The sequence below is a fragment of the Phodopus roborovskii genome, unplaced genomic scaffold, assembly GCF_943737965.1.
Source record: "Phodopus roborovskii unplaced genomic scaffold, PHOROB, whole genome shotgun sequence".
In the NCBI taxonomy this organism is placed as follows: Eukaryota; Metazoa; Chordata; class Mammalia; order Rodentia; family Cricetidae; genus Phodopus; species Phodopus roborovskii.
The window spans coordinates 4123237-4246141 of NW_026125537.1; the positions used below are offsets into that span (position 1 = coordinate 4123237).

The following is a 122905-nucleotide window of genomic DNA, read 5'->3' on the forward strand; positions in this document are numbered from 1 at the left end:
CTCAGTAGTAGAACATTTGACTGCAAGGCAGTAAGCATCTGCACTTTTTTGAATGTGAACCATTTTTTATGCTGACAAACTTGTGTTCTTCTTTTCTGGTCATTTTGAAATGTGTAATGAATTGTTTAAGCCAGTACTTACCATAGAGTGCCAGATAAAATCAGAAATAAATTTCTAGTACCCAACTGTATTGTAGTGCTCCTATCAAACTTCTTTCTGGTCCCCGATCCCTTCCTTTCCCAGATACTAGTGATCCTCTTACAATTTATTCTCTTGTGAGCTGACATTTCATTTCCCCAGTGAGCAAGAACATGGGCATTTTCTCTTTTTGTGCCTGACTTATTTCACTTAACATAATGACTTCTATCCCCATCCACATTGCTGCAAATGAGAGAATTCTACTCTTTTGCTAGCTAACTAATAATCTGCTTTTTGTGTATGACCACATTTTCTTTATCCACTCCATTCATTATTAAGCATCTAAGGTGATTCCATCTTAGAGCTATTGATGAAACATATTTTAAAAATAAACATGAATACAAGTGTCTGTGGTGTCATGATTTCCTCTGCTCCAGATACATACCCAGTAGTAGAATTGGGGGATCGAATGTCATCTTTGCTCTGAGTTTCATGAAGATTCTCAGTCCTGTTTTCTACAACATGTATCATAAAAGTGAGACTCCCACCAATTGTGTGAGAGTCCTCCTGATTCCTCTGCATTGCTACCAGCTATTTCTGTGTCTTTTGGGTGATAATCACTCTAATTGGGTGAGATGGTATGTGATTGTTGTCCCCAAACTCACGATCCTCCTCCTGCTTCTGCTTCCCAAGTATTGAGTCAAGTATTGAGTTCTAAATCCTAGCCAGCCAGCACTAACTGATATTCAAATGTTCGAGCAGACATGAATTCCCAAAACAAGCCCTTGTTGGCTGTTCTGTTGTTTTCTGCTGATAACCAAGTGCATCTGGTTTACTCAGAGTTTAGGTAGGGCTTTTGCCTTTATATCTGTTAGCAAGATGGCCTGTTATTTTTCTTTTCTGTGATGTTCTTGTTCCCTGTTCATATTAAGATCATTATTTTCCTCCCAGATGAGTTAGAAAGCATTCTCTCTGTATGTGTTCTCTGTTAGCACTTGTATTCTGCTTACTGTTTCCCCAGAGTCACTCTCATTATCTCCTAGATGTTCCCCCAAGATAAGATCCTCCACTTCTCAGTCCTAGTGTGGCACTGAGATGATCATTTCAGCACCAAGTGGCTCCTCATTCAACTGTCTTATAATTTTCTGTTGCCTGCTGAGCATATCTCATGTCTGAGGGCATCTTGTTTATTTCCCACTGGCTCTATTCTGCTCCCCACTGTGTCTCTGTGCCTGAAAAGGGGGGGAGGGTCCAGAGAAAGGCACAGGCCCAGCAGAGATTGGTACATGGATGACTAGGCCACCCTCCTGGACAGAAATGAGACAATGCTTCAGGAAATGACATTTGATCCTTTTCTTTACCTGGCCAAGTCTCATCTTTTGATAGGGTCACATGTCCCAGTCACCTGTTTCCATTTTACCATTATATCCCATACTGCTTCTTACTCCTATTGATTTTAGATCTGAGTGAATGACTCCCTAATTACTCTGTTTTGCTAGCATCCTTGGTAATGTACAGGTTTAAGGAAGCAGAGACTGGACTGTGCTACCTGCTCTCTACCCCTCTCCTGGACCAGTGTCTGGCATTTGCTACATATACAATAAGCCAACTCAATGGAGTCAAATCAGAGACAGGCATCCAGCCAGTTCTATAAGCTGCATATTTCCATCTTTCAGAAAATAAAGCTGAGGTCTGTGCAGATCACAGAGCTGACTGGTAGCAGCTCTGGCATATATATGATCATGAAAATTTGCTCTTGTCTACTGTGTCTTACGGCTGAGCCTGGGCTGTGGAAGTCACTGCATTTGATTCTGATAAGGTGCTGCTATCTGCCACAGCATTTTATATTGGACTCACTTGTGGAGTGGGTCTTTATAGAATGTAAGAGATTGGAACCCCTTCTGGGTGTAGCACACAAATCATTGCAATGTTTGGGATTGCTTTCAGTAACACCAGCCAAGAGATGAGCTGGCCCATGTCATTTGTGGTACAGGGTGGAACATGGACCATCAAACTCTCTTGCTCTTGGCTCTGGATGATTTTCATGTGGCGGACAACTGTTTACATTTAGACTTCTCCCTTTGTACACCTGGGAGCCAGTTTCTGAGGGGTGATTAATCTCAACAGGTCCCCAGCAGGCACATCTAGCTCTGTCAGTATGTCCCTAGAACAAAAATACTAGGGAACCAAATGAAGAGGGCCAGTCACTATATGACCCAGTCAGCTAATCAGGAGGTAATGAATCACCTGGCTAACCCAGGCTTGATCCTAAAGAGGTCTGCTCCGGAAGGTAGCCTTAACCAAAATAGTTTTTCACTGAAGTCTCTTTGAAGTTAGTAGAATCAACAAGACCAATAGCTTTGTTTCTTTCCATTTGGAAGACTCAGAGAAGTAAGTCATCTTTCTAAGCCTCATTTTTCCATCAGTAAAGAGTACAGGGAAGGGAGGGTAACAAGATGGCTTCGGTGGTAGAGTGCTTGTCTTGCAAGAATAAGGACCTGACGTCTATCCACAGAACCCACTTTAAAAACGACAGGAATGGTGCTACATGCGTGTCATTTTAGCGTTGATAGGTAGAAGTGGGAGGGTCCTGGGCTCCCTGCCTGGACAGTCTGGCCTACTTGGTAAGTTCCAACCAAGTGAGAGAGCATGTAATTTCATAAAGGTATACATACACGTATGAAATAGCATCACCATCAGGGGTTTATTTATGACTTCCACATACACCTACAGATACATGCTCTCATTCATACACACATACCACCCCCCCCCCCACACACACACACAGGAAGCAGGAAGGAGTGGTACTGACTCCTTCATGCTCTAGGGTTACTCTACAGAAATCACAGTAGTTTAAAGACCCTGGTGTGGAGTAGCAGTGTTAGCTTTCCTAGGGTTGACTTACTCTTCTGGGCACAGTACCCCACATGTCTTTTGGAGAGGACTGCCCTTTGATACTCAGTCTGATGTTTCAGGTTGACCCCCATTCATGAATTCAGGGATAGAACTGTGATCCAAGCCTGGCCAGTCAGGATATTCTGTCAATATGTCAGCGTTGACAGTGATTGGCTTAGAGACAGATATTCAGATGAATATATTTGGAGTGAATCCTGGAGGCGAGGCATCACAGGGGGCCCCATGTGAAGCCAGCAGAGGTGACAGAACCCCTGGGGATATGCAGCACCAGATGATATGACATGGTTTAAGTTCCTGCATCAAGCCACTGTTGAGCAATATTACTGAAATATTCTACTAGTTAAACCAACAGACGCTGCTCCCTTCCAACAAATCTTAAAGGAAACTCCTTCTATGGCATCCCCAGTTTGCAGATGAGGGAAACTGAAGTCCAGAGATGAATAATTGTATTAAGTACTTTATGATATGAAATGCAGCATGAAGTTAGTCATGGCCAGGCTTCCTTCTCCTCTCCCCTTCCCACCTCTCCTCTGCCCTTCCATCTTCTTTTTTTCCTAACTTCCTTCCCTTCTCTCCTTCCTTCCCCCCTTCTCTCCCCACTCTCACCTCCTCTCTCCCCTTTTCTCCTCTGTGTTTTAGTCTGGCTTCTGGACTTCTTCTCCACCCCCACCCTGCTTGTTCCTCTCCAGATAAAACCACTTTCAGCTCTGGGGCCTCTTGTCTGGGGATGTCTTCACTGGCTTTGCCTCATAGCCCCATGTAGATCCTCTTGGAACCCAGAGACACATGGCGGCTTCTTGGGTTCATTCCAGGTGCTCCTCTCACTGAGAGCCAGGCTTGGAGCCTACGCCCCACCCCCATCCCACTGTCTGGCCAGAGAAAAGCACTCCAAAAAGATTCCTGACCCAGCCCTTCACAATATGGAAGGACTGAAAATAACCTCTATGTCCAGTAACTGCACATCAATTAAAGTAGATAAATGATATATACATGAGGTGGATCATCAAGTTATTAAGAATAATGATACTCAATATTCTAGAAAGATGTGACAAGTGGGGAAAGGGAGGACACAGAGCTCCATGACTACAGCTTTGTAGAATGTGCTTCTAGCAAGGGTCTGGAGAGTAATATATATATATATGTGTGTGTGTGTGTGTGTGTGTGTGTGTGTGTGTGTGTGAGATAGAGAGAGAGAGAGAGAGAGAAAGAGAAAGAGAAAGAGAGAGAAGAGAAGAGAGACGTGTATTTCTAGATTGTAAGATTTATGAGTAATATTTTTGGCTTTGCTTTTTCTCTAATTTCCAAATTTCTGTCATAAAACATGATTTATTTTAAAAATGTGAATAATTTAAAGATATAAGCAGTATGCTTTTGTTTGTGTCTGCATCTTGTATGTTACATTCAGTGTGGACTTACTTGTCATCAGGCTGTCATCCTGTGAAGAGTCGTGAGTGATCTTCCCATCATAGGGAGCACTTGGGCATCCTCCCTTTCTTTTAAAAACCAAAGCCTGGCATTTTCATCTTGTCTAGAGGAAGATCTGCTTACTGCCCACACTCCATCTATCCACCAACTGAGCCCAGGCACTATAAACACTGTCATTTCCCACATGGACGAAGGTATGGCTTTGAAGAGCAGAGCCTTTAATCAGACTAAACATCTCACTTTGCCCTAGTCATTAAACTGACTTCAGAGACAAAGGCCCAAGGCCGTGCATCTGTTTGCTTTGTGTAAAGACAGTCAGCTGACTCTTAACACTGGGAGTACCCAGTGTTTACATTAGGAGTAAGGAACCAAAAGCCTGCCATCTAATCCTTTCCTTAGCCAGGAGGTACTTCCAACATTTTAAAAGTCCCTTTTAAAGAGTAATAGAACTTTATAAGCATATTGGTCCTTTCATCTCCCAGAAAGTATCCTCAGGGCATGATTCAGACCTGTACATTAGATCATATTAAGCCTAATTTGGTTCTTCAGCACAGTGAAGAGCCTGGGGGTCTTTAGGAAGTTTAAGAGTCAGCCATTAAAGGACCTGGCTTTTCAGACAAACACATCTTTCCCATCTGATGATGAACTTGTTGAATGTAATGCCTCAGGGATCTTGCCTATAGACTAGGGGCTTCACCTTAAAGTGGGGGGAGGGCTAGTTCCAGCAACAAAGGGGATGAGTACTACTTGGTGGTGTCTCCTGGTAGCTACATCTCCTGTCCCTTCTTAAGTTCCTAGGCAGAAGCCATGCTGTTTCAATGACTGCTGGCTGTCTTACTCAGGCATGGTGTTCACAATGTTTTTCAGCCATGTGTAAGCTCTCAGATGGCAAAAGGAATTTAAATCTTCAAAGTTCATTTGATGCCATGTACCTGATCAACATGCAGGCCAGTGTGGTATAGTTGAAAAGGGTCATGGGTTTGAATCCTAGATCTTAGTTCCTGGGTTTGAATCACCCATGTTCCTCTATTGTATATTTTGAACACTTGGTCTCCAGTTTATGGTAAGGCTATTTTGGGAGGTTCTGAGACTTTGGGATGTGGGGTATAGCTAGAGAGAGTAGCTCCCTCCCCTCGGGTCAGGGTTCTAAGTTTCCATCTGACTCCTGTTTTTTGTTTTTTTGTTTTTTTTTTTTTGTTTGTTTGTTTTGTTTTGGGTTTTTTTTTGGGTTTTTTTGTTTGTTTGTTTGTTTTTTGTTTTTTTTTTTTTTTCTCCCCATCTTTCTTCCCATCTCCCTCCCATTCTTTTCCCTCTATCTTTTGCTTTCTCTGTTCCCTGGTCTGCATGATGTGAATATTTTCTGTGACATGCCCCTGCCACTTCAGTCCAAACTGAAACAGATTGAAAGCCCTCAAAAATGTGAGTCACAATAATTCTTCCCTCTCTTAAGATTTGCTATGAGGCACTGTGAACACCACAGGGCAACTGGTCTCTCTGAGGACATTTCCTAATCTTTGAAGAGAGGGAGACTGCAATGTGTGCCAGGTGTCCCTTCCAGAGTGGGGACAAATGAAGTCTAGAATAATCATCACTCTGTGGGTTATGAAAACCTGAGTATCTTGATTATAACATCAACCTCCACCTCTCTGTTGGCTCCTTAACCAGGTCTGAAGTGTGAGGCTGGAAGTGTAGTAGTGTGAGTCAGGTACTGAAATCTGAGCCCGAAAGCTATCTTATACTTGTGGCTTACACTTGTAATCCCAGTCCTTGGGATGCTGAGGCAGGGGGATTGCTACCAGTTTAGGGTCAGTTTAGACTACACAATGAGTACCAGGGCAAGTAAGGCTACATAGAAAGGATATGTGACTATGTCTAAAAAACCCTGGGGAACAAATTCTGTGTGTCATATACATGAAAGTACCTCCTGTTTGGAGCCACATATCACTTTCATAATCATCAAGCTACCAGAACTGTGCCTGGTTTTATAACTTAAAGTTTTGTGTGGATCAAATCTGCAAAAAAGTTGGGACAGAGAAATGTTTGTGAAGAGTCTATTGCTTTTGGGAACTTTTGGAGGGGTCTTGGACACCAACCACCCTCATCTTCCTTTTTCCTGATTGTATCTGCATCTATTTGCATGACAAACGGACAATTGATTACGCTTATGCCATCATCATCAGTAACATGGCTGAACTGAGCCTGTGTCTAGTGTACATATTTCCAGAAGCTGGCAGAGGGCTGGCTGCCACTCTGTTTTCCATTGAGGTCGTCTTCCATGTCTTGGCCTTGACATCCAGCTAGCTGGGGGTCTCATCATAGGCAGTGTGCCAGCAGACAAAATAGCCTGGTAGTCAGGAGTGAGGCCAGCTTTGGGGTTGCCTTCCCTTTCCTCTATTCTTTTCTTGTGTTCTGTGATTATAGCTCTAGCTAGTTTGACCCAAATGCAGGTGTTTCTGTTGGCCCTCAATGTTCTCTTTCACACAGGCAAGAGATTATTTGACTATAGCAAGTAAGAGTGGCTTCTGTCAAAGGATTTTGTTTGTTACAGGAAACTACAAAGAGCGGGGAACTGTGGCTTTCAAGAACCATGGACTCTGTGATGGCAGATAGGAATTGAAGACAGGGTGAACCCATACATTTAAAGATAAAGGGATATACAGAGGAGTGATAAACACATGTACAATTGCATATGCATGTGTACACATACATGTATGTTATGTATATGTACATGTATGTGTGTAGTGTGATCTGTACCTTTATGCTTATACCTATACTTAGATGTCTGCATTTAGTTCTTAGCTCTGACCCCCGAGAAGGCCTGGAGAAAGCAATATCCAAAGGCACAACTAGCACTTGGTTTTTGGTTTCTATATCACATCATTTATAAAGAATGGAGCTTCTTAGAGAAAGGACCAATCACAATGGATCCAAGAAAGCCAAGATGTAAATGAGACATCTTTCACCAAAAGTAAGAAAGCACTCAAAGCATAAGAGGGAAGTTCAGCTGACCACCAGAGGTCATTTGATCTGGCCAACTTAAAGGCAATTTGAATATCAAAATAAATGGTAACTTACAACCCCTTCTACTGAATAAGAAACTTATATTTCATACTATAAAAATAAAAGGACAATTGGGAAAGTTAAAAAATTAGTCACTTTATATAGTTCCTGTATATTCAATTACAAAATATGTATGAAAAATGGGAAAAAGTTATTTTGTAGTGGGTAAAGCATACCTTAACAAAGTTATCAAAATGAACATCATCAATAATAGAATGAAATGACTTACCACCCCCATGGAATAAGAACATGGTGTCCTCCCTCTGATGCGCCAGATAGGTATGCATGACCTGTGCTCAATGCTCACTTGCCCAAGTTGCAGATGTCCAGCAATACAATAAGCCAATGATTTTCAAGAGTCATTGGAGTGACTATGAAAGTGAAAACATGGGCAATGTTTCAGCTTAACAACCATGACAACCATGATCTGGAATCTGCACTCTTCATGGCATGTTTGGGAAGATGCTACCAAGCCATGGACACAGCACCTCATTCGTCAATGGGTTCAGGGGGGAAAGTTCTGTATACCCAATTAGCAACTCTCAGGTTACTGTAGTTATTGAAAACTTGGGAACAAAAAGCAGCTAGAATGAAACAAGACCAATTTTAAACAAAGAAATCCTCATTTCAGGTCTAGAATGAAGCTGAATATGAACTTCATAAAGTGTAACATGCCAGTGTTGTCCTTTGTCCTCATCTGTAGGCTGCTATGGTGTGTGTGTGTGTGTGTGTGTGTGTGAGAGAGAGAGAGAGGGGGGGGGGATTTCTCTCCAGCCTAGGATGGCCTGGAACTAGCTGTGTAGCCCAGGCTGACATTAGACTCATGGCAATTTTCCTGCCTCAGCATTCCATGTACTGAAATTACAGACAGCAGCTGCCATTTCTAGGAGGAGTTGTCTCTGCAGGATTACCCACTTGCCAGACTTCTATGATGTTTGACCTCATTGTATACAGAATGGAACTAATTTTTTCTACAAAGTATCATAAATCCCAAAAAAGAAATTTCCATGGGAAGTCAGAACAGGAATTGCATTCCATGGAAAAAAAACTAAGGCAACATATTATTACCATCCAGACAATTATCTAATGAAGACAAAAAATAAGAGATTTATGGTTTTCTAAACCAATCATAACTCACTCCAAGAATGTAGACACAGAAAGCCCTGTAGACACAGATTCCAATTATGTAGACACATAAAGGATTTCCTATGTGAAGAAAATAACTATTGTCTTGGGGACAACTGTATAAATGGGAATTATGGGATGGGTCTTGATAACTGTGAATTGAAAAATTATCACAAAGCAAAGATTTTGACAATATTTGCTAGTTGTCTTCCCCTAACCAGGATGCTTCAGTGCAATCAAAGATTTCTGGTCTTTAGGGTTAGGAAATTCAGCCAGTGTGTGTATTTAGATCTTGGGCTCTGGATTCTGTGATATCATGGGTGAGAAACAATTCAACTGTTCAAGTTGACAGGAACTGGAAAGGACTGAGAATACAGCTCAGTTGGTCCAATACTTGCCTAGCAAGCAGGAGGCCCTGAGTCTGATCCCAGCCCCTGTGAAACTGGACATGGTGGTATATGCCTATAATCCTGGCAATTTGGAGGTAAGGGCAAGAGAATCGGGGGTTCAAGGTCATTCTCTGCCACATTGTGAGTTAGAAATTAGTTAGGGCTACATGAGACCCTGTCTGGAAAGGAAGAACATAACAAAATAAACCCTCAAGTTTATAAAGGCCTGTAATAGTTTCCTTATTTTTCTTTCAAACTTGAGACCTGCTGAACACATAATCTCTGGGCAGTGTGGTCTGCTTAACCATGGAGATCCAATTTGTCCAGATACTTCACTTGCAGATGCTGGGTCAGACTGGGAAATGGCTTACCCTAACAAATGCTACCACTTAAGAGAAGGCTTTCAGATCCCCCATTTCTAAATCACAGTGCCTATCACTACAACTTGCATTTGGCTTTGCATAAACCTATCAGTTGGATTTCCTTAGGCTACAATCAACAGAAAGCTCTCAAATTGGATTAAAAAATAAAGGGAATTTATTGGCTCAGGTAATGGAAAAGTCCAAAGTATAGCTTCAAGCAAGGCTTAATCCAGGTGCCAAAGAATGTCATTACATAGAATCTCACTTCCTTTATGTTTTTATTAGCCCCAGTGGCCCTTCTAGCCATTCTAGGGAGTCCCTGCGTAGCTGCAAACACTCCTGACCTTTTGTCCTTACAGTGCTAAATGCAAAGGACCAGGCCTTGTCTCTTAGCATTAGCCTGGCACATCTCAGAAACTATTCTCTTAGTTGTCAGATGTGGTCACATATCCAGCACAAGCTGGCCATTAGTGATACTGTGAATAGGAGAAATTGATGGCCTGAGTCAACCAGGACTTGCTCTTCCTGTTACTCTCATACGGCTGAAGTGATTAACACCACCAGACCAAGATACCTTTGAACAATAGTCACTTATTCTACAGTTTCTAGAAGCTGTTTAAGTTCAAGGTTTTAGCAGACCAGATGTGAGGTTTTTTATCTCTGTGATATAGACAGGATATGTCTTTCTCGTCTTTCCTCAAATGGTGGCAAGGCTCCCTGGTCCCATCCCATCCCCTCTGTAACACCCCACTGCTTACACCATTGCACTGGGGATTTGGTTTCAACTTGAGGGTTTGGGGGTGGGTAGGGGCACAAATGCTAGGATCATAGACACAGCTGCAGCTTAGAGTGCCCCTCCCCCCAAAAAAACCTTACACAGATGGCAAGGAAAAGGAAATGGTTTCTGTCTCTTAGTGAGAAACTAGAGTGTTGCTTTATTAGAGGAATGATTGGATGCTGAGTAAAAAGATAAACACAGGTGTATATGACTCCTCAATTCTTCATTGCATCGAGTCAGCTTTTACTCAGAAGGGCACAGATCATGTCCGGCTACCTCTGGTTAGGCCTCTAGCATCTAGAGTGTATGCAGAAGGTCTTTCATGAAAAAGTTAGAAAACTTAGAAAAGAGGACCTAGTACAATAAGAAATTAATATAACTAAATGTGTTTATAATCTCAGCATCTAAAAATAATCACGCCTCCTTTTTTTTTCTTCCTACGCAGATGCACATAGTTATTCATAATTGGAAAATACAATGTTTATTTGGATTTAATTTAGCTTTTATTTTTCTATTTAATATACCATTACATTTCCCAAGTAATGAAAATCACTTGAAAACACAATTTTAAAAACCCAGAGTAATATTAGTTATAAGGAATCAGAATAAGTTATTCGAAGAGTCCTTGCTTGAAAGACTTTTAATTTGCTGCTAATTTTTCACTACCATGCATAATGTTGTAGGGACACATGCCTCCTAAGTCTTACATGTGTCTTTTTAAATGCCATAGGTGACAGGTACCTCTTTGTGTGAGCATGCATGACCTTCTATTCCATCTTACACTCACAGTTTTGCCACTTAGTATTTTTTTATTTTTAGTTAAATGCATAGAAGGAACAGTCAGAAGAAAAAGAATTTAACCTAAAAGGAACATTTGAAGAGACAGTTTAGTCCGTCATGAGTTTAGTGCCCAGCAACCATGTGAAAAAGTCAAACATGGCAGGAGGTATGGAGACAAATAGATCCTTGGGGTTCACTAGACAGCCAGTCTCATCTAATCTGTGAGTTCTAGGCCAGTGACAGACTCTGCCTATAAAAACAGGTAGATGGTTCCTGAGAAATTCTTTCTGATATCATCCTCTGGCCTCTATAAACATGCCCAGACATCAAGTATGTATGTATGCACCAGGAAACTACCTGAAAGAGAAACACAGACTTTTTCTTTAGACAGATTTGTGTGTGAGCCATCTAGAGTGTGTGAGACATACCTCTAAAGAGATTCATATCAGTTTTGAAGTATAGAGGATGTCACGGCCTTCTCTACAAGAGCTTTCAAACAATTATCATGTTATAATTCAGTGTTTTTTGGAGATTGATTTATTTTGCTTGGAGAAGTGCAAATTTGACATGAGATGAATCCCTGCCCCCTCCAGTTGGACATGGTTGGGGGATGGGGCAAGAAGAATAATCATTGAGTCCAAAAACATGCTCTTAAGAAGAAAACTACTGTGGCATCCAGAAAGTGTGGAAATTTACACTTCTACTAGCAGAGAATGGGAAGACACTGAATGTGTTCTTTTAATAGAAGCCCTTAATGTTTTAGGAAAACAAATGTCCACACAAATCTCTTCCCAGACATTTTGGTACAGAGAGTGGATTTTATTGACAGATGGCAAATTCTAAAGTAGGGCATCATATGTTTCTTGTGGGTCTCGCCTATCCTGGCTTGGCCGAGATCAAGAAGGAATGTGTAGAATCTTCTATGGTCTCTGTTGTGGAGCTGAGTCTGGACTCCACCATCTCACACAGTTGGGTCCAACTAGGTTTTATTTCCTTGGGACATTTTGGAGGATTTTTTCTGAGAGAAACCACATCAAAGCTACATTGGGGAAGAGTTTTCCAAGAATGTGGTGTGGCTATGTTCTACCATCTGTTCCCACAGCCAGGACAGGGATGGAGCCCACCTGTACCCCCAGATCTCAGAGGCACCTGATCAGGCACATAGTGGTTCTGAAGAGCATGGCATGTCTTTGAAATGAAGGCAACCACAGGGACAGCAAGACAGTCAGTCCATCTTGACTTCTAACACTCAACATTTAGGAAGCCCCTATACTTCCTACCTGGAGCATGAAGCCCACACACCCTCCTGTCCAAACAGTATTTTCCTTTACCAGATCGTTCAAGTCACCGAAGCTTTTCCTAAAGCAAATCTCAGGGAGGAAGGAATGCATGGCCATTCTAATCTGAAAGCTTCCCATTCAGGTGTCCTGCACAAAGACAGGATCCTGGGTGTTTTGGTCTTGAGATGCTGCTAAACCTGGCTTTCTGTGAAGTTCTTCCTATAAAATATGGTCAGTGCAGGCCTCTGAAATGTTTTCCTTGGGAGAGGGAAAAAGAAAGGCTTGTGCAAGATAGGCAGCCCAGAACACATAATGATTGCCACATGTCAGAGCATTTCAAGCCTTTAAAATGGACTTGGGCAGTTCTCTGCTAAGTTTTCCCATAAAACAACTGCTTTTATGGGTTTCTGAGGTCTCAGCAATGGAAAACACGGGTTCCTGATCTTCCAGTGTGCTGGCTAGTTTAGCCATGCTTTTTGTTTGAGAAACCTAGGGCCTCTCTCTTAGGGGAACCAGTCAGAACCCAATGCTGGGTCCCCTGATGTTCATGAATTGAGGCAAAACCTTCTGTCATGATGTTCCCAAGTTTTCTTAGCCTCTGGGAAAGTAGCAGAAAGGGTTCTCTCAGGGTATCTTTGATTCCTTGGAACAGAAGTTGACAAAAATCAGTCAGGCAATGTTAAAACGAAACAATTAACAAAACTGAAGATGCAATTAGAGCTTTTAAGGAGAATGATATGAAGTGCAAAGATTAATAGTGGCACTGAGGAACACTGGTAAGCAGAGAGAGAGAGAGAGAGAGAGAGAGAGAGAGAGAGAGAGAGAGAGAGAGAGACTTCTGACAGCTACTGTAGTATAAGGCAAGCTGAATTTAGCTATTATTTAATTTGTCACAATCAAAACACTCAATTCGTGTTGTATATTTTATAAGAGGCAAAAGTTTTAATCCCTGTATTTTGTTAAATTAGTAAATAAAATAAGCTTGTTTTCATAATCACCTGCTTTGTTTTCCAAGTTAAAGCCCCAAATAACTGAGGTTTTGCAGATTCTTTTGAAAATGCAGCCTCCTTCTGATGGATTTATGTGAAGCAGCATTTTTCCAGCACCAATTATCTGTGGGTAATGAAGACCTGCTGTGCTCACAGTAAGGGATGCTCTCTGCTTTGCTAATCAAGATGGTGACCCCTCTGTCACTAGTGCCCTGTACCTGGTGACATCTTAGAGAAGGTGGATCTTCCCATGTTCTTTTTCTTTCCCTTCAAAAGGGTATTTATTTTATGTGTATGTTGTAGACTCTTTGTGTGTGTGTGTGTGTGTGTGTGTGTGTGTGTGTGTGTGTGTGTGTGTGTGTGTATTATCAGTGCAGATAAGAGGAGGGCATCAGATCCTCTGGAATTGGAGTTACTGGAAGTTGTGAACAACCGTGTTGGTGCTGAGAACTGAACCCAGGTCTTGTGCAAGGGCACTAAGTGCTCTCAAGTGCTGAGTCATCTCTCCAGCCCGTGTTTCTCCTAGACCCTTTTGGCTCATGAAGGGTTATCTGGGAAAGGAAGAAAGTTGTGGCTAGAACCCCACTGCTTCAGCTAAGTGGATGAATCAGCCTTTGTCCCACTAGCAATGGAAGTCACCCTCAGGGAGAATCATTTCTGCTGAGCATGAGCTTCCAGGGACTGCATTTAAAATGTCCCAGTCCCAGCAATTGTCAGATGTTTGGACAACATTGTGAGGACTTCCCAGATGGAAGATGTATTCTGCTTAGGAATTATAAACATGAAATGAGCACTTGAAATTCCTTCCCAGACTGACTTTGAGAATGTCTGTCTATGCACACCTCTTTAGAAACTTCCAGAGACAGAGCCAAAAGATTAGGACTTGGTGTACAAAAGGCATGGGACCACGTCCAGGTTTCCCCACTGCCTAATTGTGTGATGTTAGACAGTAGACTCACCCTCTCACTGAGCTATGTTGTGAATCTGGGCATAACAATCTGATACCCTTTTCAAGGCCCTTGTGAGAACAAAAGTGGGCAGTGCATAGAAAGTACTTAGCCTTTGGCCCAGGGACAGGAAGTCTGTGAAGGTCCGTAGATAGCAGGAGTGCAGTGCTATCTAGAAAGATGGGACAGTTTGCTGTTCTGAAGTTAGGGTCATATTCTCAATCATATATATGCACCATCCATCCCATACACAGATATGAATGTCTGCTATAAGGGTTTGTGGCCAGAGTTGCTTCTTGGGTCATCATGCTGTACCAAACAATAAACTTCAACTTTATTCCAGATTAGTTTTTATTGCATAGATTTTTTTAAAAGCCTTAGAAAAGATCTAATGACAAAATATTAATAATTATTCTATTAGTAACATTTAATGGATGTTCTTTTTTAATTCTCTCTCTCTGTGTGTGTGTGTGTGTGTGTGTGTCCAAGTGTATAAGTGGACAATGTATTCCACAGTACATGGTGGTGGTCAGAAGACAACCTTGGGTATCACTTCTAGCCTTCCACTTTGCCTGAGAAAAGGGGCCTTGTTGTTTGCCCTTGGCTGGCCCAAAATCCTCCAGGGATTCTACTGTCTCTACCTCCATTGTCAACATGGGAGCCCTGGCGTTACAAACCAAATCCTACAAAGTTTTACAGGGATTCTAAGGACTTGAACTCAGACTCTCATACTTGCATAGTAGGCACTTCACCCACTGAGCCATCTTCCCAGCCTGAAACGCTTCTTTTATATGAGGCTTTGTTGTGGGACTTTTTTAGATAATTCCTTTAATCCCCCACAACAACCTGTGGCAAGAACTATTGCCATCTTCTGTTTTAGACTAAAATATGGAAGAGCAGGAAGTTAAATGGCAGAGCTAACACATGACCTAAGAAGGCTCCAGAACCAACATTGAAGCCATTTTCCAGTGCCCTGCAGAAGGAAAGGGCTTTGTTGTGCTTATATCCAGAAGGGTCCACATGGAGAAGAGGTATGAATAAGGCTGCTCAAGGGGTTTGTAAGAATGAAGTAATAGACATGAGCAAGGCTTCTGTGCTCCATGTACCAGGATGACACTAATTCAAAGTCATGGATGGACCCAGGCAGAAGTGAATGGTTTCCTGGGCTGGAGGCAATCCAAAGGCAGACACATGAAAGTTCATTTTTGCTGTTGTTTGTCAGTTGGCTACATAGAAAGGATTGCACAGAGGCAGATCTGGGAAATAGAAGGTGAGTTACAGATACAAGGCCTGAAGGTCTTAGAAACCTTCATAGAGAAATATGAAAGTAATTTTTTAAAGCAGATGGTTTCCAGGGACTTTAGGGAGAAAGCAAAAGAGTTTATTCTTTTTTGTTTTACTTTATTTCAGTGTGTGTGCGTCTACAGTGCTTGTGAGTTGTATATGTATACTTTTGTCTGTAGAAACATGGCTCATAGGCTAAAGCAGAATACCAGCTGTCCTTCTCTATCTCTGTTTCATTCCCTTGAGACAAGGTCTGTCACTGAGCTGTTAGTAGCCAGAAGGTCCAAATACTACTGCTGTGTCTGCTCTCCACAGTACTTGGATTAGAAGTGTGTGGGGCCACACACACAGAATTTTATGTGGATGCTGGGGATTTTAACTTGGGTCTTCATGCTTGAGTTGTGTCCTGGCCCCTATTACTTTTTAGATTTTTTTTTTCATTAAAGGTTTTTTCATATGATATATATGGTGTCACCATTTTTGAAACATATTGGCGCTAGTTTCTTAAAATTTTAGCTAAGGTGTTACTGTATAACTTGGCAATTCCAGGTCCAGGTATCTACCTGAAAAGTGAAAATGTGTCTCTGGATGAGTGTTCTTGCATCATCATTTTAATAGCTGAAAGGTGGCAATGCCTCAAGTGTCTGTGAACTGATGTCTGTGAAGGCATGCAATGACCATTTTTATTTAGTCATAATAAGGAAAGAAGGATTGATAGAGCCTCCACCACCACTGTGAAACTTGGAGACACTGTGCTAAGTAAAAGAGGCCAAGCATATGACAGCATGTATTATAGGGCCCCATTGGTCTGAGATGTGGATAATTGGCAAATCTTTCTAGACATTAAGTAGATTAGTAGCTGCCTAGAGCCAGAGAAGGGGAAAAGAGGAGATGGGAGTGATTGCTGATGGGTCTGGATTTCTTTTGAGGGTGGTGAAAATATTCTAAAACTAGATTTTAGTGATGATTGCCCAACTCCAAGAATAGCAAAAACTATCATATTATGTTAAACAACTGAATTGTATGATGTGTGACTTACATCACACATAGAAAATCAGCCAGATGGAGGCCAGTGAGATGGCTCAGTGGATAATGGTATTTTTTTTTTTGGTAAGTCTGAGGACCTGAGTTCAGTTCCTAGAAACCTACAGGGTGGAAGGAGAGAACCAACTCCTGAAAGTTGTTTTTTATACGTGGTATACACACACACACACACACATACACACACAATTATGGAGTTCCTCCCTGTGGTTTCCCCAAGTGAGTTTTTATAGCAAAATCATAAGCTCCAATAAGTAACTGGTGACCAGCTAGCAAATGAGTTCAATTAATTTTAAACTTTCAATTTCAAATATTTAGAAACTCTGTGTTTTAGTTCCCATTATGTTTGGAAGTAGCATTCTAAAGGACTGATTGAGTCACAATTGCATAATAGTCCCAAGTGTTAGGTTACCAGTGACTGGAAAAGACTCACTCGAATCATTTCTAACCCCATCATCTTGTGAGTTTACAAATAGAGATCAGCCTTTAATTCTGGGGGCTTGGGAACTTTTCTTCCAAAAGCCTGGTCTTTTGAAAAATTATGGCACCTACACCTATCACCATATTTGAGCATAAATTTTCTTCTCTCTGAAACCAAAACAGCACCACACTGCAATTCATTAGGCATATTCTGAGGTGTTTGTCAGGCCTCATGCCACACTCTTTCACCAAAATGGGTTTCATATGCATCCATGGGCCAGGGGCCTGCTTCACTTTAGATGCCAAGTGAGTGGTTGGAAACTTTTATTGAGCTTTTGAAAGAGTAGCTTAGGGTTCTGTAGAACTTCTCTCTGCTGGCACTCAGTGTGTGGGTGGCAAGGATGGAAAGCTATGGGCTAGCACTTGAGTAGCCCTGGGGGAGCAAGAAGAGCCAAAGCAGTGTGCCGCTGGGATCCCAGAGCACCGACGGTCGGACACAGGGACATTTGTGAGAGAAGAATGGAGTAGTCTAAGATGTGTAAGAACAGATGTCCCCATTATGCAGAATCTACATGGTAACACTGAATAGTGGGTAATGTTCACGGGTGCTTCCTGTATGCCTGTTGTCATGGTGATCTTTGACCCCCTAAGATCTCACTTCCTCCCTATCGTCCTGTAAGGAGGTCTTCTATTAACCCTACTCACGAAGGGGAAGACTGTGAGGCTTTCACTCTGAAAGTGTGCACTCTGTGCAGACTCGTGTGGAGTGTGTGGCCCCTCGGTGCAGGCAAGATCTTGGGAAGCTGTAGAAACGTTGGCAGGTGTGGCCCAGCTGGAGTAAGTATGGCACAGGAAACATGCTTTTAAGGGTACACTTGATCTCCAGTCCATTTCCTGTCCAACCTCCTTCTCAATGTGCTTCCGCCACCATAATATTCTGATTTCACTGCTGACCCAGAATGAGTAGGACCAGGACCACAGACAAGCATCTGAAGACATGAGCCAAAAGAGCTCCTTTACCTGAAGTTCCTTTTGACATGCCTCGGAGTCACTGATATCCCCAAAGTGACCAATATATTAATATTTCAGATGGGTTTAAGAAATTGCCCCCAAACCACCCACTAGAACGTTCTTACTACTCTACCACAGAGAATGTCTGTACCCTTTATCTGCCACGAAGGATAGGGTGCTGGACAGTGCTGCAGGCTATCCCTTCAGGGAAGTCTTGCTGAGGATGAGGAAGGGCTGGGGGCAGAGGGGAAGCAGGGATGGGACTGGGTGCTTGGCAGAAAGGGCTTTTGAAACTTCCTCTGGGGTCCAGTCAGTGTGGAAGGTCCTTTCTCCCTTCAGAGCCTTCCTCTACAGAATGGCAGCAAACCATGTACTATCCTGTGTGGCTGGAGAAGTGAAGATAGCAGGAAAGGAAGGGCAGAGTTATTCTTGGGAAGCCAGAGGAGGTACGTGAGCAGGTGGGCTTTGAAGAGTGCCTGTATGCACACAGAGCCATGCACGCACGTGTGCGCACACACACACACACACACACACTCACACACATGCACACTCACACACACTCACACACACACACTCTCACACACACACACACACACACACACACACACTGCCATTACAGCAGCCATTGTAGCAGTCAGCATGTGTTGGTGACATTTTGGGTGCATGATAAGCATGTACAAATAATGTTTCCTGTTATTCTTCCCCTCCACGGTACCGGAGATTGAATGCAGGGTTTCATGGATGCTAGACAAGCCCTTAACCACTGAGCTGTATTCCTAGCTCTGACCCCAGGCTAGGCTTTAACTCTCTCCATAGTCTAGGTTTGCCTTGAACCTGCCAACCTCTTGCCTCAGCCTCTTGAGTAGTTGGGATTACAGTTTTGTGCCACCAGCCTTGTTTTTCCTCTCATTTTTCCAGGCCTGGGCAGTTTGTGCTTCCTCTATTTGAATGCGGAACTGTCCTTGCAAACTCAGACTCACCTCATCATGAACTATTAAGAGAGACTCCATTTCTAATATAACTTTGTCGACATAGGGAAGGTGTTCTGGGTGTTTCTGTGTTGGTGTGGATTGAAAAGGTGCTAAAATGGGAGACAGGATTGGAGAAATAGTTGAGGGACATCAAGGAGCCTCTTATACTGCAGTGAAGCCATGGGCTGTAGGTGATGGTGAAGTCAGGGGTTGGAGGTGTTGGTGAGGGCAGGATTGGAGGTGTTGGTGAGGGCAGGGTTGGAGGTGATGGTGAGGGATTGGAGGTGTTGGAGAGGGCAGGATTGGAGGTGATGTGAGGTCAGAGGTTGGAGGTGATGGTGAGGTCAGGGGTTGGAGGTGATGGTGAGGGATTGGAGGTGTTGGTGAGGGCAGGGGCTGGAGGTGATGGTGAGGGCAGGATTGGAGGTGATGGTGAGGGCAGGGTTGGAGGTGATGGTGAGGGATTGGAGGTGATGGTGAGGGATTGGAGGTGATGGTGAGGTCAGGGGTTGGAGGTGTTGGTGAGGGCAGGGTTGGAGGTGTTGGTGAGGGCAGGGTTGGAGGTGATGGTGAGGGATTGGAGGTGTTGGTGAGGGCAGGGGCTGGAGGTGATGGTGAGGGCAGGATTGGAGGTGATGGTGAGGGCAGGATTGGAGGTGATGGTGAGGGCAGGATTGGAGGTGATGGTGAGGGCAGGATTGGAGGTGTTGGTGAGGGCAGGATTGGAGGTGTTGGTGAGGGCAGGGTTGGAGGTGTTGGTGAGGGCAGAGGTTGGAGGTGTTGGTGAGGGCAGGGTTGGAGGTGTTGGTGAGGGCAGGGTTGGAGGTGTTGGTGAGGGCAGGGTTGGAGGTGATGGTGAGGGCAGGATTGGAGGTGATGGTGAGGTCAGAGGTTGGAGGTGATGGTGAGGGCAGGGTTGGAGGTGTTGGTGAGGGCAGGATTGGAGGTGATGGTGAGGGCAGGGTTGGAGGTGTTGGTGAGGGCAGGGTTGGAGGTGTTGGTGAGGGCAGGGTTGGAGGTGATGGTGAGGGCAGGATTGGAGGTGTTGGTGAGGGCAGGATTGGAGGTGATGGTGAGGGCAGGATTGGAGGTGTTGGTGAGGGCAGGATTGGAGGTGTTGGTGAGGGCAGGATTGGAGGTGATGGTGAGGTCAGAGGTTGGAGGTGATGGTGAGGGCACGGGTTGGAGGTGATGGTGAGGGCAGGATTGGAGGTGTTGGTGAGGGCAGAGGTTGGAGGTGTTGGTGAGGGCAGGGTTGGAGGTGATGGTGAGGTCAGGGGTTGGAGGTGATGGTGAGGGCAGGATTGGAGGTGATGGTGAGGGCAGGGGTTGGAGGTGATGGTGAGGGCAGGATTGGAGGTGATGGTGAGGGCAGGGGTTGGAGGTGATGGTGAGGTCAGAGGTTGGAGGTGATGGTGAGGGCAGGATTGGAGGTGATGGTGAGGGCAGGGTTGGAGGTGATGGTGAGGGCACGGGTTGGAGGTGATGGTGAGGGCAGGGTTGGAGGTGTTGGTGAGGGCAGGATTGGAGGTGATGGTGAGGGCAGGGTTGGAGGTGATGGTGAGGTCAGAGGTTGGAGGTGATGGTGAGGGCAGGGTTGGAGGTGATGGTGAGGGCAGAGGTTGGAGGTGATGGTGAGGGCAGGGGTTGGAGGTGATGGTGAGGGCAGGATTGGAGGTGATGGTGAGGGCAGGGTTGGAGGTGATGGTGAGGGCAGGGGTTGGAGGTGATGGTGAGGGCAGGATTGGAGGTGATGGTGAGGGCAGGGGTTGGAGGTGATGGTGAGGGCAGGATTGGAGGTGATGGTGAGGGCAGGGGTTGGAGGTGATGGTGAGGGCAGGATTGGAGGTGATGGTGAGGGCAGGGTTGGAGGTGATGGTGAGGGCAGGGTTGGAGGTGTTGGTGAGGGCAGGGTTGGAGGTGATGGTGAGGGCAGGATTGGAGGTGATGGTGAGGTCAGAGGTTGGAGGTGATGGTGAGGGCAGGGTTGGAGGTGATGGTGAGGGCAGGATTGGAGGTGATGGTGAGGGCAGGATTGGAGGTGATGGTGAGGGCAGGGGTTGGAGGTGATGGTGAGGGCAGGATTGGAGGTGTTGGTGAGGGCAGGAGTGGAGGTGATGTGAGGTCAGAGGTTGGAGGTGATGGTGAGGTCAGGGGTTGGAGGTGATGGTGAGGGCAGGATTGGAGGTGATGGTGCACATGCACAGCCTGTGTCCTTTTTTTGAGCTAGTGGGGGAGGAGGCGGTGAGTCATACAGAATAGGAGAGGCTGCAAGCTGCTCTCTGCTACTGACTAGCCCTGGTCTGTGCTCCAAGGACCTTGGTTCTACCTGGACCCCCACTTCCCTCATCAAACTGGTAAAACAGCTAAGTTCACTGGGGCCCTTTGAGAGCCAACTATGCTGGCACGGTGCCCAGATCATGAGTAGCATGCAACAAATGGGAACTAGGAAAGGGAACTAATTTGAAGACAAGTTTAAGAGACTGCAGAGTCATGAAGTACATGACTTGCTGAACAAACAGGGACACAGAGACTGTGGCTGCCAATCTTCTCGTGACTCATCCCTAGCAGTGCTGTTTATGACAGTCATTCCCTCGTGGCCAGTGAACAAGTGCTGGGACCTGAGAGTGAATAAGACAAACTGAACCCCAGCTTTGATAAAACTGGTTTCCTTGATTAAGACAAAACAGACCGTGGTTAGGGCATAGTGGAAACGAAGCAGGAGCAGGTAACAGGAAGCAACTTAGCTGTGTGGCCCAGTCACTTACAGCAGGGGCTCTCAACCTTCCTAATGCTGTGACCCTTTAACACAGTTCCTCAACCATAAAACTATTTCCTTGCTACTCCATAACTGTAAATTTGCTACTGTTATGAGTTGTAATGTAAAAATCTGACATGCAGGATATCTCCTATGTGACCCCCCCCCGGGGTCGTGACCCTCGGGTTAAGAATCACTGACTTGGAAGCTGACACCCACACAGCACACAGGTGCCAAGTGGATGAGACCTGGGAAAGATAATCCCAGTCAGAGGAGCAGCCAGTGTCACTGAGACCCCGGGGCAGGAGTAAGGCTGGTGTGGAAGGGTGTAATGGCTTGTATAGGAGGGGAAGGGGGATGCAGGAGGCAGGGAAGACCTGTGGGTTTTGGGACTCCATGGAAAGAATTCAGTTTTTATTTCCTTAAGGAGAAAAGCAATGCTTGCTTTAAAGTTTTTAATAGTGGAATTTTATTGTGAAAATGTTTGAGTGTACCAAGGAAGTGAGATAAGTTTCAGTAGAATCGCCATACATCTCTCACCTAGATTCACTAACTTCTTTTGTCTTTTGTCTAGACATCTCCCCACATACCCATGCATAGTTGTAGAAGTTACACTTTCAGGGTGAGCTGGTGTCACACCTGTGTGTGCCTCCAGAGCAAGGTCAGCTGGTGACACTGGGTGATCTGTCTTGTATGATGAAAGTGGATTCGGGGACACAGGTGGTGGTGAGGAGCAACAAAGAATCTGGAATGTGTTCTTGCATTGTTTGGTGAAGTGTTTCCATGGCCTGTACAGAGGCTAGCATGGGGGTAGAATGTTTTTCTTCTATAGTAGGAAAACAAAACAAAACAAAAACCTCTGAATGTATTTTGTGGAGATAGTCAGATTACTTTTCTGGGAGTTTGCTATAGAAGCACAAGAGAGATCTCAGAGGTAATAGAAAAGCTCTTGGATTTGGCTAGTACTTGGCAATGTTCTTTACTGAGCTAAGAACAGATGGAGAAACAAGATCACAGAGGAAGATACACAGATATGTCTGGGTCATGCTACCATTGAGATGCCCTGACTACATCCAACGGGGTAGGCATAAACCATCTGGACCAGTGTATGCATAGCCCAGGAAATCTACTGGGGGTGGGCATACTTGAAGACAGCATGGAGGTAATTCAGAGTGTGGCTTAGAACAGGAAATCCTAGATAGAACTGGAAAGGTTTGAGTACTAATCACTGGGGTATACTGGTCCTATGTGGTGGGCACATGGAGAAAGAACATTGAGTAAGCTGCAGATTAAGAGGAAAAGTTGGTAAGAAAGATAGACAGGAGATGCAGAGTCAGGACAGGCAAATGAAGGAAAGAGATTAAGAGCTCGTAGCCAAGAAGATCAGTAAGAAAGGGGTAGGGAAACAGATGATAAACTTGGATCTGGAGGCTCTGGACACTGTTGTAGATTATTTTAAGGTATGTTACTTTTGTTTACATTCTGGAACATTTGTTTAACGATGAAAAAGTGTGTTTGATTAAATAAAATTCACCTGTGGCCAGGAGGCTGGGTCAGCAACTAGCTGACAGGAAGTTGCAGGGAGGAACCAGGTGGAGAAGGTTTATTAAGGCGGGCGAGGAGAAGCAAGGGGACTTCTTGGGAGGTGAGCTGCCTGCTATTCAGCCTCTCTGGGAAGCAAGATTCTACCTCAACCTTTGAATCTTGAGTTCTTTATTGGGACAGAGATTTAGGTAAGTTTACCTAGTAGCCTTGAAAGAGTTGGTGCCTAAGGGAACAGAATTCCTTTAGGTTTTGGCTCTTGCAGCTGGGCAGCATTATGGCCAAGCTTCTGCTGATAACGACAGAGTGGCTGTTGCTGAATAGGATAGCCATAGCTTAAAAGGCAGCAACAATTAGAAAAGAAAAACAGGATACCTCATGAAGAGTCCTCAGCACATGGTTAGAGGAATCCATTATGTTGGGAAAGACTATCACCAGACAATAGAGACAGGGAGTCCAGAAAATTAACCTGAGAACGGAAGTGGGGAATGATGGGAGCAGATGTGCTTCAAGGAGGAGGGTCCTGTGCTTATGTGTGTGTATGTGTGTTGGTGTATGTGTGATATGAATGTGCACACATTTACGGTGTGTAGGTATACATGTATGTGTGATGTGTGTGTGTGCACATGCATGTTGTGTGTGTGATGTGTGTGTCTGTGTGTATGTGTGTGTGTTTATGTGTATGTGAGGTGTGTGTGTGATGTATGTGTGCTTGTGTGTGATGTGTGTGTGTTTATGTGTGACTGTGTGCATGCATGTGTAATGTGTGTGTTTGTGTGTATGTGAGGTGTGTGTTTGTGTGTGTGAGATGAGAGTGTGTGTGTGTGTGTGTGTGTGTGTGTGTGTGTGGTGCCCAAAGATATTGTGTGCATATGGAGGGCAGAGGTCACCATTCCATGTATGTCTTTCTCTATGATTCACCTCATTTTTGGAGATAGTTTCGCCTGAACTTGGTGTTCACTGTTTTGACTAGACTATCTAGGCAGTATGATGCCAAGATCCACTTGTCCCCCTGCCTGTTCCCAAGCTGGGGTTACCAGTATGTGTTACCTTGCCTGGCTTTTATATACACCCTGAAGATCCAAAAATCAGGATCTTGCATAGCATACTCACTGAGACATACCTACACTGTGAAATCTCACACTATGAGCTGGGGACTTACAATATGAGCTGGCTGTGAACAGGAATGATCTTCGAGAGATGTGGAAACTACTGCTGCAAGAGAGGTAGGTAAGTGCACAGAAGCCGAGGCACAAGGAAATAGGAAAGAGTAGAAAACGGGCACCTGTAGGATTGTCTCTGTTAGGACAGTGATGCTTCCTGATGGCAAAGAAGTGACATCGAGGATGTAGATGAGACAGGCTTGTAGATTTTGCAGGCAATGGCAGCATCCCTATTTGTCACTTCTGTTCTTCATCTGGGAAAAGTAGGTGGTATTGGTGTTTGGACATGGAGAAAGCAAAACTTGTGGGAGTATAGTTAGTGAAATTCCCATGCTATGGGCAATACCTATTTAAATCACATGGTCATGAATTCAATGTGCGGTTGTTACACTGGTGATGTTCCTCCAACTATGCTTAGCTGCTTGGGGAGATGAAAAGCAGCATTTTTTAACCAGAAATACCATGTGTATTGGGAGGGCAGGACTGAGGTGGGAAGGGAATTTGTGTGTGATTTTAATATTCTAAGGATGAATGGTATATGGGGTGCTACTATGTGATCCCTGCAGGCAGCTGGTTGTGAGCAAGACTGGAGTAAGCACATGTAGGTAGGAAACATTTCTTTATACAGTTGGCACTTTGCTGGGCCTCCATATAGGAGGCTAATACCAGCTTATCTCTTCCAGATCATTCCTTGGCATGGGAATGAACACTGGAATTCTCTAGCAATCCAAACCACAGTGCCTAAGCTATATCCAGAAGGCTCCCTCCCTTCTATAGCTAGGGCAGATGGAAAGGACCAGTGTATCCTGAGCCAGCAGGAAAGGATGGACCTCACAACTGTGTACCTTTATTAGAACTACAATGTAGCAGAAGAAGTCAAACTGGAAGGCAGACCTCTCTAGTCTTGCTCTTGCCAATGAAAGAATTTATGAGCTAGACATCAAGGGCCAGCAAAAAAAAAAAAAGAATTATTTCGAAGATGAAGGTTTTGAGAAAGGGAATGCCCACAAGCCACTTTGCCAGGAAAGTACTTGGGACACCCATATTTATGGGTTTTGAGATGTTGATGAGAGGGATAGTCTTTGGTGGGATCATTTGAATGGATCGAATTTTTAAAAGTGAAAACAGAAAAAAAAATATTCACTCAATGTAGTCACAATGGTAAGAGGGACAAAGAGACCCACCTCTCCCTTTTGTGATAGTGCGCATTTATGACTGTGCTTCCACCACGTGACAGTTACTGATTTGGTACACATGTAGTAGGTCTAATTTTCTTTTACTTTGGAGTGCCACCAGCCCCAGGGTATACACCTGATACCTGTGTGGTGAGTTAGGGAGCTGTGCATGTCAAAGAGCTTTGTATTTGGTGATGGATTTAAAGATGGGGGAGGGTAGAGAAAGAGAGAGGGAGAGACAGAGAGACAAAGAGATGGAGAGGGAGACAGAAAAATGAGATCATTGATGAGAGTCAAGTTCTGTATGTTTGAACAAGATGGATAAGCAGTTTGCTTGGCTATATGTAAAATAGGGAGGAGTTACTACTGTGTGTGTGTTTGTGTGTGTAGGGGGTTGCCAGTGTCCCTGATCCCTGACTTTCTGCCCTGACAATATTTTTTCATTGGTGTTTTCTTGGGTGTTAGCAGCAGGACTCCCTCCCTCCAGCTAGCTCTGAACTCAATAATAATTCCATGTCCTACTCAAGAGTCCAGTGAGGAAGTTCCCAAGGGAGGAAGGTGCTCTTGGGAAGTAGGAGTCCTCTGAGCAGGAAAGTTAGTGGCAGGACAGTGTTAGCATCAGGAGACCTGGGACTCCTTTGGGCTTTTGAAGAGTACAGTGCTGGTTTGGCTGCTAATTATGTCCAGGGCAAGTAGGATTGTTTATGTGCTTCTTATATAACAGGGGAATGATTCTGGCTCAGCAGGGGAAAGGGATGTAGGGCAAGGACTTCATGATATAGAATTGTTCAGATGGAGGACCTTGATTCAAGCTGTCTAGGCTGAGCCTTGAGACCTCAAATGGTTTGCTTATCCTATGTGAGTCTCATCCTCCTAGATGTTGGAATGCTTGTACTGTTTATAGCAAAGGTGGTGATTATTGTCTGAGGTTTAGCTTTCAATTTTTCATGCTTATTTTCTCTGTGGTGCTGTATCCCTGTTGAATCTATGAGGTGTCCCTGAGCCTTTTATGTTGGAGGCTTGACCTCCAGTTGGTAGATTCAATCACTGAGAGGTAGTTACAACATGAGTATTCTGCCTTATCAATGGGCCATTCACTGATATACTGGTAGTTCAGTGTTCTTATTGGATGTGTTAGGCGGTAGACCCTAATTGGAGGGACAGTATAGCTTGACTCTGACCCATCTCTCTGATTCCTGATGCCTTCAGATGACCAGTGTTCCTTCATCACACCCTGCCACCATGGTGTTCTATACTGCCTCAAGCCCAAATCTATAGGACCAAGAGGTGATGGGCTGACATTTCTGAAACCATGAGCCAAGGTAATTCTCCCCTCCATTAGTTTATTTTTCTCAGGTAATGATCACAGCAATAGTGACTGGTCATTAAATGATGAGTACCTTGATTTAAACTTAACTCTGATATAAGCACAGTTGCCAGACTGTGATAGGGATATACTGACAGAAAACTCATCTTGTTGAACAGAGTCAGGGAAGTCTGAGAGAGAAACGAGCATGCTCAGATGAAGAATGACTTTTAATGGCAAAGGGTGCTGTGGACTAAAAAGTGTTTCTTCCTCCTTCAGTACTCCTAGGTGTCCTATGGGCCTCTAAACTTTATGGCTGTATTTGTTAATAATTTGTGCCTATTCTCTTCTTAATGCTTTTGGTGCTTTTGGCCTAAAACTCAAGCCTATATTTTTTTAAAAATGTTTATGTATGTATGGTGTATATGTTGGGGATGGGAACCCATGTATACATGTTCAAAGACTAGAAAAGAATATCCAGTGTCTTTTATTTGGCTTTCTTCCTTATCCCATTGAGACAGAACCTCTTACTGAACCCAGAGCTCTAGGCTAGTTAGAAATCAAGTCACAGCATTCCTTTCTAGAACTAGCATTACTGGCATGTGTGATATAGCATCTTATGTGACTGCTGAGGATCGACTGGTCCTCAGGCTTATATAGCAAGCACTCTTACCTATCGAGCCATCTCTTTGGTTCCTAATTTTTAATATTATGTACCAGCCTTCCTCTCTGTCCCTTCTCTCTTCCTTGGCATCTGTTTGTCACTCTCCAAACCTGCTGGGGACATCAGGAATGTGTGTTTTCCATCACAGATGCACAGAGTTGGGTGCCATGAGGTGACTTTAGTCGGGTCCCCAAAGCTCTAAAGTATAGATGGTCTGAGGTGCTGCTCTCTAGGCTTTGGGCTCTCTAGATGTCCTGTCTTCTAATATTGCCTAACCCTTCAGTCCCAAGCTTCATGCTTGCCAGCATCGTGAGTTCCCTATGAGAAATTTTGACCATAGACTTTGGTAGTCAGTACCTGTAAATGTTTTTGTGTAGTCTTGAGAAAATACCTTCCTATGTGGGAAGCAGAGTCCCTCAATTTCTAAGAATTCTGTTTTATCCAACCCACTCACATATACACACTAATCTGACCCACTCATCTATCACTGAAGGAATCTAGAAATATGGCATAGTTGACATTATATGTCAAACTCAGATAAATGATTAAGAAAATAAAACATATATTTTAAAGAACTTGACTGTTCACCAGGAGTAAAAGAGGGTAAATCTAGGTAGTACCCTGTGTAATGCACTAACTCAGAACGTCATAGTCAAGTTTGTCTTCCTTGCCGCCTTGGCTTACCTCTCATCTGCTATGTCCCTTCCACCTCCTTCCCACCAAATCATGACCACACACTGGGACAGCTTCCATTCTGGAAATCAAGACAGAGTCTTTGAAATGTGTAGCAGTAGAAGGTTGTTCCAATGTTCTTGTAACCACTGAAATTGTGGTATCTCTGTTTCTGCTGAGCCACCACTTTTACAAGATTTTCCAAGGACCCCCAAGGAATTAAGAATCCTTCTTAAAAGCTACTTGTTCTCCAATCTTACTACAGTAGAGACAGAAAGGAGTTGTGGAATTTAGTGTATTGTAGGATGATAGAGTAGCTTTATTCTTTACAAAATAAACTTTAACAATTGACAGGATGTAGGCTGGAGAGAAGAGGCAATTGATAGAGTACCTGTCCTGCAAGCATGAGGACCTGAGTTTGGATCCTCAGCATCTTGTAAAAACTGGGTGGAGCAGTATGCATCTGTAACCTCAGCATTTGGTGGGAGGAGACAAGCAGATCTTTGAACTCAGTGGCCAGCCAGCCAAAGCCAGTAAATGAGCTCCAACTTCAGTTAGAAAGCCCATCTCAAAACATAAGATGGATTTGCTGGTGAAAGTCTTCTCAGGGGAAACTCCTTGCTGCCTGAGCCTGGTGATCTGAGTTCTAACTCTAAGACTGACGGTGACATAAGAGACCAAATCGTGAATGTTGCCTCTGACCTGTACATAACCACCATGGCATAAGAGTGCCCATGTACACACACACACACACACACATGCATACACGCACTATAAAAGAAAAGAAAAATAAGGTAGAGAGTTATCCAGGAAAACACCTAAGAGTGACTTCTGGCTGCCATAGGGTTGTGCCCACAAATGCAGGCATGTGCTCCCCACACACACCTGACAACATATTAAAGAGTTAAAAATTTTATATAAGTAGTTGGATGTGTCTTTTAGGGTTTGAGGATGAAAATGAGGTATTAACATAATAGCAAAGTAATTGCAACAGTCCCTCTAATTGGAGTTCACTGTACCATGCATCCTGTGCAACTAGGACCATTACCTGATGAAGAATGAGTGTGCCCTTTAAAGCAGTGTAGCACTGGGAGATGTTTGCTGTGAACGCCATCATAAAGACAGGAAGGCTGAAGCTGAGAATTATCTGGTGCTTTGACAAATTATAGAGATGTGACTCAAATCCAAGTATCTAACTTTGAATATGGAATATTCATCATATTCCTTTAACTTTGATGTCAGAATTTCATGTTAAATGTGACATAACATAGCACAGCAATATTAAACTAAAACTAACACTAATGAGAATGAACATTATTCTAGAAGCATGGTTGAGTGATTTGTTATTACTTTTATGAGTTGGAAAAATGTTCTATTTTAGTGTAGATTGCCTAGTAATAAATTGATATAAGTAATTGTAATATTTCCCCATCTAATACAATTGTACCTAACCATTCCAGAAGGAGCTATTTATCTTATCATTGCTGTTTCTAGAATTATAGAAATTAAATGGGGTTATTAGCAGCATATTACAGTGAGGTACTGTAATATATGTGGTAGAACAGAAACAATGTAGCTGTCAGCATAGCTCACCAGACACACACTATGGCGCCCTATGCACAGTATCTGCTTGTGACACACCCATTTTCTGCACTCTTATCTACTACAATAAAGACTAATGATGGGATTGATAGTATTGAATGTTGACATCATACCACATTATCATGCTATATAAATCTATACATTATAAATATTGAGACTTAAAGTCTGTGTGGTTAATTAGCATATTATTTTATTACTAAGTTCAACACTTTGGTGCAATTAGTGCATCAATGAATGATTAATACTTGATGGAAAAGATCTCATGCCAGGGCAGTAGAGCAAAGGAGTTCCTCGCTGCATCAAAGAAGGGAAAGATCCTGGCTTACTGCCATGCATAGTGATTTTCAAGGGTTAGTGATGTAATGATGGATTAACTGTGTTACAGCTCATGGTTCTGCTTTTGAGAAATTATGCCGGCGACGCTGAGGACATGCCCAGTATAGACTGGTATGATCTGGATTCACACTTCTGTTGTCACTGCTTAGATCACAGGTGGCCTTTGAATAGTAGAGGCATTGTTCTCTTGGATATAGGGCTCTGGCACACAGGAAAATTACACAGAGTATGGTAATCCTCCTGTTTCTGAGGCCCAAGAGCAGTGTTGATGCTCCACACGGTGAAGTAGCAGCAGGAGCACAGATCTCTCTGTGAAAACGTGGCATGCAAGCCTGATGCCAGTCAGTGCCTACAGTTCAGAGGGCACAGAGTATTTGTTGAGTGGAACAACAGTGCACTTGCCTGAGCCTTGACAACACAGGGTATGACCTGGCGGCAAATGTAAATGGAACATAAGCTCTTGGAGCTACTCCTGGCTCTGACTTCTGGCTTTGGCCACCACAGCCTGCCTGCCTTGGGCAGGTAGTAGAATATTCTCAGCCTTACATCCATCATCTGCAGTATGCATCTTCAGAGTTGGCTTGTATGCTCAGTTCCCCACCTTCTACAGCTGTGGCAATACTGTCCCACTCTGGGCACGGGGACGCCTCTTCCTGCCCTTCCAGACAAAATCCCTACTGAATTTTCCATTCTTTGGGAGAGACAAACTGGGGAGAGTGCTCCCCAAATAACTGCTGTGGAAAATAGTCAAGCAGGGGAGGTAAAAATGCCTTTATAAAATGGAGGGCAGGGGAGACACCTACAAAGGTTAGACTGAAAGTGGGAGTGATGTGCACGGGGATCTGGGGCTGAAATGGTGCCTTGGACAGAGAATGGCAACTGCGAAGGCCCTGACTGAGGTTATACATGCCCTGCATATTTGAGGAGCAGGGCAGACATTCTGCTTTAGTGCAAGGAAAGGGAAATAGGATGAGGTCAAAGGAGAGATGGAGAGTAAGGGGGGGGGTCTTTGTGGGTCATCATTAAGTAAATTCCTTTATCATATTGCATTTTCCCAAGTGCATTTAAAAACACCAGCACACCTAATTTGTGTCCCATTGCCCTGCACTTTAATCTAATGCTCCTTATCCAGTGATCTACAATGTGCTATGACGATGCTGGCGATTGCCTGACTTCAACTTCCAGCTATGTGAACCCTCAACACAGTTTCCCTCTGGTGCCTCCATTTCTCTATCTGTAAAATGGCAACAGTGACTTAATCTACTTGGGTCTGAAGTGAGAGCCCCAGGAGTCTTAACTATTTTCAAAACATCAGTATGGCAGAATCGGGCTTCAGGAAATATCACTCACTAGGTTTGGCACATTTGGTAACAGTTTTATTTTTACTATCTGCAGTGTTGTAGGACCAGGAGATAAGGTTACTATATCAGCAAAATCCCATAATTCAGCAGGAAAACTGAGAACTTCCAGACTACAGGCTGCATGTTGAGTGTATGTGTGTGTGTAGGGGGGAGGGGTATTTACTGGGATGTGTCTGGGGTGGGGTATTTAAGTGGAGTTCAAAGAGAGATGAAATAGGCATGTGAAGATGAACCCAGAATAAATAGAGGGTATAATGTGCCTTAGCAAGGACCACACCGAGCATCAAGGTCCAGAGGGTTGCAGAGCAGTGGGATTCAGTAGGCATGGGACAGAGTGGTACATGGAGGTTTTAGGAAGGCAGGCAGAGTCCAGAGCATAGACTTTGCAGTGCTATGTATGGGTCAGTAGTTCTCCAATATGACTTCAAGTGAATCCTCTAGAGTTACAAATGCCTGGGTTCTCTCCCTCAGTAGTCAAGACTCTTGAGTGATAACAAGTGATTCTAAGACAAAGACTGTTTCAGTAACTGTGGAGGAGTACAAGAATCTCTGTATGTCACTGTAGTAACATTGGACAAGTCATGCAACTGGACATCTGCTTAGAAATGTTGCTTTTGCTGACCACATTGAGAATGGAATGTGGACTGGGTTGATCTTCAAGCACAGAAGGATGTAGTATGAGGCAGACCCTGTGACAAGGGCCTGAACACCACTCACAGCCACACCCAGGGCTTGAGTTAAAGGACAGTCCCATCTGGTGTGCAAAGGACAGAGGTTTTGAAACCCACAGAATCATATCTAGGCAGGCACAGGATAGTCAGTGGTAAGAATACACTTGGTAAAAAGGGATTGAGAGTTGTCCTTGAGACATGGTGTGTTGGAGAAAGTTATTTACTGGCAAATGTGATAAAAATGATGCCCACTTGGTTGGCAATGCCTTTGGAGCAGACAGCATGAGGGGCCTCCTGGGCCACTTACAGGACTGTGATGACCCACACTGCCACAAAGCATAGTGTGACTGGACTCTGTTACCTTTATGTCAGAGCGAAGGACAATTCATTCTGCTATTTAGAGCTGTACTGGGTGTAATTACCATCAGTACTAAATTACACTCCGGGACACAGTTGGCTTCTTTTTGCCAGTTCCTCAGAGTTATAATGAAGTAACATGGGTCTTAGGGCACTAGTTTTGTTACATCACCATAGCCTAGTATTAAGTATAATGTGTTTTTTGTTTGCTTGAGTGACAAGTGCATTTATTCATTCATTAGTGAACAGTATGGATGGACGCCATTCCATCTCCCTACGGTGGCTACATTTTTGCAAGTGAAAGTATTGTTATAACAAGAGCTGGAGGCATAGTCACTTTAAGGAGCATACTGATGTGGTGTTGTTATGTCCATCAGCCATGGAGCTATTTTAGAAAGAGGTGAGCGTACATTGGGATTTTTCCATTGTTGTTGTTTTGAAAGTTTAGGTGGCCTCTAGATGGCTTTGAAGTAGCCATCCCATAGAGCAGGGCATGTTTACCTAGGCAAGGAAATTAATCCACCTTATTGGTGACCATGATCCAGTGGCTCTGTTTTTCGGTTTGTGGGCCAGCATTTCAGTAATGGATAGTCTCATGTCCTGTAATATCTGAGAACTGGTATCACCTCTTATTTATGAACAACACTAGAAGCCAAATAGTGAAGAAATGAGATTCAGAGTCTTTCATGGTCATTCTTTATTTCCTCCAAGCCTTTTCAGAAGAATTTCCTGGGATTTATGACTTCTTTATTTCTACCCTTAAATAGTTCAGCACTTGACTGTGTTCTCCTCTAAAAGTATGATCTCTATTGAAGTCGGATTCAACAAACCCAGAGTTCTATGTAATGAAATCTCCCCAATGTAGAGGATAGTTTGATTTACTTCTGTAAATATTTTTAGGATTTGAGTGGAACATCTAAACAATTGTTAACGATTTGTCTAGAGTCTGCTTTGGGGGCACATCCTCTGCCAACAGCATCCTTACTGGTTCCTGGAATAGGTGACATTTAGACTGTTTCTCTCAGCTCATAAAATGATAAATTCCACAAAGGTGATTATGATTTTAATATACTTTATTTAAAAAGTACAGAGTTTTAAATTGGTTTCCATGGTTTTCAAGCAGAAGGGATACTGCCTACCCAGTATAGCCCCGTTTCTGATGAAGGGTGATCATGTGGTAAACTCACATTTGCATGACTGGCAAAGTAAAAAGATAACTTTTTTGTCAATGTATCTGTAAGAGTTTCTATCACGCACAGTTTAAAATCATGAGATGCTGATGGCTGGCCTATGCTTATGTCTTCTATGTCGCACCATATTTGGGTTCACAGTTTATCCATAATTTATAGCATGCCAAAAGAACATCTCAGTAGTCAGTGTCACCTCGAGAAGAGACTCAAAACCAGGGGGAGCAGCAGCAGGACCACCTGGGCATGGAGACTTGATGCACCCCCACACTCCCTTGCATTCTCCTGTGGGGAAAGTAGGGGCTGGTTAAAGCAGAAACAGGTTCTAGGACATTAAGCTCAGCAGTTTCCATACTGATGAGGATTCTAGAATCTTTTGACTCAGCGATGGAAGGAATCAGGTGTGTCTAAATCCCACCAAGTTAGAGGTCCAAATACGTAACTGCAGCTGTCAATGCACACACTATCTAAATTACTCTCTGAAATTATTTTACTTTTTAAAAGATTTGTTTCTAATTTGTGTGTGTTGGGGGCATGACTGTGAGTGCTGTGCCTGTAGTGTCCAGAAGAGGGCGCATCAAATCATCTAGAATCACAAACCACTTGAAGTAGGTGCTGGGAACCAAACCCAGGTTCCTCACTGAACCACATCTCCCAGGCTCGCTTTGAAAATTATATAGACCAGTGAGTGGTTCTCACTCTTCCTAACGCTGTGGTGACCCCCAGCCATAAAGTTATTTACATTGCTACTTCATAACTGTAATTTTGCAGCTGTCATGAATCATGTAAATACTTTTGGAGACAGAGGTTTGGCAAGGGGGTCACGACCCACAGGTTGAGAACCAGTGGAGTAGAAAAGGGCTGTTTCTATAGGTGTCTGCTGTGATCTCACTAAAAAGCACGACAGTTTCTAGGGACACAGACACTATCAGTTCAGAGTATCATCTTTCTGTTCACTTGGGGGAGAAAGCCCCTGTTTCAGAAAACTCATTTTACGTGTTCCTTTCTCTTAAATGCATCTAGAAACGTTGTCCATTATTCTCCTACTCTAATTGGCCATTTTCTTATTAAGGCTATTCTTTACCAAAAACTGCTAGAAGTAAGTCTCTACCTTCCAGTGCAATTTGCCCCGGCCTCTGGCTATGGGAAATGTACCCAAAGAGGAAGACTGCAAAGCCTGAGACTGTTGTCCTCTGAATTAGACCTAGGTGTCTCTTCACTTTGTATTACTTTGATAATCTTGAGCTATTACTAATTATAAACATCATTTAAACTTTTTTAGCATTGCTACTGACTTTGCTATATCTTTCCTAGGTAGGCCAAGCTATTTGAATAGTTAAATGGGTCTGCTTTTGTTCCACAGTTTCTAATCTTAAGACAACAAAGCATCTCATTAATTCTTAGAATATCCATAAGACAACTATTCTGCCATGCAAGACTAATATATTCTTTTTTAAATTGACTGTTTCCTTGTAAAATTATTTTCTAGGTTATACTGATCCCAATTCCAGTATTCTAGAAAAAAACAAAACTATAGAATTTCATGCTTATGTTACATCCAGTTAAAAAAGGAAAATTTTCTTGTTAGCATTAGTAGCTTTTACTTTAATTACTTAGTATGCTCAGTTCTTGACAGCTGTTCATCTTGAGATCAAGTCTTACTCTTTACCTAAGTCTGGCCTTGAACTTGCTCCCTTCCTGCCTCAGCCACCTAGGTGCTGGGTTATAGGAGAGGCTACCACACCCAGATCATTTGGCTAGGATCATTGAAATATTAAAAAGGTTTTTTCCAGCATAGATATAATAGATATAACATGTTGCTTTTGATTTCCCTTTTGACTATAGATGGAAATATTCTTAATAAACTCTTATTATAGTTAAAATGCTGACAGTACCTACTGTAGGTAAGTGCTGACTTTTAACATCTTAAGAACTGGAGAGCTTATAGTACATCAAAATTGTACATGAAGAAGGCTGAGGTGACACTGTCAACATCAAGTGTCCAACTCTATAATTATGATCTAGGCACACTTTCGACTTCGGGTAGGAGTAGAAGTGGAGTTCAGTTATGAACTTATTTTTCTTGTTTTAAAATGTTGTCACCTTCATTACTACAGAATGAATAAAAACTCACCTTTGTCAGAGTGGACTTAATTCTACACTCATTACCAAGGGGTTTGGATGCAGGTATGTCCAACTGCTACTCACACCTCCCAGGAGAGCAATGAATGCAGGCCAGCAGGTCTGTGTAGGACAATATCAAAAGGCTGGACAACCCTGGTTGTCACTTAGCATTCACCTCCATCTTGGCAACTATTTGATACTAAGTTGCACTTTTCTTTAAAGTGAATTTCTTCTAAACAAGAAGTTATCTGAAATAATCAGTGGAAATAATGCTACCTTCCACTTAAAATAAAACATGATGGGCAGAGCCACCTTGTGCATGACAAAATTATAACACATAGAAAATCAGAAAAGGATTTTAAAATATATATGGACACCGAAGGAAGATTTCACTAAGCAGAGGTGGGCTGAATGCCCAGATCTATTAGCTGTCATGTATTCCTGTTTTAGTTTTCTGAAATCAGTTATTTTGTCTGGAGACAAGTTTTCAGCTGTGGGTTTTGGTCACCATGAGGGACTCATTGTGAACCTGGTGGGAAGAGAACATAGAAACACTTTTCTGACTTGCCTCAGGATGGAAGCCATGGCAGGATTCCGGACGCCTCCTGATCTTCTGAGCCTTTAAACGCTCACACTTAAGAGATTCATTATGTTGACTGTAGTTAAGGCATGTTTCTGAGGATTGCATCACACACTCTGAATATCAGGGGTCAGAACTTGGCCCTAAAGTAGCTTAAGCACTTTTCTCCAAACACAGGTAAAGGATGCCATCTTTCCCTCTTGTTTCTCTCCTGTTGTTTTCCCCTTTACCAGTTGCAGCTGCAGCAGCTGGACCCACACCAAAAAGGATATACCTGATTTCAATGGGTGCCATGGTGATAGGAGCCACAGACTCACAGAGGCAGCTGCTGTCCACCACCACCATGAACAGATTGCTACTCGGGATTTGCTGGATGACAAAAGACCTGTGGGAACAGGAGGTAACAAGACAGTAAGGGGTCATTTACCATCTGTCTTCATTTCTGTTGCTTTGATAAAAATCCCCTGACCATAGAACTTAGGAAGAAATCTCTCTAGTTTCCAGTTTCCAGTTATAGTTCACTATTGGGGGAAGTGAAAGCTCAGGAGCTTGGCACAGCTGGTCACATGGCATCCATAATTAGGAACATGACACAGTGAATCCAGGCATGCTCACGATCAACACATTTTCTCCATACTTAAATAGTTTCAAGTTCCCTCAACTAGGGAATAATGTCTCCTGCAGTGGGCAGGTCATTCCACATCAATTAACATAATCAAAAATAATTGGCCAACTTGGTATAGACAACCATGAATTAAGATTCTCTTCCCAGATGATCCTAGATTGTGTTCACTCAACAATTAAGATGAACCATCACACCATCTCACTAATGAAAAGATATATAGGTACACTTCTGACCCTGAGGAACAACCATGATATTTTATGGAGCCAAGTTCAGAGATACCTTTCCAGAAAGTTGCCTCCCTCAATTGAGGTGCTTTAATTAAAAATACTAAGCTGGAGTGAGAAAGCAATAGCTGTATTCTCTTGAAGTTAGCTCCATTCATCTGGAGAGACTGAGGTTTCCAATAGAGAAATTAGAACTGGCTGAGTCATGTCAATTTTCAAAATGTACCTTCTTCATATCTGATTTCATTCTCTAGGATTAGGTTTCAGGATGACCCTCACAATGAAACTCCTGTTTCCCTGCCAAGTGCTTGTAGTTTGGTAAGAAAAAGTATACAAGGCCCAAAGCATCATCTCCTACTGGATTTCCTGTGTTATCTATCTGCCCAGGAGACAGGAGCTAGACACAGAGAAGGTTCTAGAATCCATGTTGATTTCAGATCTAAGACTGTATAGGGGCTCCACCCTTTGAGATCTACCAATACAACCGGTTCAATTGTAATGAGTTGGACTTGGTCTCTGTTATTGAATATTGTGCTGACAAATTGATCGCAGGTGGCTAGAGCATAGGAGCATGTAAAGATTTGGGATGCTGTACAGTGAGAGCCAAAATTATCTTAGTCCCTTAAATAACCATTCTCTTTAGCTTCATATTAATCTTAACATTCATGGGAGCATTAGAGACACTCTTTGGGAATAACCTCCACCAACACCAAAGCTAAGATCACATCAGAAAACTTGCTTTCTTAGACAGCCTGCCTCCCTAATGCCCCCATTAAGGTATTTGGAAAATACATTTATGTATTATTTTGTTTAACTAAGTGACATCAAAAGTTGTTATAACTTCCTCCATGGTAGAATACATCATTCAGTGTGACTTGAATATGTGTTATGTTAAAGCAGGCACATTATTTTATATCAACAGTTTTGTTGCCTAAATGGACCCCCAGAGAGTATTTACTTTTGCCAGATGAGTCATTTGGAATGTTGCCATGCATCAGCATGAACTGTCTATGTCTCTAACTCCAGCACATGGAGACTCTTCAAGGAGATATTGGTGTCTTTTCTGAGGTCAGCATCTTGCCTTTGAGTGACAAGTCCTTTCCTTTATTCTGAGTTCATTGTTATGTCTGGGTGTCCTCTTGTAAAACATTGTTTAAACTTCAGTTTATTATTAGTTGGCTATTTTTCTTAAATATGGCTCTTCCATTGTCTGTAGTTTAGTTTGTCTTTCTCCCAATCAATAAAATGTCCAAGTTTTAGTATGGAATTATTATGAATACCTAATTCTAAAGATGTCAGAATAAGGAGCACTTTTTCCTTCTGGCTTAAAAGGGTACAGCTAAAAAACTAACTGAATTTGTGGATATGCAAGGGATGCTCCTCAGTATGGTATCAAGTTTCCCAAATAACTTTATGACTTGGTCAGAAAGAATGCTATTGGATCATCCAGGAAGATACACTTAAGGCATCTTGAGCTACTTAAGGCATCTTGAGCTCTGAATGTTCCATAGACATGTAGGATAAAGCCAAGCCACAGTGGAGGAACTAGCAGTCCCCAGCATCTACCATCTCCTAATGGAGCCTGGGCAAGGTCCTTCTTGTACTATGTAACTGTAGTCCACAATGACCAATGCCTTAGATGCCAGCATGGCCTGAGCTCATTCCTTCTCGTTTGATGACCTGGGAAGTTGTTTATAGGTAGCACAGACCCAATCATCTCTCATGTTTTTCTCCTGAATCTCAAAGATATGTCTCAGGACTATGACAGTTAGTACTACAATACCTGGCATCTTTCTTTGAGAGGCCATAGAATAGACCCTTCCAGATCCCACACCACTGAAAGGTGGCAACTAGTGGTACAAGCCCTTGTCCAGCATAAAGTAAAAACAAATTACACTTATGAACTGCTGTAGGCTAGACTAGACCATGGAAATAGACAATGCTGGCATCAACTGAGACTGAAGGAATCACCCAGTATGCTCTTCTTCTCTCCTATAATCATACCCAAGCTTCTAAAACCGATAACAGCTACTTGATAAAATTGGTATGAAAACCTATGTTATAAAAGATGTTCAGACATCAACACAAATATATAACCATGATTATTTAGCAAAGGACCTCAATTTGAAGAAAACTTTGAAAATTGTTTATAGGATGTAAAATTATGCTTCTAAATAAACAAGAAAATGCAGATAAATACAAAAAAGAGCTGGGCAGTGGTGGTGCATTTAATCCCAGCACTCAGGGAGGCAGACACAGGCAGATCTCTGAGTTCAAGGTCAGCTTGGTCTGTAGAGTGAGTTCCAGTACAGCCAGTACAGAAATTTGCTGAATACATGGATAATCATGAAGATGAACCAACAATAAGTCTAAAAATTTGAATAAAAAATTATCCATCCTAACAGAGAGAAACACCATGAAAGAAAAGGAAAAAAGAATGTAAAAGCCGAATGTGGAAGGAGAGTGCAGTGAAATATTGTGTTCTGGACATGGTTATCATACTCATGATCTTACAGTAGCTGTAGCTACCTGAACAAGACCAAGCCAGCCAAAATTCCAGCATAAATAGAGAACCCCACCAGTGAGGAACTACTGAAAAGTGATGGCTGCTGGGGGAAGGAGAATCATTCTTCTCTGGGGATGTGGACACTGGGTGGTTTGCTTGTGCCTACTTGATGGCTCTATACCCATGAACCTAGAAGTGGCACTAATTGGACTTGGTACTTTGTTTTGTTTCTTTAAACAGAAGACATGAAGTTGGAAGGGGGAAATGGAGGCTAGATATGATCATATTTCATTGACTATACATATGAAATTCTCAATACTATCAGTGAAAAAAATGGTGATTACTACTGTGAAAAATATATGACTATAGAAAACTCGGTACAAGAATAGACACAGGAAGGGAAATAGGAATCCAATGTAACATGACAGAAAAGCACCAAACCACAAAAAAAAAAAAAAAAAGTTAGACGTGAAGGACACGGAAAGGAAATATATAAAGAGCAGAGTCCAATCAACAACAAAATCCTCATAGACTGACTATATGAAAGATCTAGCAGGACTCTAGCCCCAGGCTGTGACACAGCCACAGCTTGGTGCCATGGTATGAGGCTGGTGGGGGCAAGTCTCAAGCAAGTGCTGCCAGACACCTATGGCACAGGGCAGACACCATTGAAGTTAGCAGGTACAGGGTAGGGAGATGGAAGAGAGGGAGAGGTGAGGAACAGGGTGATATGAATGGCCTGAGTCCACGGTTACTTCTGGGCTTGGGCTACTGCCAAGGGCCAATCTTGGTCTGCGATCCTGAAGCAGCTGAGGGGGTATGAGGTGATGTTTGTGGCTCCTGTTGCCACTGAGGGCTGTGCAGAGGTCTGGGCCCCCACCTGAAGCCAGGTTGATGTCTGAGGGCCACTATAGAAGCCATGCCTATCCTAGTGGCCTACACTGCCATCTGGGGCCAGGCTGCTTCTGGGTCCATGTTCCTACCATAGTTGATATCTGTGTTGATGTCTGGTGGCCCATGGTACAACCAGAAGCCACATGGATGCCCAGGGTCTGGACCAAAGCCAGGGCCATGCCAGGTTGAGTGGCTGGCACTGTCATTTGGGTCCACTGTGTTGTCCAGGCCAAGGATACTACTGAGGGTCATGTATGGGTCCATGGCCCTACAGCAGCCAGGGTCTGAGTTGATGTTCATAGCTCCTGAGGCCATTGAAGGTCATGCCATGTCATAGATCAGGGCAGCTACCTGGGGCCATGGTTACACCTGAGCTGGACTATGACCTAGGACCATGTCTGGGCTCCTGCCTGCCATAGTCAAAGTCTGTGTTACTAGGGGGTACCACAGATGATAGTAGGGGTCAGTTCATGCTGAGCTGGCCCTACCCCTTACCATGGCTGTGTATCTTACGTGGGTAGCACACTAGAGTTGACTCTGCTATCAGGGACACAGGTGAGCTGGCCCTGAGGGCATGAGAACAGCAGAGCTTTGTCTGCCATGTGGTGGCATGGGGGAGGAAAAGATGCTTTCCCCTTCCCACCCCTTGCTAACTGTGGCAGGCAAGAGAGCTGGTCCCAGCAGCAGCCTGATCCTGAAAGTTACCATGGCCCCAAGGTCATAAGAGTAAGAACTAATTAACCCTGTCTCTCATAAGCTGCAGCACCCTGCCAAGGGAGCACTCTAGAGCCATTCCCTGAGGTCATGAGAGCACCCACATATGCCCCCTAGAGCAACTGGGAGAGAAGGCCCTGCACCTTGCCTGGACAAAAGAGTAGTAGAGCTGTGCCTGGTGATATGAGTGAGTGGGACTTGGATCTGAGGGCTTGAGAACAGAAGAGCTGGCCCCACTCCTTGCTACAGGCTTCATTGGGTGAGTTGGCCAAGGCAGTGCTGGAAATCTCATTTGGTTAGTGAGCCTGAGGGAAAGTTAGTAAGCTACGCAACATAGCTACCACTCAGACCCACCTCAAAATCCACTGAATCTATGAACTGGTGGAGCATGTGAAGGTAACAAACCAATAGATCTAAAACTGTAAGATCCCCATGACACAGGACAACAGGATATCCAAAAGGAGACCCACTGACAGCACGTTATCACTGGTATACCAGATGTCAGAGGCCCTGAACCAGACCAATGACTCATGGCAATGAATACTTGCAAATGAAGATGAAAAGGACTAAAGAGAAAACTGTGCAACCCAAAAGGCTATGCTACAGCTTCCACAATGAGATTCTTTTTGTTTGTTCGGTTTTGGGGGATAAGGTTGCAAGGGCAGATGGGGTGGGATATATGATGTGAAATCTGCAAAGCATCAATAAAGGTTAAGAAAAAGAATGATTTAGCTATGTTCTGTTCTACAAAAAAAAATGTCATTGGTAAACATACACATAGCTTAAAAATACACAGTTAAGAGATATTGCAGAGGTGGGTATGTATGTATAAAATAAAGCAGACTTTAAATTGAAAAAAAAAATTTGAGATTAAAGTGTTAATTCTGAAGGAAGATTTAGCAATTTCAAATATGTATATACCTAATAACCTGCCAATCAACTAATAAGGCAAATACTGTATGTTAGAGGAAAGAGAGACTCAAATTAATATTTGGGTGGCTTTGATACTACACTCTCCCAATGGGCATATTATTCTGATAGAAAATCAATAAAGAAATATCTATGTTGAGTCACAGAATTGTGAGACAGTATTGCCATGCACATTCCTCTTGTATGTACATAACACAGTTTCATGGCAGATGTTACATTAGACCACAAACAAAGCCTCAATTTTTCTCAGTCCAAAATGGAGTAAGACTGAAAATTACAAAGATGAGGTGTAAGAATATAAAGACACAGAAATGGAATATGGTCTTGGGTGAACAATAGCCAAGTGAAGGAACTGAGTGCGGAAAACATAAAGGCAAATACAAATGGTGGTACAGCACACTAAATCTCTGAAATGCAGCAGAAGCGTAAGTCCTGGGAGGAAAACTCATTCCAGTACATGTAAACTCAAAAGAAATTAAGACAGAAATAAATTGAAGGTCAGAACACTAAATAAACCAGAATCTTAAAATTAAAATAAATGAAACAGCTCTTTATATAGATGAACTAATAAATGAATACCCAAATAACAGAGATAAAACAAAGATGTTACAACTTACATCTATCATAACTATATGTTAAATTTTAGAAAACCTAGCAGAAATGCACACCTGTGAGTGCCTACCACCTACCAGTACTTAACCAGTAAGAAATAGGCAATGAGATTAAAAGTCTAATGTACTGTAAAAGGCAGTTCAGGCCCCAATAGCTACACTGATGTTACCAAACAGGACTACCTAAAGAAGAGCTAATTTCAATTCTTTAACTATTCCAAAAGTTGAGATGGAAGAAAATCTGTCACATTCTTTACTAACTAGATTAGTATTCCCTTATGTTCCTCCCAAAGCAAAATAAATGAATAAATAAAAATACAAAATAGCCTGATGTCATTGAACATAAATGTAAGATTTCTGGGGTTGAGAGTAGGTGGGAGAGCAGAAGAAAGAAAGGGAGCAGGAACTCTTTGGCATGTAAAATGAATAAAAAATAAAAAAAAAATTCTCTCTATAAAATACCAGCAAATCAAATTCCCAGCACAGCAAAGTTTCAACCACCATGGTTCAGAAAAACAGCCTAAGGATTGAAGAATGGAATAATATATGCAAATTAATAAATGTGTTATAAGACGTCAAGAGAGGAAATATGATTACCATAACATATACATAAAAATCAATAAGTACATTATGCCACAATAAAGACTCAAAATTAAACACAAGAACATACCTCAAGATACTAAGATTTTGTATAAGATTATGAAACCTCCCCTATCTATCTGGCTATCTATCTATCTCATACTAAATGGGGAAAAGCTGAAACTATTTCCTGTAAGATGTGGAACAAGACAAAGATGTCTACTCTCACCACTGTTATTTATATAGTACTGGAAGCCCTAACCAGAGAAGTCAGGTAAGAGAAAGCACAAAGGGCAAAACTATAAAGGAAGAAATGAAGATGTCAGATTATCTATGTTTGTAGATAAAAATGATCCTACAAACTGAGATACTCCATGGACAGCTGTGAAAACTCCCAAATGAATTCAGTTAGATTGCAAGATACAAAGTGAATGCAGCTTTGTACAAAATAATGAATTTGCTAAAAAAGAAATTAAGAAAGCAATTGTTCAAAAACAAGGACTCAACTCAAACTATTTAATGATAAATTTAAGTAGAGAAGTAAAGATCTCTACATAAAATATTGTTGAAAAATTACAGAAGGTATAGCAAATGGAAACCTATACCCTAAATATAGATTGAAGAGTCAGTGTTATTACAACTATACTGTCCCAAGTGATCACCAAAATAGTGACTTTCTTCTCAGAAGTAGAAAAAGAAAAATCCAAATTTTATATTGTCTCTGGCTCTTTGTCTCTGGCTCTCTTTCTGTCTTTGCCTGTCTCTCTGTCTCTGTCTTTCTATCTCTCCCTTACACACACACACACACCATTTGATTTGATTTGATTTGATTTGAGGTCTGCTCCTCAGGACACAATTCATACCTGATGCTGTAAACCTGATTGATAGCCTGTGGATATAGAGGCCGTAGGAAGAAACCTAAAGCTGCTACCTAGCTAAACGGTCATCTTTTTTGAACCACTTTCAAATGTTTACATTTTTCCCATACATCTGAGCTGTTCTTTGCAGCTGAGGTTCTTTGCAGGGGTTAATGGAGAGACTCCCTACTTGCCAACATTCTGGAAATTAGTGAATGAGTGCACAGCTCTAAGAGGACATCCATATCAATGCCCAAGATTCCAGGAAGTTTATAGAAAAGGGAGTGGAAAGATCGACCACCAGGAGGTGAGAAGTGCTATGAAATGCGCCTTTGGGACATGATATAATTGTTGTGCTCCTGAATTTACAGCAACTATGGTTACCAGCACAAGATCAAGCCACTCAAAAGTTCAGCACAGATGGAGTGGCTCATTAGGTTCTCACTGAAATAAAGACAACTATGGCTGAGAGATGGAGTTGGTTTTCTTTAGGGTTGGGACCACTGGTAGGTTTTCCCTGCTCCAGAAGTGGACCCCACACCCATGCAGAGACATGCACACAAGGAGCACTACTGGAATTTAGGATGATTAGGAACAGAAAGATGATATGAAGTTGGAAGGGGATGTTGGGGTGGAGTCTGGGAGACATGGAGGGAAGAAATGAAAGTTGGACATGATCAGAACACATTGTATACATGGATGAAATTATCAAAATATAAAAATATTTTTTAAAAGACAATGATCTTGGAAGGGGGAACAAATAACTTCTCACACACATAAAGCTAGAGGCATCATAACATCTGACTGTGAAATGATATTAAATAGAGACTAGATTGATGATCAATCAGTTAAAACATTTGCTGCTCCAACAGTGGCTCAGGCCCGTTAGTAACTCCACCGCCAGGGGTCTAACACTCTCTTCTGGCCTCCAAGTACACTTTCACTTGTGTGCATAATGCTTCCCTGCCACATGTACCCATGGTTAAAATAATAAAATGAAATACAATAGCAAGTGAGCTAATGAACAAAATAGTCCTCAAAAGAAGTCATACAAATGACCAAGAGCATAAAAATATACCCAGTTCCATTCCCTGGAAAATGCAAACACAAATCACAGTATATTTTGGGTGAACCTCAGTGGCAGACTGCTAATGTAGTGCTGGACTTCATCTCTAGCAAGTAAATAAATATAAAGGCAGAGGAAAATCATTGTTACCTGTCATCTCATCTCATTTAGAATGGGTATGATCACAAAAACAATGGCAGTGTAGTGAGTGGTGAGAAAAAGGAACTCATATACTATTGGTGAGAATCTTAATCATTATGGCCACCATGGAAAGCAATATAGGGTCCTCAAAAAAACAAAAACAAAACAAAACAAAAAACCTAACAATAGAACCATCATATGTTTTTAAGTGATGAAATCGTTCTACCAAAATATTTTTGTAGTTTGATTCTTAATAGTTAAGATATGAAATCAAGCTAGATGCCCTTTAGACAGATGGATAAACAGGGTCCATAATGAAAGTAGAACATCAAGGACTGGGAAGATGGCATGCTGGGTTAACTGCTAAGCAAGTGTAACGACTTGATCCCAGAATCCACATAAAAACAAAACATTGTAGTGTGAGCCCCTCTCCCCCAGTCCTTGGTGGGGAGGGAGACAGAAGCATCACAGGGGCTCCTTGGACAGGCAGTCTATCTGAAACAGTGGGAAAACTGTTTCAACAAATAAAGTCAAGAGCAACAGTGAAAGGAATACAACTTCCATCTCTAGCCTGTACACATGAGTACAAACATCTACACTCACATGCATATACATCACACTCATATTGGAAAGACACCAAAGACCACCAATCAATTAGAGAAGGAATGAAATCATGCCATTTGTAGTAATACATATAGAACTGGAGGCTGTTATATTGAATGAAATAACTCAAAGAAAGAATAATCTCACACATTCGTTTCCATCAGTGGAAACCAGTCTTATAGAAGAATGAATGGGGGAACTCCCTGGATTGGCCCCTGATCCTGCTGCTCCTGTCTCCAGTCCCCATTGAGAGCACCCTTGGAGCTCTGATACACCCCCAACTATCCCAACCTCCAGCATACCCCCCTCTACCCTGTGCCCTACCCCACCTACGGTCCTGCTGCTCTGGTTGAGCACTGGGACAGAGGGTGGAGCCAACAGTCCACCCTACTTCGGAGACCTCTCAGAGCAACTCCGAACAAAGGAGACCTGACTATCCATGCGGGACCACCTGTAATTTCCACAGGCTTGGTCTCTGACCCCGCCTCCAGTCCTCTGCTGGAGTCCCGGGCCCCTCCCAGAGATCCGCCTATCTCTGCGGGTCCACTCGGAGTTCCTGCGGGCAAGACCCTTGACCCCCAAATCTGGGCCCCTGCCAAAGAAGGAGGTCTCAGCTGGAGAGCGCCAGTTTCCAGTGAGATCCCACTACCCTGCAAAACCTTCTCAAGTTCAAGCTCAGCCCTCGTCCTCTTCTGCCAGTCATTGGCCAGAGCTATCGGCCAGAGCTATTGGCCAGAGGACCACTGTGAGTACCTGCTGGCATCTTCTTCTGGATCCTCATCCTTGACCCCATCCCTGGATCCCTGTCTGCAGAGAAACCTCCTAGAGAGCTTGGACCACACAGAACTATAGACATTGAATCTTTGATCCACATAAGCCCATCTGGGAAGGACCATAGAGAGAGGGAAGAGACACCACCAACACCTACTGGAAGAAACTATGGGAAGAAGGCAATACAAGAGAACACCTAACAACAGAAAGACAAACATGACACCACCAGAATCTAGGGAATCTACACCAACTAGAATGGAACACAACAACAAAGCAGAGGAAGCAGAAGGGTAAGACTTAAAAATCACCATCATAAAAATGATAGAGGCCCTCAAAGAAGATATGAGAAAATCCCTTAAAGAAATGGAGGAAAAAACAAACAAAAAAGTGGAAGAAATGAACAAATTCCTTAAGGAAAGTACAGAAAGCCAAGAAAAAACAATTAACCAGGTGAAGGAAACGGTTCAAGACTTGAAAACCGAAATTGAGAAAATAAAGGCAACACAAATGGAAGGAAAGCTGGAAATTGAAAAGCTGGGCAAAAAATCGGAAACCACGGACACAAGCGCATAACCAATAGAATTCAAGAGATGGAAGAGAGAATCTCAGGCGCAGAAGATAAACTAGAAGAAATAGATTCATCGACCAAAGAAAACCATAAATCCAACAAATCCTTAACACACAACATCCAGGAAATGTGGGACACCATGAAAAGGCCAAACCTAAGAATAATAGGCATAGAGGAAGGTGAGGAAGCCCAGCTCAAAGGTGCTGAAAACATATTCAACAAAATCATCGAGGAAAACTTCCCAAATCTGAAGAAGGACATGCCCATGAAAGTACAAGAAGCATACCGAACCCCAAATAGGCTGGACCAAAGAAAAAAGACCCCTCGACATATAATAATCAAAACACCTAGCATACAGAATAAAGAAAGAATATTAAGAGCAGCGAAGGAAAAAGGACAGGTAACAACATATAAAGGCAGACCTATCAAAATTACACCTGACTTCTCCATGGAAACCCTCAAGGCCAGAAGGTCCTGGATAGATGTTCTAAAAGTATTAAGAGAACACGGATGCCAGCCTAGGCTACTATATCCAGCAAAACTCTCAGTCAATATAGATGGAGAGAACAAGATATTCAATGACAAAACCAGATTTTCCCAATATGTATCTACAAATCCAGCCCTACAGAAAGTATTGGAAGGAAAATTCCAACCCAAGGAAGATAACTACACCCACAAAAATGTAGGCAACAGATAATCCAACTACACCAGAAACCTAGGGTGAAGCAGAACAAATATATTCACAATACCACTGCCAACAACAAACCTAAATCAAACAAGCATCAACAATCAATGGACCTTACTCACCCTCAACATTAATGGTCTTAACTCACCTATAAAAAGACACAGGCTAACAGAATGGACACGAAGACAGAATCCATCCTTCTGCTGCATACAAGAAACACATCTTAGCTCCAAAGATAGACATTACCTCAGAGTAAAGGGATGGGAAAAGATTTTCCAATCAAATGGAAATAAGAAGCAAGCAGGCGTAGCTATCCTAATATCTAACAAGTTAGACTTCAAACCAAAGCTAGTCAAAAGAGATGAAGACGGTCATTTCATATTCATCTCAGGAGAAATCCATCAACACAAAGTCTCAATTCTGAACATCTATGCCCCTAATACAAAGTCACCCACATTCGTAAAAGAAACACTACTAAAACTCAAAGCTCATATAAAACCTCACACACTTATAGTGGGAGACTTCAATACACCACTCTCAACACTAGACAGGACCACAAATCAGAAACTCAACAAAGAAACAAAAGAATTAACAGAAGTTATGTCTCAACTGGGGCTAACAGATATCTATAGAACATTCCATCCAAATACAAAAGAATATACCTTCTTCTCTGCTCCACATGGAACCTTCTCTAAAATCGACCACATACTAGGAGACATAACAAACCTCAACAGATACAAGAGAATAGGAATAGTCCCCTGTATCTTATCGGACCACCATGCTTTAAAATTGGAATTCAACAACAACACAAATAGCAGAAAACCTGCAAACTCATGGAAACTTAACAATGTGCAATTGCACCACTCCTGGGTCAAAGAAGAAATAAAGAAAGAAATTAAAGACTTTCTAATGTTCAACGAGAATGAGGATACAACATACCTGAACTTATGGGACACCTTGAAAGCAGTGCTACGAGGGAAGTTCATTGCACTAAGTGCCCATATGAAGAAAACAGAGGATAGTCACATAAATGAATTAACAGCCCAACTGAAAACCTTAGAACAGAGAAAAGCGAATTCACCCCGCAGGAGCAGACGCCAGGAAATAATCAACTTGAGGGCTGAAATCAACAAAATAGAAACCAGGAAAACAATACAAAAAATCAATGCAACAAAGAGTTGGTTTTTTGAGAAAATCAACAAGATAGATAAACCTTTATCCAAATTAACAAAACAGCAGAGACAGAACATGCAAATTAACAAAATCAGAAACGAAATGGGGAACATAACAACAGACACAGAGGAAATCCAGACAATTTACAGGTCATACCTCGAAAATCTGTATTCCACAAAAATTGAAAATTCAAAGGAAATGGACAAGTTTCTGGATAACTATCACTTACCAAAATCAAGAACAGACAAACAACTTAAATAGACCTATAACCCGAAATGAAATAGAAGCAGTCATCGAAAGCCTTCCAATGAAAAAAAGTCCAGGGCCAGATGGATTCAGTGCAGAATTCTACCAGACATTCAAGGAAGAACTAATACCACTACTCCTCAAACTGTTCCACAAGATAGAAACAGAAGGTTTATTGCCAAACTCTTTTTATGAGGCCACAATAACTTTGGTACCCAAACCTCACAAAGACACAACTAAGAAAGAAAACTACAGACCAATATCCCTGATGAACATCGATGCAAAAATACTCAATAAAATAATGGTAAACCGAATTCAAAAATACATCAGAGAAATCATCCACCATGATCAAGTAGGCTTCATACCTGGATTGCAGGGAAGGTTTAACATACGAAAATCTATCAACGTGATCCACCATATAAACAAACTGAAAAAGAAAAACCATATGATTATCTCCCTAGATGCGGAAAAAGCCTTCGATAAAATTCAACACCCTTTCATGATAAAGGTATTAGAGAGGTCAGGGATAACAGGAACATATCTAAACATAATAAGAGCAATATACAGCAAACCAACTGCCAACATCAAACTGAATGGAGAGAAACTTAAGCCAATTCCTCTAAAATCAGGAACAAGACAAGGCTGTCCTCTCTCTCCATATCTCTTCAATATCATACTAGAAGTTCTAGCTAATGCTATAAGACAACAAAAGGAGATCAAGGGGATCCAAATTGGAAAGGAAGAAGTCAAACTGTCTCTATTTGCAGATGATATGATAGTTTACATAAGCGACCCAATAAACTCTACCAGGGAACTCCTACAGCTGATAAACACCTTCAGCAAACTAGCAGGATACAAGATAAACTCAAAAAAATCAGTAGCCCTATTTTTTTCAGACGACAAAGAGGCAGAGAAAGAAATCAGAGAAACATCACCCTTTACAATAGCCACAAGCAACATAAAGTATCTTGGTGTAACGCTTACCAAACAAGTAAAAGATCTATATAATAAGAACTTTGTGACTCTAAGGAAAGAAATTAAAGAAGATACCAGAAAATGGAAAGACCTCCCATGCTCTTGGTTAGGTAGGATAAACATAGTAAAAATGGCAATCTTGCCAAAAGCAATCTACAGATTCAATGCAATCCCCATTAAAATCCCACCACAATTCTTCACTGACCTTGAACTTTATATGGAAAAACAAAAGACCCAGGATAGCCAAAACAACCCTATACAATAAAAGAACTTCAGGAGGCATCACCATTCCTGACTTTAAGCTCTACTACAGAGCTATAGTTCTGAAAACAGCCTGGTATTGGCATAAAAATAGACAGGTAGACCAATGGAATCAAATTGAAAATCCTGATATTAATCCACGCACCTATGAACACCTGATTTTCGACAAAACAGCTAAAATTATATAATGGGGCAAAGAGAGCATCTTCAACAAATGGTGCTGGCACAATTGGATGAGGGTGTGTAGAAGACTGCAGATAGACCCATGTCTGTCGCCATGCACAAAACTCAAGTCCAAATGGATCAAAGACCTCAACATCAATCCAGCCACATTGAACCTCTTAGAAGAGAAAGTAGGAGGTACCCTTGAACAAATTGGTATAGGAGACCGCTTCTTGAACATAACTCCAGGGGCACAGACACTGAAAGAAACAATTAATAAATGGGACCTCTTCAAACTTAGAAGCTTCTGTAAGGCAAAGGACACAGTTGACAAGACCAAACGGCTGCCCACTGACTGGGAAAAGATTTTCACCAATCCTATATCCGACAAAGGGCTGATCTCCAAAATATACAAAGAACTCAAGAAACTAGTCAACAAAACACCAAATAACCCTATTAAAAAATGGGGTACAGAACTGAAGAAAGAATTCTCAATGGAGGAAATCAAAAAGGCTGAAAGACACTTAAGAAAATGCTCCACATCCTTAGCTATCAGGGAAATGCAAATCAAAACAACTTTGAGATACCATCTTACCCCTGCCAGAATGGCTAAAATTAGAAACACCAGTGATGACTTATGTTGGAGAGGATGTGGAGAAAGTGGAACACTCCTCCACTGCTGGTGGGAGTGCAAACTCATACAGCCATTTTGGAGATCAGTATGGCGGTTCCTCAGGAAAATGGGAATTAGTTTACCACAGGACCCGGCAATCCCCCTCTTAGGTATATACCCAAAGGATTCACATCAATGCAACAAAGACATCTGTTCAACTATGTTCATAGCAGCACTATTTGTAATAGCAAGAACCTGGAAGCAACCTAGATGCCCCTCAATTGAAGAATGGTTAATGAAGATGTGGCACATCTACACAATGGAATACTACTCTGCAGAAAAAAATAATGGTATCTTGAAATTCGCAGGCAAGTGGATGGCACTTGAAGAAACCATCCTGAATGAGGTAACCCAGTCACAAAAAGAGAAACACAGTATGTACTCACTCATATATGGATTTTAGAACTAGAGCAAATGATCACCAGCCTATAATTCACATCACCAGAGGAACTAGGATACAAGTTGTATTCTAAGAGATTCATATAAAGTCCCTCACAGAACTGGGAAGGGACAAGTCCCCCAGACCTCAGATAAAGTGGGGGAGGACAGCTAATGGAGAGAGAAGTAGGAGAAAAGGAGAGGGAGGAGAGGAAGGCATGTGTGACCAGGAGGATTGAGCCTGGTTAGGAATGGAAAATAGGAAAGAGAGAGAGAGAGAGACAGAGAGAGAGACCATAAAAGAGGGAGCCAATATTGGTTTGAAGATAAAGTTGAACACAAAGAAAGGTCGAGGGAACTACAAGACTGCTCCCAACTAACAATCTCAGCTCCCATGGAAAGGCTATCATAAATGCCCTTCACGGAGAGTGAGATCAACAACTAACTTCTCCATGGAGTCCTCAACTAATGCCTGTTGAAAACAGGAGCAAACACCCATACATAAACACTGAGTCGAACTAGAACCCAGAAGCAGATGGAGAGGACAAGACCATGCGGTAGAAGTACATAGAGACAGCTTACCTGAACAAGGAGGAGCTAAGGGCCACTAGACTGATAGCTGGGAAGCCAACAGGGGACTGACTCGGACCCCCCTGAATATGGGTCTCAGCCAGAAGGTCTGAGCAGTCTAAGAGACCTCAGACAGTGGAGCCAGGATGTATCCCTGGTGCACAAAAGGACTTTGCAAACATATCCCCCATGGAGGGATAACTGCCTTATTCTAGAGATAGGAGAGAAGCCCTAGTCCCTACTTCATAGGACCTGTCAGATCTACATGACCCCAACTGGATGGCATTCCCCTACATATGGTATTGTGGTGGGGGGTTGGGAGGGGAGGGTGTTTAGAGTGCATAGGAGAGGGCAGAGAGGGCAAAAGGGAGGGAAGGAGGGAGGAAGGGCTAGAGGGGAGGGAGGGAGGGAGGGAGGGAGGGAGAGGGAACTGGGATCGACATGTAAAATAATAAAATAATAAAAAAAAAAAAAAAACGCTTTGACTCCAAAATTTAAGTTGAAGAACAAGTTACTGGGAAAAGGATTTCTATTTTTGTTTCCACAGAAAATGAAAAGATGTGGATTCCTTCCAGACTAATGTGGTTTGATCACGCCAGACCGCCTGAAACAGAGTACAAGCTGATCCTACATTCCAAACAGCTGGACAAAACAGCCCTACAGACTACAGCTAGGATATCTGAATCTTCTTCGAATCCCCCAAGACAGCGCCCCTTACCAGCAGGAAGTAGTTTGGAAAGAACGACACCCAAATTCCCAAATATTGTGTATAAATGTTTCTTTTCATTTAATTGGACTTTGTTATATAAAATTAAATAAAAATAAATAAATAAATAAAATAGAAGAATGAATGGGGTAGTAGTCACTAGAGGCTGATGTGTAAGGGAATGGGGGATGGAAAGAGGTACTCACAGTATGCAGCTATGTGATGAAACAACCTATGTAAGAGTACTACATCTCCAGCATGATTAATAACTGCAGAGATGGAAATGCTTATGCCATGATTTGATTACCATAATATACCCCACAACGATGTTCAAATCATATGTCTTACTTAAAATAAACTAAAGAGAAGTGTAAATAATCAATTGTGAAGTATTTACACAATGGGACATTCCTCATTACAAACTGTGACATAGATGAATCTCAAAGTAATTATGCAGAGTGATAGAAATGAGACAATGGGATATTAATATATGGATTGGGTTCTCTTAATAACAAAGTCTATAAAGTACAATTGAATAGAGACAAGTCACAGAGCAGTGGTTTCCAGGACCAGGAGGTTGGACCTGAAAAGGGAATAAGGGAAGTAATCCCAAGAGATATGGCACCCTCTCAGATGGATGGGCAGGCTTACTGTGTTTATTGTGGCTAGGAATCCCTGCATATATAACTATGTCAGAATGATAAGATAACATACTTTAAATGTCTATCAATTATACTGCAGTAAACCTGTTTCTCAAGTGAATTTTGCATTTTATCACCTTGATTTAATTTTATAATGATCCTACTCAGCTAAACACCTTAAACTTTTTACATGATCAAAAAGTTCCAAACATAATCATTTTTGTTGTTGTTGTTAGAAAGGTTACTTTTGAATTTCCATAGAACTCTGAAGTTCAAAGGAAATGTATTTGATCTATATCTAGTTAAATGTGTTATTAATACATTCGGAAATGATATGAGAATCTAAGAAACAGGACAGGTCTTGTTATTATATGCTAGTAATTATATTCCAATCTTAAATGAAAACTAGAAAAAAACAGATTTCCTTGTCAATTTTGATTAGTCTTTAGCGAAAGATATTCACATTTGGGGGGCCACCTGTCTTCTTTTTATTTTCCCCCTTGGTTTTTTGAGACAGAGTTTCTCTGTGTAGCTTTGGCTGTGCCGGAACTCACTCTGTAGACCAGGCCTGACTTTACCTCCCAAGTGCTGGGATCAATCTTATATTCTTAATACAGTTTTCTGACAAAACCAAACTCATTTTTTCAACAAGTTTGTTTGGTAAAGATTGACATTACTATAGAAAAAAATGTGTGTGTTGGTTCAAAACTATTAGAAAACTGGATTGGTTTTCATCTTTTTTTGCTAGAAAACTTTTTATGGTGGCCTCTCACAATTCTAGAGAACAACAACTCCTAACTTCAGGGTTGGCTCATGCCTTGTGATGGCACACACTGATTTGCAGAACATATCAAAGTGTCCTTAACATTGGCCTTTGGGTTCTTTCCATAGTGAGCTCCTGAGAAACATCAGAGTCAGCAAGTAGGAGGTAAAAGCAGGTGACTTCCTCTATTGGAAGGGACACCACACACCAAATTCCCTCAGCATCCCTGGAAAACTCCCTGTCAGATACTTTTGAGTACCTTATGGCCAATAAAACTTCAGTGGCTAAACTCTGGGCTTTACAGTATGTATTACTTCATGTGTTACATCAGCTCCTTCTGAAGACGCATCCAAAGGGGCTTTGGGGAAAATGGGTGTCATTCATTTCCCATAATGCTGACAACTGTGAGACCCAAGGAAATGAAATGCTGCATGCCTCTAATGACTCCTTGTCTCCCCACTCTGCCCCCTTCTCCCATCTCTCTCTCCCTCTCTCCCTCTCTCTCCTCTCTCTCTTTCCTCTCTCTCTCTCTCTCTCTCTCTCTCTCTCTCTCTCTCTCTCTCTCTCTCTCTCTCTCTCTCTCTCTCCCTCTCTCTCTCATGGTTTTCCAAGACAGGGTTTCTCTCATAGCCCTGGCTGTCCTGCAACTCATTCTGTAGACCAGGCTGGCCTCAAACTCAGAGATCTGCCTGCTTCTGCCAACCAAGCACTGGGATTAAAAGCATGCGCCACTACCCTGAATACATGATTAGACCATTTAAAGGTTGTGTAAGATGAAGAATTTGCTCGGTATTCTTTCTTACAGAACAAAAGTGCTGAACTTGATCTTAGAGATGATGACATCACACCCATTCATGCATCTGGATTCTGTGAGGACTTCTTGCTTATTCACACTCTTTACAAGACTCCAGTAGCCTTACTATACTTCAAAATTTACAGTCTCCAGAAAATCATTCTTTCATTGCCATAATTTAAAGAAAATTTCTAGATTCTAGACTATCAAATCACTATTTTAAACCTACCAAAAGGTGCTTTTTTTTTTTTTTTTTTTTTTTTTTTGCAGGAGACATCGTTACTACAGATCAACCCCACAGACAAAACAATAAAACTTACAAACAAACAAGCCAAAAAAAAAGAGGAAAGGATACTGACAGCGTGCAACCAACTGACTACTGTGGCTATTGAACATAGCAAATGCCTTGGTCTCAGTCAGTTTACTGCAGCTACTTTAACACATACAACCTGCCCTGCCTACCAGTTACTTTGTGGGTATAGTCAGGTGTTCCATAGCATAGGACCTAACTATACCATATAAACTCTGTTTATACGCATAACCCAGTGGTTATGGGTTGCAAGCTGTAGATCATATCATCACTACAATGAAGCCAGAAGTACCACAGTGAATTTAGACTTCCAATTACACTGGAAGCACTTATATTACACTCATTCTTCTATGTGATAGCCAAAACTTGAAGTTCTTTCTTTTTATCCAATTTGCACAAAGCATTGAGTCTCCAATGACAACCATAATCATGGTAGACTTATCAAAACTAACCAAATATTAAAACCAGAAGACACATCCCTGGAAAGGTGGGTACTGTATTGGGAATTTTAAGAAAGGCTAAATTTCCTACAATCCAAGAAAGACATTATTTAGAAGAGAGAAGAAATGTTATTTCAAAAAGAGTAAAAAACAACAACAAAAAGATAAACCCTTTTAATAGAAAATTATATATTGCACAAATGCAAAACAAAAATCTGGGCAAGCTGTACCTGAACTCAAAGAGGGCAAAGATCTTGACCCTTACTTTAGTTCATCAGGATGACTGACAATGTGGCTAGAAATGACAACAATTAACACCTTTTAGTGCAAAGATTAGGAATAAGGACCTATTACAGAAAATAGGCGGGACAGTACAGAGCATAAGAGAGCACTACATGCTAATGGAAAGTGGACAGGCAACCCTGAAAACTTACACTAGAACTCCATTTCCCTAGTGTGATTATGAGCTGAGAATTAAGACTTGTGCCTAAAATTTCTATGAAATCCTGATTTCTCCACATCTGGCCACTTGTGTCTTCCTGGAACTTGTAATATTTAGCATATGTGAAAGGAATAATTTTGTTGAGCAGGAACTCAAAACAGCATAGAGCTATCACCGAATTTCTCCTATGCCACAAATACCACAATATGGTATAGTACCAAAATAATAGGAAAGATAAAATTATTAGCAACAAGTAAGAACTGCACAAATGGGACTGAAGACCAGTCCTTCTGCGAATTAGAATGACTCACTCACATAAGGGAATAATCATGTATAGTCAATTTGTTCAAAAAGAAAAAAAAAAGGAGAAATGAAAAATTTAAAGATGAGATGTTATGAAGTATAGAAACTGTAGATATAGGAAGAACCCCATCCAAATGATTAAAGATGCAAAGTGAATTCGGACTTTAAAACAAGATGTTATCTTACAAAGCAGCTGTGACCACTTAAGTCCTGGGCAAGTGCATCCAGGTCAAATGACAGCATGGCTAGGGGAGGGGCTCATAAAGTCCCACTCCTCTCTGAGGAGCCATTGGGGTCATCAGCTTTCTTTATGGATGTGGCCCCCGAGAAACCATTCATACTCCATTGGATGGTCATACATCCATAAATACATAGGTAGCACCATGTGACATGTGAACTCAGATTTTTTAAAATAGAGAGAGAATGTGATATGAATGTAGAAATTTTCACCCAATAAAAAAGTGTTTAAACTAGGTGGTGGTAGCAATCCCAGCACGGGGCGGCGGTTGGGGGGAGGCAGAAGCAGGCAGATGAGTTTGAGGCCAGCCTGGTCTACAGAGCAAGTTCCAGGACAGCTAGGGCTACACAGAGAAATCCTGTCTTGAAAAACAAAACAAAACAAAAATGGTTTAAAAAGATGCTCTAGAGAATTTGTAATGCTGTGACCCTTTAATCCTCACCCCCCCCAGCCACAGAATTATTTGTGTTGCTACTTTATGACTGTAATTTTGCTCCTGTTATGAATCACAATGTAAATATCTGATATATAGGATATCTGGTATGTGACTGCTGTGAAAAGGTAGTTCAACCACAAAGGGGTCTGGAATGGAGTCAATTTCACCATCAATGGGATAAAGAAAGTTTTAGTGAATCCACAGAAGGGTGTTAAAGTATATTTAAATCCAGAGAAAAACAGTCACTAGATACTTAAGTTTAAAACTTTGGCAATAATAACTGAAGGACAGGTGAAATGGAAACCTGGTCCATCTAAGATGGCATGATAATAAACATAATACATTACACATTACTATGAGTCTAAAATTTCTAGTCACATTGCATGTGAGGTTATTGGATTCATATATTAAAAGCCAGTGGCTTCTAAATCAGCCTCATAAAAGTTCCAGCAAGGAAAAAAACCAAAGCCAAAAACAAAACGACTAAGACTATGATCACTCAGAGCAAACCATCATTTAAATATAACAAATAAACTGTTCACACTGGAAAAAACGTGAAAGCCACTAACAGGATGGATGTGTCCTTCTGTATGCAATAAAAGAAAACAAGGGACAGAAGTGGCAAGAGCCATGGATGAGGGCACGAGCTGATCAAACTATGGAATAGGAACTCTTCAGGTCTCTACTGCATCAAATACATGATTCCCAAACACAGCTAACAGCAATACACTTCTATGAGCTGAAAGCACCAATTCTGTTTTTTAGCCATGGAGTACAACCAAGAATGAACTGCAAAGGGATGCAAAAACAAAACAACAAAACAAAGAAGTAAGCCAACACATTCTTGCGTTGTATGTTCTTAAATACTTTGGTTTGGCAAAAAATTAAAAAAAAAAAGGTTAAAATTATTGAACTGTCTTTTCAAACCAAGAAGCTGGATAAATGTAAACTAAAGCCTGAACATATATGTGTGTCCCTTGTCCTTCTCCCCCCTTTCTATGTGGGACTGCAAGGATGTAATTCATTAGCGGGAGTGGGGGGAGGGGCAGAAAAGCCTTGAACCAATCATCTCATGTATCTGTCAGGTCCACTCCCCACCCCTTCAGCCACAGGTATAAAGTCACATCTCCACTTCAGACTCCTCAGACAGCCTTTCCCTGTGCTCCTCCCACACCTCTCCTCATACCCTCCTCTCTCCCTCCCTCCCTCCCTCCCTCCCTCTCTCTCTCTCTCTCTCTCTCTCTCTCTCTCTCTCTCTCTCTCTCTCTCTCTCTCACATACAGATTCACTCTAAGTTGATTATACTCTTTACTACCCCAAATGGGTTAGTGGTCACCAAGGACCATTGACTCTAGCACTTTCCCTTGCCTTCCCTTCTTCCCAGTTTCCTCTTTCTCTTCAACACAGTGTAGTTTCCATGGAAACCAGGCTATATGTAAGTGTCTGGATCTTTCCATCTCCAGGTTCTAGTGTTGAGTCTGGGACAGACTGATTCCCAGTAGCTTGTGTTGACTCCATAACCGAACTTATAATAATAAAAGCAGATGACTGGAGAGCAAACAGAGCCATCTTAATGTAGCTCAACTCTTGGCTCTCCTGATCACATATGAAGTCACAGGTTAGCACAGAAGTTTGAAGGACACCCAGGCTGCTAAACATCTTCGGTGACTATGCTGGGTGCTCCTGAAAACGATATGGGAACAGAGAGAAAACACATCTTGGGGAGCCCAGCACAAACCATCTACACCCAGCCAAGCTTTGAAACAAATGAGCAGACCAGTTGTAGTGAGAAAAACTGAAATACTCTTTAGGAATCGACCCCCAAGTGAATGCTACCATATCACCCACAGAACAGATCCAGCTGTGTTCTTAGAAAACCCACAAGAACCCACTGGCCAGCCACTGGAACTAATAAAAGAACTCAGCAAGTTGACTGGTTATATCATCAGCATATAAACCTATAACCTCACAGTGGCAAGAAAAGCATTTCAGAAATAAAGACCCATTAATAATGCTGATAATTACTGTGAAAGTCCGAGAATCAACTCTGCAAAATGGGTGCCTTCAAGAATAAAAGGGTAAACTGTGAGAAGCATAAAAAGACAATCTAAAACTGGAGGGAAGCACGTTATTATGGAAAGCAGCATGGGTGCTTTAAAGGTGTTACTTCCCCCCAAATTAACTTTCTGTTCACAATTATCTCAACCAATACCCTGAGAGGGTTTTCCACAGAGGCAGAGGTGACAATTCAGAGGTAATTTTAAAATAAAAAGTCTTTTGGAAAATTGAAGGAGTTTTAGAAAAAAAGAGAAGGGGAGATATTTGCCTTACCCAATAAGATGACCAGGAACAGTGGAAGAGAATAGGTACATGTAGAGATGATGTAAGGAGAGCTGTAAAATAACTAAAGGCCAAGGAAATCTAACTTTAAAGGAAGTGAAGATAATGAAATGTATCTTTCTTTAGGTGACACAAAATCTGCAGAGATATAAATGCAGAGAAAGTTGGTGGGTGTATATGCTGTTCTAGACCCCTCCTGAGAAAGTGAGTTTTCAAAATAGTTTGGTTATGTGTCTGAGTGTTCTGCTTGCATGCATGTCTTTGAAGCATTTACATACATGGTGTCTATGGAAGCCAAAGAAGGTACCAGATCCCTTTAGAATTATAGACAATTAATAGTTACCATGTAGATACTAGGATTGAGCCCAGGTCCTCTAGAAGTGCAGCCAGTGCTTTTAATTGCTGAGCCATCTTCTCTAGGTCTGGAAAGTGACATCCCTACCCCAGACAGGGTTTCTCCAAGTAACAGCCTTGGCTACCTTGTAGCTCGCTCTGTAGACCAGGCTGGCCTCGAAGTCATGAGCAGTGGTGGTATATGCCATTAATCCCAGCACTCGGGAGGTGAAAAGTGAACTTTTAAAATCAGGAGGAAGCACAACAGTAGAAGTCATTTGGACACTGTGTGTGGCACCTCCTGAAAAAAGCTCTTCTGGGACTCTAAACATTTGTGAATAGAAGACTTCGGTAGCATAGTCTCTTAACAGGAAAAGACTGATGCCTACTTGAATGTCCCCAAATAGTGGACTAGTGAGTGGCACCAGAGTGTTCCTTCTGTGACCTACACATAACCAAGGAAGGGGGGAGTTTCTATTTACTGTCATGAACACATTTTAAATATCATGAACGAAGCAGCAGCTAATGTTAAACCACGCAGCATGAAATAGGAACACTTTAGAATATTTAATTAGCTGGTCAGTGGTGGCACTTTAAATCCAGCACTCCAAACGCAAAGGCAGGAGGATCTTTGTAAGATCAAGGCCAGCCAGCTCTACAGAGTCAGTTCTAGTACAGCCAAGGCTATAAAAAGAAACCCTGTCTCAAAACAAACAAAAGGAATATTCAGTTATGCTATAAAGAACAAGAATAATGAAGGTGGTGAACAAAATCCAGCACATGTATTGGGTACGTATAGCAAATCAGTGAGTGATGACTCAAAAGAAATAGTGCACATGGGGCTGAACAAAATGAATGAAGGATGACTATATGAAGTGTCCTCCAAGCTATGGGAAGGGCAGGAGGATCAAGAGAAAGTGGGTGTTCATAAGACACAGGCACCATCATCTCTAGGTTGACCTGTGTCATCCTTTAATCAACCCAGGGATAATGTCCATTCTCTACTTGATACTGGTGGGTGAATACCACTGTCCCGCAGCAGGTTACAGGCAAGCCACCTCACCCTGACATCCATCTCTAAAGAAAATGTTGGAAGTTGGCTCTGAAGACTTCTGGTTGATGCTTCCTTCCCCAAACCTAAACTCTGGTTCTGTTTGTCATCCCATCAGTCAGGGAGACAGGAAGTGATTCAAGCACAAGGGAGGGGAAGATGCAAAAGAGTAGAGATTATGTGAACTTTGCAGCTTAATGAGAGTAAGGGGGTCCCTATCCTTCTCCTTCTGCTTGTGGGGGGCTTTTATTGAATCCCAAGGTCTACAGTTCTGGGTGCCTTAATTGATCTGTATGTCTTACTATTCTATGACTTCTCAGATAACTTTCTCAGCAAATACTTAGCTTTTGTGTATAAAATAGATTCTGAACAAGATATGTGTCTGTAAGTTCCAATTCTATAGCTAATACATAGGATGGAACATAATAAATGCCCATGAACCAGGAACTGTGGCAATCTTTCAACAAAGGACGAAGAATAATTCCTGAGGCATAGTAGCTGTCAACGGTGACTTAATCTAAACCACCGAATGTCTTTACAAGGGGAGCATATGTAAATGTTCTTAAAGCACTCATGAGGTGAAGTGCTATGCCAAGAGCAAGGTGTATGAGCATTCTCATTTTATAGAAGAAAAATCCAGAACCCATAGGACAAGCGAACACTTGCAGCAGCTGCAGAAATAAGTCAACACCCCCTATTTTACAGAAAGGGAAGTGAGAGGCTGAGTCACTTAGTAGTGTAACTAGGTTGAAGCTTGATCAAACCGGAAGCACAAACCTGTCAAGCTTGCATGACGGCTCCACTGCTGTGGGCAGCAAACTGTCTTGCACTGAGCTATTGGGGATAGAGTGTGAGGGGGTTCACATAAGCTCACTGTATACACATGCTGAAGGACAAACAAAGGTTTTTAGTACAATTGCCATGGAACCCCACAGCACATGTCCCCAGTCTATTCCTAAATCCTGTATTTAGCTACCCAGACACAGAGGGTAAACCACCCCCCATGATAGATTTGCCAGCGGAAAGATTAACTGCTTTTCCATATTTTAAAGACTTACTGTCTGCTTATTAACATTGTGCCTTGGAGGGGCCTGGGCAATGTAAGCTGTACATTTATGTGTACAGCATGCATTTATGGCCCAGGGTGCATGGCTGAACTTAATAAAGCAACACCTCAATCCTGCTGGGCCCCACAGTCAAGCTGACATCATAGGGTTGAGTTGCTGGGGCTGGTGAAATTGTCGGGGGCCAAAAAGGCTGTGGGGGGGCACTTCAACAGAGAAGCACAGTGGTGGCCAAGAAACAGAGATGGGTCAAAATGCGCCAAATGAATGAGGTCGCCATGGGAAGGGGAGTTGGGAAGAGAGAAGCAATTTGATGTGTCCATTACTGTATGTGAAATAACCCAGTCCTCCTCTTCCCTCCGTGGCAGATGGAGCTGGAGCTAGAGGGGAAGGATGATACACTCTCCAGATAGCCTCTTTTCACCAGAGTGGCGGATGCATGCTGTCTTCTGAGGGCTGGTCACATGTCAAAGTAGATTCTGATACTTCTGCTATGCTTGCCCCAGCAAAGAAGAAGAACTCTGAGATAAGACAGCCAGAGATAGAGCTAGCAGGATCACACAGCCAGAGAACTGGGTGGCAGCGTGCCTATATAGGTAGAAAAACAACTGTGCAGGATAAAAATCTTCAATGCTTTGAACCTAGACTGAAGTCTTTACCCTTTGTAGACTTAAACTCTCTATAGATTATCTTTCATTCTTTGTATAAAAAGGGGACTGGGAGACAGCTCAGTGGATAAAGTGCTTTTACTGCAAGCATGAAGACCAGAGTTCAGGTTCCCAGGACCCATGAAAAGCTGGTCAGCATGGCTGCCACCTGTAATCCTAGCACTCAGGAAGCAGAAGCAGGATCGTAGGGGCAAGCTGGCTAGGTAAAGTAGCTAGAAACAAGCAGGGAGGGCTCCAGATCCAGCCAAGGCCCTGCCTCAATAAATAAAGTGGAGAGTGCTTGAAGAATACTCCCAACATCAACTGCAGGTCTCCACAAGCATTCATACGCATGTGTAACCACACACATGCAAACAAACATATATATACATATATATATACATATATATATATATATATATATATATATATATATATCTTACAAACATACAAATGCAAAAAATAAAACCTGGGTGAAGCAGAAGTCACAGTCATGGAAACTCTTTGGATTTGGCATTGATCTTGATCCATTCTGCATATATCTCGTTAGGCTGGCTGTTCAATGGGACCCTGGTCTTCCTGGAAATGAAAAGATGCCCTGCCCCATAGCTGGTCCCCAGAGCATACAGAACATACCAGAAGGCCTTGTCCTGATCTATAGTAGGAAACATTAGAAGGTGATTGAAATACAAAGTCGAACTTGAATAGTGTATAGTTTCATTCTGAGTTGTTTGCCCCAACCTGGGCCATACCTAAAACAAATTACAATTACAATCTTGGAGATGGACCCAAGCATAGAGGTTTTATAACCATCACTGAGGGCTTCCAACATGCTGCTCCCTGTGTCTAGACATGTGTTTCTCAAGTTCAGTTTGCTTCCATGGGAATTGAGCATCTTACTGTCTTTACAGCTTTTAGTCACAAAGTCTAGGAGGCAAGTGAGTTCGCATAACTCTTCGGCTCCCATCAAATACTGCTGGCTCCAAGGTTTGCAAGTTCTCCCTCACATTGATTACAAAGTGAGGCCTAAGTCACTAGATGTCTTTGCCTCCACAAAGCTCTGGCCTCATTTCTCCTGCACCGAGGCTTGGGTAGAGGTATCACTAATACCCCCCCCACACACACACACATATAGGTGTGCACACCAATGCTCACAGCAATGTTTTCTCTTGTGCCACTGAACTGGACACATGGAGGAATAGACACCAACATTATATGGTGTAAAGACATCCTAAATATGAAGTTTTGGGACATTTTGAAAGACATACCCTTTTGCTAATCCAGTGCACACATGGGAAGGCACAGCTAAGAGTGTCTTCAACAAGAGGTTCTGTGGGTTTGAGTTGGAGGGCACAGCACACACAGAAGGAAACCTCCAAACACACAAACAAGCTAGGAACACTCAGACCAGCAGCCACAAGGGAATATTTCCAACTCCAGGGGTGTCCTGGTCACCCTGCTGCTGCTTGGCATAGGACCTCTTTGCATGGTTCCTTCAGTAGCTGTGTGACAGTGGAAAGTGATTCAACAGCATAACTCCAGGCAGAACCCAGACGTGTTTTCCCTCTCTCCCTGCTCTTTCTCTTTGAATAGACAAGCAGGTAGATAACCCCTTGGTTTAACTTAGACAGTTATGTCTCCTGGATATCTGAGAGCATTGACAGACATCCTTTCTATATATCAGCCCTCCTGCTCACCCGCCTGCCTGCCTGCCTGCCTGCCTGCCTGCCTGCCTGCCTGCCATGCATAGAAGTTCTTTGAACTCTACTTTTCTTTCTTCCTTTCTTCAGGTACATACATCCTCCTCTTTGTTCAGGAATCCACCCTGCCTCCAGGCACTCCCCATGTTGTCATGAGACCAACATGTCTAGACAAGTCACCTGGGAACCAGTAAATGGGTACAGTTCCTTTTCTTGAATCAACAATGGGCTCAGAGATGGGCATTGCACCTTTATGATTTCACTCAAACCCAAACAGATGTCTTAGCCGCCTGCCTGTACATCAGGAAAGCAGCAGTCTCAGGAGCTACTGGCAGTTCCCCTGTGCCCAATGTTGGAAATGCCTGCTAAGAAATGCCTAGAGCAGTGCTTCTCCACTTGAGGGTCACAACTCCTTCAGCAAGCCTCTATCTCTAAAAATATCTACATTACATACATACACAACAGTAGCAGAATTATAGTTGTGAACAAAATCATGGTTAGCAATGAAGATAATTTTATGGTTGGGGTCACCACAACATGAAGAACTTTATTAGAGGGTCACAGAACAAGGAAAGTTGAGAACTACTGTTCTAGAGAAAACTTGGGTCTTGGTACCAACCTTCGGAAAACTAGAATAAGCCTTAACTGAAGCAAACATCTCAGTGTTTCCTTTCACTTAGCTTGCTTGAGTTGAACTCTCTGTCATTGTAAACGAAAGACTATTAAGCAATCTGCTTGTTAAATTCCACGTGAAGGTCATCACCTGGTTGATCATGTTGAAAAACATTGGTCATCAGGATCCCCATCCTGGTCTTAGAAACCATAAGTCTGGCTTTTAACAGGTCTACCTGGGACAGTTCAAGATCCAGACTGGCACAGGGTTCCTCTGCTCTATTTTACTAATATAGGAAATGGATGGGCCCCCATTTTTAGTGAGGTACCAAGTGGTTTTCATTGTTATAGGTATTTATTTTTCAGTGCCCAATTTTACAATGGGCATATTATGGCGCTGCATTTTTGGCTGGCTGATAGGGAAGAGTGCACAAGAAACCAGAACAAAGCTTTGTCTGCAAGGTACCAGGGTATTTATGATACTGCAGACAAAAATATATAAGTAACAGACATCACAGTGCCTTCCAGTCACCCTCCAGGGATTTTCTGGGACTGAAAGTGCTGACCCAAACCTTGAACACAACTTGGGCAGGGAGCTCTTGGGCACTGTGAGCCCAAGACTGATAGCAGGGGTTTTGTGTTTGAAATACTGGAGGAGGGGGGGGGGAAGTCCCAGAAACAAAAAGTCAGGGGAATCTAATGTCCTTTCAGTTGAAGAAAAGGTGAATTATAAAAAGACTTAGAAGAAAAGATACTTTCAAAATTTGGCTATTCTTTGAGCTTTTCAAATTTATCCTTTTTTTTTCTCCTGGGGTTGTCAGTAAATCATGTTAATTATGACACAAATAATTCTCTTTTAATCCCTTAAGAAGAGTCAGGAATTCATTAAATACTTTCCCTGGAACTATTAGAGTCTTTTCTTATAAATAATGACAGTAATAGCTTGCATTTATGGAGTGTTTACTGAGTGCCAAGTGTTTTTAAGAGCAATTCCCTTTTAACCTTCACGCCAATAAATAAATAAATAAAGTGCTATTATCTGTATGATGAATAGATGAGGACACTCATCTACAGAAGGGAATCTGAATGACTTCTGAAGATCTTGCAAAGGACAGAGAAGCAACCCTTATCACTCCTTTGAAGCTGGCCTGCAGGACACCAAGCCCAAATGGCCATCACTAATGTGGCCACTACCGCCATCAGCTACTGAGGCCTTTAGCCATGCTGTCACTATGGGAAGACTTCTGACCTAAAACAAACTCATTATGATATGAGACAGGCAGGGCCCTGATCTTCACATGAAGTTTTCTCATCCAAGGCAGTATTTTCATCAACAAGCAGAAATCAGTAGTGGCTGGCTCTACCCCCATGTTTTACTGCAACAGCCTGGACATGGCTGATATATGATCATCCTGATGGTGATGGTATGATGGTAGTGAGCCCCACCCCCAGCACACCTTTTATAAACCCAGTGAACATTGATCCAACATGTTGGCACAGATGTTCAGGAAAAACCTCAATGGTAAGGGTAACATTGCTCACAAATTACAAAAGAGGTACCCTTGGCTTAGATGGCATGACCAATAGGTATCAGATCTATGGTGTGGGCACAAGGTGTCATACTGCAGAGAGTCCTCTCTACGAACCTGACAATTCTGCAATGACCAGAAACTGACTGGAACACCTGTGCATCATTGAGGAAGCAATCACAGTTCTAATCTGTTCTCTAGTTTGTCATCAGCTACTGGTCTCTGTAGGGATTAAGTTTATGCACTGAAAAAGGAAAGCACCAGACAAAACTATCAGGAAGTCTAACTAACACCCAGATATATAAATTCTGATCATCAATAATTGCTTTTGGAAGGCTAGCCACCATGCATGACATAAAGAAGGCATTATTTTCCTGCATACTGCATTAAGGACAAGGAAACCAGCTGGAAGCTAGTTTTCATACAAAGGGGGTTAGAATTACAGCAGCATGTAGTCTACTACCCCCATGTTCTGTATGGGAAATGAGATGCTCGTCCAAAGCCATTGAAGCAGTAAGTGGGACCAGGCTGCAAACTCAAGCCATGTGGTATGTACCTATCTGTCTGTTTGTTATGAATGGTAATATAGCATAATTTTTACATTGTATTGTTTTCTATATATTTCTCTCCTTTTTGGTATGTGCATACATGAGTGTGTGTGTGTGTGTGTGTGTGTGTGTGTGTGTGTGTGTGTGTGATGCATACAATGAGGTACACAAAACCCAGAAAGAGAAAAGAATGTCCCTTTCCTATATGGATCCTAATCTTTGTTTTGTATATACATGTAAGTAAGGTGGTATGAGAGTAGGCACAGACAAGAAAACTAGACAGGTGACCAGGAGACGAGCAGAGGTTCTGAGGGAGCAGGGAGGAGGGCAAAAAGACACATGCAACATCAAAGAAAGTACAAGTGGAGCTGAGGGAAAGAGAGGGAAATGCCATAGGAAAGTGAAAAGAACAACAATGCCAGAGTAACAACTTAAGCAGCAGAGAGAGATTCAGATATCATCAGAATGGATGCTGTCAAAAGGAGGAGACAGCAGAAGTCACCTAGAAAGGAAATTGACATAAAACTCCCTTCAGTGGGGTTTATTGGAATGAGAAGGCAAGAGAGTCAAGATTAGGGCCTGAGGTGGGAAACAGAACGTCAGGCAGAAGCAATACAGTATATGCAGAGCTACACATGATGGAAATTGAAAGGGAAGAAGCAGCTTCCTTTTAGAGACACAGTTCTCAACCTTTGGGGATCACATATCAGATACCCCACATATCAGATATTTCCATTATAATTCATAGCAGTAGCAAAATTACAGTTATGAAGTTGTGACAAAATAATCATATGGTTGGGGGGTCACCATGACATGAGGAACTGTATTAAAGTGTGTCAGCATTAGGAATGTTGAGAACACTGCTTTAGAGCCTAGGAAAGACCTTCATTAAGAGTAAGAAAGAGAGGGATGAGTGAAGCAGAGGAGACTCTTTAGAGAGCAACATTCAGAACCGTATGAGCAAATCCACTAAGGGGTTTCTACAGCCAATCCCAGAACAAAGGGAAGATCTGACACTTTAGGGGTGGTGGCAATTTTAACATCAAGTGACTTAGTTCAACATAGAGTGCACGGCACAGAGCAGGGAGGGGCCACATTAGGACCATAGATCAGGGCCTGCAGTCGGGCCACAGCACAGACAGCTTCCCAATGCTCTGCTCCAACATTTACCTTATCTGCGAATCCTTTTCTATATAGGTTTATTGAGTGTGTTAACAACTACTTTAAAGTGATCAGCAGTGGTGGCATAAAGAATGACTCCAGCATGACACTAGGAATTAGAGCCACCCTGGGACCTTTCCTCAGGGTTGCAGGTAATTTCATGTCCTTCTGTAAACTTCTTCTATCCTTAATCAACTTTCATTGAGTTCTGATCAACTCTCAGGAAAAACAGACACATGTTTTTGAATAGTATACAAAATAACAGGTATCTCAACCACTAGAATCACTACAGACCATACTCCCACCACTCATCTTTCCAAAATTAACTTTTTGGGAATTCTTGTCTCAAAGAACAGCTCTCAGTGCTAGAAGTATAGACATTAATACAGGTCCTTTCTTCAGTGAATCTAAAAGACCTCCCGGCTATCGAACACCCACTAAATGAAGGTTAGATGAAGCCTCTTATATAATTATATCCTGTCTTGGCCATACAAAACCTGTAAACACCTTAGCCTTTTTGTATTATAGGCCAGTACACCACAGTGAAGGGGGGAAGCCTCCAACTAACAAGGGTCACTAATGAGGAGATGATGACAGTAAAGACTCTCCAGCAGTTCCCGTAGTACCACAGCAAGTAATTTCTACTTCTATTTCAAGTAACCTCACCTGGCATAGAAGAAGATGCATGAGATGATTATGAAAGTGGCCACTGCTGGGAAAGAACACACAGGGATGCACTGTGGAGGTTTGCCTCTTAATAAGCATATAGTTCTTGCCAATGGAGATTGTGTAGTTCTTCACATAGATTGAGCTATACTCTTTCTAGTGGCCAAGGCAGAATGTCCTCTGGACATAGATGTGATATCATCAAGAGCTAGTTGCCCCTGGTAGCCATGGCAACTAGAGCAGAAGAAAACACAGGTTTTAAACACTCATGATGAGATGTAGCTACATGAACCATGACTGAAAAACATCTGAATGGATGCCCATTGGGATGTTTTGCCCATCTTCAGAAACAACAGAGCAGACCCTTTGTACCTCCCTGAGCTTTATAGCATGAAGCAGGGTACTTCACTGCTGTGAGCCTCAGCTCTCTTTGCTCACAGTAAAATGTAGATTAAGTGGGATAATGGGAAGAGCTAGAGGCAATCAATGGATGCTGGGCTGGGAGCATCAGTCTTCACTAGGGATTAATTTCATGTTAAGTCATTTAATTTTCCAAAGTTTGTCTTTAATACATACACATATAGACAACACTAAGTGGACTCACCAGGAGGGGGAGAGAGAGAGACAGAGAGAGAGAGAGAGAGAGAGAGAGAGAGAGAGAGAGAGAGAGAGAGAGAGAGAAAGCGAGAGAGAGCAATGACAAAAGTGATCATGGATTTGAGAGTGAGGAGGGACACATGGGAGGGATCTGAGTGGAGGGGAAGAGTAGAAATAATGTGAATATGGTACACATATAGGAATTTATTTATTTACTTGTTTATTATTTATTTCTTTATTTTGATTTTTCAAGGCAGGGCTTCTTTGTGTAACAGTCCTAGCTGTCCTGGAACTCTCTTTGTAGACCAGGCTGGCCTTGAACTCACAGAGATTCCCCTGCCTCTGCCTCCTGATTGCTGGGATTTAAAGGTGTGTACCACCACCGCTCAGTAGGGATTTATTTTTAAAAGTATTAAAATTTAGTAATGGAAGAAAAAGAAATGACATGGATGCAATTGTTTTAGGAAAAAAGACTTCACCTCTCAAAATTCACAGAGGCCTAAAGCTCCAGAAGATTAAGATCACAGGGTTGATCCTCCTCCCCAAATGGAACCATTAAAGAGGCACATACTTTGTTTTCTGATGACCTTATACCCCTTGTTTCCTTCTTCCTATGGCCATCCTTCTCTCTAATCCTCCCTCATCTGAAACCTTCCTCCAAAGATACTTTATTACCAGTGAGGGGCCAATGCGTTTGGTAAGGTATCTGGACTACATCTTTCTAGTCACAAAACATGTCTAGAAATTGATGACTTCATGCAGCCTCGGTTGTCAAAGTCCAAAGAATTCCTCAAGAAGGTGGGTGTGGAGGCTGCCTGAAGGAACAGAAACTGCAACATCTGCTTCCAACTTAAGTGAATTCCTGTGGGGCATGGTGGTACATTCTAACAACCCCCAAATTTGAGAGGCTAAGGCAAGAGGATTGTAAGTTTAAGACCAGCCTTAGCTACACTACACTTCAGAGCTGGGTCTCAAAACAAAATTTTTTTTAACGAATTCCCTTCTGAGTATACAGAATGTCCCTTGTAAAAGTGGTTTTTGCCTAGAAATTGCTTCTCTATTCAGTGTGTTGTATTTGAAGTAGCCTTGCCGCTTTGATCTTCTGAGTTCCTTTAACACATCAGATAGGTCTTAATACCCATAGGAATATATCAACTCTTTCCAAGTTAAACAAATGGGGGCAAGCTGGAGAGGTAATAAACACACATCTAGAGGGTTCTGGCGACTCACTAAGCCACTTCAGGTGCAGTACTGGGCAGAGCAGGGAGGGAACACAGACCGCTCTTTGAGGGAGCTATGGTGGGGGTCACAGCACACACCACCACCCGGATGCAGACAATGCACCGCAGAAAAGCAACTTGCAAACCTCAGTTGTATGGAGACAGCTCTGTGCCCTCCATCCCACATGCAAATAAACATTCTAAAAATATTCTCTGGCTCTGCTGGTCTCCTACCCTCCGGCATGGAAGAGGAAAGCCTCCCCGTGTTGTAAGCCAGGCCAAGTGTACATATGTTCCCACCCTACTTTCCCACACGTTAAAAAACGTACAAATGGGAAACTGTTCACAGGGCTAATTCCTATCAGGTAGAGACCTGCCCCATCATTACAGACATGAACCCCTTTTATTTTGCACAGTGGACTCGGGAAAGAAAACAGTAATTTCCAACATTTCCTGTATTAAGCCCTCTCCAAACATAGTTTATCAAAGAGCAAGCCAAGATAGCAACACCTACATAACAATGTCCACACTATCCAGCTTCTCAAAGTTGTAATCACCTGGAATTTCTAGTGCTCTTTTATCCTTTGAGGATCTGAGAAAGGGAATCAGTGATGTTTCTGTCCCAGCAAAGGGCAGCACTGAACTAAGTGTGACTGTGGAAAAGTCCATCCAAATGGATTGGTTTTCAAATTGTATTTATTTATTTATTCTAGGGAATTTTTTGTTTGTTTGGTTGGTTGGTTTTGGGTTCTTTGTTTTCATTTTTGTTGTTGTTTTGAGCCAGGGTCTCACATTGTATCTTAGGCTGACCTGAAACTCACTATATAACCCAGGTTGGCTTCAAACCCATGTTTCTGTATCCCAAGCCCTGGGATTGCAGGGGAGATCCATTCATGTGCCTAGGTTTTAATCTAGATTTATCACACTTTTTGACCATATATCTCCATCTTCTAGTGATATTTTCAACATCAAAACTCCTAAGACAAACATTTGTCTCTCTTCTCTTTGTGAATGTTTAAAGCCAAGGCATTTTTAGCAACCACAAACGTATAGCTCTAATTAGGCAGCTCATTGTAAGAGCAAGCATTGACTTATTCCAGCTTGGCTCCACTCCTGTAGTAAAAAAGGAAAACAGGCTGAAAGGGGCAGAGCCTTGATATATGGCAAATTGTTTGGTTTTAAAAGCCATGGTTTTAATCTTTTGTGATAGGATGACACCATTTTTAGGACCACATAACTTCTGAGATGCTGAAAAGGGAGGGAGAAACAAGAAGTTGGAGTGTGAGCAGTGCCATTCTTCATTGTCTATTGCTGCTCCTGTGTAGATCCCTTTGGATCTTCAATTACAAGACACAAAGAATACTAAGGGACAATGTGTGGGAAGACAAGGTCCCCATGAATCAGAATCTAGAAACTTTTAGAGGACAGAACTTCAACTTGACTGTGAGAAGTTTTTCAATTGGGTTCATGGGGGGGGGGCACACTTACTATAGTTTGCAGCATCCATGGCCTGGAATCCCAGGCCAAAAAGGAAAGGGCAAAGAGTACCACCACCCATCTTTCCCTGCTTCCTGGTTGTGACTGCAGCTGCCCCACACTCCTGCTGCCACGCCTTCCCCTCCAGCTTCCAGCCAAGATTGACTGCTCCTTCCCTGAGCTGCTCTGGTCAGGTATTTTTTTCCCAGTGATGAGAAAAGTCAGGAATCCAGATTACTGTCACCACTGAGGGGCCACTGGGGCCATGCTCCTTGTGGAGGAGAAAGCTGATTTTCTTTAAAATGAAGGTTGGCCTATTTGTGAAGGCCACTGACTATGTGAATGGGAAAACAAATCACATGCAGTTGCTAGTTTTAAACAAAATTGGGGACAGATATTTGGCAAGACTCTTAGAGCAAAAGATACAAAATATTTCAACCAATTAGAATAGGCTTCCAAATTAAGTGGTTAAAAAACTGTTACATTTTAACACCTACAAATTACATTATTCATGACACCAGTATTCTCCCACTGGAAAAATCTGTATCTAATTTGGTTAATGAAGTATTTGAACGTTATTGGCTATGTGTATGTTTCAAGTTCAGAATTCTAAAATTTTCTAAAAGCTGTCAAGTAGACTCAGAAAAGGGCAAGAAAACAAAACAAAACAAAAACAAACAAACAAACAAAACAACAAAACCAAGAACTACTTTATCTGGTGAGGGCTCACTGGAGCAAAATCCCTACTGTCTATTCTTCCTGACAGAAACTGAATTTGACCTCCAGTCTAAGAGATCTGGAGAAGGAGCCTGCTGGAGTCCTGCAGTTTTCTGTATCCTTGTCAACACAGAGGGGGTGGTCTGTGCTCTGTGGGGGAAAAAAAATCTCTAATTCACAAAACATTTGCTCTTTGCTAACCACTGTGCTAAGTATGAGGACTACATATTTAAAAGAAGAAACTAGTACTGTGGAGGATTTGTGTGTGGGAACGCACTTGTGCGTGGATGCTGAAGAACAGCTCTGGGTGTCCTCCCTGTGAATGTTGTCTAACTCCCTGAGACACTGAACTGGTGTTTACCAACTGAGATAGACTGCTGGCCAGCAAGGTCCAGGGATCCTCTTGTCTCTGCCTCCGCAGTGCTGGCATTAATGTGTTTGCCAACACCTTCCGCCCACACATCCCCCAGACCCTTTACATCTTAAAACATAAACAAACAAAACTAGCATTGCACATTGAGGTGAGCAAGCAGGAGACTGAGAACATTTAAGCAACTCTTCCAGGTCTTTGTGCTGTAAGGGTGGTTGGTGTTCAAGCTTGCAAGGCTACCCCAGAGCTCACCCTCTCAGCACTGAGCCAAGAAAAGTATCTCACTCGCATTTTGCAACGTGTCCATTTTACAGGTGGCTCACAGAAGGCGGCCCTGGAAGGAGCACCTGTGGACTCTGCCGGGGAAGTCTGAACACACAGGGTAAATTGCCCACCCAGTTTGAGACCTCGACAGGAAATTGGAGTCCTCCCTAGGAACATAGAATCTCTGAACTATGGTCCTCTGAACTGTAGCCCATGGAACATGTCAACACAGCTTCGAGACCAATTACTTTCCTCCAGTTTAGGGGATAAATGAAAGCGAGTACAGAGGGGTGATGAGAGAAGTGAGCGGAGCCAAGGCTTTGGGAGTTCGCAGGAAGATGAGCGAATCTGTGCGTGCATCCCAAAGCGAAACTGATGGCAGTGGAATTTTTATGAAAGGCGATGAGTGATGCTACCAAAAGGAAAATCGAGTGCTAAAAAACCAAGAAGCAAGAACACCACCTTACCTTAGCAATTGGTAGCTCACCAGTGCTGAAATATAACAAGGCATTGGAGGCTCTCCCCTTCAAAATGTGAGGCATACTTAAAGCTTTATTTTTGATTAATTACTTTCAGCAGCCTCCAGGTATTGCACTTTACAACCGATCCTCCTTCCAAGGAAACCTCTGTGGATCAACTCACTTCCTTAGCCACAGGGTAGGGTTATCAAGAGGTAAAGAAATGTTCTGGAAAAATCATAAAACTTCACACTCCTCTTAGACTTTTGTAAACTTGTTGACAGTCACAAATGCCCAGAAAATATGGGCTGAGTTGTTTTCGATTGCTGTTTGAGTAACAGATTAATTTAATAATCAGTCGGATATTGAATGACGAAAATTATTGGTTGCAGCAGCCAAACCACCAACCCTAATGACATTCTTATGTAAATTCATATTTTCTTTTAGGCTCCTGCATTCTTAATAAAACCTATATTTTTATAAATCCTTTTTTAAAATATCACACACTGTCTCTTTAGCTAATATATATATATATATATATATTATATTATATATCTGTCTGTGTTAAAGACAGATAAATGTCCACTTTTGGAGTTGCCAACTTGAAGGTTTCTATTTAGAGAAAATGAGTCATCTCTGGATAGATTTTCCATGTTAGACCATCTTGTGATGGTAAAAAAAATGGACTACAAATGGAGTCAGGAACAGTTACCAACCCCCCACCCCCCCCAAAGATGGACACTAAACCTACACTATGGCTCCAGCCAACTGACATGGCTTCCCAAATTCTAGCACATATCTCAAGCCCAGAGACATCTGATCCCTTTTAAAGGATGGGGCATGGTTAATGACACACCAGAAGCATATGGGTGGCTCCTGCCTGTTCCCATGGGAGCCGTAGGGTTCTTTGGGGGCTGTGGCTCTATGGCTGGCCATTGCTTGTGGAGGAAAGTCATCGCTGCCTTGAGACCAGTTGGAAATGCATGAAGTTTTCTATGTCCCACTGCGGAAGGCGAGATGTTTTTCTATGAAAACGATCTTAGTGCATAATTTCTGAAATACTATAATTTTAACCAACTCAGTTTCCATCTTACTGCTGGCCAAATGCTACAGTTGTGTTATTTTTGAATGGGATTATTCCTGACCTGAAGTTACCTGTAAAATTGATCAAGATTTAGTAATAATCCCTGGTAACTTTGTCTAAAGAGATTACATTTCAGACAAAAAGTTGACTGTTTTCTCTGCTACTTACATATATAGGACATGAGCAAACACAGCTTTGTGATTGCCACAGCATTGGCCACCAGACCAAGCTATCTGTGGGCCATGAAGAAGGGGCAGGTTACCAAAATTAAGTAACATGGCTTTCCTCTGTAACATCTTACATTCCAGAAATGTATTGCTCACATGGAGGGGTAAATAATACCCTTATAAATACTTCTATAATGATAATGTACATGTTCTAATCACGCACATTTTATAAATTGGGGCTAGAAATGATGGAAAGTGGAAGAAGAGAGGGAGAGGAAGAGAGAGCTCAGTTCCTCAGCACCAGGGGATCTCAACCTTCCCAGCGCTGTGACTTTTAATACAGTCCCTCATGTGGTGGGCATCCCAACCATAAAATTGTTTCATTGCTACTTCCTAGCTGTAACTTTGCTACTGTCATGAATCCTAATGTAAATATTTTTAGATATAGAGTTTACAAAAGGGACCTTGACCCCCAAGTTGCGAAACACTGCTCAAAAGCACTGTGCCTCCCCATCCCTGAGACTGCCACTGTGATGTAGAAATGTTAAACCACTGTTCCATTACAAAGCTTTGTGATTAAGGGTTAGAAATAACAGGCATTAATTGATTTTTCATTCGATTAGCTACTTGGAAATCTGTTGATTTCTAGCCATAAGGGGGGGTCACTGAGGAGATGATGGCTCAGTCAAGGAAGTGCCTGCCACAGAAGCATGAGGCTCCCAGTTCAGATTCCTAGTACCAATGGGGAGAGAAAACACCAGGTGTGCCTGTCTACTTTAACTCCAGCATAGGGTCCAGTGAGAGACCTGCCTAAGTTAAAAACTTGGGCAGAGACTCATGTGAGAAAGATTATGCTAACCTCTGACCTCATACACCCATTGAGACAGACATGCTTTCATACACATGTACAACATTGCTATACATACACAGAGAGAGAGAGAAGAGAAAAGCATGTGGATTTTATGTTTTACTGGTATGTGTGTGTGTGAGTGTGTGTGTGTGTTATGGGGGAAGGGAGATTGAAGAACAGCCTTTGGAATGGTGGGTACTGTCTCACGAGCCCACTATTGTCACTGTGGTCTCTGCTGTCCGGGCCGTCACTGAGGACCTGATTACTTCCTTCTCTTCCTGCATAGCTTTCTTCTGCCCCACACTGGAGGAAGCATCTCACATCCTCCAAGGACTAGTTTCCTTTGAGAAGATCCAAAGGACAGCACAGTCATGCCCTTGATGATCCTTCACATCTCTCCTCTCTTGACTCCCAGCTCTCCCCAGCTTCACTGAAGTTGAACTTGGTTGGACACATTCTGTTGCTCTTCCCCTCCGCCATGTTCTTCCCTCTGCTTGGAGCTGGGCACCTGCCATCCTCCCCTCCCCCCGCCTGCTCTTTTAGTAGCTAGTGACTTCCTCTCCAACCTCTTCCCCACTTTTGTGCTTCTGGGTGCTACGTCCTCTCTGCTCTCTGACCACTTGCACCCCAACTGCCTGGTGACTGGTCTGCAGAAGCCACAAGGAAGGAACATGGATGCTCATGAATGCTGTCTTTGACATTGCTTTCTCACATATAGCCCAGTGCGGAAAGGACAGCCAAACATTATTTGCTGAAGCCACTGTCTGACTTTAATTTTCTTCCGCCAGTTCAGTTTCTCACTGGAGCAAAGTTACTAGTGACACACTTCAGGACCAATACTGCATGAAACGAATGACACATCTTAGTAACTTCACCATTGCCTCACAGGTCATAGGTACAAAACTATCTGTGAAGACTGAAATCCAGACACTGGTGATCCTGTGGGAAGCGGGGATCATGCAAAGCAGGGGACACACTGGGGTACTGCTGGGGAACTGGCGCTGCTCTCTGAGGTCTTAGCCTTGGAACTGGCTATATGGATAGGTTCATGTGACTAAAAAATGAATCAACCAGAAATCTTAGGGTTTGGACATATTTCTTAATTGCCATGCTCCAGTCTAATGCTTCCCGAAAAATGAAGGAAGGACACAAAGCCCTCCCATCCACAATCCTGCGTGTTTAATACTTTGCCTCTGTAGTTTGCAGCTGAGCTGTAGGTGCTGTTCTTAACGAAATGTTGAAAGGAAGAAACTCCACAGCCTACAGCATCTTCACTTATACGGGCAAACTTGGGGAGGGCTTTATCAGCTTCCAGACTCCTGTGAACTACCTCACCCCCTTCCTCCTCCAGCTCAGCAGGGCTTCAAGTAAATAGCACCATAGACCTTTCTTTTGCCCATCCCATCCACCTGTGCATTCTCCATAGCACCAGCCCAATCTCTGCACCAGTGGAGAATGCTGAGCTCTCCCATGTATACCAAAGTACAAGTGAGCATTTCTTAGTTTTGATATCTTTAGGTAATTTTAATCCAACTGCACCTTTGGTTTCTAGTTTTGAGTTGGTAAGGAAAAAAAAATACTGCTTTCCTTAGCAGTCTCCTGCCTTGGATTTGCTTGTGTTTCTTCAGGTATAGTGGACATAAGAATCAAAATACATTATTTTCAAAACATAAGGGTGACCTCATGGAGTTTGTAGGCTTGATACCTGGGGGTATAGTGTCCTTGTGACCTGTAGATTCATCACAAAATTGGTGGTATACACTTCCCTAAATCACAAAGCTATGGTTTGTCAACTAAGATATGAATGACCTATTAAAATCAAACATGTAGTTTCTGTTTCTAAGGGAACAGAGTGATGTTAGATCACTGATAGGAACATTCGTATTTCTATAGACTATTTTTCAGGGCTTAAACTTAGTGAATGCAGGGTATGATACATCTCAGCCATTGTGGCACTTAACAAAATACATTAATAAGTAACTTATGAAAACACAAAAGCGTTTGTTCACATAGTGACTGCAGATTGTTACCAGCAGACAGACCTTATAGATAGGGCTGACCCTCTGCTTCAAAGACATGGAGGAAGATTCCAACAAACTCCCTATAGTTTCTTTTATAAGGATATTCATCTCATTCATTGGACTAGTGCAGAGCTGTCAGGTCCTAATCACCTCTCACAGGACACCACCTATCAATTTTATCACAGTGGGAAATAGGTTCTGACATATGACTTTGGGGTAGGGGACACACATGTTAGTATCCCAGATCACTATATATGAATGGATGTGGCCATTTACTGGGGCCAGGCATTGTACTAAATCCATAACAAGTTTTCTCGTTTGATTCCTTCAAGTGAGACCATGGCATGCTTACTGCTATTACTACTGTTATTATTAATAGCCCTTCTTCACAAAGAAAGTGACAAGGCAGGGATCATACTCTGACCTCAGTACTTCCAAGGCCCCCTACTCAGACTTATCACTTCTTGTGGTGGCCCTAGAATGTCCCCAGCCAGAAGGCTAATCTAGGACATGACAGATTGGGCAGATATGAAAGCCACCCTGCCATAAACACTCAGACATATGGGATGAAATGTGAACCCCAAACATGTTTAACTCCACTCACTTATGGGAGGAAGGAAAGCCAAGTTGCACAGTTACAGCTAAGTCTAAGGAGCCGATAATCTGACCTGCCCAGAGGCTCTGAGCAGGGAAAAGAGTAGTGCCCAAGAGAACTCAAAGTTGCAGCTGAAAATGAATTCTGTTTAGGGAAAATATTTACCATAATTATATGGTGATGAAACCCTAAATATGAAGTTACATAATGATTATGTCAATACTAGTAAGATGCATGAGAGAAGTCCAAAGGCACAGCTACCATAGAAACCTGAGCCCTGTGCTAGTGCCAAAGAATAATAATTAATATATGAGACAAGTTCAGAGTTAAAAACTGTAACAGAATACACAAGTAAAGAATGTACCATCAAAGAAAGCATACACAGGAACAAAGATGACCAGTAGCTCTCCAACACGTACTACTAGAACACTCTTATACAGTCGCTATTAGTACAGAGAACCTAGCTAAGACTGTGTGGATGAAACCCACTTTTCAGAGAAACAAATTTAATCTTCTAGAAACCCATGCATATTAAGAACTAAATGGACATTCTAAGCTGCAGACTTAAAGGAAACTGAGTTTAAAAAATATCACACAAGACAAAGCTAATAATCAAAAAGGAATAAATTGATGTTGAGAATCATCCCAATGAAAGTTGAGAATATGTTAGAGAAGGAAATCTGTGGAAGCTGTCTCTGTCTACAAGGGGGAAGTACTAAACTACTTACCAAGGCACAGAGCTGAGATGAGGTAGACATTGGTGAACATTCCTACTTAGAGACAGTGGCCTTAGTCCTTATGACAGTGTACACACACATGCCACATCACAGGAGGGGCTTTGAACACAGCATGAAAGAATGTGTCACTCCCATACCATTCCTAAAGACCAAAACCAAAAATAATGCTCCTAAAGCAACAATGATCAGTGAAACATGGTGGCAGAGGTAGCCAGCAATGAACTACATTAAACAGTAAGAGGAATGAAACAGTAACCGGGTTACAAATATAGAATGTGGAATTGTACACATGAGCTAGAAAGTAAACCCAATAGAAGTCCCATATGTTTTTGTTTGTTCATGAGCAAGGGAGAGGCTGTAACTAATGGGAACATACCCACAGAGCAAGGATAGTTACTGAAAACATATAGGATATCTGTGTACTCAAAAGGAGTAACGTGAGTACAGAAAATTCAGAAATCTAAAAAAACTAAAGAAACAAAGATAAAGCCTGGGAAAGAGTAACACATAAAATGATGGCAGGAACAGAGACCCGGACTTGTCAGGAAGCATAAAAAAACTTCAAGGAATTAATTTAGCAGATGATAGAGGCAATGACAACTTCAAGTCCAGCTGTACCCTAGTTACAGAGCAAAATCCCAATGGAAAATAAAGGGCAGCAATGAGATTGAAAATGAAGGGATTGAGTCATGCATTTAAACAACACTCCACAGTGAGAAGCTTTACCTATGTGGTGAGCAAACGAAGCAGATGCTGAGGTATGGGATACTTTATGTATAAATGCGGTCTTCTATAGGGGCAAAAGAAGCAATTCTGACCCAAACAGGGATTTCCATAGAAACATAACCTCAAAATCTAGATTGTAAGAAGGACTGAATGATATGAAGGCAATGAAAACACCTAACCCTGGGGAGATGACATGACATCTGTAATAGAAACTCATACACACAAAAGAAAAAGGAGTAAGGTCTTTAAACAAGGTTTACATTTGACCTAATGGCAACACACTGATCTTTCTACAAAGGCTGTTTGGAAATGCAACTTGTTTCCAAAACCCAGGAACAAACACTACAGAACAAACCAACTTTGCACATATACCAAAAAACACCATTTAATTAGATGCCAGTAATAAGCAAAAAATAGCCTCAAAACTCACCTAAGAAATTTCACCCACCATTTAAATGTGTGCAGATACAAACAGCTTGACATTAGAAAATCTTTATAGCTAATTTTGAAAACTCGGACACTAAAGTGTTAAAGATATAGTAGGATGGAGAGAGGGATTCATAGCACACCCAGAGAAGCTGACTAAACACTATGAAAAGTGTCTGACCTCCATATTTACTGTTTCATGATTTGCAGTACTAGATACAATCGAATAGACATTTCTAATAATCATGTTTAATAATACCATGTTTAATATATTTGTTAGATTTTTATTATAGAATGTAAATAATGTGAATATTTTCCATATTAGTCATTTTTTTCTAAATCCATATTTTAGTTATTTTTAAAGGAACGGTAGGTATGGACATTCCCGACTATAAAGAATGATTGTAGAATATTCTAACTCCTCACTAAATGCCATAATTTCTTTGATAACCCAGCACACACGTGGTAGCTCACAATCATCTATAATGAGATCTGGTGTCCTCTTCTGCCCTGCAGGGATACATGTAGGTGGAATGATGTGTACATAATAAATCTAAAAAAATATTCGAAGTTCTCTCTTCTGGCTTTTTAAGTTTGGAAGTCATACTTTTCAGAAATGATATCACTTTCTGTGCAAAAAAGTCCAAGGAATATGTGTGAGAACAATTCGATCTAAGGCATATAAAGCAATCTGTTGGCTATGAAATATTCAATAAACAGAAGTTATCATTACTATTTTGCATTACTGTTATCCTCAAGTAATACTATTATACATTAGAAATATAGTTCTACATGTGTTCTACTCATGAAAACAAGAAAAACTACAAATGAGTCTAGGTATAAATCTGACATAATTCATACTTACTTTAAGGGGCGTGGGAAAAGGCATATAAATAAGATGTGTTTAATTTATTGGTAAGAAGCTCAGGTATCCTAAAAATATTATCATTTTAAAGCTGACTATAGATTACAATGATTTTCATGGAAACCCTAGAATTTATAGCAATTAACAAGTAAATTCTAAAGTTAATATGAAAGGATGAAGAAGCAAGAATATCCAAGATAACTTGGAGGAAGAATAAGGAAAGGATATGTGTTCTCCTAAGTATCAAGTCCAATCACAAATCTATACTAAGGGTCTACAACACTGGTAACACACAAGATCAAAAACAGCTCTGCAGATTGGTGGCTATAAGTATCATTGCAAATGGATAGAGAATCAAAGACTATTCCATAAAAAGCAAAGCTAATAGAATGGCTGCCCAATAGGTGTGAAGTTCTAGGATCAATCCCCAGCCCCCCACACATACCCACAGATGAACAAACATACACAAAAGTGAAGGTCAAGGAGTGATAGGTTGGTCCAGTGGGTGAAGGTCCAGTGTAGGTTGGTCCCCAGAATCCATGTAAGGGTAGAAGGAGAGAACCCACGACACAAAATGCCCTCTGATGTTTACATGTGCCCTGTGGTATAGGCATGCACCACCTCCCACACACTGGTAACCAAGTACAGGGTTATTCTTATACACGAAAAAGGGTGATGTCAGAGCTCCATTTGTGTTGTGTGGCACATACAGGCAGAAGAAGCTAAAGTTCTAAACACAAACAGCACTCATTAATGTGTTCACAAAGAAAATGCAAGACTCCCTTAAGAGTGGTACACAGGGCATAAAACAGAAAAGGACAAAGTATACTATATCAAAATACAAGCAAAAGAGAATTCATCAAGAGTCACCCATCAATAGTGAAAAGACCAAAGGACAGGATGGCCCATAGAGAGTATAGCTTTAGCAACAAAGTCTTGGAAACACACAATACCTCAATCAACAAGAATGGATCTGATTATCCCATAGGCACCGGCCCATAGTCTCTTAAATGACCAACTGTGTTCATCTTCAGCCCATAGATGCTCAACATCAGACCACAGCCTATGAGGTGGGATTCAGAGGGGGAACAGTGTTCCTGCTAAACACACCTAAGCACATTTGCTGAAGTTGTCAGCTGTCAGCTGGGAAAACACCAATTAGGACTTCCTCTAAGCACCAGAAACTTGAACTAAATTCTTATATTCAAAGATGTATTGTCACACATTCTGGATGCTTCCCAATGTTAAATCAATCTACCAAAACCCAGGGCTGTTTCCTCCCAGTTGATAGAATTATGTCCTCACACCAGAGGGCAGCCATGTTTCCTGGCTCCCAGTGTAATTGTGTGTGTGTGTGCTCCAGTATCATTGTCCCATGGGGAGGGCTCCACAGTCAACAGAAAGGTGTGTACAGTGGGGCTGCAGGGGCTGGGGATAGCTTACTTGGAGCAGTCTTCACAAGCAATGTTCCCTGTGGTCTCCTTGATGGTGCGTTCAGAAACAAAGGCAGGGTATTCTGTGTCACAAGGCTCCAGGATCTGTTTCAGTTTCTGGGCTGTAGGGAAGCAAAGGGAAGCAAAATAATGAAAGCTGGGTGCTCAGGGTCAGTGCTGTGCCTGGCAGCCCACAGCAGCTCAAGAGCTGAGGAAGCTCTGTGATTTTTCTAGGCACAGCACAATGCATTATTTTCTAATTAGTCCAGTGATTTCATCTGCCAAGCAACTCTGTAAGCTATAATTCCTGAAGCAGTTGTGTTGGCTTGATTGGCTACCATTTATGCATCACAAGAACTCTACTTTCTGGGTCAACATCAACCACAGGGTCTCTGACCTCAGATTCACAGTGACTTAGCACCAACACATCTGGGAATCCAAATACATACATCAAAATGTAAGCTATACCATATTACTGTTTTATTGAGGACAAGAAAAATGTCATGATACAATTGCATGGTTCTGTTATTAAAAGAAAAATTGAAGTATGAAATGGTAAAATGCATAAATGTTTGTGAAGTATAGCACATTCCAAATTCTGCTACTATGAAGTTTCTCATTCAGTAAGACACTATATCAGTTTAAAATAACTAAATAACGTGGGCATAGGAATGAGTGCACAGTAAGCACTCTATATGAGCTAGAGGCTGCTAAATAGTTTAGAAAACTTACATCCCAATGGTGGGATCCAAACTGTAAGCCTCAATTTTCTTATTCGCACTAGAGTGCATGGTGTTCTGTTTTCAGAGGTTGATGGGAGAAGTGAGCAGAACACTGATGAGTACTGAGTGCAGTGCTGGTACACAGTGCTAAGCATTGGATTAATTACAACAATAAGAGTAACTAACAAAAGAATAAGCATTCTTGGCTTTGTAACAGCAAATGATACCATGATGTATACTGTAGGTCATGATTAAGTGCAAAAGCTCCTATAGGAGAAGTTTGGGGGAAAATTCCCCATCTGCTACTTCTAGCTAACCCTCTCATTCCATTCTTATCTATAAAATAGGGATACTGGTTGCTCAGGCACTCTGCACAGTATGCCTACTCACATGTTTAGAATGGAATATCTGAGTCTCTTACACATAGTTTATTTTGTTGTTGTTGTTGTTGGTTTTTTGGGTTTTTTTTGGGGGGGGCTTGGTTTTGGTGATGTATGGAATTAAGCTTATATATAAAATTTACATTTATAATTCCAAAATGTGATGTGTAGAATACAACATGTCAAGTTACACTCCAGGTACAGGTGGATGAATATCAGAACCATGGCAAACTGCCTACCTTCCTGGGATGCTGTGGGATCTAAGAGCAACACTGTAAAATATCCAGCTGCTCACAGTCGGATAATTATTAGGGCATCAATAAGCTGTGCCCTGTGCTTTTATATTCTAACACAACTGTTTCTAACATATGTGTTTTCCCCCTGAGGCTTCCTTATTTTGAAGAAACAGTCGGAGTCATAGTACAATGACACATTTTGTTTTGTTCTCTTATTTAAAACAAAATGATGCAGAGTCTAGTTCAGTTTTTTTTGTTGTTGTTGTTTGGTTGGTTGGTTGGTTTTTTTTTGGGGGGGGAGTGTTTGTTTGTTTGCTAGAACATATGATTTCACTGTCCAGTTGCTAACCTTAAGAGCGTGTGTTTGCCAGCTGTCACCCCACACAAGCTACACTGAAGAGGGAAAATTAATGTACACACTGATTTTGACTGGCAAACTCTCTCTCTCTCTCTCTCTCTCTCTCTCTCTCTCTTTCATACACACACACACACACACACACACAACACACATATACACATACAATAAATCCACATAAACACGCACACATAGACACACAAGACTATCTCTTGAGTCCCTTGGATGGTGGGTTTTTTTTTTTTGTTTGTTTGTTTTGTTTTGTTTTGTTTTGTTTCAATCAAATACAACAGACAAATGGAAGAAATGTAGTCCCTGTGACAAAGTGCTTGTCCCTGGGGAGGAAGGTGAGATGTCCCCTGCCCCATGGCAGGAACCAGCCCTCTTCCAGTTCTTGCTTTGTACCTGTCTTGAGCAGAGAGGAGGCAGTTTGGCTTGATACTGGAGGAGGGGGTCCTGTGTTTGTTGTAATCACCTTTCCCTTTCCCTTGCATTCCTTCCGTTGTTGTATTCTTAACTGGGGGAGGGAACCATCTGGCAACAGTTTGGCAACACGTTTTATTTTCACAGTTCTCATTTTCAAGATTGGCTTTTCTCTGTTTGGCAAGTGATTCTGATGTCCAATTTAGGCAACTTCCTTTTTATATTTAAAGTATCTGTGTTTCAAAAAGATCACTTCTAAATGAAATAAAGATTAAATATGCAATCATGTAGGCTATAAGTGGATATGGCACACACATGTAAACGGCATATAAAAACAAACAACTAAATGTGTTAAAGAGCTGCTGTGTGCCACATGCCATTCTGCTTGAGACACATTAATTTATCTCACAACAAAATATGACAAGATTAAAAAATAAAATAGGAAGTAGGAACTTCTTTTTTCCTTTAAAGAAGTTTTAAAAAAGAAGCCTTTCACTTTTAAAGAAGGCTCTGCTGGCAGAGGAGGTGGAAGTCAGAGTAGGCTGAAATAAATTGTTCAAAATCACCAAGGAAGTAGGTGGAGGAGCCAAAGTTTGAACTTGGGCTATTTTGCTCCAGCATGTCTAAGCTCCAGGGCTTCGGGGCTTTGTGAAGTCAGGCCAATGCAACAAAGCTCGAGGTCTCCAGGGCAGGCTGGGGGAGGTGGCACACACATGATTTAAATAAGCCCAATAATTTCACCATCTCTAATTCTAATTGTCTGGGCTCTATTATGATGGAATGAGTCCAAAATGTCCATGGCAAAGCTCATTTGGCCCAGATCCTTACTAGAGATGGAATTCTTTTTCCTTTGACAACCGTAAGGTACTCATGCTGATGTAGCCATAAATACTGACTGTTTGCAGCACAACTGTAGACTGGCTTGGTGTGCTTGAGAAACATACAAATTATCCCACAAAACCATGGCCACATTTACTCTACTAACCTGGGCCTTTCTTTGTCTAGAGCACTATGGAATATACCATATATATTTGCTAGCCACTACTGTTTATCTTTGGAATTTCAAACTAATAACCAACCAAGACTGCCAGCAATCTAAGGGCATTCCAAACCCATGATCTAGCAAAGCTGTAGGGACTCAGAGATGCTGCTGCTAGCCTGGGCCAGTTCATTCTTCTCCCAGAAGGGACAGGTAATGGCTCAGAAGCTGGACACAAGCTGCCTTGAGTCCTGTACAAAGTGGCTTGTCATAATCTTATCTATGCATATATTGACTGACAGCAGTGCTGGGGCAAAACCCATGATATCACCTAGACTAAGCAAGTGTTCTACACTAAGTGACACCTCTTTTACGTCACCATTTTCTTAAGTGGAAAACAGCTAAAGCCTTTCAGTGGTTACCACTCAGGAGGTGCTTCTGGTTATGAGGCACTGTGCATCTGTGAATGGAACCTTCATCACCACACAATAAGCAAAGCTCTGCTGCTATGTAATTTGGTGGATGGAGCAACTAAAGCTCTGTGAAGTTAAGATACCTGTTCAAAGGACACAGCTGTAAGTGGCCGGATCCAGGTGTGCACCTGGACAGTCTCACCGGGAGCCAATACTTGCTGATACTCTGATCTGTCTCTCACTCCAGTGACACTGGTATCTGAAACTCAAGCCACCATGACCTACCACTCACTCCCCACAGAGCATTCAACTGGACATCTACACAATTGAATTGCTTGCATTTTCCCTTAGCAACAAATGTCCCTAATGAGAATAACTGACTTGGCTTCACCATAATTATGTGCAGGCAATTGGGAATGGGTAGATTTGCAATTTGAAAAGCCTCACTCTCTCTTTGTCTCTGTGAATGCATTCCCATTCATAATTGGGTGCCAGCAAGCTCCATTTTCTTTGTGAGGCTTCACCCAAATGAGACCTTTGTGGTAATCAAGTAGAAGTGGGTTTCCACAGTCCCTTCATCAAGGAAATGGGGCAGATAAACAGTGTAATTATGGATTCCATTTTTAGCTAAAACAAAGATGTATGTCTCAGCTCAGCATCTTTATCTAGTGTGAGGATGATAAATTTAGCATGAATTGCAAGTCAAGATGGTGCTGAGACTATTCCTTCCCTATACTGAATACAGGATTTAACCAGACTTTGAACAATAACAGCATCCCACAGATAAATTCACAAACCTCTGCCTGTTTTGGTGCCTTCATTTACAACATGGCAAAAATCATAGAATAGATGGCTGTGGGCCTGAGCAAGATAGTTCAGATGTAGAACCCAGTTCACACTCAAAGAAAGACAACTGAGGCTTGTTATGGTAGAAGGTCTTGACTTAGGTCTGTGTGTGTGTGTGTGTGTGTGTGTGTGTGTGTGTGTGCGCGCGCGCGCGCGCACGCGCAGCTTCCCTCTCCTGCACTTTTTATGTATCTCTGCTTCTATCTAGCTACCTATCTCCACAACTTGGGTCATCAGAGAGATCTGGTTGTAAGGACTGCCAGGGACCACCTCTCAGCTATGATGGAAGGAGGAATTTGGGGGGATGTGAAAGGGTTTCCCAGCATTCTGCAAATGATGAAATGTTCTGAGTCAGCACATCACAGCAACTATGCAACTATCTGAGCAGTTTTTCTACTCCATGGGATGAATGTGTTACAGTCCAGAGCAGTGGTTCTCAACCTGTGGGTCATGATCCCATTAGGGGTCACACATCAGATATCCTGCAAATCAGATATTTATACTATGATTCATAACAGTAGCAAAATTATAGTAATAAAGTAGGTACAAAAATAATTTTACAGTCAGGGTCGCCACAACATGAGGAACTGTTAAAAGGGTTACAGCATTAGGAAGGTTGAGAACCTTGGGTCTAGAGTCAATGGACATTTTGGAATGGTCTTTTAGGAAGAGGTGTTAAGACTCTCAAGGCAGAATCACATAATACTTTTGACCTGTGTTGGGACAGTTGTGGAGGGAGGGATGGGGATGTAGAACTCAGAGCAGGAACCTTTTAGAGTGTCTGGAGAAACCACACAGAAACCGTGTCTTTATCAGCCATTCTACTCTGGCTTACACCCCACTCCATCAAGACCAGAACTTCTCAAGGCTCTCATGCTGACTTTTTGAATCAGCTACTGCTTTGCTGTGGGGGCTGGCCTGAGTGTTGTGGAATGTATAGCAGCATCCTGGCCTCTACCCACTAGATGCCAGTAGCAAGCTGTGACAATCGAAAATGTCTTCAGATAGTGCAATGACTGCTGGGAGACAGAACTGTCCCTCAGTTAAACACTGCTTTCAGCAAGGATCACAGGGACAGGCTCTCAAAAAAAAGAGAAAGAAACAAAAGAAGAAAGGAAGGAAGGAAGGAAGGAAGGAAGGAAGGAAGGAAGGAAGGAAGGAAGGAAGGAAGGAAAGAAGGAAGGAAGGAAGGAAGGAAGGAAGGAAGGAAGGAAAGAAGGAAGGAAGGAAGGAAAAAAACAAAAAACAACCTCAAGTGAGGGTAGGTTAGGGTGAGAATGGGAGGTCTGTCTGAGAGTGAAAACTGACACAAAGAAGGTCTTTCTTGGGGTCTGAGGATGTGGCTCAGTTGGTAGTGTGTCCATCTAGCATTCAGGAAGATCTAGGTCTCAGCACTGTACAAAGAAGGCAACATTCCAGCATTGGAGAGGTAGCAGCAGGAGGATCAAATGTTCAGGGTCATTGTTAGCAATACAGAGAAACGACCTTTAAAAAAGGAGAAAAAATGAAGGAAGGAAACAAAAGAAAAAAAAAGAGTTCCTTCCTCACTTATGAAAAGGAACACCAAGAAATTAACCTAGTACACGACCCTCAGCAAGAAGCTCATTCCTAAGAAAGAGCCGCCCCCCCAAAGCAAGAACAAGCACCTTCACACTAGACTCCTGCCCATGCCCTCCAGTGCCCAATTCAAACCCATACTATACCTAACTAACCTCTACTAACCATTGACCTGTACTATACCTAACTTTTACTAACCATTGACCTGTACTGTACCTAACTAACCTTTATGAACCACTGAGGAAACTAGAGATTCTCAGACCTTTGTACTTAGGCAGGGTGGGACCTGCAGGCTAGACATCCCCTTCGGCGCCATCACAGTCTCATTTGGGTAGAGTGAGTCTTTGTTCTCACTTATTGGTGCTATAGGAAGATGGTCTTAACTAAGCTACATCTCAAGTCCTCAAGATCTACTGATTTATTTTGCCTCATCTTACCTTTCTTTTATAAAATGTACATAATATCAACAGAAACAAATTTATACCACAGGTTGTTTTAGGGGATATAATAGTCTTTTTTCTCACCACCTTGAATCATAGTTTGTTCTCTGCCTACTAACGTCTTCATGTTGATTTCTGACCATATTAACTCCACAGATCCCCAACACTGGATTGCAAGTCTTAGGTCTGGGGTTTTGATTATCGTTTTACATTTTTTTATGAGTTTTTAGTAGAGCATATTAATCTTGCTACATGGCCCAGGCTAGTTTTTACCCCCTAAACACAAAGCAATTCTCTTGCCTCTGCTTTCTGGATAGCTTGTGGGCCTGCAGGTATGACTCCTTGCATCTGGCTGCATAAGAATATCAATATTTTATGAATTTAATTAAAAATTTTGCAGTACCAGCATAATACACCCTTCTGTGTGTGAATTATAATCCTACAATGACCTTCTTAGGGAACATTTAAAAAGTCACCATCATTTGTTATTGTAAGTTCCTGTCAACTATGGAAACCCTTCTTTACAGTCTCAGTTACAGCCTCACATTTCATTTCTAAACTATGATAATGAACATGCACTACAATTCAAAACTAGTACCAGTCCAGTGGGCTTGATGGGGTCATGCCCAGCACAAAGATGACTCAGTGGGGTATTTAATATGCAAAGTACCTGTTGTCCCCTTAGTTGGGTGCTGATGAGAATGAATGGGCATATTAGTATCACCAAGGAAACCTAGTGTCACGTAAACGAAGCAAAGAAAGGTGATGGTGATAGAGAAGTGCAAGGGTTGATTGTTAAGGTACTAAGGGAGGAGCAGAATTAAATGTTTGGGGATTCAGAAAATCCATGTAGAAGGCGCCTAAGGCATGATATGCAAGCCAATATACAATACCTAAGTTGAACCACTTTATGATCTTACCATCAAAACTAAAACAAATAATTGAAAATAAAATTCATGGTAGCAGCCTACCAGTCTTTAATATCCAGGTTTAAAGAATTCAGAAAAACAAAACAAAAGAGAGAGTATCTGAGAACTTGCATTGGCTGAGAAGGCCTGGAGGAGATGGGCATGGGACAGCTCACCATTTTGAAGACAAACTTCATCACTGCCTGCATTAAAACCATCATCTTCATTGTCAGAGATTAATTACAGCAGCATCTTAAGTTCCATTTACTCTGGTCAACAGATAACATGATTTATCTATCTTACTACATACACACAACACATACCACACACACACACACACACACACATACACACATGCACGCATGCACACACGCACACATGCACGCACACACGGAGATAAATATTCTCCCCACTGTTTTTATGATAGGAAACTGAGACTTGGTGAGATTAATTACTTTGCCAAAGGAAAGACTTTAAGCCAGAGTTGAACCCTACCATAGACCTGAGTTGGGTCTCTGAGAATGTCCACTAATTGTCACTCAAATCATCAACTCATGTGTTTGCAGTTGTACAGACAAAACTAGAATGCTTATCCATTTCAGACCCCTCCAAAGTGTGACTTTTCTGCTTCTGTTGGGGAAACAGGACAAAGTGAACAGGGGTGGAAAGTATCTGTAGAATACTGTGTCAGGCTATGTGGCATAGGCCTCAGCAGAGTGGCTTTCTGTCTACAGAGCTGAGGAACTGTCACAAAGTCCTGTGTGGTTTAACAAAAGCCAATGTTCACTGATAAAAAGTATCAGAACCCAGGGTTCATCACTCACACTAAGAAACAGCAACCCCAGTAGCCACCTACCTTTAGCTGTCATGTCGGAGTGCCACCAACTGCACAGGTTAAATTCCACTAGGAACCTAAACAAAAGGTGAAAAACTCCAGGGTTATACGGTCATCTAAGCCGTGGCTAGAAGGGTGTCATTTTATGTCCTTCTGTGCTTCCCCAACTCCATTTGAAAATAACATTGCACTTTGGAGAAGCTGCTGAGCCTGGCTGAGTTTCCATTGAATGGCCACTAGGTTTCAACACACTTGGGAAAAGCTATTTTAACATCAGTGCCACCATAGATCTCCTAGTTGAGAAGGACTTTTAGTTGAAAAATGTCTGCTGTTTGGTCAGAAGTCAGCCTCTAGTAATTCACTTTTATTTATATATAATAGCACCTGGTTTTATTCCACAATAAATAGCCAGTTTCTAAAGGGCCTTTTGCCTTATTTCAGAATTTAAAATTGAACATTCTTCTGGGTAAGAACCATGGTCTACAGCAATCTAGGGTGGGTCCAGCAAATGTGTTTATACTTGTGTGTGGGGGCGAAGAGTGGGTCGAACTTTTAATGAAATTACACCATAAGCCAACTTCAGAAAAATCAGAATTTCTCAATTGATAGTGAAGGATGCAAAAGCAATATAAATCACTTTCTAAATGGGTGGCAATAGATCAAAAAATACTTTTCATTTACTTCATGGCTATCCCTAACTTCTCCATCAAAATCCAACTGCTAGGCTAGTCTCAATGCATCTTCCCCGTCTTCCCTACACAGAGCAGGTCTTTGCCTTTGAATTTACAAACATTCTTGAATTAAGAGACTGCATTAAAGCAAAGAGAGAAAAAAACAAACTGTCATTCACCAAATGGCAATGGATTTGCCTTAACCCTACAACACTGGACCCTGGCTGGGAAAAAGAAGAGTGACAGTTTAGTGCAATTTGTTCAGTCTGGTCAATTGCTATTTCTGGGATACACTGTTGCTGCAATGTGTCCTTTATCTCATCTGGAGGCCAGAGTCTTCATAAATCTGATTTAATCATAGCACTTAACAGGCAGAGTCAGGCAGATCTTTGTGAGTTTGAGGCCAGTCTGATCTACCAGAGTGAGTTCCAGGACAGGCTTCAAAGCTACATAGAAACCCTGTCTCAAAAACAAAAACAAACAAACAAAGAAACAAAACAAAACAAAAAACCCAAAAGAACAAAACAAAAAAGTCACAGAGTCACAGAGTCATCCAGAATCCTCAGAAGAGGATCACAATTTGATAAGGTTAATTTACTTATTAACCCCTCTCTAGGTAAAGCCCCAGCCCTTTTTGGGGCCCATGTAAACCTGGCTCCTTCCCAAACCAATACAACCCAGCAACAGTGGACAGCTTGGCTGAATGTTCTCCTGACCACAGCCCACCCAGGCAGCATTAAGACAGCCAGGCATCCATGTTAAATTTAAGAGTAACCACAATAAATAGATTTGGCTTGTGTATCGTAAGCTGTTAGTCTGCTCAACAATGACATCGGGGCATACAGAGTGGTTGTGAGTAACTAACATTAAAAAGATAGCTTTGTGTTCTCAGAAGTCAGTACTTTGAGGTATTCAGTGGATCCAAAGTTAATGAGAGCAGGAAGCACCATCTCCCCATTCACTGCATCACAGAAACAGAGGGATGAGGATACTTGTGGAAAAGAATATACCAGATGGTACTTACAAGACAAGTTCAGTCATTATCCACTTGGCTGCTGAGAGGAAGGCGTTATAGGGCTGAAGGGAAGAATTCACCCCATTAAAACAACGCTTACACAAGCAGTTTGTAGTTTGACTTGAGGCTTTACATAGAGACAATGTTATTCTTCTGGAGAGATGGATATCATGTTAAAAACCAGGGAGGGTCTAGCTAAAGGAAGAATATGCTTGGATACTGTATCCCAAAACTAACATTTAAAACTTTGAACTCCCCTGTAGTGAGATGTGATTTACAAGTAAAATAAACATGATCTAATACAAGGGTTATCACTGGGGGGAAGGAGGAAGTTCAACAAACGATGCTTAAACCTTTACCCTCTAGGGGCTAATATTTCACAGCCTGATGCTGAGGGGCTGGAGTCATGTAACTAATTTCAAATGGTAATTCGCAGCGCTCCCCTTTGGAAAGGTGACTTGCAGTTCTCCATCACTGAATGTCATTCATTGAGAGAAGCACAAATTGAACACACTTGATTTTAATGCCTTCCATGAATTATGGAGGATTTGGGTTGCCCTTTCTCGCACTTACATATTTGGACTTGAAAAAATGATAACCATATGAACATGTGATTTTATCCCCACAGAAAATCCCCTGCATGCTATAAAAGAAGGCATTGACAGCCTAATCTTTATTTCAGAATATTTTAATTAAAAAAAGCAGTCGGATTGTTTACTCTGTGATATTTCCTATGTGGATAATTCAATTTCCTGAATTCTGGAAAATACCATGTCCCCCTCAGTTGGTTCTTTGTACCTAGGTATGCCAGATATGTAAGTGGTACATAGACTTGCGAGGCAGACGATGGCATTGGCAGAACCGGGCTCCAGACAACAGGTCCAGAAAAATCCTCAGCACCTTTTGTGGCTGCCATTCAGGAAGGCCGTGCCAAACCTTGGTTTCTGAGGCGATAGCTGCCTAATCCTCCTCTCTGAGTACTTTTAATTACAAGAACCAGAAGTAGGAATGGAGGAATTATCCAGTTTTAAATGAAACAAGGATGAGAATTTATAGTCCCCTAACTTGCTGAAAGGTTCCTTTCTCAAGCCAGAAAGCGGCAGAGAGCAGTATAAACAGACAAACAAACTAAACCTATTGAGCTTATTCCTGGCTCACTCTGCTTTTGAAGGCTGGGGAGTTCTTGCTCTGAGTTCAGTGAGTTCTTCAACTTGGAGCTCCTGAACTGGAGTACTCTGTGCCTCCAGGGTTAGGGTCAGAGAAAGATACTAACTTAATAATTTCTTAAAACTTAATGTGTCTCAAAGCCCTGTGGTTTTGCCATTAGGTGTTATGGCATTTAAGCCATCATTTTCCCGATCCCCAGAAAGACCCAGGGAGTCAGAGCAAGAACTAATTCTGGGTCTTTGTTCCCCCTGGGATGGCTAATGCAGGTGGAGCTGAGGGGGTAGGCTGTGTAGCTTGGCACTGGCTCACCAGAGGCCAGAGAAAAAGGAGTTCTAGCAGAACTTGCTAGACTGAGCTCCAACTGGATATCTGAGCAAACAAAAGGATTATGCAAATAGGGATTAAGATTTTTGAAAGCTAAAGATCATTGAGTAGGATAAGGCCATCAAGGTTTCTAAAAGCAATGGTGGAAGCCAGTCTTGGGAACATTGCAAATCTGCAAATAGTCCCAGTCCGTGCAGGGAAGCCAGTGTGGTCATGAAAACCCTCCATTAGAAGTGGACTTTGCTGTAAAGTATCCTTTAGGTGTTTTCTGTAAAGTCCGACTCTCAGGGCCTCTCAGAAACTGTGAGGCTCGGACCCTTTCTTGCTCATTCTGGGAAGGAGAATCAGGTTAAGCATTTGGCTTGTAAAGTCTCATGGCTCACAGAGGTCCAAAAGGTGTAGCAAGAAGGCTTTGAAATTTTGTAATTTAAGGGAAATTTTTGGTTGCATTTTAGTATTTCCAAAATCAAATCACATTCCAAGGGTTATATTTGTTTACATATGTGGCCTATCTTGAGGAATACTACCTTTAAGAAAAAAAAAAAAGAAAAAGAAAGAAAGAAAAAACAAAAACACTGAGTTTTCAGATAATTGAGGGTGAAACTGCTATTTTCTGTATATTGCAAATTACATTTTTAAACCAGGAAGAGTTAATTTCTGACAGTATGGAGGCACCATGTACCTTGATCCTGGGTTGTAATATCCTCAGTGGACACACATGTGTGCACACATCTGTGAAAGGGCTCATTGGTGTGCTCTCTCTCTCTCTCTCTCTCTCTCTCTGTGTGTGTGTGTGTGTGTGTGTGTGTGTGTGTGTGTGTGTGTGTGTATAAGCCCAGGGTAGATGGCAGATGTCTCCCTCAGCTGCAGTCCACTAGCTTTGAGACTGAGTTCAGAGATCCCAGCTGGCAGACAGGGCTGGAGACGCTGCACCTGCCCTGGGGCTGGGTTACAGGTGCACACCACCAGGTTTGACTTTCATGTGGGTACAGGGGACTCAAACACAGATCCCTATGGTTAAGTGGAAAGAACAATTTATGTCAAACAAAACTAAATTCTTTTAATTCTCTTATGTAACAAACAGTGAAGATTCTCTTCTCCTTGTCTATAAAGGGGAGTGTGTGTGTGTGGGGGGGAGGTTCATTAATCCAGCTAAGACCTTGACCTGCTTTTTAACTTATATAATCCCTGAATCTGGGTTTAAACAGAAGCAGTTCTTAGTGAATACAATCAGGAAATACCTGTAAACAGTCTTGGTTTTGAGTAAGGTACCTTTGATACCCTAAAGCCCGAGCCACATCTCCTCAAGGCAGCAGGAGGGCCCTGTGAACTTACATCCAGGAGTCCGTGGGCGCTGCCGCTGCTCTCCTTGTTGGCTCTACACATGGCCTGGTAGTCATACAGGTTGATTCTACAGGGCAACAGAAAGAGGTGCATAAGGAAATGAAAACACATGGGCATTACATAATGCTTAGGATCAGGGAAGTGAGTGATCGCCAGTATCATGTGCAATTGTCACAATCAGAAAGAAGCCTAACTGTTACAGACACAGACCATAGCAGGGAATGTACTGGAAACTCATGTCATGCCACATCACCACTGGAGCTTAAAGAAGGTGTCTGCAAGAGTACAGGGGGATTTTTAAAAATCTAACTTGATAAATTCTCCATTTTAGTTCAAAGCAAGGACAGTTTGCATAGACCACTGTACTCCCTAGGCTACTCTGATTGAATCTAGATTCCTGGATACAACTGTTTGCTAAATGAGACCCAGCAAGAGCCACTTTAGTTTACAAAATGGCAGCACCATCTTCCTGTTCTCATGCACTAGAAAACAGACCAGGATTAAGTCAATGCCTAGAGTGATGGGAAGGAAAGCCAGAGGTTCATTGACTACAATCCACTCAGTGTTACCACTCAGCACATCCTAGTTTGAAAACAGCATAATTCATGAAAGAAGATTGTGGGCCCTTTGTTTCTACTGCTGATGAGAGTATAACTGTCAGCCCCAGAAATGCTGTACACAGTTTGTCTGGGGTATTTAGTTTCCTGTTGACAATTTTATTTTTTAATAAAGGTGAATGAATGGAACATGTGCTTTATCTCATTATCAGAAGCAGTGGTTAGAGCCCTGGATCTCCATCTGGCCTTCAATGTCCCATCACAATTGCTGGCAGTCTAAAGGAGAGATGACCAAAGTCCAGTCTGACATGGAAATATTTCAAATAGCTTAATATATCCACTCATATATGTTGGTGTAGAATTCTCCCCACAAGAATTCCTTTCTAGAGCAATCCATTGCTTACCACTTTGCTATGCCTAGAAAGAATACTAAAATACAATACTACTACTCTATGTGGCCAGTCTGATGTGGTACCCATCTCTCCCTTCCCTCACTAGTATAGTATATATCAGGGAAAAGGAATTGTTTCCCAAGGCAAATGCATGAATTACTGCCTGATGACAATCTCACCTAAATGAGCCCCAAGACAATATGTACAGACCTTCTTGAACAACTCTCTGGGGACAGTACAGATCCATGTATGGGTACCAAAAGAAAACTGGCTACCTCTGACCAAATTGCAATGGAGGTCAGCTCCAACCAGTGGCACATAGTGGTGTCACAATAAGCCTGAACTGGTGGTCACACAATCACCATGCAGTCCTGGGTGACTCTTTCCATCAAAAACAGTCTCCCTTATGCCTACCTTTTTCTTCCTGCAAATAAGCAGCTTTGTTTCTGGAAATAGAAATAAAGGCCTTGAACAAACCACACACTACCCTGGGTGAAGTCTAGGTCCATGCTTCAGACAGCTAGGCAGAGGATGGACAGGTCACTGGAAAGCAACCTGGTCTGTTACTATAGTCCAGGGTACCCTCCAAAGCTGGAATGAGGGACCATGCTATAGCAACCTTCATCTCCACAATCTGAGCTGATGACTGTGGTAATAGAAGCTGCTGTTGGGTGGATCCTAAGCAGGGACCATAATCTACAAAGCATATCATCCGATTTGCCAAAAATGCAAAGCATGTCTCAGCCAGTCTGACAGTCCAAGTCCACATAGCTCACCAGTGACAGAGCCAGAATGAGCTGAGGGCCAATCTAATGCACTTCATTCTGCCTTCTTCGAAGAAGTCTGTTCTGAAGAGTCTCAGAAAAGCACAGAGTCACACCTGTATCCATGCCAGACTCTCACTGGACCACCCTAACAAATGCTGCCCAAGATAGGTTCTCAGAAACAAAGGCCAGGACTATTTTGCACCTCCAGCTGAGGGGCTACCGAGCAGTCCTGTTACTCACAGCCAGAAAGAACCAGCTGGCTCATAAGACCAGCTGGCTGGTGGTAACCATGGTAACCTCCTGACTGACAGATGGCTGGAAGCTCGGGATTCTCCCTGGATCTTTTCCAGAGACCCCAGCTGAGGGCAAAATGAATCACTGTGGGGAAGCTTCCGGGCCTGAGCACCTGCCTCTCACTGCAAGTGGGATGGGGGGAGGGGGCGTCTGATGCTACTACTGTTCCCAAAGAGGTCAGAGAGTCAACCCTCCCTCCTGTCTACTACACACATTGACATCCAGATGTTAAAAAAAAAAAAAAAAAAAAAAAAAAAAACCTTTAAGATTATTGGTCTTTTGGAATTGATTTTTTTTTTTTCTTACTGTTTTAAATAACTCCACTTTGTGGCTACCTGCATCCTGTTCTGCTGATTATAGTCAAAGAACAAGATAATTGCCTGGTTTCTTGGGCTCTAAAATAAGCCCCAAGAATGGTGCCTAGCTCTGTGGAGCTCAGGGCTGGGAATGTAGACTCATGACAGATAACATGCCTTAATTCCCATGACTTCATCACCAGACCACTTCAAGCCCCGGTTGTCCACAGCCGGAGACCTTGTCATTAGTGACAACCAGCTCCCTAGATGGGGCTCAGATGGGGCTCTTTGAAACTCTGAAGGAGATAAGCACTGTGTCCCATGCAGCAGCCTCTCAGAGCAGCAGGAGCAGAGCCTGCCATGCACTCTGGACAGGGTGGTCTACTAGGGCATTTGCTGTCATTTGCTGTTACTGTAATTTTCTCCACTAGGAAAAACAAAATAAAACAAAGCCCCAACCAAGCAATTTTTTCCTAAGATTTAGCAGGTTGATGTTTAAAGTAGTAAGCTGAGCTCAGTTAGACTGCTTAGCAACTGTGGAACAAACATTTATTAAACATCTACTATGTGCCACAAGTCCAGGAAACTGGCCTCTAATAATGCCTAATCACGGTAGTGCCCCACCCCCACCCCTGGCTAAAATGATTAGCCTAAAACCCAATCTTGAAACAGCTTAGTATTTATAAACACAGCCACAGAAGCATGAACAGAGAAGCCTTTGACCTAAGGCCCATCTTGGGGTGTAATTAAACAGTTTTTAATCTAAACCACTATGAAGCAAAGAGACTGACCTGAAGCAGCACCTACAAATGTTTTTCCTGTTGAGCTTGAAAGTGCACTCCATAGGGATCATGCCCACAGGTGAGGGCACTAGATACAGCCACAGAAAATGCTGGAAGAGGGGAAGGGCTGTCTCTCCTGCCCCAAGCCATCAGCAGGGTCATCCCACTGAAGTGTCTCTCCACAAGACACTGTAATTTCCACCTGGCACACTCATAAGGGAGTCAGGAATTTACCTCACCCAGGCCCTGTTGCCTTCCAGTTGGCTAACCACAGATCACTCAGCACCGGCCTTAGTGGATGCACACACTCCCTAAGCTGCATTGCCCTACAGTCAGCATGGCCACAGCAGATTGCCTTCACTTGGGATGCATTAAATCAATGTCTTTCATTGTCAGGTGCTAACGGTATCCAAAAGACCAAAGCTCTTATCTTCTCCCAGGAATATTGGCATTCTCTCCCAGGTCAGGGGCTTGGAACATTAACAGGAGTAACAACCTACGGCTAAGGAAGGTGAAGTCCAACTCAAGGCTATTCCCACAAGTATGAGGCAGAGTTTTCACAGACAAGTACTTAAGAGAAAGTTAAAAGGTTGAAATGTTTATCTCAGATTACAGTTTCAGAGGCTCCTGTATACAGTCTGCTGGAGCCATTGCTTTTAGGCCCATGGTAAGGCACAAAGGTATCATGGAGGAACACTGATCACATCAGGACATTCAAGAGAAGAGCAGGACAGGACAGGACAGGGCAGCGCCTATCTTCCTAAGTCATGATTCGACTCGGATGACTTACTTCTTCTAATCAGACTTCACCTTCATAGCCTGCCTCCCAAGAGTCTCCCCAAATACTGAATCCACCAGTGGATGAAGCCATTGATTACTCCTAGAGAGTTTTTGAAGTAGAGATTTTTGGAAGTTGGGTTCACTCTTCAAAGGAACTACATAGAGTAGAGCAGGTGTGGAGAAGGCAGAGTTAGTCTCTCTGTGCCTAGCTACTCTACTAATAAGAAGTACCCAAGAATTTCCTTGATTACTTTGCCTAAGTACCTTGGAAGTATGATGAAGCCATCCATTTGAGCAGAAGTATTGCAAGGGGGGGGACTGCTTAATAGACATGTAATTTACTAAAGCAAATTTTAGTGAACAAATAGTAAACTCGGTCTTTTGAACGGTTGTGGACATTATGAATCTCTTTCTGCCGACCTGGACTGCAGACACAGTGGCTGACATACAGCTTTCCTGCATCACCAAATGGTGATGTGTTTAAAGCCAATGCGGGAAACAAAGCTGTGGTCCTGGGCTCACACTGACTAACACAAGTTCTCCAAGGCAGTATTATAAATCTCCACTAGCTCTTAAGACAGAGTAAGCATAACAGTTAAAGTAAATGAACAACATCAACCAAAATAATCTCGGGGGGGGGGGGGGACTCTCCCATTCCAACCATGGCAACATGGCAAAAGACCAGCAGAGACCAGGAGAACATATTCTGAGCTCAGTTCCATTAGCCCCTCTCACTCCTATGGGTAAACTTATAGGATACTAAAATCCTACAGCCTCCATTTTGGCTCTGCTTTTGTCAAATGAAATGATAGTGGCTTCCTCTTGGGATTGGTATGGAGATTAAGCAAGGGCAGGCATGTGGCATCTCTGCCTATAGTCAGTGCTATATACTAAGGCTGGCCACCCATTTCCAGGAAGACCAAGGCAGCCATTGTTACAGCAGCTTGTGAGGTTTGCAGAATGGCCTGTTGGAATCTTCACATTTCTTCATTCCAGAAAGTTTAGCCCTGAAACACACTTGTTCAAGCCCATTTGTCTCCTTGTTCCCATCAGCACCACCCCTGATATAGCATACTTTGGTGGAAGTGGCCAGGTCAACAGGAAGCCAGGATTGTAGTCATTACAGGAGCCGCTATGCATTAGGCTTCAGTGGGGAAGTGGACAACCAACATTCAAGCATAGTACATTTCTCCTCTCTCATTTGCTCAGCTCCAAAGCTGGGTTGTGAGCTCTGCCATGGCTAAAGGGAAGACGTGCCTCCATTTTCAATTCTGCCTGGATGTGTCACCATTTAGAAAGGTGACTTCAATTACAAAGCATTCTTGGTAAATATATTTATGACTCTTGGGGGTGGGATGACAAGCCTAGGTATACTGCATCAAGCACAGAAAGGGAAAGACAGGGGTGGCAGATGGGGTGGGTCAATAGCTGACAGACAGAAGTAGGTTCCATTGACAGCTTCAAAACACTAAAATTATTTGCCCACAGTTCATTTCCTTGCAAGCTATAAGTCAAGTGTATTCACGATGGACCTTTCTGGCTACAAGCAAAATTCGATATGTGAAGAACAAAGGAAGATGAGCCTTGGTCTTCCCAGAAACCACAGGAATATTTGCTAAGAGTAGAAATCCCAGGGAAAACCCTCAAGTCCCTGTAACTTGACAAATAACATCACTCTTATGTCCTGCAGGGTGGACCTACTCCTTACTCGGTTCCTACCTGCTTCGAATCCCTTGACTGATGGAAGATGTCATTCTGTATATGTTTCTTATACTGGTCAATGAATAAAGCACTGTTGGCCAATAGGAAAGGAAGATAGGAGGGACTAGGAGACAAGGAGGAAATAGGAAGTAGGAAGGAGGAGTTAAGATGGAGAGACTGGGGAGACGAGATGCCTGCCATATTCCCCGGTAAGATATGACCAAGTGGAAATACATAGAAATGGGTTAATAATTAAGACAGAGCTAGCCGATAAGAAACTAGTACCTGGCCAATAGCATAATATCAAATACAGAGTCTCTGCATTATTTGGGGCTGGCGCGGTGGCAGGGCAAGACCAGGAGGCGGGCGGAAAAACCATGCTCCTACTCCGTACCGGGTTCCTACCTGCTTCGAATCCCTTGACGTCTACATGGAACTTGTTTCAATGATCCTGTTTCCATCTCCCTGAGTCACACTTGTGCCTCTTACCATTGGCATTTCCTATCTCAGCTGTAGCCTGACTCAGTGGGACTCAGGTGAACTGTATTCTGCCCTCTTCGGGAAGACAGAGGCAATGGGGTAGGAAGAAGGGAGACACACATTTCTTTGATAATCTGCTAAATATTCTGCTGTGGTTAGATGCCCTTCCTGGGATGAAGCCTGAGCTCACTTCTTTGTGTCTGTATACCTGGTGTTTTGCTTTACTAAGTGTGGCAGATCCTAGAGCGGTGGTTCTCAACTTGTGGGTTGTGATCCCTGTGAGCATTAAACAGGCTTTCAGAAAGGTCCCCTAAGACCATCAGAAACACTGATATTTACATCACAATTCATAACAGTAGCAAATTACAGTTATGAAGTAACAGGAAAATAGTTTCATGGTTGGGGTGGTCACTACAACATGAAGAGCTAGCTGTATTAAAGAATCTTAGATTAGGAAGGTTGAGAACCACTGTCTTAGAGAAACCATAGGATGCCTGGGAGAGAAATCACCATATGCATGAAAGATGGATCTCATCATACCTGATTTGGTTTGAATGTGAAATGTCTCCCTCAGGCTTATGCATCTGAACATTGGTTTGCAGCTGGTGACATTGTTTTGGGAGTCCTGGTCTAGCTAGTCCTAGCTAGGAGTGGGCCATGAGGTTTATAGCCCTGCCTTGCTTCCTGATCGAGCAAGACATGAACAGGATGCATCATGAAGTGCCTTGACCAAACTTGCAGCCATAGTGCCTGCCCTGCAGTATGGCCTGGAACCACATCCAGCCTTACCCCTCCTCCCTTAAGTGCTCTGTCAGGCATTCTGTCACAGCAGTGACAACTCCCTCAAGAAAGGTTGCAGGTGTAGCACTGGAAGGCAAGGAGACCCCAGGCCCTATATAGGAAGCAATAGACTTAAACGGCCTTACTTAAAAAGAGGAGGAACAGATAGGGAATGAGCAGGTTATATGCTAACCCCCATCTTGGCTTGGTGACATGTCCCACTCTGCCAAGTGTTGTGTGTGTGTGTGTGTGTGTGTGTGTGTGTGTGTGTGTGTGTGTGTCTGTCTGAATGTCTCTGTATGTCTGTGTGTGTTTGTGTGTGTGTGGGGGGGTCTGTGTGTGTCTGTGTGTATGTATGTCCTGCAAAGGGTTTGTCCTATGGTGATTCCAAGACTGGGAGCACAGGCTATAACACAAGGACATTTTCTAGCTAGGGACATACCTACATTTTCCCATTCAGCTCTTATTTACAGCTATGTGAGGACTTCATTTAGAGTCTAAATTTTGGATCATTTTGCTAAAGAAAAAGATAATGATATCAAATAAAAGCCACAAAAGCTCAAGTACTGCCTATGCATGAACAATGGGACTGGTGCACAAATAAGTTTTTTGACACTGGCTTTGACCTTGGTTGCACATGAGGAACACATGGAGGCATTTACTATACACACATACTGGGGCTCCTTCCCCACACCAATATAAGATGGATCTCCCAGGATGCACCCTGAGCATAGGTATATTTTAGATTTGTTTCACTCCTATGAGACACTGAAGTACAAGAGCCCAGACCCCTTGATCAGCCTTCATTTGTACAGCGGGGTCACTGATTTCTTGTTAAGTGACCAACGAGAAACCGGTGGTTTGATCCCTTGCTGAAGGGCTGATGTTCCCTTCTTAGGCAATAGCTCTGCAATGCTCCAACTAACATTCCTGTTGACAAAGCAAGTTTGCTTCAGAGACTGAGAGACCTGTGCCTAGCCACATGGTTGCAAATCAATTGCTCAACATGAAGTCTTCCTTTAATACCGGAGCATCGCAGAGGTACCATTAAGAACTTGGAACCTGCCAGGCATGGGACCTCCTGCCTGTATAATCCCAGCACTAAGGGGAGGACAAACATAAAAAGAATTTTCAACCTTTTCCTACGACTGACTAGTATTAATTTCTCCGCAGATATTTGATAATTTTCTTTAGGACCCCTGGAAGTAGGAGGGGGGAGGAGACCCATAAATTCTAGTGTATTTGCAAAAGGGACAAGGTCATGGCTGACAACAGACAGATACAAGTATGCATTCTGAGAAATGCAGGTTCATGGCTTTTACTAGACAAGAGCATGGGTAGAAAAGAAAACAGCCAAGGCAAGAAACCCCCAGTGAGTCACCAGTCAGTGAGCCCACATACTCTCTATGATAAGAACAAAGAAGTATTTGAAGTTCTCTGGAACAAAAAAGCTGACCTGGCACAGAATGACAGATAAGAAGAAAAAAAGTAAGTACAGCCTACGGGCATGGTGGGTCTGAGGATTTGTGAATTTCAACTGAGTGATCTCATCACTCACCTGGTCTCCCAGCCTACAACTTCTGCTCTCCAGATAAGACACCGCTGAGCCAACAGCTTCTTTCACCTCTGCTCATCCCCAGAAGCTGAGGTAGAGGGCAGAGAGTGGAGAAGTCTTGCTTTGTCCACACTACAGAACACTGGAAACCAGCTCTGCCATAGAGAATTAGGCAGAGTTCTTGGTCTTTCCAAGACTTATCATCTCCATACATAGATTAAGTCTGAGGCATATTTATCCCCAAGGCTGTCCCCATGGGCCTGTAGACTGAATCACTGAACAGCCCTACACTTATGACGGCTCACATTGCTTAAACACACTGCTGACAAGTGTCTATCAAGCCTCAAACAAAGGTCCTATATCTCTAGTTTGCTCTTGGCCCTGCTACTAGCTTTTACTGTTTCATGAAGTTGCTGGAAGGTTTAAAGAACAGTGATATGTGTGGGCCAGAGTGGTACATACCTGTTATCTCAACACGTTGGAGGCTGGGACTTCAAGGCCAGCCTGGGCTATAGTATAAAATGACAGAATGGAAAGAGAAGAAGGGAGGAAGGAGGAAGGAGGAAGGAAGAGGAGAGTAAATGAGGATGAGAAGAAAGGAGGAAGAATGGACAGATGTATGTATGTACAGATGGGTGGATGGAAAGAAAGAAAGAAACAAAGAAAGAAACAAAGAAAGAAAGAAAAAGCAAAACAGGAGGAAGTTGGTGGTGCAACCTAGCTCAGCTGTGACAGAAATGTGGAAGATGCAAAGATTGCCATTTTCTTTTTCTCTCCTTTCCCCAACACTGCTCATGCATCTGTTCTTGCCTCTGGGCCCCTAGGTCACAGAGGAGCTGGTGGGACAGATTGATGCCAAAGACTTAGCTAAAGTGACCAACAGCAAGGAGTTTTGCCCTTAAAGGGTTTCAAGGGCTGCTGTGGAACTGTATCGAACATCTTGTAAGCAATTTAGTTGTTCACAGAAATCAAAGGCCCAAGAAATCACAGACCCCAACTTGAATGTTATTTCCTTCTGATGGCACTGCTGTGTACATTACCATTGGGCCACCAGGTGAGAAGGCAGAACAATGATAGCAAAGGGCCACTGCAGTATATTGTCAGATTTTGCATTGCTGTAACCAAATACTGAGAAGAGTAAGTTAATGGCTGAAGGGCTTGTTATGGCTCATGGCTTCAGAAAGTCCAGTCCAACATGGCGGGGGAGAGCAGTTTACACTAGGAGAGCCATGAAGCACAGTAAAGGAATACAGGAAGGGAACAGGGAAAGATGTACCTCTAAGAGACCTACTTACTCCATCCTTCTGCTTGTGAGCAGCTGTTAATTATGGTGCCTGTTAGGGATCCATCAAGTGATGAACCCACCAGCTAGAGCAGGCCCCTCAATAATACCTCTGGAAACCCCCTCACAGACACCCTAGCAGGTCTCCAGCACTTTCCTAGGTGTTACTTCATATGTTAAAGTTGAATCTAAACATTTATAGCGAGCATTGCTCCCCAGATGGAGGGGCTTAAAGTCCAACCAGGGAAACAGCCAAAGATGGAGGGATGGGAGGTGTTTGTCTTCCATCCATCTTCTGGAGACGACCTTATCTCTTGTGAATGATACTCATTAAATCAGAGAGGCTGATCAAAAGAAGAATCCTTGTGCCAGCAGCAACATCCATGATACTGAAAAAAACTGAGCTCGGTGCACTGACTTAGGTCCTACCGGAGTAGACCATACCTCCAAAGCCAGTATGCCTCTCTGTAGGTATGATTCAGCTTTGTTGGGGTCCATAAAAATGGCTTTGCATCATCTTGGCTTAAAGTCCTTACTCTTCCAAGGTTAAAGTCATAAGTCCTAAAGGTCTAAGGAGTGGCTTCTGTAGGATGTTTGGTCTTTGTCATGGATGTCTTATCTAAATAACATGAGACTTGATTTAAGGTGTGGTTACTCTTAACCCTGAAGGCCAGATAATGAGAGATTTCGGCTAGAATATTTGAAAAATTAAGGAAGTAAGTCTATTTGTTCCTTGTATCTTGATGAAGAAGTCTCTTGCCTTTCCTTCCTCTTTGGTTTTGGTATATTAGAATGTTGAAGAATAAACAGAATAAACTGTGTGGATTTCCTTCCAGACTCTATTCTGTGTCTGTATCTTTTCCTTACTATCCTTAGTTGCTGTTTTTGAAATCCACATTCCCCCTCTCAGGTACAAACCTGGAAATCAGCTAGATCTGACTGAAACCTCCCAAAAATGGGTTCCTACCTAGTGGTGCCACACAGTCTGCAAAAGCATGGCTGAGTCAAGATCAACAACAGCAGCTAGCAATTACTAATCCCTTTGTAGATACTAGGCATGGGCTGAGAACTTCATCTCACTACCTGCATCTACCCTTGGAACGGATTACTAATAACCTTTCTGTTCCATACCAAGAACTGAAATTTGACCAAATGAGTTGACATATTCTATATCATACAGCTAGTACATGTTAGAGCCTGGCTTTGACCTTAGTCTGTGTGACCCCAAACCCATCTCCTCATTGTTCACCTGGCCCCAGGGAAGGGGGCCCTCTGAAGAGGCACGTGGGACTTGGGGCTTGTCATGTAGCTCCTAGAGAGCAGCAGTTGCTATCCTAAATCAGGCAAGCTTGTAGCCCTTCCTTTTTCTCAAAGATGTTGGCTAGTGTGACAATAAAAGTAAGTTGTAGGTTCATGCCAACCATAATTAACCCACAACAAGGAGAAGACCAAACCCTTAAAAATCCATTATAACTTTTCTCTTTCTCCCACCGATTTAAAACAAATATCCAAGAAAGGGGGGCAGTTGTTAAAGAAGTTGAAAAATATACTTTTAAATGAGAAACACATGTACCATTATTCTTCATCTTGTTTCTCATGCCCCCCAAGAGCTGAAAATCAAGCTGCCATTATACAAATGCACACAGTGATAGAGATGTAGGCAGAAGAAGCTGTGCCCCAATGGCTGATCATCCAGGAGGGAGTTGTTTTAGAAAACTCACAGAAGTCACAGAAAATTATAAAATAGCTCAAAGCCAGGCCCAGGTGAGAAGGACTCCTGTCAAAAACAAACATCCTTGACTTGTTGAGCTGGAATTAGGCAGGAGTACATCATACCTGCTTTAGTCAGACCTCAAGTCAGGTGAGGGTTAGAGATGACAGAAATGCTGGCCTCTGGAAACTTTTTTGTAGCATCCCTTCCTCCCACATCTCTTTCTGGCACAAATAAGCTATGGAATTTCAAATGCAGTTCATCCTTTTATTAATTCCCTGCTCTTAGCACAGTGCTCAGTTGTCTTGTTGACTGGCTTCCAAGTCTGATTTCCCAAGCTAGCACTTCCTCACCACTCAGCTACAGGAAATGGCAAGAGGGGGGCCTGGCATGGAGGTGCCAGGGATCTGGCAAGAGTGCCACAGGGTCACCCTTGTACTTCCTGCTATCACATACTTAAGAGCCTCAAAAGTACCCAAGAAAGCTCGACTTCAAAGGCCCTTATTAACTCTACGAGAGTTCCCTCACAGGCCCATGCTATAGCCATGAGGAGCAAGGAAGGGGCCAAGGGGAAGCTGGTTAACAGGACCCGACCCCTATGAAATTCACCGACATCCATGTCTTCACCAGTGGACTTCAGTGGACCATGGTCAGAAGAAAGCTGAGAAAGCTTTCTTTGATTTTCTAAAATTGTATCAGGAAATCTCAAAAATATCACCTTCCATTCCCAAACCCTCAACTTCTAGTGGCTCTGGCTTGTGAGACAAATCCGTCCCTGCTTTCTGCTCAGGCAGGAACTTTTCTCCCTGTGACAGAATCAACTGGCTGCGTTGACTCTCATTTCAGCATGGTCCTCTGATGAATTCCATGATGAACAGACAGAAAACTTGTGATAAGCTGAACCTGAAAGACCAGCATGTGTGCAAGGTGTGAAATCTCAGTGCAGAGTGGGATCAGCTCTAGGGTCAATCCTGGGCTGCTTTATTTGACCTTTGTTTATTTTACTCATGTAAAGCAAGAGCATCATCCAGTTCTTACCTTTTAAAGGAGCCCATTGTTAACAACTTGTTCATTACAGCTCCCTCTACCTCACCAAAGAAATCTCCAGTCTGTAGGAAGACAGGAATGCATATGAGGAAGGGTAGAAATATAACATATCAGAGTAGAAATATTAGAGTAGAAAGGCAGGCAGACTGTTCTCTCTCTTTCTCTCTGTCACTCACGAGCATGTGTGGGGGTAGAGTGGGGGGGAAGGGGGGCTGAGAAAAACCAGAGGCAGGTTTTTAGGACTTCTGTTACAGAAAAATAAGAATGACTGTAATACTCCTAGTAGTTGTGTGTTAACAAAACCAGTGAGCAGATGGGAAGTCTCCACAATACATAGGGGGATGTTGCATAACATGTGCTCAGTGCAGAAATTAGAACACATGTGTGTATACAATAGTGCCTGTGTGCCCGCTCATGAGTGCATGCGCACGCATACACACACACACACACACACACACACACACACACACACACACACTTGGACAGGATAGACATTAATCCAGACATAATCCCTTCTGATGAAAATGCTACTTCCTACAGACAAATGAGAACCTGGAAGTACTTCCTGAGCTCTTATAAAAATAATGGTTTATAATGCCAGGGATGATCTGCTTAGGAACGTACAAGAGTCCACTTCCTAAGCCCTATACAATTCTCACAATCCATCCTTTCTCAAAATAACTTTCTGAAGAATGTTCTCGTTTTGTCTATAGGTCGTTAATCTGGTTACTGGAATAAGACTGCTCAGCTCCTTGGGGAGACAACATATCTAATCATAACTCTAACAGCCTATCCCTGTACCTGGTGCTATCTTCAGGCCATTGCTAAGTAAAGCTTTGGAATGTCTAATTCTTGCTGTGATGAGATTTACAAACTGCATGGCAGAATGAATGATTAACAACATCCTGCATGCTCTCCAGCCTCTGGGATCATGAGGAGAAAAACCGTGAAGAAGCAAGGCATGCAGCAGCACCCTTCTGCTAGCATCCTGCAATGTACGGTGTAGTGTGCTTGAGACCCCTATCTCTATTCTGGGTATATAGCTTGTAAGGGGAGAAAGGTGGCATTAACCAAACCCCAATTCCTTTGTACTTAGCTTAGTGACCTTGACCATATTTTCCGGAGTTTAGAGACGGTGTGTGTGTGTGTGTGTGTGTGTGTGTGTGTGTGGTCATGTGTACTTCCGTGTATGAGTTTCCACACTTGAGAAAAAAAGTGCTCATATCAAGCACTTGGGCACTTGGGTTTCCACTCTGGAGAACTTGGAAATGCCAGCATGCTCTATGGGAATGTGTTGCTGCTGTGAGTGAGAAGGCCATGTGTATTTTATGTATGCATATATACCCGTGTTAATGGAACTGCATGCCACATGAAAAAGAGTTATCCTAACTGGGGTTCAGGAAGCCAGGCAACATCAAATAAGCCTGAACTCACCAGGCTGGCCAGTCCCTATTTCAGGGAGGGAGAAAGGTTTCCTGCAGGAGCCATGATTTTCTGGCCAGGCCAGTGTTTACTGTGGGAAGAAGGCACTCCATCCTTCTTGAGCCTGGAACAGAGTCTTATCTCAGCCCTGTGTGGATGGCTGTGGGATTATGATGAAACTCCTTCTCTTAACCAAGGATTCTGGGTTCTTACCCCAAAGGTTCTTTGGTATGTCCATGATCCTTTGAGTCAAATAGGCCTGTTACTGTAAGCTGATGGCCTTTGCAGCTGTCTCAGAGCCTGGCCTTGTTTCATAGATTCATTAATTCTACCTAATGTCCACTAGTAGCCCAACCCCCATGGTACTCACCACTGAGACTGTAGGCATCAGGAGTCTAGGAACATTTAGCTACTCTCAGAGAGAAGAGCCAAATGGAATCAAATTCCTCATTTTCTGAAGACACCATTTTATGTGAACAAATCTCTATGCTCAGATCTTACAGAGCAATGTTGAAAAACAATGAACTAATTTATTGAGTGTGAATCGACCTATCAAACTGTTGACTCCTGAGTCATTTCAGTTGAGTTTAAAGAAAGTTCATGTGTGTATGGGTGTGTGAATGAAGGATAAATATCAGAAGGAGAAAAACAAACAAACAAAAAAACTCCTTAAAGTTGTTGCTCAAACTCTTTAAAGCATCTAAACCCTTTAGGCTAAAATGTGTTTTAAAATGTGATCCTACATTCAAAACAGTTGGACAAAGCAGCCTGACAGACTACCGCCAAGGATTTCTGAATCTTCTTCGAATCCCCCATGACATCATCCCTTACCAGCAGAAAGTAGTTTGGAAAGAACAACGCCCAAATTCCCAAATATTGTCTATAAATGTTTGTTCTCATTTAAATGGACTTGGTTATATAAAATAAAAAAAAATATAGTCACAAAAAAAATCTATGGTGTGTGTGTATACATGCATGTGTGTGTGTGCATGTGTGTATATATATATGTATGTGTGATTTGTGTATGTGTATGTGCATCCTTGTACTTGTGTGCTTATGTGTGTGTACACATACATGTGTGAGTGTTGTATGCATATGTGTACATGAACACATGCAGGCGCTTGTTTATAAATGAATAAATAAATATACATATATGTGTATATGTTTGTTTGCATGTAGCACAGCACAGATATTGAAAACAGGAAATCTAGTGGCTGCCTTTTATCTTGTCCAGACTGTCATTCTTTGTTAGTCACAGGCATAAACTTCCTGTCAAGCCACCCATCTTACCAAAGGAGGACTTCAGATACACACCATGGCATCCCGCTCTACATGGGTTCTGGGGATTTGAACTCAAGCAAGTGCTTTATTCAGTGAGCTGTCACCTCAACCCCCAGGCAAATTTTCTTTTGTAGTTCACACAACTCTGAGGCAAAGAATTCTGTAAGTTTAACATTTGTGAGTGTGTACGGGGAGCAGACCCTGGGCTCTGCCTCTGTACCAGCCTCACATTAGGAGGTAAAAGTGATCTGAGGGCTGCCCAGAGGTAGGCTGTGACATTCTGAGAGAAATGAGCTTTATAATCTACTATTGCCTCTTAGATATATAGACCATCATTTCCAAGTGTTAACTCCGTAGTTTGTCCCCAGCCCAGACCAAGAGCCAACTGATCCCCTTTCAAGTTGAGAGGGTTTCCTCACTCACCTGTGTGTAGTCTTCAGACACCAGTATGAATCCATTATTGTCTATGAGATAACAGTTCACAGTCTAGAAAATCAGAACACACACTTCACCTTCGGGCCTCAGACAGCTTTTACACAGAATGATGTATTTCCATACTCAGAGAAATCCCCCCTTTTTTTGTGAGGGGAAGGGAGGGGAGTTGAAAGCAGAGAATTGAAAATATTTGCTGGCTCTGGCAGTTAGGGTCATGGTTAAACTAACCCCAGGGTTGACTGCAAAACTAAGGAAGTTGAGACAAGGAAACAAACAAGGGAACTGACCTTGGAAGACTGGGATTGGGATAGGGATAGGGATAAAATGGATATACACAGAAAGTGAAGAATTGAGGTTTGTCTTTTGTTTCCCCTTTAGAATATCTGACTGTTTTCCAGGAAGAAAGTGTTCACAGAGCTGCAGTCTTTTATTTGTTGTGGCCACAGTGCTGGCCATTTGGAAATCCAAATGCCAGCACAATGTCATTACTCTAATGATGTATTAATGAAAACACCGTGTCAGTTGGGGGGGGCATCAGGGGACCAGGTAATTCTTTTTAATTTGTTCATGAACTGAGGCATGGGGGAAGGGGCAGCCTTCTGTTAAAGGGGCCCCTCAGGCCTCCTAAAGGTTTTCAAACTGTGTTTTTAATTGGGAACTGGATGTGGGGGTAGGGCTGCTAGCTTTTGGTAGCTCAGACTTATAAATTGTGGGGAGCAAGGTAAGGCAAACAAACCCCTGCTTCCCCCAGGCTCCTTTAATCTCCCCTGAATGGCTTGCTACAGGCGAAGATTTAATTACAGTGCTGTGGAGTTTAAACTTAAGGCTTAATTCCGTCCTTGATGTAACTCAGTTTCTATTTATTGCAGCTTTACATACCGACGGCAACGTTTAATTTGTACCATATCTTTACCCTGAGCTAAATTCCGCTTAGCTCCAGGCCATCACCAGGCTGGTGTGTGCTGGGACATTGGCTTAGGCACAGGGTGGTTTTGTCAGACATGAAAGGACAGCTGGTCAGCACTGGGGAGCGAACAAGACATGAGAGTACAGCCAGAGCTCTTTTTTGTTTTGTTTATTTTTCTGTTTTCTTGTTTGTTTGTTTGTTTGTTTTGAGACAGGTTTTCTTTGGGTAGCCCTGGCTGCCCTTGCTTTATAGACCAGGCTGACCTGGGACTCACAGAGCTCTGCCTGCCTCTGCTTCCATTGTGCTGGGATTAAAGCAGGCATGGATACTTAGATGAATGGGAAATCTTGGCTTCATTCATCCAAGGGGTCAGAGGGATGCTTCCTGTCTGTTTGTACTCTTGCTCTCTGCGAAGCTCTTGGCCTTAGGGACACTACCCCTGTCCTGCCAAGGGTCACAATAAACTCCACGATACCTCAGCACAGGCATTAAAGGAGCCATCTCCTAAAGCTGTGCTCCTGAGACAGTAGCCACACACTTTATGTAGATTTATTTTAAAATTTAGCTGAAATCTGGTTAAATGAAGACAATTCATAGATTACCTGAGTTACAGTTCAATGTTCTGTAACTACTGTGGTTAGTGGCCATGCTTTTGCATGTCTATTGTTGTAGATAGGTATTTTGAACATCAGTCCTGGGGTTCCACTAGTTTGCTGTAACAGCTCTGTTAATACTGGGCCTTAATAATTCCAGTGCCATGGTGTTCATTTTGCAAATATAGATGTCCTCAAAGCACTTAGCCCATGACATTCAGTCCAGTCAGTTAATGTGTACCAAGAGCTGCAACTGTACCCAACTTTTAAAAAGAAACACATTTCCATAACTCTTCCTCAGAGCAAATCCTCACTAAAACTTGTTGTCTAGTGAAAACACCTGGTTCTTGCCAATCTGGCTTTCTGTTGACCTCACAGTGGCCAGTGCTAGGTTGCTAGGTGGAAAGAAGTGGGACACTGGGACACCAGTGTCTCAGGCGTGAGGCATGCTCCTCCCAAAGCCCCACACAGAGCGAAGACTCCTATATCTGAGGGGATAGCTGCTTCTTACTTTAATGTCTGTGGTGTGTATGTTTGTATGGGGCATGTGCACATGCACATTGAGGCCAGAGGATGGTACTCTTATCTGCCTTATTGCCTTGAGACAGGTCCCTCACCAAACCAGAAGCTCACTATGCTGTCTAGGCTGGTGGGCTAGGAAGGTCCAGCCTGTCTCCACCATGACCCCCAGCTTGTCTTCTGATATGGGTGCTGGGATTTGAACTCAGATCTTCATACTTGCACAGCAAGCTTTCTGACCCATGGAGGTCATTTCCCCAGCTCCCTCCACTTTAAAATTTTTTATTTTACAAAAATGAACAGGTCACAAAGGGAAGAATGCAAGCCTTGGTGAAGATAGTACAACTGTCATGGGGTGGATTATTATTTTTTTTTCATAAAATATGGCTGTGAAGACCAGGAGGAGGAAGGAAATGGAGGAAGTGATGGGGGAAGGAGGGAGATGAAGAACAGGGAGAGGAAAGGGAAAGTCTCCTCATATAAGATGTTCATTCAGATCAGATGGCCAGGAAAGAAAGGTACCCATGGATAGAGAAGAAAACTGAGGCTAAGGTCACACAAATAAGCACATGGGATCTGAACCCAGTGCTCTGTGACCTCAGACCTTTGGTTCTTACTACTGGCAGGCTACTCCCCCTTCTGAAAGACATAGTTAGGGTTTCCGTCCTGCTTGTTCATGGAAGGCTTTCTTTGAAGATGAAAACACTTAACCTATAGATAGCTAAGGCAGATCTGGTCTGCCTGAGTAACCACAGAGCAATTAACTTAAAGACCTTAACAAAAGCAGAATGTTGCAGCATCTTTCTGTGTCTGGCTCTCCCGACTGAGCAAGAGTGCAAAAGAGAGCAAGCCCCTCCTCATGCTTCCCTCTTTCTGATTCTGTCCACTCCTGAAACCATACCCCTTACACTGGCAAGAAAGATGCTGCTACAGCAGAAGACTCAGACAGACCATCTCTACACCAAGTGCTTAGAATGTTACAGTTGAAAACTAGCAAAACTCCAAAAGTGACTGGTGCTTGGGTCTGTTGGGTCAGGTGAGAATGACCCCAATGACAGGTTGCTGAGAACCATGAGCCCAGCAAATCTCAAGCTAATATATGAACCTAAGAGAGTACTCAGAACCTAAGAGAGTACTCAGATAGATATAGCTAGTAGGGTTTTCTGTGTGTACCCGAATGAGCTATGGAGGAAAGCTCAAAAGTCAATGATAGGCTAAAGTCTACAAAAGCATTAACTGATGCCCTGATCATGATCAGATGTAGTCTATACCCTACCACATAGGGAGAGAAAGAACCAGGAGGTCCCAGCTGCTACGTCTCCAAATAACATCACATACTATACTCCACTTGGTGTGCATCTGTTTCCTCTACATTGAGAACTCTGGGCTCCAGGAGGACATGAATGTTCCTCCTTGGACCATGTATCTTGTTACCATTTTTTGGTGTACCTTTCCCCTGTTCTGTGAGGATACCAGGATAGGAGCTGGCAGCAGAGGACACACCTTGTTGGACTTATGATCAAGTTTGAGTTTCAAGCTTCTGCTGAATATAAAAAGACTCAGTCACCTCATTAGGCTAGAAGTAAGTACTGCCAATAGTGGGGCTGACAAATCACCAAGGATGCCATAGGCCAGAAGCAGAAGAGAATGCTGAGTCACTCAGTGGCATCACTCATTGATACAGAGCCAGGCCACTGGATCTGGCAGGTACCATTATGTTTTGAAGACAGGCACTGCTATGTTATCTACCTGTAAATACTGAAAGTCAATTTTAGTGACTGTAGCACTCCCCAGACAAGCTTTCTAAACAATCCACGAGTTAAATTATGGCCAAGGGGTGCCATAGCCTGGAGTCCACACTTAGAATGAGAGTGTCCAGCACTAGGTGATGAGAACAGCTGGGATGAAACCCTCCATTTTTGCCATCTATGATAAATATGATTTAATCGCCTTTATATATCCTAGCTTAATCCCTTCATGTCACTCCCCCTAAAAGATGCCCTGGTATCTTTAAAGTTATATGCAAGTCACCATGTCCCTAAGTGTTTACTAACAGGGTGAAGGCTTGGAGATATCAAGAGCTTCAAGTTCGGACATTGCAGGAGGGGGTTGGTCTTAAAATGTGGAAATAGGAAAAAGGCAGAAAGAAGGTTTATTGATTAGTATATTTTAGTCTTTCTACAATGATTTGTTTATTCAGCATTGCTCAAAGCACTTGATTCCAGTTGACTGAGGCACACACATGGATTTCACACCAAAATCCTGGTGTGAACTCAGAAGCTGCAGGCTGGAAGGAAAGAGGCGACGGGAATGAGAAAGCACTCCAATTGTAGAGTTCACTGGAAGGCACGATCAAGCCTGGGGCTGAGATAGGAACTTTGCCACTAGAGGCTCTGATTGTTGCTATCAGCCTGGGTGTTGTAGGGAGTGGAAAGGCAACTACTGCCATTGGATGGGGCGTGAGAAGGCCCCTGTAGGACACTGTAGGATGGAATGCCCTTGTGAAAGAAAGCTGAGCACCTTGGCTGGTGGCCAGCAAGACCTTAAACAATGTATACTATCCACCCATCAGTGAAGACTGGTTCCACCATGTGTCCTATTCTGAGCAGCTACATGTGACAGAGAGTGCTACAGTTTCTCAGGAAGAGGAGCACCAAACAGTTACTAACAGGTTCCAGAGCGGGGGCGGGGCTTCCCCATGTTTGTTTTGGGAGATACCTTCTGTTTGTTTTGACTGATGGAATTCACTTAAGAGCTCAGTGCTCTGTGGTACAGCATTGCAGTTTTGGGGTGTGTGTGTGTGTGTGTGTGTGTGTGTGTGTCTGAGAGAGAGAGAGAGAGAGAGAGAGAGAAAGAGGAGAGAGAGGAGAGAGAGGAGAGAGAGGAGAGAGAGGGATCTTGTATCTGAGGGTGAGGCTTGGATTCCTCAGGACCTTTTCTCCAGGTCTCCCAACCATATCCCCAGTGTGTCACTGTGAAACAAAATGCCCTAGCCTTCTACATTGCTTACTGTGCCTTCTCATTATAGACCAAATATCAAATCAACACACCAAATTTTGGGCTGTGGAGAAGATACAGTGGTTAAAGTGCTTGCTTTACATGTATGAGGAGGGGGCTCAGATTCCCCAGAACCCAAGTAAATGCTGGGTAGGCATGTAAGCTCTTATATAAATCCAGCCTCAGAGGGCAGAGGCTATTGGGGGTAAGAGGGATCTGAAGAGCTAGCTGGCTTGGGAGACTACCCATATCAGTGAGCCCTAAGTTTGTTTGAGAGACCATGCCTCAGTGAATAAAGTAGAAGACCAAGCCAAGATGAGTTCTAGCATTGACCAGAGTCCTTGTGCATATACATGCATGTGTGTGTGTGTGTGTGCGCGCGCGCGCCCGCAGACACACACACACACACACACACACACACACACACACACACACACAGACAGGGAGACAGAAAGGGGAGAAATTTTTTTTTTTTAGAAAAATCATTGTTTGTAAAAGGTAACTCTGAAATATCATGTCTGGTAGGGTTCATCTATATCCTTTCTCACACTAGCTATTAAACAATTCTCTGGCCTATGGATGTAACAGCCTGGGGTTTCTAGATATGGAGGTATCCAGTTGCTTGGATATAGCCCTATTCGGCTCTGCCACCATTCACAGCATCTTTCATATGCCAGAAGATATTCCTGTCAAAACTTAAAAAGTCTTAGTGATTCATAGCCCACACCAACCTCTGTCTCTTTGGAAGGAACATATAGTTACATTTATCATGAAGATATTTACCTCTCACAGGACAGCCATTAGCCTCCCTCTGTCTTTGCAAACTACGGGTATTGTCCATAGTGATAGAGTTGATGGACAGGTAAGTGGGCAAAAAGTGGCTATACTGCTGGGTCATACATAAATGGGAGGTGAGCATGGTCTCTCTGCCCTTAATGCCAATCATGTCTTCTTTGTTACCTTGGTGATAAAAATTTCTCTTTTAAGCTGGCTAGATCACTGGAAACCTAGAAACCAAACTTTTTTAAAATTTTGTTCTAACTCTGTCCTGGACCCCTTTTATATTTATGTTCTTATTTTCCATTTGTCTACTTTTAAAATCTCTATTCCTAACCTATGCTTTCTGCATTGAAATAATGTTTGGTAAATGCTTCTGAAATCCTTGTTGTAACCAGGAGGATTGTAAATATCTGATTACAAAGTTTAGTTGATGGATTGACTGATGTTTAGCTGAAGCAGAGAAATGTAGCGGCAACCTAAGCAGAAGCAGAATGGCCACCGTGATCTGGTCAAATGGGCAGGCTCTGACAGTGACACATTAACTTCTTCCATTGCTGACCCAAGTGATTCAAATTTCTCCCTCCAAAGAGAGAGAAGAAAAGGGGGGAAAGATAGAGGAATCTTAGGTAGAAATAGGTATATTTGAATGAAAAGCTGTGAGTTTCAGAGTTTTTAATTCCAGATTTGTAGCTTGCTAATTACACGAAATGAACCAAATCATTCATTTCATCCTCAATTTTCTTTTCTTTCTTTCCAATCCCTTTAATCCCTATGCCTAGCTCTTTCTTTCTGCCAGAGTCTCACTAAATGGTCCTGGCTGGCCAGGAGGTCTCTATGTAGACCAGACTGGCCTTGAACTTAGGATGCGCCTCCTGCTACCACCTCTTGGATGGGTTCTGAGATTACAGCTATACACTACTTTGGCCTGTTTCATCTTTGCTTTTCTTACCTGTGAATAGAGTCACTAGTTCCACCTAGTTCACCTAGTGTTCTGAGGATGACAATAGAGATAATTCTAATGTGGTCTTGAAATGGGAACAATGTCAATTACTTCCTACAAATAAAATGCTAACATTCCAGGACTACAGGCCAGGGAATATCTAAAGCATGTTTCCCTGGCTCTGAGAACAAATCTATGTCACTGGGGGTGGAGGATAGGGGACATAGTAAATGCTCCCTACCCCCCCCTCCCCTGGAGGCTGGCCCAGAGTGATGTGTCAGACCTGGCTCTATTTACAGCAGCATTCCTTCTGTCAAAATGCACTGTCTAGCACTTCCCTTTGGCCAAAAAACATGACCAAGAGACCACCTTACCTCATCATCGCAGCTTATGGAGCATTTGCCATCCAGCGAGGCACACTGTGGGGGGAGGAAGCAAGGAACCATGTTACTGGGTCATCCTAACATTTGCTGCAGCTGCTGCTTATCTATGGGGGCCCCGGACTGTGAAGTCCAGGTTTCATCCAAAGGGAACATGTCGATATGAGACTTGGCTGTGCTCTCTAGAGACAGTATGAATTCAGAATCATAGTATAAAAGACACAATGTGGGGAGGGCTGGCTCTTTTCCATCTGTCTTAATTTATGTTGTCATTCAACACTGATGATATCGCTTAAAGATCTCAGATCTTTTGTTACAAAAGATATAATTATGTCATTATTTAATTTAAAGCTATTTCTCAATGACTTTAAAAGGAAACTCTTGTTTATGTTCTTAGTTTGTAGTTTTCTATCATATCATAATTTAAGAAATGATAAGCTCCTTATGTATCCATCCTTGGATGGGTCTCTAGGTTTATTCCATATTATGAAGAGTACATATTAAATGTGGTATTGCTCCTTTGCCTTTTGTGTGCAGATTTCATTTTCCCTGGAAATATACTTCTAACATTTAGAACTGGGCAGATAGAAGCAACTTAGTGGCTACCATTTCTCTTGAATACTGGACAGACACCCATGGAATGTCTTAGTTCATAGAGCACAGCAAAGGAGAATGCCCTGGATTTTCCAAGGTGCAATAGCCCCTCGAAGTCCTTTGGCTAGAAAGGCAGATGCATGCTTTGACAAAGCAGGTCACATGATGGCTATAAGGAGAAGCACAAATAACTAGTTGGACATCACAATGTAATTAGAATAAAATCTCCCTGAAATAGTAAAAGGCTCCGATATTAAGAGAGAAACTCCTTTTATAAAGTCACTCGCTTGATCTCATAATCCCCTCCTTTGCCTAACATGTGGTATCTAGCATGCTGACAGCCCAAGTTTTCCTGTGACATGAGTGGTAATCTGAGGAGACACCTGGGTAACAACAGTGCAGCTAAGGCTCCAAGATGCCCACTAGAACTTACCTGTCTGCTGGCAGTCCAGAACTTCCTCTGGAAGTATTCAAGTTTCATCTGGATGCCTACAGCTGGGACAGATTATAAATAAAGCAAAGCATCAGAGATTCCTCATATAGTGATTTCGTTGGAGATTATCTGTCATGGCAGATCTGATATAAGCATTCCAGAAGAGAACTCACAGTGAGCCATACACCTATGGACTTACAACTCTGACCATTATTCTTGCAGCTAAGAGAATCTCAAGGGTCCCCGCACTCCGAACTCAGTCACAAACTGAACTCAATGTGGCTGTTCTTCACTTCAGTGTGCTTTTCCAAATTACATCTGTTTGTAGTACCAGCACAAACTGACACTGGTCTTAAAAATATCGAAAATCTAAATATCTCTTCAGTTCCTTTCTCAGCTATTTCTTTCGGAATTCAATATATTCCTCATGGCGTTTTTGTTTCTTTGTTTGTTTTGATATGTTACAGCATCTGAAAGGCAGCCATCATGAGTCTGGTATTTGCAAGGGAGTCACTTTTTTCTGATGTGCCTTGGCTTCACTGGCCCCCTAGTGACCACATCCCAATGTACTTCTTTCCCCAGGACAGAATATACAGCTCTGTGTATCTGTGGAAGTCTTTCTAACTTTCTAATGCAACAGTACAGGCTGGCTGCAGTGATAGCTACCGAAACTTTAGGCAATGATATTTTGGGGGACCTCATAACTAGCACATGAACAGGCCTGTCACACAACCCATTCCCCAGAAAGCCATGTCAGAGTAACTCAGAAAGCAAAATGATGGGGCCTAAATATCATCAGATGGTAATCATACTTTACAGGAGTGAACTAGTGATGGTGGTGGAGGGGTGTGTGTGTGTGTGTGTGTGTGTGTGTGTGTGTGTGGTGTGTGCACGTGCATGTGTGTGTATGTGTGCATGTATGTGTGTGTGTGTGGTGTGCACACGTGTATATGTGTGTGTGTATGTGTGCATGTATGTGTGTGTGTGTATGTAGATAGCATGTACCCTGGTGCAGATCTGCACACTGGCCTGGTGTGCTATTTCAGGGTTTGCCATTATTGTCTGCTCATAGCTTGTGTGCTATTTATCTTTCCTTCAACACAAATGGTAACTTCAAACTAAATAGTAACAGTACCAAGAGAAAATACAAGTAGTTAAAAGAAAATCTCACAGGTGATACAGTATAGTTAGAATTACAAAGAAAGATGAAGACTCCTGAGTAATAATAATTGTTCACACATGGTTCCCAACAGAATGGAACTCTAAGGAACTCTGAGGAACTCTAAGGGAAAAGCACTGGTGCCAGGGTATCTTCTCCCTGCCAAAGTTCATGTAGCTGAGACTTTCTGGAGGTATATGTAGGTGGAGACAGTTTTTATAAAGGTGATATGTATATATATATATATATGTACATATATATATATACATATATACCTACATACACACACATATACATACAAACAAAGATTATCTGTCTGGAGTCTTTAATACCTTGGCTCTACAATGTTTGGTGTTGGGTACCTGGTGAGATTACCAGTTGAGTTTTCCATCCTGACCTTGAAGCAAATATCAGAGAATACCTGAAGGATACTGATCTTAGAGTCTGGGTGACATTTGTAGCATTTCAAATAAAACCTGTCTTTCAAAGTGTCTACAAGGCTAAAGCCAGGTGCATACTAACAGGCAGCTGGGATTTGCTCAGGTGCATAAGAGCCAATGGCTGTATCCTTTACTCAGAAAGGCTTGAGACAAACACTTATGGTTTTCCCAGTCAGGCTGAGTGGACAGCAACTGACTTCAGAGAAGACGGCCTCAAATTGCTGTTAGAGCTGGCCACAGGTATCTATGAGGAGCAAGAAGAGTTCTGTCTTCTGCTTCATAGTTTCCCAGCTGCCCTCCGTGGTACTGAGTAATTTGAATGCCATCTCTTTAGGTTAAGGCCAAGATCATGGCAAAGTACAAGGCCCTGAAGGATGAGAATATGAGAGTTCTAAAGTAATCACCCACAACAAACTCCCCATAGTGTTTCTCCTTCATACAGTTCAGAGTTGTCTTATCCACCTGCCACCTCTTGTGTTTCCTGATGGTTTCCTGTGCCCTCTGTGAGCATCCTCCTATCCTCTGGCTGGACCCCTTATTTACCTCCCTAATGAGTCTCCTTGCTCCCCTCCAGGGTGTTTATTCATCCCACATACTTGAGTCTGCTATCATCTGCCTCTATTGGTCCTGTACCCCATCTCCTCAAGGCAATTTAATCTTTCCTCATGAGTCAGTTCCTCCTGCCCCATTAATCATACAGGCAGGCCGACCTTTCTCCGATCTCCCTCCAACAAGCTTTCATCCTTGCCCTAGGCCTAATGCTCCTAACTGAGACACTGCCTCTCTGGCTCACTCCCTCTGGGCCAGGCAGCTACTGTCCAAGGACTCTAGGATCCTGAAGGAGGTAACTCGTTGTCTGCGCAGTTTCACCTGGCTATGTTCCTGGCAAACTGCCTCCCCTCACCCCCACAACTCAGCAGCATAGCCCTGGCTGGCTATTTGGACTTTCAGGGGTTTTCATCTAGACTTCCTGAATACTTCTCTCATGATTCAGAAACTCACTAATCACATTGGTGGATCAAGTTAATGACTTTCTGTTTTCTTTTTGGCTGCCCTTCACTGTACTAAGCTCTCAGTTGGTTGCTAAGTGAAATGGGGTCGATGACCCTGTCAGCATCCTGCTGAGAAATAGCTCCATGGTAAGGACTACACTATAGGCAGAAGCAACGAATTCTGGGATGTGAAGTCAGCCAAGGGATCTGTGCATGTTGTGGCTTAAGGAGGATCTAACTCAAGGCAAAACAGGGAATCAAGAGGGAAACAGAGGGATATAAATGGAGGGAGCACCCAGCATGGGCAAAGGCAGGGGAGCATTTTAAGACCACAGGGCTTTTGAGGATTTAGAAAAATGGGCAACAGGGTCCTGGGTGTGCAGGGTGGGGTCAAATGATGTGGGGTCTGGTGTTAGTCTAAAAGCATATGAAGACTTTCCCACGTTGGGCGCTGGGGATTGGCTCAGAGCCAAATCTAGCCCTGTTTTGTAAATAAAGTTTTATTGGAACAGTCATTTGTTTACATACTGTCTAGGCCTATAATGCCAAAGCTGAGAATTACAACAGAGACAGAATGGCCCACAAAGCCTAAGCATTTACTATCTGTCCCTTTACAAGCAAAACCACTATTGACATTTG

General features: G+C 42.5%; 1 protein-coding gene across 2 annotated transcripts; it reads right to left on the minus strand.

Moving 5' to 3' along the window:
• Nucleotides 1-33578: 33578 nt before the first annotated feature.
• On the minus strand, nt 33579-119777 carry LOC127216169 (voltage-dependent calcium channel subunit alpha-2/delta-3-like). Of its 2 annotated transcripts, XM_051176761.1 has the most exons (11): nt 119676-119777; nt 118643-118687; nt 111521-111583; nt 108386-108456; nt 95962-96037; nt 93145-93197; nt 91471-91526; nt 83366-83477; nt 36684-36799; nt 36403-36482; nt 33579-33995 (listed from the first exon to the last, which is right to left on the minus strand). In XM_051176761.1, the coding sequence occupies exons 1-11, from the start codon at nt 119721-119723 to the stop codon at nt 33903-33905; spliced, it is 813 nt and encodes a 270-aa protein (XP_051032718.1). In that variant the 5' UTR covers nt 119724-119777; the 3' UTR covers nt 33579-33902. The 2 variants fall into 2 exon arrangements, with proteins under 2 accessions (XP_051032718.1, XP_051032719.1); XM_051176762.1 differs by lacking the exon at nt 36403-36482 and having other exon boundaries at nt 36689-36799; nt 119676-119776.
• Nucleotides 119778-122905: the final 3128 nt, after the last annotated feature.

Bases quoted from the DNA above. Each gene is read 5' to 3' on its own strand.
- LOC127216169 (XM_051176761.1), bottom strand. From the start codon at position 119,723: ATGAAACTTGAATACTTCCAGAGGAAGTTCTGGACTGCCAGCAGACAG. The intron at 108,457-111,520 runs GTGAGTGAGGAA...GTCTTCCTACAG, and splicing joins TGTCTGAAGACTACACACAG to ACTGGAGATTTCTTTGGTGA. The intron at 96,038-108,385 runs GTAAGAACTGGA...GTTGCCCTGTAG, and splicing joins ACAATGGGCTCCTTTAAAAG to AATCAACCTGTATGACTACC.